We start from the raw sequence: 144,179 nt of genomic DNA, 5'->3' as shown, positions 1-144,179 counted from the left end.
AAAAGAGCTTTACCTTGCCAGTCCAAGTACATAAAATGATGTGTGTGTTCCCCAACAAGCAGAGGCGAAACCTGCTTGTATAAATGACCTCTGCCAGAGCATTTTCAGAATTCCTGCAGCGTGAGATGCCTTTCACCCACCACACTGGAGTTACTTCCCTCAGATTCACCACTTCATGGCTTTCCAGTCTGTATTGTCTTTGTTCTTCTCTGACCATCTTTCCAAACTAACCTCAGAATTATGTTCCTGCTTTTCCTGGGGTCTGCAAATCCTCTGTAATGAGCAGCCATCTGCAGATTCATTTTTATGCAGTTTCCCTTCCCCCTTCAGACTGGTAATAAAAATATTAAACAGGACTAAACCCAGGGCTGACCCCTGCTGCACCCTGCTAGACAGCCCCCCTTGGGATTGGCTGCCTTTTATCATTGGCCTTTTTTTCTTGCAATTTTTTGTCCAATTTACAGTCACCTCCCCCTGTCCTCAGCCTAGTCAATTAGAGCCGAATGTGAGAGTAAAAATGTTGAGAGATATCCCAAGCTTTTCCAGTTAAAGTCCAAATCTATGTCTGTTTCTATACATCAGGAAACAATTTTGGGTAAAAACTGAATAACACCATATTAAATATCAACATATTTTTATGTTAACCATAATCTGGACTGTTGACTTAATATTTCATTTTCAACAAGTTCTTTGGTATCCTGTCTTCATGAGTTAACATTTGCTAATAAAAAGTAAAATTTTCACTCAGTTTCTCTTTTTGATTGTAAACTCAGACTAGGGGCATTTCGTACTTCAGTTTCTTCAGATGTAAATAAAATGAACAAATTTGTTTACAACAAACTCCAAGAAATGTTTGATAGGACTACAAAGGATTGTTTATCCTTTAGAAATGCTTTGTCTTTTGACACAATTATTTCCCCCCATTTGGGGATCTTACCAAGAAAGATGCTGGGTAAATCTCTTTCATTTTTATTGCGTGTATTCCACACATCTAGAAGTCCTGAAAGAAGAAGAGGAGCATATCACTCCACTGGGACTACTTTCTGAATGCATGGATGTGCTATGAAATATAAATGTATCTCTTCCTGGACAGAGTTTTCTTTTTTCCCTTGCTGTCCTGAGATGCAGGGCTCATGGCGTCAAAAGCTCAGGTGCATCTAGCCATAAGAAGGCATCTTTTCAGCTCTCTTTATCTTTGCCTCAGTACCCTCATCATAGTAATGAGGATGGACAGAGATTTAAAAGCAAATATGATCTAACAAATAGGCCAGACCCCTTTCTAATCCACATCCAGAACAAAAGATAGCACTTCCTGGAATTAACTCCTCGGGAGAGAAACACTCTCATCTAGTTGTGGAAAATCTTTTCCTTTCTCTCAAAATATTCAAAAAGACTTATACTTTTAAAAGGACCATAAAGAGAGAGGCTTCAATATTTGGTCTATAGTTTAAAATTTTGTGTGACTTTTTCTTGGTCAGGAATGCTTTAACAAACAAGATCATCCAAACTAGAAACTTTAATAATAATTTTTATGTCATAACTGCACAGAAGTGCGTGAAATAAGAGAAACCCCACCATTCTTCATATATTTTGACTCTATTGTATACAGAAAAGATATAGTAAAAATAAAAAGGATTGTGTAGTTCACAGAACACTCAAGATATCACTCTCCATGATGAATGAATTTCTGAAAATAATGTATATTAAATATAGCACATATGACAGATTGATTTATTCTATACCCATAATATTTGTGTTGTATATTATTCAGGTGCTATTTTCACAAATGTATGTCTAAAAACATCTATAAATGTGACTTCACTGGTTAGCTGTCTCATTGATATGGTGATGTGGGTCTTCAGCCCGGCTTTCTTTGTATCTCGGTACATCAGGTCTCAATGGCAATGGAGTGGGAGCTGTCCCGTTTCTGAGTCCCTGAAGCCCAGGTTGTGTTTGTGTATGGGGAGAGTTAATGAGAACAGAATGGCTTTCTTCCCCTAGCTTCCCCAATCCCATCTGTTCAAACAAAAGGCTGAAAGGGAAAGAGAACTGAGACCCTGCTGGTCAAGGGGGGAGGAATAATAACACATATCCTTGGGCAACATTTCAGCACATGCAACCCTTTTATACTGTGCTTAAGCTTTTATTCAGACAAAAGGAAGTCGGGCCAATGTAGGTTCTATTTAAAACTAAAATTAAAAAAAAAATACATTAGGCCCAAAGGTCATTTTTTTTTAAATAAGAACATTTGTAAGTCTAGATTGAAAAATGAGAACTATGAAAGGAAAGGAAAAAAGCAATCTGTTTGTACTGAAATCTGCTGAGTAATCCACCTGTGTAGACAGTTGTAGAAGACCAATTTCACTTACTTTGAATGAAGTTGAAGGACAAGTAATGAGCATTATAATAAAAGGAGTTAAAAAAAAAAAAAGGCACTTCCTTAACTTCCTAAGAAGAGTCCATGAAAATATTGTGATTTCCAGTTGAGGACAAGAAAACCAGTTGCCTTCGGTTCATCAGGTTAGCGGCTTGCCCACAGAAGCATGGCAAGCAACTCTGGAAGGTCAGAGCAACATTCCCTGGAGCAGTTCATTGAGGCTGACTGGCTCCTAGAGACGGCTGCTTAAATCCCAATGGGCCACCCTCAAGGGATTATTTCACAAGATTTGCCAGTGCCCTGATACATGCTGCTGTTCATTAAGGCAGGAGAAGAAAAGATTTCCTGGGTATTTACTCTACGATTTAAGCCAGAGCTATTGGGCCATCTTACCATCCATAGGAAGGTGAATTTGCAATCAGTTTTCTTTTATCTGTATTATAAATCATATATTTTAAGTCAGTCACCACAATAGCTGCATTACCATCACATACATACAGACTTACCATTTTTTTGAAAGTGTATAAAATAAATTCTACCCTCTCCTCTTGAGTTAACTTTGATGCTATCACTTCTGTAAAAAGGAAAATAAGAAAGGATGAAGATATTCACAAACTGAGATTGCCAGGAGTTAAGATGTTTAGGTCACTGTATATTTGGAAAAAGAAAAAAATCCACATCTTCAGGATATTTCCCAAATGACAAAAAAAGAGAAAGGAAGGGGAAAATAAAAAGTAAATGTGAGCATTAAGAAATGTCATCTTAGGACCTCCTGGGAATTGTGAAAGCCTGAGAAAATTTTATAAGAAAATGCAATTAGAACACCTAGGACACGCTGAGACACAAAGTCTGGCTCCTTCCATAGAAGGGCCATCAGCTACTTAAGAAAGGCAAACCAAACCTGAAATCTAAGGGAAAAGAAACTTCCTGAATGATGGGGGTGGCCTCTGAAGGATAAGTAAGCTTGTGTAAAGTACGAGTTTAGCAAATCTTGATTATCTCAGTGAACATTTTCTCATAAATGTTCATTTGTATTGTGTCATCAACATTCAATTGTGCATGCAAATGGAAGGAAAAGCAGGGAAATGACAGTCCAAAGTGGTGATTGAGCAAAACCATATTATCTGGCTTTCACCTGCATCATATTATTCTTTTCTTTCCTCATTATTTATTTTTGCTTGGGCTAATTTTAAAATGAGTTTTTATTCCCTTGGTACAACAGTGTTGGCCCAGAATGAAAAACACACCCCAGTAATCCACAGAGAATGTAATCTACAACATTAATAACTGGCGGCTGAAAGCATTTGCCTATTCCATTTTCCTCCTTTATTCCTAAAGGAAAACAGGAATATAAATTACGCCTACTTTATAGAAGACCTGAGTTCTTTAAAGGGTCAGCTACAAAAAAAATTTTTTATTAACAAAATTAGATTTTGCCATGAATGTCCATCTCAAAACTAAAGTTGTATACCATGTAAAAAGTTTGCTCTTGAAGATAATGGGAGCCATATTTACAAAATAATATGACTCTAAATGAAACTGCCTTTACAAAATTATGACAGTAAGAGAAATCTGACGTAGTTGGCTTCATCTTGCTTCTAACCTCCAAGCTGTTCTTGGTCATTACTGGGCATAGGCCAAACTAACTTTGGGAGAAATATAGTTTATAGTTTAATCTTAAAGCAAGGATGATAATAGCCCTTCCCAAAACTAAATTGCCTTTGTAAAACTAATGAAAGCTTACAAGGTTAGGATTATGAGAGGGGCCTGAATTCTGCTAAGATATAGGCGTAGTTAAATGACAACTAGCCATTGTTCCAGAGGTCACAAGAATTGTAACTTCCCCAATTACTCCTGTAAATAATATCACTATTGTAGAACCTATGATTGGCCTTTTGAGATGTTTTTCAGACTTTTGCATTGCTGATGAGGGCTGACCCTATCCAGACCCCCAAATGATGTCTCAACTGGTCCTTTGGCTCCCACCCAGAGACTGACTCAGCGCATCAAGACCTTTTTCCACACCCCTATGATTTCATACCCAACCAAGCCACATTCCTCATCCCCTAGTCTCCTGCCCACGAAACTATCCTTTAAAACCCCTAATCTCTTAGTTTTTAGGGAGACCGATTTGAGTGATAAATTCAGTTCCTCCTCATGGGCTGGCTTCTCATCAGTTAAACTCTTTCTCTACTCCAATGTTGTGGTCTCAGAGAATTGATTTTGTCTGTGCAGTGGGCAGGAAGAACCCACTGGAAAAATCACATAAAGATAGTACATTTAAGGTTGAAAAAAATGATCAAAGCTAATTATTGGATGATCTCCATTGGAGGATTTTCGCTATGCTGTCCACAGTAGCCACAAGAGACAAACATGCCATGGTTGGGACAGACTCCTTAGGTATGACAAGGACTCCCCCAACCCATGCCCCTATCACTGCAGTTTGAGGCTACTTTAAAAAAAAAATTTGTTCTGTAGTTTTTGCTGCCATTTCGTATGAGGTCATTATGCAAGTAAATGGGACGCCTTCTGTCTGTTATCATTGGTGAGATATATATGCATTTTAAAGAGGCAATGCATTCTTCACATTTGACTTAAATTTAGACATATCAATTTATTCTATAACCATTCATTGTGAGACTTGAATTTAGATGTATCAATTTATTATATGACCATTAATTGTGAGACACTAAATAAAGGCTGTAATGGATTAAAAAATGCTGTGTCCAGGTACATGTGAGGGAGTGGAGAATATGGTCTGCCAGGTTGGGGCTTGTATATTTATCCAGAGGGTGATGGGGAGGCACTAGAGCTGGAACACAGAGGAAGTGTGAGCAGATCACTGAGAAACAAGGGTCCCTCAGATATTGCAGTTTCAGCTACAGATCATCGCAATAAAGCAAATATCACAATAAAGCAAGTCACACAAATTTTCTGGTTTCCCAGTGCATATAAAAGTTATATTTACATTATACTGAAGTCTATTAAGTGTGCAATAGCATTCTGTCTAGAAAACAGTGTACATGCCTTGATTTAAAAGTACTTTATTGCTAAAAAAGTGTTAACAATCATCTGAGCCTTCAGCGAGTCAGAATTGTTTTGCTGGTGGAGAGTCTTGCCTCAGTGTTGACAGCTGCTGACTGATCAGTGTGGTGGTTGCTGAAGGTGGGAGTGGCTGTAGCAATTTCTTAAAATAAGGCAACAGTGAAGTTTATCCCATCAATCAACTCTCCTTTTCATGAAGGATTTCTCTGTAGCACGCAATGCTGTTTGATAGCATTTTGCCCATAGTAGAACTCCTTGCAAAATAGAAGTCAATTTTGTCAAACCTGCCAGTGCTTTATCAGGTAAGTTTATGTGATATTCTAAATCCTTTGTTGTCATTTCAACAGTGTTCACAGCATCTTCACCAGGAGCCAATTCCATCTCAAGAAACCACTTTCTTTGCTCATCCATAAGAAGCGCTCCTCATCCATTCAAGTTGTATCACGATAGATAAATATGATATCAATTTAGCATTGATGTCATCAATGGGAAGCAACTTCAGATGTTGTGGAAACAGCAGAAGCACTAGAATTAGAAGTGGCGCCTGAAGATGGAACTGAATTGCTATCAGTCAGTTCAGATGAAGGTTTTAGCATTGACTTCTCCTCCCTAGCTATAAAAGTCCTAGATTGCATCTTCTTCCAGTGCAAGGCTATTTCATCTACTTTGAAAATGTGTTATTTAGTGTAGCTGCCTTGATCAATAATCTTATCTAAATCTCCTGGATAACTTGCCGCAGCTTCTGCATCAACACTTGCTGCTTCATCTTGGGCTTCTTTGTTTTGGAGATGTTTTCTTTTCCTTAAACTTCATGAATCAACATCTGCTAGCTTCCAACTTTTCTTCTGCAACTTCCTCACCTCTCAGCCTTCATAGAGTTTAAGAGATTTGGGGCCTTGCTGTGAATTAGGTTTTGGCTTAAGGGAATGTTGTGGTTGGTTTGATCTTCTATTCAGACCATTAAAACTTTCTCCGAATCAGCAATAAGGCTGTTTCACTTTCTTACCATTCACATTTTCTTTTAATTTCCTTCAAGAATTTCAAGAACTCTTCCTTCAAGAATATTTTCTTTGCATTTGCAACTTGGTTAACTATTAGGTGGAAGAGCCTTAGCTTGTGGCCTATCTCAGCTTTCAACATGGCTTCTTCACTAAGTTTAATCATTTCGAGCTTTCAATTTAGAGAGCTGTGTGACTCTTCCATTCATTTGAACACTTAGAGGCCATTTTAGAGTTATTAACTAGCCTAATCTCAATATTGTTGTGTCTCAGGAAATAGGGAGACATGAGGCGAGAGAAAAAGATATGGAATGTTTAGTTGGTGGAGCAGTCAGATCACACACAACATTTATCAATTAAGTTTACTTTCTTATATGGGTATGGTTAATGGCATCCCAAAACAATTACAATAGTAACATCAAAGATCACCAATCACAGATCACTATAACCAATGTAACAATAATGAAAAGTTTGAAATATTGTGACAATTACCAAAATGTGACACAGACATCAAGTGAGCATATGCTATTGGAAAAATGGAGCTGATAGATTTGCTTGACACAGGTTGCCACAAACCTTCAATTCGTACAAAAAAAAAAAAAAGACTGTAAAGTGCAAAAAAATGAGGCACAAAAAAGTGAGGTATGCCTGTATTTGCAGCTACAGTTGACCGTTGAACAACAGGAGTTTGAACTGCACAGGTCCACTTATACTTAGATTTTCTTCTACCTCTGCCACCTCTGAGACAACAAGACCAACCCCCCTTTTTCTCCTCTTCCTCAGCCTGCTCAAAATAAAGACAGCAAGGATGAAGATCTTTATGATGATCTACTTCTACTTAATGAATAGTAAATATATTTTCTCTTCCTTATGATTTTCTTAATAATATTTTATTCTCTCTAGCTTACCTTATTTTAAGAATACAGTATATAATGCCTATAACATGTAAAATACGTTTAACTGACTACTTGTTATTAGTAAGGCTATGGTCAACAGTAGGCTATTAATACTTTAGTTTTGAGGTAGTCAAAGTTATATGCAAATTTTCAACTGTGTGGGATGGGTGTGCGGGGGGATAGGGAGATGGTTTCTCTAACCCCTGGGTTGTTCTAGAATCAACTGTATATTCTTTAGTTTAACCAAATTCTTTCTCACTAAATGAATTAGTGGCATCGAGAGATTCCTGCAAAGACATAGCAGACTAAAGCAAACAACAGAATGGCAGAGCCAACGTTCTACTCTTAGCCTGAGTTCTTTGTCAGCCATGTTATGAGATTAAAGCAAAGATGATATAATAAACTCTGACAAAAAGTCAGCCAAAAAAATTAAAAATTATCAAGAGCTTTTGAAATACAGCTTTGTATCATTAACCACAGGGTATGGTCTATATGGTGTGTATTATGTTTTCATGAAGTGAGGTATCTTTTTGGCTACGTCTGCCATGAAAATCTAGTAGATAAATAAACTGGGCTTAGAATCACAACTTTGTATTACCACATTGTAAAACATTAAACTAAATTTGATTTTAAAAAATAAAGAGTATCCAACTACATTACTCTCACTAAAAATATTATTGTGAATTATAATTATAAAAGAGTACAAAAAGTTTTCATATATTAATAAAAAATAATTTTAGAAATGTTAATTTCATCTTTATTATTTTTTTCCAGTTACTGTGCTACAGAACAATTCATCCCAAAACTTACTGGCTTAGAACAGCAACAATATTGATTTTGCTCACTATTTTGCAAGTTGGGGAAAGCTCTCAGGGATAGCTTGTCTCTCCTCCACATGGTGTCATTTTGGTTGGCTTGAAGGCTGGGAGCTAATGCTAACTGTCAGCTCCTTTCCATGTGGGTCATCTTCTCGTATGTTGGCTCAGGGCTCCCAAGGCACGTGTCCCAAGAGAAAAAGAGCTAGGCAGAAGCATTATCTTCTTTTATGACCTAGTCTAGTTAGCCAGCACAGTTATAAAGTTCTGCCAGGTTCAAGGGGAAGGAACATAGCCTTTCAGTCAAGTAGTGTCAATGTCACACTGCAAGATGAAAAGGTAGGAACAGATTATGTTGATATGGCCATCTTTGAAAAATGCAATCTTACAAAATTATCATTTTTACTATCATACAACACTTTGTGTTTTAAACAACATATCAGCACATCTTCATATTTTATACATAACTAAATATGTATATATTTATAACATTGTCAGAATGCTTTATAAATTGGAGTGCATAATCAAAATTGTTTGAAAACTTTTCTCACTTAGGAAATTGAAGGAGAGTGAAATACAATGTATCTTTGCATGGCATAGGAGATACTAAACATATTTTTTCATCCTTCCACGTTGGCCTTCAGACTAATAGGGGGGTCAGTACCTTGTAAAATAGTGTTTCACTAGGACTCTTTGCAGTAGTTAATCTCCCTTTCCCCTAAATTCTAATAGCAAATTATGCCTTTGGCACCACATTTCTCACATTACGTTTTGCATTCAAGTTATGTACATATATTACATAAGACAAAGTCTTATTCAGCTCTGTGTACTCAACAGTTTGTACAATGCTTTTTACATAGTAGATGCCCCCCAAAATACTGAGTTGAATGGACTAGCTAAAGTTTTAGGATCTTTACTCCAGCGTGCAAGTTGGTGGTGGAAGAGCTGATTTACTTAGAAGAAGAGAGAGAAGGGAATGTGCAATGGTAGTCCATTTTCCAGACCACAGCTCTCCCTAGCATGTACTATACATCATCTGAACCAACTCTGAGGGCCATAATAAGTAAGTGGGTAGAAGAAGATGAGTAGGACCTTAATCCAAAGGATTGTAAGTATCTACTGCCTTCCGTTGTCAAAGATGCTGATGTTTCTGATCCCATGATCATGGTGTAGCAGAAGTAGCTCCAGATTGGCAGCCATGACATTTGTCATGGGGTAACCTTTTGGCAGTTAACTTTTGGTTTCTCCATCTGTGAAGGAGTGGATTTGTATTAACAAATTCTTAGGTGCCCCGCAGCTTGAAAATATTCCGATTCTCAAAACCCCTGAGATGCAGTTCTATATGAGTAATTATGAAGGTGAAGCAAGGTTGGTGATCCCAATTCATGATCTGAATATGGCACTGTCTTATGATTTAAAGAAAACCGTTGAAAACATAGATTATTATTCTTATATACCGAATGCCTAGAATAGTACCTAGCTCAAGATAAATGTTCAGAATATTTATTGAATGTGATATAATAAAGAGTGTAGTTGATTTTTGCCCATGGTTCCTGGCTCAAAATTTCTTGGAATTTTCTGAATGATAGGAGTGTCTTTTGTTTTCATAAGAGCCCCTTTTGATCATACCTCAGTTTATGCTAATGAGGCAACTCATGGTAAAACCTTAGTTTTAAGGGAGAGGCTGACCATGACAGAAACACCAAGATGTAATGAGAATGTTGGAATTTTCAGCCTCACCTCCTCAGCTCCAAAGAGGGGAAAGGAGCTAGAGATTGAGTTCAATCACTTGGCCAATCATTTAACCAATGATACCTATGTAATGAGACCCTAGATAAATACTCTGAACACCATAGTTCAGGGGAGCTTCCTTGTTGGTGAAGAGGTTGATATGCTAGGAGGCTGACACACCCAGAAAGGGCAAAGAAGCTCCAAGCCTTTCTCCCAGACCTTGCTTTTCTCTTCCATTGGGGTGTTCTCCGATTGTAGCTTTTATAATAAAACCTTAATTTTAGTGTGCTTTCAGTAAATTCTGTGAGTCATTTTAGTAAATGACTCGAATGTGGTCATGGGAACTCCTAAATTTGTAGCCAACTCAGACAGAATTGCAGGCATCCAAGGACACCACTTTCAGCTGACATCTGAAGTAAGGGCAGTCTTATTGGGGACCTTGCTCTCTAACTTGTGGTATCTAATGTTAACTTCGTGTAGTCAGTGTCAAAAGCAAATAACTTTGCCCTTAACTTGTAGAGTCTGCTCTAACTGTGGGTAGTTAGTGTCAAAATTGAATTGAATTCTAAGATATCCACTTGGTGTTGGAGAATTGGGGTTAGAAAGTAGCAAGTCATAATAAATCACATTAATGAGTACTCATTCTATGCCAGGTACTGTTCTGGATGCTTGATGTGTATCACCTCATCTAATCCTCACAAGAAAACAATGAGGTAGATGATTATCATCCCCATTTTACATGTAGGAAACTGAGGCATAGAGGGAGTAATTTCAGTGTTATATAGCTGACAAAACTGGATTTAAACCCATATCCTAAACCACTACCCACACACAGTCGTACCACTCAGCCCTGTCTTCTTGATCCTCAGGCAGCTGAAGCAACAACGAAAAAGTCAGACTAGAAGATTCTGGGCATACTGATGGCAAATGTTCAGAAATATGGAAGAGATTCCTTCTGAGACACTTCATAAAACAGGCTAGGATGTGGTTGCCAGTTCCCCGAGAATTGAAATATGCCACATGCCTCACCTCCACTCAGGTATGAAGTGTGAAATACCTCAGACCCTATTAATCAGACCCATCACCAGAATCAATATTCATTAAACAGCCATGTGCATGAACAAAAGCTAATCACAAAGAAGACATAGATGCTACTCCCATGTTGGTTCTGCCCAAAAGGAGAGATAACACTAATGGAGGCAAACCTTCCTTTCTGTCCTGAAAAGAGGGAGGGTAGAAAAAAGTCCCACTTACCTGAATGGATTTGGAGCACTCCACAGCTGCCCCCATGCCCTCCTCATATCTCTTCATATGTAAAGTATTTTCTATTTGGAGGACAGAGCAAGACTAGATTAATGGCAGGTCTGATGACCCCTATCTGTAAAGGGCCTTAACCTCTCATAAAAATACTTAATAGAGTTCTTTCCCTTTAATTGCATGCCACAATCTTTGGGGGCCCATCTATCTCTATGGATGCTCTGGGCACTAGCCTTCCTTTGTAATGTGGTTCTGCCTGAGTGTGGAATCAGCTGATGAGGCCAGGGGTCCCAAGGCAATACACCATCTGGCCAAGGTCATGGGTGGCAGATTACCAATTAGGAAGCATGGCAGGGAGGATGTTGTGTGGCTGGGGGCCAGGAATAGATGGTGGATCAGCCATTAGTAAGGGAACCAGTGTAGGTGTTGCAGCAGATTAATACACAAATCTTTGCTCTCAGGGGTTCCTGCATGAAATCTTAGATTTGGTCACTAAGATCTTTCAGAGGTAGAAAATGGAGCAACTCTATTAAAACATGAGCATGCACTTAGAGCAGTGTTTCTCAAACTTTAATGTGCATGTGAATCACCTAGAGATCTTGTTAAAATGGCTTTGGATTCAGTGGGTCTGAGGTGGGCCTGAGATTTTGCATTTATAATAACTCAGGAGATGCCAGCGCTGCTGGGCCATGAACCACTCTTAGATGCAAGGGCTTAGAACATATCCCACCTTGTTCCCTGCTTCCCTCTTGAAGATTTCACCTGTTGGAACCTGGTTTCTACAGCCCTGCCTTCCACTCCAATTCCATAGATTAAATGAGGTCCCTCTCGCATGCTAATGTATGTTAATCACAAATAAGAAAGGCCAGGTTCCTTTTTTTCTCTTTTGCTTTTCACTTAATTTTTAACTGTACAAGTAATACATGAATATATCTGGAGTATTTCAGCCAACCGAAACATCATATCATTTAATCTATGAGTTCTTTTTTATCTATCTTTAACATAAAGACTCTAAAAAAAACCACACACACAATACCATTATTATTCTCAACAAAGCTAATAATAATTCCTTTATATTGTTTAATATCTCATCTATATTCAATTTTAAATGATGTCCCAAAAATGTCTTTTTATAGTTAATTTGTTTAAATCAAGATCTAAATCACAGCTACACATTGCATTTGATTGATTTGACTTTTAAATCTCTTTTAATCTCTAACAGTTTCTCTTATTTCTTTCTTTTGTTATTTCATTCAATTTATTTGTTGAAAAAACTAGGTTATTTGCCCTGTAGAATTTCTCTCATTCTGAATTTGCCCGATTGTATCTACATGGTGTCATTTAACATGTTCCTTTATTCCCTGTATTTACTGTAAATGAGTAGTTAAATCCAGAGACTTAACTAGATTCTGTACCTTTTTTTTACAGTAATACTCTAAATGGTATACTCTAAAGCTGTGTGCTTTGTATCTCCATCACATTTCAGAGAACATTATTACTGGTTGTTTCACTTTTAGAGATACTGGAATTGATCATTGGGTTCTGATGCCATTTAGCCGAACCATCTATTATAAAGTCGTCCATCAACCTTTCACTTAGTGGTTTTAGATGTTATGGATAACCCTTGTTTGCACTCTTGAAAGTGTTTCTCTGTCATGCTGTGCTTCCCTAGTACAACAGTTTATTCCTCAATTTTCTCTACTTGATGGTAAATTCCCTCAAGGCAGGGTCATGTCTCTTCCTGTCTTCAGCACCTAACCCGATATCTGGCATATAGTTGGTATTCGATAATTATTGAATGAATGAATTCTGCCCCTAACATCTCCTGAAACCAATGGATGCATGCCATAAATTGGTTCTCAGGTTACATATGTCTAGGGTGTTTCAGGGGCTTTTAAAGCCCTGCTAATATCAAAGGCATTCCTTCTAGAAATTCTGCCACCCTATTGGACTCAGTAGGGGCTTAGAAACAAGGTAGTATTTTAGCCATGACTGGGTTTCCCAAGTCCATGGTGCCACAGAGGAGATAAGGAGAGAAAAGGAAGGGATACTTTTATAGAGCCTTTTCCAGTTGTTGAGTTAAGAAAACACATCACAGGGTCAGAAACATGGTCACAGGCAGAGACTCACTGAGGATACAGATAAGCACATGCTTTGGGAATGAAGCAAGGAGATACTCCAGGTAACAATGTTTTGTATGACAATTGGCTGACTTGAACCCTGATATCTCATTTCAGAGTAGAGGGGTCACTGATGCTTGCACTGAACTTTGTCCTCTCTTCCAGGAAGTCTTTAAATCTAACTAGGACTTTAAAAGGCCCTTGAGTAGAACTATTCCACTAAAGAGAAGGTAGATGGCCTCTGAACTTGTTTAGGACATTAGTGACAGGGGAGAAAGGGGGTGGTTGCTCTAATAGCCTAACTAAGATCTTAGCTTTTGGAAACTGAAGGCTTAAAGACATCATGCCCAGAAGGGGGAGCCCTTATCAATGAAGATGCCTGTGGGATGTTGGAATGAACAGGAAATGCTAGGAGGAAGTGTTTGCTGAGGTCCTGAAGACACCCTTAAAACAAATATGTAAGATTAAAAGGAAACTGCTAACTTTCCAAGTTCCAAATTCTACCAACTTTGTTCTCCTCCCTATTATTCCCATTGCTAATGTGAGTCTACACACTGATACCCAAGCCTAAACTGTAAAACAGTGGTTCTTACCTGGAGGCAATTTTGCTCCCAACTATCCCCTACCCCCCAATCCCCTACCCCTTATTCTCAGGACACATTTATCTGTGTCTGGAGACATTGCTGGTGATCAGACACCTGCACAACAAAGAATTATCTGGCCCAAAATGTCAATAGTTCTGAGGTTAATAAATCCTGCCTTAAAACAATCTTTTGTTTGTTTGCAAGTTACAATGATATTGAATTGTACAAACTCCCCAGCTCTTAATTTCTCATCATTCTTCTGTCTTTCATCTGAATTCCTAAAATCACACTCTCAAATTTCTTGAACTCTTCGTTCAGAGTTATCCTGTAAGTAGTTCTGTTATATCCTTCAAAATCACATCCCAGATGTGTTTCTCTCACTAGACAAGTCTCCACCCTGTCACCTACTATCCCAAGTACCCTCTTTCTTTCTTTCTTTCTTTCTTTCTTTCTCTTTCTTTCTTTCTTTCTTTCTTTCTTTCTTTCTTCTTTCTTTCTTTCTTCTTTTCTTTCTATTTCTTTCATTTCTTTCTTTCTCTCTCTCTTTCTTTCTTCTTTCTCTCTCTCTTTCTTTCTTCTTTCTTTCTCTCTCTTCTTTCTTTCTCTCTTTCTTTCTCTCATGTTTTTTTTTATACTTTTTATTATTATTATTATTTTGAGACAGAGTCTCGCTCTGTCGCCCAGGCTGGAGTGCAGTGGCACTATCTCAGCTCACTGCAAGCTCTGCCTCCCCAGTTCCCTCCATTCTCCTGCCTCAGCCTCCAGAGTAGCTGGGACTACAGGCACCCACCACCACGCCCAGCTAATTTTTTGTATTTTTTAGTAGAGACGGGGTTTCACCATGTTAGCCAGGATGGTCTCGATCTCTTGAACTCTCATGATCCGCCTGCCTTGGCCTCCCAAAGTGCTGGGATTACAGGCGTGGATCCTACTTTCTACTTACGTATCTAAATTTTGTTATATATCCACCTCCACCTTTTACAAGACATGAAACAGCTCATAAGTTTGAAATCATAGTTTTAAAAAGCTATGTACTCTTCCCATGAAAACCTCCAAACTATTAAGGCAAAGCTTCAGATTCAAATTTCTTTGGGTTTCTCTTCACTCTACCATGTGATCTGGAAATTATTTCTTCCTATAGATGGTAGTGGAAGAGGAGATGGTAGTAGAAGGCACACTTCTCTATATATATTATTTCCTTAAAATTTACTTTTTCTTCCTCAGGATCCTGGTCAGACATGGAACATTAGATCTTAAAGGGACCTTACCAGCCTATGGTGAATATAGCAAACTGCTTGACTCAACCTCTATCCTCTCACTTCCTGGTCTGCTTCCTGTACTGTGAGTTCTGGAAAGTTCAACATTTCATTTCTGAAGCTTTCCTTGCAAGCAAGGTCTTACATGCAACTTAGGTTCTGCCATTTACATGCACAAGTGAGATTTGAATAGCGGAAGCAAGGCAGAGGCTGCCTTCCTGTCCCACTTGCTGTTGTTGCTGGTAAGCAAGGTTGAGACAGAGGGCATGTCCTGTGGTAGTGTCCGTCCCTAGCTTCTTGGCATCAAGAGGTGGTGGAGGCAGCAGAGGATGTGGATCCTTGGGTAGCAGGCATGGCGGCATGTCTTTGAACTCAGCAGTTCCAGTGGTGGTCCTAGAATCCCCTCCACCCACCCTTTCAATCACTTTGTATTACTTCATTTTCTGTATTGCATTTCTGTGGGCTTATAATAACCAAATTTCTGTATTCTGCATAGAACGCTGCCTCTACGAGGTCATAAAGCATGAAGAAATTCCTGTCTTGCTTGCCACTAACCTAGGTGCGGAACTGAGGGCCCCAACAGTAGTGGAGAGTGAGAGATAATGAAGGGAAAACCAAATCAGGAAGTGGCAGGGCCAGGGGAAGGGGGTGTGCTGTTACATGTGCTGTTACACTTGGTTGTGGGGAGACCTCAGAGAGGCTTTCCAAATATATACAAGGATGTCATCATGTTAACTGGAATGTAAAACGTTCGTAGTGCCTAGGCTTGTCATTAAAAAGAAGAATGGGCTTGGACTACATGGTGAGCAGAAATACCTATTAATCTAAGTCCTCGTCTGGATAAAGTGTAGAGGGGGTGGGCACCACTTATTAAATGTATCTTATGTTTTATAAACCAGCTGACAAAGTGATAAAAGTAAGGTGTAAGATTGTGCACAAAAAGCTTGTATTTGCATAAAATCAAACCTCAGGTTTTCTGACTATGGATTATACCCATTGATGAGAAGTTTAATTTACCAGTTGTTCACAGCATGTTATTCAAATAACCTATAAGTTGCTGGCACAGCAATGTATTGCATTTCTAGGACATACTGTAGATTCTTGCAACTCTTGTTCAGTGTAAATTCTGCTTTACAGTATCTGAAAATTGCCTGCAGTTCTGGGCCCAGTTTGGACATGACTATCTGGCAAAAGAAATAAGCTGGAGAGTTAAAGAAGGCCAATTAGACTTTTTGGAAAAGCTGAAAATTAAAAGGTGAAGTGCTGTGTTGGACAAAAGGTCAGAGACAAAGCAAGACCCCCAAGGCCACTTGGAGAAGAGTGGAGTGGCCTTGGACGCTGGATAAGCTGGGAAACATCCTCCCAGTGTTTTCTGCAAGTGTTCATTCCTGCCCATCTGTTCTGTGCAATACATAAGTGCCCCACTTATGTTGTTTGCACAGAACCTACTCTGTGGTGAAATGCCAGGTTCTGGCTGCATGCTTTCCCAACAGTCCCTTCTTCTGTCACTCCAGTGTTGGGTGTGTGTCAGGGGTCCCCAAGCGTTCAAGGCTTCATTGACAATTCATTAGAGAGATTCACAGGACTCAGAAAGCTGTTGTACTGATGGTTACAGGTTATTCCAGCAAAAGGATATAGATTAAAATTAGCAAAGGGAAAAGATACATGGGGCAAAGTCCAGGAGAAACCAGGTGCAAGCTTCCAGGTGTCCCCTCCCAATAGAGCTGCACAGGATGTATTTAATTCTCTCAGCCTCAGTGTGTGATAACACATATAAAGTGTTGCCAACCAAGGAAGCTCACCCAAGCCTTGGTGTCTAGAGTTTTTACTGGGGATCTGTCATGTAGGCATGCTGTACCTGTGTGACTGGTCTCAGCTACTCAGACTCCAGCACTCCTAGACAAAAAGCAAGTGTTTGCCACAAGTCACATTGTTAGCGCAATCTGATCCAACTGGTAACATGTGACCCAAGGCCTCAAGCAAACAAAATGTCCCTTATCAGGCAGAATATCCAGGGACTCAGAGCTCATCTCCCAGAAACTGGCCAAGGGCCATTGCAGAAATCAGGCCTTTCTTGGGAATGTATAGGGTTTGAGCAACTCAGATCTCCTGAGCTAACACTTTCCTTCCTGGCAAGAAGGGGTAGTTTGGAGGGGGAGGGACTCTTTCTGGCCAGTGGCCTCAGGACTGAAGCCTTTCTGCATAGAGACTCAGCTCCCCACAATAGCAGTGTCTTGGTAACCATGCGCATTTGGTCAGACCGTCTGTGCTGGGCATAAGGGTTGATAGTGTCCACACTACCTATGCTACTGCTGAGAGTGGGAAACCTGCTGGAGGATTCCTTCAAGGATGAGTCATCCTCAAGGGGCCTCAAGCCTTTGTCCCCACCCAGCATCACTCCTAAGTGCTGCCCATTTCACCCTTAAACATTCTTCAGACCTGCCCTTCCTCTGAGCCTCTGCCAGCATTCCCTAGTCCAGATCAATGTCATCCTTCACTTGTACCACTGCAGCAGGCTCCTCCCCAGCCTCCTGCCCACTGTCGTCCCACTACAGTCAGAGTGAGCTTTAATGAAGTTAAGTCTCCCCTTCAGTGGCTCCCATGACCTGTAGGATGAAATCCAAACTCCATGGCTCTGAATGGAACATTCTCTTGCCCCTACTCCAGCCTCTTGTCTCCCCTGCCTCTCATCACTGCCTTTGACGATCCAAATTGCTTGTAGATCTCAGTATAGAGCTTGTTGTTTCTGTCTGTTGTTTCTTTGCACCAAGAGCCAGTCATAATCCCAAAAGACACAATCTCAAATGTGATAATCCCACATGTTGAATTCCCCAAAAATCAAAATCACAAAATTACAATTCTGGGAAAAGTAATTTTAAAATTAGTTTAAAGATATTTTATTTGAGAAACATATAAAAATGACAGAACACTCACAGGCCACTTTATACAATAAAATAGATAAAAGCAATATATTTTTGCAAGCATAACTACTCAGGTATACTGACAGTCACATCATGATGAGCAGACAACTGTATTCATAAAGAAATAGGTCAAAAAGGGAAATGTATATATAAATATCATTATGGTTGGCAATTGTGTACACCCAGCCTCAAAACTATAATCATCTGAAATACTGTGATGAACAACCTAAGTCTTTTGATGAAATGGATCAAAAAATGCAATGGGTCACCAACTCATCATATGCACTTTCTCAAAGAGCTGAGATCTCGAGAAATCATTTTTTGTTTTTTTTTTTCTGTTTTTGTTTTTTTGTTTTTTTTCGCTCTGCCGCCCAGGCTGGAGTACAGTGGCACTATCTCGGCTCACTGCAAGCTCCGCCTCCCGGGTTCATGCCATTCTCCTGCTTCAGCCTCCCGAGTAGCTGGGACTACAGGCGCCTGCCATCACACCTGGCTAATTTTTTGTATTTTTAGTAGAGATGGGATTTTACCATGTTAGCCATGATGGTTTCGATTTCCTGAGCTCGTGATCCGCCCGCCTCGGCCTCCCAAAGTGCTTGGATTACAGGCGTGAGCCACTGTGCCCGGCCGATCTCGAGAAATCTTATCTTTCATAAATACAGGTGCACAAAAAGGACATCTCTTCATTTGTTGAGGAAGTTTCAGTGTTTTCTAATGTCCAAGGCAGCAGAAGAAAAGTCTGTTCCAGCTATCAGATACCAATAGCCTTCTGTATTTGTTCTCTCCAGGACCCTCGCCGATGGGATGGTGTCCTCTAATACTGGGGAAAGATCGTCCGCAGCTAATCCACTCAGTCTCAGGCACTAATGTCCTCTGGAAACACCCTCACAAACATACCTAAAATAACGCTTTACCAGATTTCTAGGTATTCTTTAATCCAATCAAGTTGACATTTAAAATTAAGTCCACAAGTTCACCCCTTGTCAGCTTGGCACTCACACACATCTCCTTAAACATACCTCATTTCCAATGAAGACAATAACAAGGTAATAGTTCTGCCTAAACTGATACGTCTATACTGTGATTGTAATTTAGACTTTAGGGGTTTAAATCTTTTGGGATTTCAATATTCAGGATTATGACATTTTGGATCATGTCTCTCAGGATTATGATCCAAACCCCTTTGCACCAGTCCTACTGCCTGGAACATTGCTCTCTTCTCACTTCCTTGCCTTAGCCTAGCCACGCTCTACTCTTGGACTGAGCTCAGGTATCACCTTAGAAAGTCTTCTCCAACTCCCTTCCTTAGCCCCACAAGCCAGGTTAGCTGCTTTCCTCCTCTGTGCATTATAATTATCTGTTCACTTGCCTGCCTTCATTTCTAGAATATTCTCCTTGAAGACAGACATTTTGTCTTATTAGGTTTTTTAAATCCCAAATAGCTAGCACAATGCCTGCACAGAGCAGGTGCTCAGCAATTGTTTAGTGTATGAATAAATGAAAGGGTAAATTAATAAATGCATTAATAGACATGAGAATGAATCCAATTTGAGCCAGACTTGTCTTGCCTGCTTTTTGAGAAGTCTGTCTTCCTGTTAAGGAGTTTCTTGCACTGTCATAAACATAGACTCTGGGTGTGTATCTCAATTCTGCTTAGTATGTGAGCCCAGGCTAGTTACCTAATCTGTCTAAATCTCGGTTATCTTAGAGTACAGCAGGGACCATAATCATGAGGTTATTGTTAATATTCAGTGAGATGAGGTCTATCAAGTGCCTAGTGCAGTGCCTGCCACATGGTTAGTGCTTCATATAGGGAAGTGTTTTTATTGCCCCTAATTGATTTGCTTCTACATCTTGTCTGGTCTTCCACCTGGACCAACTGGAAAAGCCTTCATGGCTATAATCTCCTGAATCTTCAAGTCTCATATTCAGTGGATAGCAAAATGCCCCTTTCTCCTGAGATTGGGATTTTGGTGGAAGGTAGGGGAGCTAAGTTCCCAAGACAAGGGTCTGCTGGCATTGTTTACTAGATCCCCTAATCACTTGCTTCCTTTGACCCCAGGAGCTAACTGGACACCAGGTCCTCTGATTCTGCCACCTCAGATTTCTAACTCCAGTTCTCATTGCCATTGTTAGTAAACTTTACAACTTAGGGACAAGGGACTAAATCACTGAGACCATGGCCTCTCCTACTATATCATCCCTAACCATTCATTCTGCTTCTAGCCCATTCTCAAACTACTGTCCAAGTCCACCATCCTCATGGGGTGATTATGAAAGCTAAGTGAATGCCTGTGAAGTGTTTAGCACTATGCCTAGATTATGGTGAGTACTCAATAAATGGTCACTATCGTCAGATCTGATACCATTCCTCTGCTTAGAAGCTTCCACTGGTCCACAACTGTCTATGGAATGAAGTTCAAATTCCTGAGCACAGCGTTGAAGGCCATTGATGATCAGAACTCCACCTACACTGAACTTTTCCAGCTCTGTCTCCATCTTACATTGTTCTCACTTGGAATGCCTTTTTCCCACCTTGCCTGTTGAAACCTGCCCACAGAAGCCCAGTGTGAATACCATTTCCATGAAGCATTTCCTGATTCACTTAGTTGTAATTAATCATCTTTTCTCTTGGGATCCCACAGAGTTTAATTTATATTTCCACCCTACCTCTTTTTGCCCTTTTTGTATACTAATTCTGCTATTGAACTTCTTATCCCTCCTCCTACTAGGGAATAAGTTCATGGTGCAAACAAACATTGGCTACAGGCATCTTGGCAATCAGCAATAGAAAATATGTGGGTGGGACAGACCAAGCCTACAAAATAGAGCTGCCAGAAAGCCTGTTGGAGTAGACTTAGAGAGAGCATGTGAGGCTAATATGCCAAGGAGAAGCTTATCAGAGTCAGAGTGATCAAGCCTAAGCTAAGGGCTGGAGATGTCTGGTAGCCAATAGTCTTGCAAAGATGTCTGCTCTCCAAAGAGAATGTGGACTTTATTTGAATGGAGACTGACCTAAAAGTAACTGGCACCACCTTTTTGTGGGTCATATTGTCTCAGGGACACAATAATAAATAATAAATTCATGGTGCAAACAAATGTTGACTACAGGCCTATGCTTGTGTCCACCTCTCACAAGTAGTTAACAGAGCTGAGCACAGACTCTAACTCTTTGCATTATCTTTGCATTATCCCAAGCCAGGTGAAAAACAGGGTTAGAGAGAGGCAACACCTCTAACTATGCACCCAGAAACTTATCGTGGGAGGGAATGGGATTCTTCTGCAGGTGGTTCTGAGGGTAGTCTGGTCCTTTGGCCTGTGAAGGGCAAGGGAGGGAGGAGCTTGAGGCAAAGGCAAACTTGTCCCCCAACTTGTATTCTGCCATAATTCCTCCTTAGACACAAAATTTTCTAGTTGTCCATCATTGCTGCTGGTCTTTTCCCTCCCCTTTCTTGTTATTCTTTTTCTCCTTTTTTTTTCTTCTCCTTCCCTCCCATATCTGGGTCACGTTAGGTCATCTTGTCCTTAGTAATTCTTCCAGTGCCCAGACTGACAGCCTCTTGGTTCCAGGCAAATGTTTACAACCATGATTCGTTTTCCCCGAATAAACATGCAGTAATTCTCAATGACAAGTATCAGGAAACTTAAGTAGGATGGGGTGGTTTTCAAATCACAGCATTCAGGAAGGAAGGCTTTGGGACCTTGTGCTAACTGCCTCCACACTCTATCATCAGGAGTAGAATAGAAACACAAAAATGTACCGTTTCAGTAGTTTGGCTTTGAATAATCTCCAGAACAAAGTAGCACTCTATTTAGCCTTGGGTGAACACTTTCCTGGAAAGCTAATACCCAAGATGCTCCATGAGGGCCAGGAGTGAGAGGCTGGGAGATATGAGGGTGCTTGTCATATTGAGATTTTCCTTTATTCACGGGAAAAGCTGTCCAACTGCTCTCTCCAGCTCTTTTTACTTTTATTTCATGATCACCATAATCACCAAGCACTCTTCAAATTACAGTTCACTTGTAGGCTCACCATAGGAAGAAGATATGCAGGCCAGGAAAGTGGAGGATCCAGTCTACTTAATAATCTTTTTTTTTTTTTTTTTTTTTAGACAGAGTCTTGCTCTGTTGCCCAGACCTGAGTACAGTGGCTCCATGTCAGCTTACTGCAACTTTGACCTCCCAGGCTCAAGCAATCCTCCCACCTCAGCCTCCCAAGTACCTGGGACTACTGGTGCGCACCACCATGCCTGGCTAATTTTTGTATTTTTGTAAAGACGGGGTTTCACCACATTGCCCAGGCTGGTCTCAAACTCCTGGGCTGGAGCTATTTGCTAGCCTCAGATGCCCAAAGTGCTGGGGTTATAGGCATGAGCCACCATGCCCACCCTTAATAATCATCTTTCTTTTGGTAAATTTAAAACTTGGAATGTAACTTGGGAGAAATGGGGAAAATGATAAAAGACTAGAGATCACACTCTGTACTCTATTACTCGTTCCCCAAACCCCACGTCTATTCACCACCCCACATATTTTTAATCCAAATATGTAAAGGGACAGCCCTAAAGGATAAAAAATAAAAGGCATAAAAGGGCAACCTGTGGCCAGAGGGAAGCAGGTGGAAGTGGGGAGAGGCTTTGCTGGGAGGTCATAGAAGGATTTAGGCGCTTGTTGTGTAATTGAGGCTGGGGCCTTTTCTACCACTAACTGAGGGAGCCTCATCCTTTTACACCATCATCTATTAAATAATTCCCCAAATCACCAATTAATTAAATCCTGGAACTTAATAAAAAGAAAAAAAAGTCCTTGGAGTACAAGGATAAGATGAAAAAGATAGAAAGACACTTTGTCTAGTTCTTGTTTCGCCACCCTCAATCCGTCTTGTTCTTCCTAGGGTGGGGAATTATTGCACATTAATTGGTGTGCAACTTCCTGTCTGCTGTTTAGGGGAAAAACCTCCAAAACAAGGTTGGGTTTAAAGGTGCTGGTCCAGTGAAGCCAATCTAAGTGGCAGCAGCCCAAGTTTGAGAACAAGGCTCAGATCTTTAAGGGTGCCTACTTCCCACAACTGTCCATTAAATAATCATTTTACTGTGGTCTGGCTTCCCCAAGGCTATTATATCAGAAGTAGGAGGCTGATTGTTAATTGGGTATTATCTTCTAATATCCAGGCAGAAGAGATGTCTAATTACTACTCAATTACTTTCTCCTACTTCAGGAAATAAGTTAATAAATAAAATACTTATCTTGAAGTTGAGCAATATATGGCTATCTTTTAATTTATGATATACTATAATTATTAAAATATTTTTACCTGGATGTTATATGCAAATAGCTAAGAAATCAGATAGTAAAAAGGGTGTTTATAATAAAATACCACAAGCTCTTACCTGGCTACCCAAGTCTGCTCTCTGAGGAGCAACTACTTTTAATTGTTTTTGTGTTGAATTCTTAGAGTGGTTCCTTCCATATTTCTAAATCATAGGATTATCACATTAGACGTTACCTATTAACTTCTGTCAAGGTGGACAATGCTTTAGCTCTATACACCTTCCTGGACTTTCTTCCTTCCTACAATTTAGTTATATAACTATTTTTTTATTTCTCTACCTTTAGTAAAAATACATAAACCCCTCATTTTTGTTTTGTAAATTCTGATTTCTTACTTTGTAAGTTGAGGATATTAAAATCCCTATACTTCTTTCCGCCCCTTCTCCTCTCCTTCTATCCCTCAACTGCAATCAGCTATACTTTTTTTTTAACCTTAATGAGATTGATAACATTCTGTTTTGTAACTACTATTAAGTGTGCTATTTGTCTATAGCTTTATTCTAAAAGTTAAAAACTAATAAACAAAAGAGATGAATAAATGAAGAAAATACATGTTCTTGAAAAGGAAGACTGAACATCTTTTTTTCCTAAATTTGTAAACCCAATGTAATACAATAAAAAATGCCACCAGGATTTTTTTTTTCTGTTTCTGTATCTACACAAGTTGATTATAAAGTCCATTTGGAGGGGGAAGAAAGAATAATTGATGGAAAACCTTTGAGAACAGTAGTGGGGCCAGGGTCTAGACCTCCCAGATATTAAGGCATATTAAAAGCTTCTCTGAGCCATAATGAAAACAGGATGGCATTTGCCCATGACTAAACAGACAGAACAATGAAACAAAATTTCTAAAAATGTAGGAATACTCAACTACATATGAAAATTTAGTATATGGGCCAGGCGCGATGGCTCATGCCTATAATCCTAGCACTTTGGGAGGCCGAGGTGGGTGGATCACCTGAGGTCAGGAGTTTGAGACCAGCCTGGCCAACATGTTGAAACGCTGTCTCTACTAAAAATAAAAAATTAGCTGTGCGTGGTGGCGCGTGCTTGTAGTCCCAGCTACTCAGGAAGCTGAAGCAAAATAATCACTTGAACCCTGGAGGCAGAGGTTGCAGTGAGCCGAGATCATACCACTGCACTGCAGCCTGGGCAACAGAGTGAGACTCCATCTCAAAAAAAAAAAAAAAAGAAAATTTAGTATATGATTAAGGGAAAAGTTCTGTTATTAGGTGCATGCACAGTCAAGATTGTTATGTCTTCTTGAGAAATTTATCCTCTTACTATTATAAAATGTTCCTGTTTATCTCTGGCACTACTTTTTGCCTTAAAGTCTACTTTGTCTGATATTAATACAGCCACATCAGATTTTTCATGATTACTGTGTGCATAATATATCTTTTTTCATACTTTTACTTTTAGCCTATTGGGACTTTGAATTCAAAGTGCATCTGTCCTTGATTTTCTCATTATTTGGGATAGGAGAGTGTTGAATACAATTTTAGATATTTCTGGTTCACCTTCGAATTTGACTCTGGTAAGTGTCCAGAATCCAATCACTATGAGAAGGCATGGAACTGCATGATATCTCTGCTTATTAGCCCCTCCTCTGCTGCTATTTTCTCAGAAAAGCCTGGGGTTTCCTACTTCTAGGAATTTGCCCTACATATACACTAACAAAAATACCAAAAGACATATGCACAAGATGTTATATTGCAGTACTATTTATAATAGTAAAAGACTAATAACACCCTAAACATCCATCCATAGGGAACTTGTCTTATTAGCTATGATACATCTACACAACAGAGTACTGTGCAGCTACAAAAAAGTAATTACCTAGGAATGCAATGATTGACTTGTGTGATACATATACATTTAACTTTTAAATAAAATTATATGTCCATACAAGTACTGACACATGAATGTTCATAGCAGCTTCATGTGTTACAGTCAAAAGCTGGAGACTATCCAAATATCCAAAAATTGGTGAATGACTAATTGTGGTATATCCATTCAATACGATACTACTCAGGAATAAAATGAAACAAACTACTGATACATAGATAAATCTTAAAATCATTGTGCTTAGTGAAAGAAGCCAGAAATAAAAGAACATATTCTATTGCTCTGTTTACATAAAATTCTAGATTACGAAATTTAAACTATGGTGACAGTAAGCTGATCAGGGATTGGAAATGGGTAGATGGAGAAATAAATTATAAAGAAGGGCAAGGAGATTTCTGGAAGTAATAGCAATGTTTGTCATCTTAGTTTTCGTGTATGCACATGTCAAAAGAGATCAAATTGTATACTTTAAATACCTGTAGTTTATTATTGTCTTTCAGTGATACCTCATTAGACTTGGGCAAAAAGTATTTTTAAAGGGAATCTGAATATTTCTACCTGTTGTTATGGAGTGATTTTCAGGATATACTAAATGAAAACACAACATGAAGATAAATACATAGAGTATGCCACCATTTATCTAAGAAAGTAAGAGATACTAACATACACAAGTATGTGGGAAGGTGTGCATATATATCTGTATATATACACATACATATGTACATATGCACATACACATATATGTGCAGATATGTGTGTATACATATACACACACTTGTTTGCAGAATAAAAGAAGAACAAACCATAAAAACAAGTTTCTATATATAGAGAAGAAACAGAGTGGTGTGGGTCATGGGAATATAAATTCTTAAAATATACCTAATTCTATAGATGTGGCCTTTGAAATATATTCAAAATAATTCTAAAATAAACTCTATATTCTAACATAATTCTAAAATGAAACTAAATTTAAAAAAGCAAAAGTGAAACAAATGATCCAAACTATAAGTCCAGTTGGTAGCATTACCACACAGAGAGAAACTATTCCAAGTAACTGTAAAATACATTAGGCTTGGTGCAGTGACTAACACCTGTAATCCCAGAACTTTGGGAGGCCAAGGCAGGCAGAATGCTTGAGCCTCGGAGTTAAAGACCAGCTTGCGCAACATAATGAAACTCCATCTTTATAAAATATAGAAAAAATTAGCTGGGTGTGGTGGCATGTGCCTGTAGTCCCAGCCACTCAGGAGGTTGAGGTGGGAGGATCATTTGAGTCTGGGGAGGTCAAAGCTGCAGTGAGCTGTAATGGCACCACTGTGCTCCAGCCTGGGCTACAGAGCAAATACCTGTCACCAAAATAAAATAAAATAAAATAAATATGACAATTTTATCTAGTGATATATACTCTAAGACAAAAAGGGCTGTCAGAAAAAAAAAATCTTAGACTGTATCTGTTCTCATATTTTTTACAGTAATATTGGTTCTGTTATTCTTAAGACTGTTTTTATGTAGGATAAGGCAAATAAAAAAGGAATCATATTGGTGTCATTGAGAACTGATATATTCAGCATGAAAGAAAGGAGATAGAGATATAAAATCAAAAGAAGGCAACTAAAAGCCCTGTAGTCTTGACTTTGAATTGAAAGTTATAATTTATCCTAAAGCAAAACAAGGAACCAAAAATATTTCCTAGCTCTTTACATTGAAAAGATTTGGTAGCAACAGCCAAGCTAGTAGCAATGAGGACCCCTATTCACAGACTGTGGTTTATAAGCACCACTGTGCACTAAAAAGAACTAGAGTACCTGGGAGAAATGGCTGATTCACGATCTGAGGAAGGAAATGTATAAGACGAACTTGGAAGATCTTGTCATATCAAAAGCAAGAATATTATGAAATACTACTGAGATCATGTTGAAAAGACCTAGAAGCCAACCAGAAAAGGCTGTCACTGGCCAAGAATGGGGCAATTTAAGTATTAATAAGGATAATAACTGCAATGGATGGAAACACATCATCTACTTTAAAACCATGATTTTACAACACATAGAAAACATATTTAAAAATCTTATTAGTCACCTTTGAAAGATGCTAGAGAATCAACTCATTAATGAAAAGTGGTAAATTAATGTAAAGAAACAACAACTGATCCTGTCTTTCCTATTTGATGAGCTGTACCTAAGGTTAACCAAATGGTTGATGACAAGAAGTTTATCTTCATGAAGTGTCCCAAATAATAGATGAAGAAAGAATGATAGAATTAGAAAAACAATTTATAACTGCTAATGAATTAATGAACCTAAGCCATGGTCATCAGTGGCTGCTAATATCAAAAAAAGAGAACCAACTAGACATCATGAGCCTTCTGATAGAAACACATACCACTGCCTATGAAGCAGATTTGCCAACAATTGAAAACTGAATCTGATCAAGCTTCTAGATCTACTTACCAATTTATAGAAAATACAAAATCCCCACAATGGAGATTTAATTAGAAAAATCCAGACTGTGAGAAACTCAATAGAGAAAACTATTTGGTTTCTACAAAAAATATATATGAATAAAAATAAATGCAAAGAAAAAGAAATATCCTATGGATTAAAAGAGATTTAGGGGGCATATCAAGCAATGTATAGAGTTTGAAAAACTATCGTTTAGAGCTAAATACTAAACTATTTATGGATTTCACGATATAAGGACTTAGAATATATTTCCAAATAATACAGGGAGTGGGGAGTATAAATGGAAGAAAATTGGCCATGAGATGGATCAGCATTGAGGCTGGGTAATAGGCATAAGGAGTTCATTGTACTGTACAATATGTTTATATGTGTTCAAAATTTTTCAGAATAAAAAGTGAAAAACAAACTACAAACCACATTTACAGTTTATGACCGTGCAAATATTCAATGCAAAGTGGCATAGTGTACTATGGTCCCAAAGTCCCAAACTCTGTGCCTCTCAAAAGACATGTTTCTAACATCAAAGCTAAATGCTCATTCCTTTCTTGCAATGTTCTAATTGCTAAATATTTTGTTACATTTTGGTGTTGCACATCTGGACCATGCCTTTTTAACACATTTCACCTTTGAGAACAGATTCCAGTTTTCTACTTGAAGCCCACTAACTTCTCTTATTTGGATGGCTACTTTATATTTTTAACTTTAACATTTGTATGAAGCTTTGTATTTTTCCTGATGTTTCTAGTGACCTTTCCAATTTCTTTTGCATACCCTCAAGTTTATTTTTCCACAGACCTCAAGTATATAGAATCCCTTTGATAATGAGCGACCTTCATCCTAATATCTTCTCTCTCTGCTCCAAACTGGACTATTTTCTTTCTAGGTTAGTTGTGCCATTATCATCCTGGGACTTCGCTTCTTTGCTTTCCTAAACAGCATTCGCTCTTTTTTGGCTTTCATATTATCTTGGTTTTGCTGTTGTTGTTTAAGCCCTTATTTTTCTTGCAGTATGTATTCAAATAATTTTCTAAGAAAGGGCATGTGAAAGGCAAACTTCTTGAGGCTTTGCATGTTTAAAAAAGGTTTTATTTTTGTCTTCACAATTGCTTGATAACTTTGCTGGGTATACAACTCCAATTTCAAAATCATTTTTCTCTCAACCCTTTGAAGATACCACTTCATTTTCTTTTGGCATAATATGTTGCTGATAGCAATATAAATCATGTTCTTTTATAGGATACCTTTTTTTTCTTCCTGAAAACTCAGAATTTTCTGTGTATCTTTGAAGATCTAGAATTTCCTAATATTGTGCATACTGAAGTTTCCTTTTCTTTATATAAATTTTTATTGTGTTACTTCTTTATAATATTCTCCCCTCCATTGATTACATTTTCTCTTTCTAGAATTACTATTTTTGATCTTCAGATGTTAATATCCATGATTTATGTTTTCTCTTATATTTTTCAAATTTTTGTTCAATGTTGTGAAAGATTTTCCTGTCTTAATTTTCTAACTCTTCTGGTTTTTCTGCATGAATTATATTGTTTTACTCTAAAAAGTTATATTGATCTCTTATTTTACTTTCTCTTATCTTGTTCTTTTAAGAATGCAATATCTGAGGCTGGACGCAGTGGCTCACTCCTGTAATCCCAACACTTTGGGAGGCTGAGGCCGGGGGGATCGCCTGACGTTGGGAGTTCCAGACCAGCCTGGCCAACATGGTGAAATCCCATCTCTACTAAAAATACAAAAAAAATTAGCCAGGTGTGGTGGCACACATCTGCAATCCCAGCTACCCAGGAGGCTGAAGCAGGAGAATTGCTTGAACCTGTGAGGCAGGGATTGCAGTGAGCCAAGCTCGCACCACTGCACTCCAGCCTGGGCAATAGAGTGAGACTCTGTCTCAAAATAATAATAATAATAATAATACAATATCTTTACTAATATAATCTCCTGAGGATCCTACTCAGTTATTTTAATAGTTTTCTATTTTCTGAATTATCTTTCTTAATTCTAGTGTCAAATGTACTTATCTTAAGACTGACATCAGCAAGATGGCATAATAGGACTTTCTAGTGCTCATCCCCTCACAAAAACATCAATTTGAACAACTATTCACACACAAAAATACCTTTCTAAGACCTAAGGAATCCAGGTAAGTGACTATAGCACCTAAGTGAAGCACAAAGTAAAGATTCATTGATAAGGGTAGGAAGGACAATGCCAAACTATTTTCCAAAATAGCTGGGCCATTTTACATTCCCACCAGCAATGTATGAGAGTTCCAATTGTTCAACATCTTTGCCAGACCTTGGTATCGTAAGTTTTTTTTTTAAGTTAATCTAATAGTAGTATAGTGATATCTTATGATGGATTTAATTTGCATTTCCCTATTACTAATAATATTGAGCAACTCTACATGCGCTATTTGCCATTCATATCCTTTCTTCAGTGAAGTGGTTGTTTAAATCTTGTGCCTCGTTTTTAATTGAATTGTGTGTTATCTTACTGTTGAGTTTTGAGAACATTTTATGTTTTCTAGACACACTCTAAACACCATTTTGAACACTTTTTTCCTTCAAAAGTCCCTTGAAGAAAGTACTATTATTATACCTATTTTATAGATGATAAAATCAAATAAGAGAAAAGTAATTTATTCAAATCTTGTGACTAGCAAGTAGTGTCAGCACTGGGATTTGAAACCAGGTGAATTAGAATTAGAAACATTCTAATTCTAGGGCTCTTCCTCTACAGAAGTTGGCAAACTTTCTGTAAGGGACAAAATAGTAATAGGTTTTGTGGACCATAAAGTCTCTCTTACAACTACTCAGCTCTACCATTGTCAGCTCAAGGACAGTCATAAACAACACATAAATAAAGTGTTGCTATGTTCCAATAAAACTTTATTTACCTACCTTGAAATTTGAATTTTATGCTGTTTTCATATTGTGAGTATTGTCAACCCTCAATTTAAACCATGATGCTGTACTGCTTTCTACTTGAACTACTGACATTTTCTATTCATGTGTCCCCAAACACCAAAATGTTAAGTACTTTCTATATAATATTTTTCTTCTTGCTGTAAAATTGTATATTCCTTTTACAGTTATTCATACTATATATGATACACAATGGCATGTAAGTACTCAGTAAGTATCTGTTGAATTGAATTGAAATAACTGAATTGAATTACTGGCCTATGGTTGAGACAACACATTTCATTCCTGATCCTCTTCTAACTATTTTCTATTAATAATTACTCGGTACCTTCTCCACTGTTGTTGTTCTTTATATGTCATAGTTATTATCCTCCATAATAATAGGTTTCATGACTTCATAACATTTGTCTCCCTCCCTGTGAGATTTCCTTGTTACACCCTCTTGAACAATTTGCAAAGCTTGCTATGATGTTCTTCTAGTTTATATTAAAATATTGAGGGCATATTGTATACCAGGCACATCACAGGTGCTGAAGATTCAATGGCCAATAAGCCAGATTACCTGCCTTTGAAAAGCTCATAACCTAGAAGAGAAGTGAGAGAAATAAATATGCCAGTATAGTGCAGTGATATCAGTGTTATGATGGAGGCCGGTACAAGGGGTTATGGGACCATTTAGAAGGCTCCTAGCTTAGGGGAATCATGTTAAATTGACCCTTCCCAAAAGCCTTGCATGTTGGTATTGTAAGCCACAACCTAAGGAGGACAGGGGTGAGGGAAATCATTGAAACTGTCTTTGGGTGTTTCTATTCACTTTCCAAATCCTCCTTTCTTTACCAATTTCATAACTTTTAAATGTAAAAAGCTAAAAAAAATAACCTGTGCCCCGGTCCCTTTAATTTCATGCAAGAATCCACATATATCAGAGGCACATTTTTGTTTTTTTTGGCTGCATCATTCATTCTCCCATGATTCAGAAAGATAGGCAGTTGGTTTGGAGTCCCCTGTGAGTTCCCACTCAAATATTGGTTATCTGCTCTGGGAAGAGAGCAGAACTTCCAGTGGCATTGTCAGGTCTACAGCCCAGATCAGCATACGTGGCCTTTGGATCTTCCCATTGCCTGTGAATCTTTCCCAATTTGAGTCCTGGTTTGTGGCTTCCTCCTTTTTTTATTTATGCTGTGGTGTTAGCTAGGCTGCATTTTGCCTCATGTAGACCATTTTTTAAAATCAATGGCTGATAATAGTGTTATCTGTGGTTATACAGCTGATACCAGCATTAAGGACCAAGGTGTCTATACTAGTGTTTGTATTGCAAGAGGTGGAGAGGGAACAATACCATGAAAAGCAACAAGTTCCTGTGTGCTGCTATATTTGGATAAGAGAGGAAGAATGAGATGGAGGGACTTGTTACATACACTATCCTTAGATAATTTCCCTTTTCAATAGTCATAATTATTGTGTGAATGTCTCACATATTGACTGTGCCTTTCCTCTGAGAAGCTGGAGAACATAGCTCCTTCCACAATCCCCTCTGTGCTTTGATTCCAGAGGCCATCTCTTAGTATCACCATCTCTTTGAGGGGCAAACCTCCAAAAGATAGACTGTCCAATAAAAGGGTAAACCTGATAAAAATTATCTTGTTCTTTGTACTAGAAAATAATTTTAGCATCACACTCTGTCCATCTGGACATCATTAATATTGTCAACCACTCCCTCCAATAGCCTTTAATGTCTAAATAATTACTCCCTGTGGCCACAATCCGACATGATGTCACTCCCCTCCTGATTTGCATTTCATAGATAACAGACAGCTTGGGAATTACAGGAGCCTTTGTGAGCTGTGCTGAAAGCCTAACACTCCCACCATCACCTCAATCACATGATGTCCCCTCCTCTAAATCTGTCACCAAACTGCACAACCTTCCCCCACTCAATTACCCTTTTCCTTCTGTTACACTATCATTGGCTCTGTCTATTTGGAGCTCAAAATCCTGACTGATAACTGGAAACAAAGTTGACTAATCAAGACATTTCAGTGCTTTGCTTAATGTGAATATCCTTGACTGGAATTTTGGCTTTTCATTTCTAAGTGTGAAAATCACCCCCGCCCCCACCCCAGTATATTAATCACTTTTCCATTTTGTAGCCTCTCCCCTTCATACAGCTGCCCTCCCTGGGTAAGCCTAATGCCCAGGCATTAGGGCCAAGGTTGCTTCCCTAGGTCTCCTCAGGATTTCTCTTCCCAGTCATTCTTTTAAACCTTCCCCTCAGCCTCCCCCTACCCCCCTATCCCCCCATATAACCCAGACCTGGACAAGCAGAAATGCTTTTCATGGAGCCTGGTAAGAATGAGGCCAAGGTGTGGGCTATGAAGAAATAGAATGTTGTTCTTTTTTAAAAAATTTACTGGTTTTTATGTTTTACCTTTCTTTACATTTTTTGTCTTTAATTTCTCCTTTTCTTTCCCATCACCACTCAATTCTCCTTCTTGCTGTCTTCTTAACACTTCTCGGCTTCCTTCTTCCCACTTAGTTATTTTTCTTTTCCGTGTTTAGGTTTCGTCTTTGTCTACACAATACCAAACATCTGGATCTATAGTAAAAACGTGCTGTCAAATAGTCAGATGTTTGGAAACATCTGGGTATTTTGGCACTTAACAGCAGCAACAGCTGGATAATGGAATTAATTTTTCACTTTTCAGTCATCTCTTGACATGGGATGGACAGAGTCTTATCAGCCACAATCTAAACACGGGCCATTATCTGCTAGCAATTCTTTTATCCTCTCACATGGGAAATTATCTCTGTCAATCACTTTATTGTCAAAGAAAAGGGGAAGGAATGTGTGTCTTCCTGGGCCCGCAGTACATCCGCCCTCTCTGCCTCAGCTCTTTTCTTACTGAAAGAGCTCCCAGGAGCTGACAATTTCTTTAGCCTTTCCCACCCCAGAGGCAAGGAGGAAAGAACAAGGCATATGAAACAGTTTTCTCCATTCAAGTCTGGAGAATTTGACAAGAACTTGTTTCTTATTAGAAACGCTCTGTCTGGTTTGAGATCTTGTTTTCCCCTCATTCTCTCCTATAGTCTTTGTTGCTCTATTTATAACAGCAAACAAAATGACGGCAATTTATTATTCCTGTCCACTGCTGTCCACAAAGGGCCGGCGTTATCTGTTGGTGTTTTTCTCAGGTAGCTCAGACTAACACTGCTGGGCCCCACTGGGGCCTTCGGTGGAGGGACGCTCTCCCGAGACTGCCGCAGACAGCGAGGTGTCATCATTATCGCCGGTCACGTGCGGCAGCCTCCGAGTGACTTCCAAGGTCCCGTGGCCGCGATCCCACCTGCGGCGTCCGCGTCGGCCAGCTCTCCCTGAGGGCCGCACTCTGAGAGGAGCAGCGAGCGAGCCAACCCGGGGCAGGGATCACTGTGTCCACAGACGCCCACTGGTGTGGCGTCCTGAGAGTGCGTGCGTGAGCGAGCGAGCCGCTTATCCTAGACTGAAGACCCAGGGAAACAGATCTGTGTGGAGGATGTTTCTGTTTTCAGCAGAACAAACGCAGCCCCCGAGTCAGTGCCGTCAGAAGACACGTCAGTCAATTCAGTGGAAAACACTTCCAGTGTGAGGCGTTCGCCGGCGCCCCTTAGACGCGGCCGGGTCTGAGGCGCCTCCCAAGCCGGGTGGCGCGGCCCGGGAGCTGTGGTCGAAGCCCCTGGGCCTGGCGTGTAGGCTGCGCGGGCGGTGACGGGCTGGGGGCGGGGCTCTCCGCTCTCCGCGCGGGCCCGCCTGTCCCCTCCCCCGCCCACCCCGCGCCCGCCCCGCCTCCCCCACCTTCTCCCAGAGGAGGTGACAGACGGGCCTGTAATTTGGTTCCATTCGCTCGACTGGAGCAACACCTGCCCCCTTCCCCTGGGACGCGAGGGTCTCATCCCAAACCAGACAAGAAGCCAAAGACAAATCCCGGCCTACATGCAGATCCGACGCGGAAAGGAGCGCGGCCTGCGAGGCAGACGCTGCCCACCACACACCGAGCCCATCCAGGGAGGCCCGAACTTCACACTAAACATCACCCACAACTTTCAGTCTCAGATTTACACTTTTTTAAAAAATCAAGAGTTAGCTACTATTGCAGCAAGTGATAGTTTCTTCCATTCACACCACCTCACAATAACACCAAGTGCCTGGCGTTAGGCTGTGTTGACGGCGAGGTTAGGAACCAGAGCCAGGTATAAAGAACAAGGCGATGGAGGTGTGCGGCTGTGTAGACGGCTGCCGGCCGAAGATGGGTGTGCGATCCCGGAGGGGATCGCTTTCTTTGTGTAAGGCCTTTAGTGTCCCTATCTAACCTAAATTAAGAAGGACACTCATTTCTTTCTCCATTTAGTGGGCATTGTGCAAGGGCACTAACCACTAAGCCTTTCTGAATATTTCCCAAAGTCTAAGCATCCTCGCCAGGATCCTCTGGTGAGAGTGACTCATCGGGATCTCCTCCCCCAGGCTTGATCCAGAGCTTATATAAGGCATGATGTCAGCACAGAGCCTTCTCCAGACGCACGCCGAACCAGCCCACACGGAGGCCTCCCTCACCTGCTCCTTTGCAGTCCCTTTGAAGTTTCGGACTCTCCGAGTGGCACCAGAGGACAAGTCCACTGAGCAGGGCCCATTTCTAGTCCAGGGCCCACGCAGCTTAAGGGAAAAGCTGTTCTCACTTTCAGTTGCTGTCGTTTATTTTTCTTTTCACAACAAAGGAAACTTATTTTTTTTTCCTTGTATCAAAGTATTTGCTTTTTAATTGTATTGCCCTAAAGACTCATTTTCCCATTTCAATCCTAACTAGCAATGTGACCTAGGGCATATCACCTAACTTCATATCTCAGTGTCTTCATCTATAATTTAGGAATAATAACACCTTCCACTTCACTGAATTTTTAGAGGATTAAATGAGGTAATAATGGACAGTGCCTCGCACAGGGTGAATGCTATGCCTATGCAGTTTTTGCTGATGTTGTTATTAGTCCCTAGGCCGCAGCCCAGGGTAGACAGTGTGGGGTCTATGTGTGGAAGGAGCACAGGATTGGTGTGAAAGGCTTCTAGGTGGCTCTACCCTGCAGGATGTTGAGACTGTGAGCAAGTCACTTAACCACTCAGGTCAGCTGAGCCCACTCTGCCAGGGGCCTGAGGGACTCACAGACACAGAATATGCAACAGACCTCAAAGAGAGGCACTGGCCTGTTGTAAATGACCCTCAGGCTCCAGGCTGCTGCTGCCAGGGAGGTCTAGGAGGTCCTCACTCCAAAGTTCCCTCCTGACTTTAGTGCCTGACCAGTGGCTGAAAGAGTCCACCCGATTTTTATTTAATCTTTAAAATCTGCCTAAATTGGGATCTGGCAGTATATCCACTCTAACATGCTCCAGCAGTCCCTGATAGCTTCCCCTTTACCTGTGGCTGTATTTAGCCAGCCCCCAGTTGTCGGCTACCCCAGCACACCCCACAGGGCAACTCTGGGCCATGGATAGGCTTCTGTGCTCAATTCTCCATCTCCTACTAACTGGCTGTGGCCTTGAACCAAGTCTTTAATTCGGTGCCTCAGTTTTTCCACCTGTAAAATAGGGAAAATATAGTACCTAGCCAGTAGCATTGTTAGGAGGATTAATTAAGTTAACTCATGTTAAGTACTTAGAACATGTCTTGTGCTTATAAAGAGCTCAATAGCGCTCACTATATTAGCATTTATGGCAGGCAACCGTTTTAACAATGAATTAAACAGTTTAATTATTCTTGAGATAATGGAGAGAGAAATCGCTGGAATTTCCTGCTTCATTTCAGTAAGTATTTCCAGGTCAGGAGGGAGTTCTTCATCTCCTTGCTGATCATTCCAGCAATATATCAGAAAAAGAGAAGATTTCAGGGGCTTCTTGAATCAGGAGAAAGGTGGTGTGATTGGTAGATATGTATATGGGGGAGGGTCCTCTTAGGATTCCCTGGGGTTAGGATGGAATAACTGAAAATAAAAGGCCACTGGAGTCAGTCTGCCAAGAGGGACAGAGGATCACTGACCAAAGACAAAGAAAAAAACTGTCTCCAGAGATGACTCTGTGGAGCAATACCTGGTGCATTCACAAAAAGTAACCAGGGCTGGAGATGGTTCTCTGAGTGGCATGAGGTGACTCGTGCTAGAGGTTGGAGCTCTGTGAAAGGGGGTGGTGGCCTTTAGTTCAGGTGGGAGTCAACTTCCTGCTGAGTAAAAATCAGCTGGCACAAATTTTCTGAGCAACTACATTTTAAAAAACACTCTTATGGAAAACTGTTAAAACATCTCCAAAAGCCAAGAGAATAGTGAAATGGATTCAAATACACACAACACCAATAAATACATTTTATTTATTTTCTTATCCTGTCTTTCTCACTACCCCTTAAGACTTTTTGAAGCAAATCCCAAACATCACATCATTTCATCCATGAAGACATCAGTAAGTATCTCTTAAAAGATAAGTACTCTTTTTTTCTTTTAACAACAAATATACCATTATCACAGTAAAACGAACAGTATTTCCTGAAAATCATCTGTGAGCACTTGCATATTTGAGGGGACTTTCACAGCTGATCTAACCCACCTTCCCTGATGACTCTTTTCCTTCTATCTTAAAAATGTACCCCTTTTCTGGCTGGGCACAGTGGCTCACGCCTGTAATCCCAGCACATTGGAAGGCCCAGGTGGGCGGATCACCTGAGGTCAGGAGTTCGAGACCAGCCTGGCCAACATGGCGAAACCCCATCTCTACTAAAAATACAAAAAATTAGCCAGGCATGGTGGTGCATGCCTGTAATCCCAGCTACTCAGGAGGCTGAGCCAGGAGAATTGCTTGAACCCGGGAGGCGGAGGTTGCAGTGAGCCAAGATTGCGCCACTGCACTCCAGCCTGGGCAACAGGGCGAGACTTGGTCTCAAAAAAAAAAAAAAAAAAATTTACCCCTTGTCCTCCTTAACTTTGGCAATTGCTCGTACACACACGTTGGATGTGAGTGCCTGCTCATCCCCCTCCGCCTGAACTATCATGGGTGAGCAGGCCTGAAAACTGGCCCTCTGCTTCTAGACCTATCTTTAAAAATTAGCTTTGACTGAGTCTGTGCTGCTGACCAGTCTGCTATAGTGCTTATCACACCATTGGTGCTATGGGAAAAACCAAGGTAAAAGAGAAAAGGCATAGACTGGGCCTTTATCATGAGTCGAGCGGGGCTTTCAGACCTGTAGATAACTCTACATGTGTGCATGTGTGGTGTATTCCATGGATCACTATTAATTTACCTATGTTTCCTGTCTTAGAAGACAGGGATGATTTCTGGCTGACTGTTGAGTTAGTAATGTATCATATGCAGATGGATATAGTTGGTGGAAACCACAAATCATTAATATATTAAAGAATTAAAACTGATTTTAGCTTATCCTATATTAATTCGTGTGCATATTATAAATTCAAAGGTTAATAAAAATAGCTCATGTTTATTGAGCACTTCCCATGTTTTCCTATTCTGATAAGCACTATACATTATCCCATGGAAACCTCATAACATGCATTTGAGATTGGTACATATATTGTCCTATCTTATGGATGAAAATGGAGGCTTGAGGAGATCTAGTAACGTTCAATGTCATACACTTAGAATAATTGGAGCCAGGGCCTGAACTTGGCTCCAGAGTCTCGGGTCTCAAACACAGAGATGAGAGAAACAGGTAAATTCAGTTATAACGATGTATGTATGTGGGACTCAGAGAACGGAGCAGCAAATGCTTCTGAAAGAAACGGAAAGCTTTGTAATGATACGTGTGGTTACGTGTGGTCTGAGTTGGGTCACAGTGGAGTCATCAGAATTTTCTGGGTAAAAAATGAGGTTGGGGAAAGCATTGTAAGTAAAGGGGAAGTAAATGCAAAGGCCCAGGTCATAAAAGAAAAAGACTTGGCCTCTCTGGGGAAGTGAGGAAACCAGTTTGCAGGAATAGTTAATCTTTGGAGAGTGGCTGAAAATGGCACTAGTGAGGGTCTGGAACAAGACTGTGAAACATTTCTGTGCCTAGATTGGGAACTTGAATTTTATTAAAAAATAAAATGGACATTCACAAAGGAGAATGGCACGCTAATTTTTAAAGATAGGTCTAGAAACAGCGTGAGAATGGGCTGGAAGGTGCAGAGGAGTGTGGATGGAGCCAGCCTCACCCATGTGGTGGTGAATGACGGTGCCCTGTTGGGGAGTTGTCACAGGGCCACCATTATCCTATAGTGTTTTCTTGCAAGGTAGAAAAACGCTCCCCTTCCTCCAGATAGTTCAGCTTCAAGCCAGGGCACATGCTTGACTTGGCATACAGAGCACAGCCTTGGTTTTGGCCTCCACTGGTCCCACTGGCTGGGCAGCTGTGTGTACTGCAGACGCAGCACTCCTTAGGCATTACATGAGCTGAAGCTTTCCCTAGGCACATGGACGGAAAGATGCAGTGCAGGCACCAAGGGGAGGGTGTGTGCGTGGCACAGCTACCCCTCTATCAAAGGACAACTCTAGAGTATGATGGGTAGGGGCAGGCACTTTGATAAACTGATAAACATGGCTTCACAGCCCTAGGCAAGTCATCTAATTTCTTTAAGCCTCAAATTCCTCATCTGTTAAATGGAGACAATAAAAGTACCTACCTCACTGGGTGGTTGTGAGAATTACAGGAGATAATGCATGCAAAGCACTTTAGTAAGCATATAGTATACACTCAACCCACATTAGCTATTATTTCTACTACTAATACTGATAAATGAGATAGCACATCTAAGTATGGAAAAGGGTATTGGCTGTGCATGCTCTTAAGTTGGCCCTCTTCTCCCCTTAAATTCTCTCCACCCCAAACATCAGCAAGAAAACTGGCAGCCAGAGACGGCAGTGAGGAGAGTTGGATAAATCACAGCATCACAGAGGCTGGCTCTGGCTACTCACCTTATCATAGTGATCTGGTGACACGTGTTCATGGGGCAGGGCCACTGGAGGGAGCCCCCCAAACAGCATTCCTATGGGAAGCAGGTATTCCCTCCAGAGTCCCCCACTCCCACCCAGTCTCATTTTCCTCCTTACCCATTCCTCTCTCCTCAGTTGGCCCTTCCTTTACGATTCCGTCCCATCATACACTGCCCCTCCTCTTCCCCTCTCCCTGGAGAGGAAGGTTGTTTTGCCCAATACTTTTGCCCTTGTTCTCTGGAAGTTTCCGGGCAGTGGTAGAAGTGAGGGGAAGGCCATTTGGGTGGAGAAATATTCACCACAGGCAGCCTTGTCCGCTGGGCCAGCTGGGGCCAGGCTTTCTGGGGAGCAGCAATGGCCTGGCAAGTTGTTGAGTGGCTGTGGGCAAAGAGAAAAAGGTGAAGGGACAGCAGGAAGACATGTGGTTCTGGGTCTGTTTGGTGAAAGACCAAGCTCAGGGTAAAGGATGAGGCTGGGGCCAGCTGCGGAAAGGTAAGTGACCTGCACAGGCTGTTTTGGTAGCATGAGCACTCAGAACATTTTAATAGGATGAGAAAAGAAAAGGCAGTGCCAGTGGCAGCAACTGTATAAGCTGGTCCAGCAGGCCTAAGTCTCTAGGCAGAGGGTACCAATGTAGCAGAGGGTACCAATGTATCTCCTCAGAGAGGCTTTCTCCAACAGCCCTTTCTGAAATGCTACCCAGCACCAGCACGTCCAGCCCCCATCCTGTGTTCTTTACCCTGCTTATTTTTCTTCATAGCATTTAGCAATATTTAAAATTAAATATTGGGTTTTTTTGCTTCAGTGTACTGCTTTTCTCCAGTAGACTTTGTCTCGTGTGTTGCTCTATTTTCAGCATTTAGAACAATGTCTGGCACACAGTGGGTCCTCAATAAACAAAGGTTAAATGTAAGAATGAATGCTCACCATCGTCATTTAAAGAAGAATCGAGACCTCACCGATGGGTGAATAATCACTGTGTCTGAGCTATGCTCAGGGAATGAGTCAGTCACCCTCTGGTCTAGCAGACTGCCACCATGCTTGTCTCTCTTGGAGGGTGCTCAGCAGCTTTGGATTTGAAATGACGTTGCAAAGATCCTCTCCTGAAATCACATGGGCTGCATAGCTAGGAAGGGATGCTGCCCTTTGTCCAAATCCCAAAGCAAGGGCCTTTTGTCTAGGGCAGTGTATCAATAGGTTCCTCCTACATGTGAATGGGAGGACTGTGTTGGTCAGTTGGAAGTTGGGCCCCTAAACTGGGAAAGAGAGGCACTTGGAAGGTTTCCAGAGGTTAGAAATTGACTTCATACCCTTGACATAGGAGCATGGCTAATCGTTCTCTTGTATAACAGAGAGGTGCTTTAAGAACTAGGAGTAGTTATCCCTCCACACTGCCTAGAGGTGAGAAGGCCTACAGGCACTCATGTGTTTTGCAGGTCACAGAGTAACCAGCCATTGCTGTAGTGGCCAGGACATTGTCCAGATACAAAGCGACAGAAGGTGCTGTTCTTTTTCACACATTAGGAAGTACTTTCCTACTATACACCTTCATATAAGGGGGAGGACGAGGTCCTACCTAGTAGGTATCTGTGAAGCTAACAAGAAGACACCTGGGTGAAAAGTGAAGAATACCAGCAATCCCACAGACATTTTATATGCATAAGGCCAAGCATCCATCTAACTGCATTTACTCTGAAACCAGAGATTTGGTGTGATATAGACTTATACTTCATAATATTCTATATATGCATATGTACATACAGTTTTTAAGTCATTTATGTCTTCTATTTGTAAGCAATATATTTCGCATTTTTATACTAGCCACGGGTTTTTGCAGATGTCATTCTTCTTATCTCAAGGTTGGTCCAGGGCTCAATTTTTTTTTCTTGTTTGCAGGTGCCCTGTCTTGAATCTGTGTACTGATTAGATGTTTGAGTATTACAATAGTAATACACAACTTGTTCTTAATAAGTGCCATGAGGATTGAGAGTTATCATATCAGGGATCTTCTTCTCATGCCATTAAATAGCTGTGTGTTTTAGTGTAGGTCACTCCTTGGGCCTCAGTTTCCCAACTCTAATTTGAAGAGGCTGGGTTAGAGAGTTACTAAGTTTTCTTTTAGAGGCAAAGAATCCACAATTCAAGTAATATTTTATATAAACACTATACTTCTTTTCCTCATTGAGAGTAGAATGATCTATGTCACCATCATATGTAGGGCATCTATTTATGGGACTGATCCACGTCCAAATTTGAGCATCAAATATTTCACTACATAAACATGTTTATGTTAAGATTTTGTTGTGTTTACCAGTTCCTTTCTAAGGAATTGAGTCCATTAAGATATTTCATGCTTGGCTAACATGTCCATTATTTTTAGACAGTGTGCTTAAAATAAAAGAGAGGACTTTATTTGATACCTTTATTTATATGCAAAACAGCGCACCATTCATGAGATATGAAAAACTCGTCAGATAGAAACCAGATTATATCTATTTTCACTACAAAATATTGCATTATATAAAGCAACAGAGACACAAAAAAACCCTGAAAAAGACTAAAATCTTTGGATAGCAGATGTGGTTTTTTTCCCTTGTCTCTAAAATACACTCCTTGTTTTAAGAGTTTCACAGCAGAGAACATGAAACATTTTCAGGTTATAGACTTTTCTTTTTGGTGTCACAGAGGAAAGTAGTTCTGAATTCTTTTTTTCTTTTTTTTTAGGAAAATAACTTAATTTCCTAAATTCATCACACGCACAAACATCACACACACAAGCTACTCTCCTTATAAACAGCTTGTAAAGGATTTCTCAGACATAACTACAGATAAGAATAATACACTTTTTAAAAAACTATAATAGTGAAGTGCTAGTGTTGCTGATCTCACAACAAAAGAACCTTTCAAGAACAAACATCTTAATATATAAAATATGTTTAGAAACAGGGAGAAGTGGGAAATTTGTTATACAAGTGCAATATAATTAGAGCAGAAAGAAAGACCACAGTATAATCTCAACAAACACGTAAAAAGTTAGACATAATTATTCCACAGGAAAAAGTGTAAACACTTGACTAGAAATAAATTGGCACAGAGTATCCAAAGTAAAAGTATCACCACTCTGAAAAATAAATGTCTTGAAAAAAATACTCTACTCCTTCTAACATAAATAAAAATAGGTTGTCTTTTTCTAACTGCACCTATGGGTCCACGTGTTTAAGGTCACAAATAGATGTTTTTGGATATATAAAGGGGCACTTCGCCTGCAAAAGCATTCAGATAGTAAATTTTCCATTTAAATATGGATTTTCCTGTCTACCTTGGTGTCATATCTTGGGGATAAAATCTCACCAAGCTCAGATCCTCCCACAGTGTACTGTTTGTTCTCAATTTGTCTTTTTAACCTTACTAAATATTCAGAGTTTATTTGGATTCTAATATAATCTTTATTTTCACAACAGAAAGGAAAGTTTCCTGTCGCACCTTTCTGTGCCTTCCATCTCTATCGGAGAGATCCCTCCTCTCTCCTCCTTCCCAGTGTTTGGTGATTTGTCCATTAGAAAAATTCCAGATAGCCTAAAGTTATGAGCCTGCATACTCTGAACTTCTGCCCTCATTCTTTCAACACATTAAGATTTGTGGCGGATGAATGTAGGAGAACTCAAAGTCTCCAGTGGGTTAAAGCCACAACCCTTGGGGAGCCCCAAAGATGGCTCATCTCGGGTGTCTCCACGAGGTTCTCCTGGCCTGGAAAATCCCCCCTGCGAGCCCCCGGGCTCGCCAGACAACCCCACCTGCCTGCGTCGGAAACCTTCCCTCGTCGCCCTGCTGACCAGAGAGAACAGGTAGCGAGCTTCTTCCCCGGCCCGAGTCTCTCGAGGCGGCCGTCTCGCTGGGCCACCGCAGCCTCCGCCACCCGAGCGGCCGCCGCCCAGATACGTCGCGTTTCGCGAACGCCGGGACAGGCGGCCCCCCGCGGCGCACCCCGCCCTACACGTCCAGGACGTGGTTGAGATAAGAGATGTAGCAGATGGCCAGGCGCAGGATCTCGATCTTGGAGAGCTTCTTGTCCGGGGGCAGCGTGGGCAGCAATTTGCGGAGCTCGGCGAAGGCCAAGTTGAAGGCTTCCACGCGGATGCGCTCGCGGGTGGCGTGGGCCGAGCGGTACTTGGCCGTGGCGCGCCGGCGGCGGCGCTTCTCCTCGCGGCTCAGCTGCTGCGGGTGCGGGTAGAGCGCGGCCCGGCTGCCGCCCTTGCCGTCGCCCTCGGCCTCCTCCACCGGCTCCAGGTCCGACACGCTGCCAAGCACCTTGGTGTCCGTGCCGCCCAGGGACTCCGGGTCCGAGTGCGCCGAGCTGGGATGGTCCGAATCTGCGGCTTGGTCCGGACTCAGCATCATTTTGGAGGCTGAGGAGGGGTCGGAAAATTAATCAGTAAAAGGAATCAGGGTATTTTGCTGGAAGGATGGCCGCCGAGGCCTACCACGCCGGCCCTCCCAGCGGACGCGCGGCCCGGGCCCCCTCCCCACAGCAGGCCGGCGCGCGACGCGGGAGGGCGCCGATAGGATCTGGCCCGAGGGCGCGAGAGCGGGCGGGGACGCGGTTGACCCAGCCCGCATACTGGACCCGACACCTCGACTTGCAGACGGCCACAGCAGGCCTGTGGTCCCTGGGCCTGGGGAACGACAGCAGGCCTGTGGGGTCGCGACTGGGTTTTTGTGCCTCTTCCGGCCAAATGCCAACCGCGCTATTCCGCCTCTCTCCCTTCGTCCCCTTCCCAGACAAACGAGTGATTCCGAACAACGAATACATCTGGGTTTTCACGGGGGCGGGGAGACGCGGAGTGCGCTTCTCGCCCCGAGGGCCTCCGGCGAAGCAACCGGGCAGCCACTGAGCCCGAGGGCCTGGCGCTGGTCTGGGGCTGCGCCGGGGGCGCCCGCCTCCGGGGTGCGGGCGGTCAGGAATCCCCATCCTGGAGCGCAGGCGGAGAAACAGCGGCTGGGGGCGGGAAGGCTTCTTGGACCCCTCGCTCTTCTCCGAAATCATAAAGAAATGACTAAACAAACGTGGGGGAGCCTTTAAAAAGAAAATTGACTCCGATGCCCTCGCAGGCTCCCGGAGCACCATCTGTCACGCAGACAGCCACACACATAGGGGACCTAGGGACACGGCGACGTGGGATCAGACAATGCGCCCGGCAGTCTGGCGACCACCTTGCGGGAAAATGCCGGCAGCCGGGCCGCTGAGGGAGGAGAGGATGCAGAGGGAAGGGAAGAGAAGGGAAGAGAAGGGAAGGGCCCGGGGCGGGGCAGGCGGGGACTAGCGGGTGCCGCGCGTGTTGTCCCGGCGGGAGCTGCATCTCTGCCGCCAAAGTTCGGGCGCTCCCGGAACCGGAGCTCGGCAGCCCGCAGCTGTCCCCGGGTGGCCTGGCCAAGTCCGGGCATGTCGGTGCTTAGCCTTCCTCTTACTGTGCCCTCTTGGAAACGCCACCTGGCCAGGCTTCTCCGGGGCGCCTGGAACACCGGCCCAGACTGTGCGCCTTCTGGGAGGGGGCCGCTCAGAACCGCTGGGCTTCCGGGTAATTCGGGCTTCGAGAAAGGGCCCGGCAGGAGGAGAAAGGCCCCTGCGTGGGCTGCACGCACCGCCCCCGGGCGTCGGGAGTGAGGACCCGGCTGCGAACTCGGGGCCCCGGCGTGGACAGCCACAGGGACGCTCGGCGCGGGAGAAATCCGCGTCGGCGACGTATAGGAGCGTTTGCTTCTAGAGAAACAAAAGCAAGGGGATGGGTGATCGGTTCCCAGCACCGCACTTGCTGAGAAGCGAATTGGGCCAAAACAGCTTTAATTTCCCTGCGAGGAAATCAGGTCCTCTAAGGCAAAATAAAAACAAATGATCCCAGTGAACTGCATGTGACTCCCTACGGGCTTTTCTCGGGTACGTTTATGAGTAGAACAACTTGCACCTACACAGTCAGCTTGAAAGGGCAGAAATAAATAGACGAGTAATGGAAAATCACAATAAGCCACTGAATAGTTGTAGTTCTGGTAAAAAGTTCCTGGGTTGCCCTCAAAGCATATTAAATTCTCCTCTAGATCTTTAAAAATATTCATAAATAGTATGTCGTGTATGCATTTTATCTCTTTATGGAATGAACTGCATCTATAGATGCAGTATGAATAATCTAACTTATTTCAGGCTGAAAAAAATTATTTAAAGGAGTCTTACCTTGCAAAAGCCTTTTTGATAATCTGTTCTCCAATCTTTAGAGTTAAAATTCCAGGGAATAGCGAGGGGAGATTCCGGAAAATATTAAAAGCAGCAAATATTTATTACATTCAAAAATGAAAAAGCAGCTGTCATCTCGCTGGTGTCCGCAGCGAGGGATGATAATATCTCAGGATGTAGACGATATGAATGATTGGTCACTTAGTTGATAGATTTTTTAAAAAACGCTTTTTCCTTTTAATTGTTCTCAAACATTTCAAGAAATTCGTTGATGATGTTTTTAAACGATGTGTTGAAAAGTCTCGTGCCTTTTTTCCTCTTCTAGGTCTCTAAAAATAACAAAAGAGATGCAGAGATAAACACAATCACATCAAAGGACTGATTCCTCCACTTTCTAATAGCGGAATAATCAATAAGAAAGATGATTAAGATAAGATTCCGCTCTTATCGGACGCCTTTCTTTCCCTTAATACGGCTGAGCAGAAACTGGGAAGTGCAGGACAGAGATGTGATCTTGCTCAGAAGTGATTTTTTTTTTTTTTTTTTTTGAGATAAGGCTTTGTTCAGCTGATATCTCCCCAGTTCCCAGGAACACAATACTGTAACTAGGAGCTAAGGTTGCCTCTTCCTCTTCCCTCATTTACTTGTATGTTGTATAAATAGACACCTATTTTTCCAGTTTCAAAGTCTTTCAAGGTTTGGTTATATCCCCCGTCCCCACCCCCTCTTCTCTTTACCTTGTAGCAAAATATATATAGTCAGTGGCTTGGAGATGCTTGGAGAAAGGTTGGTGAAAAGTGAACGTCTCCTGGAGTAACAGTGACAAGGAAGCAGAGAAAGACGGGAAGAGGGTGGGAGAGCCAGAGCAAAGAGGCAGAGATGCGTGTGTGGCTTCTGGGCTCTCCTGGTACCAATTGATTCAGCCTGGAGATGGTGGAAGAGATAAAGGCTTAGGAAGGGGGATGGAATTTTTTTCCCCTAAATTGATATTTAATGGGAAATCCTATTGGACAGAAACCTGGACATGAGTCACTTAATTGTACTTGACATCTGTCACAGTGTGGGAGTTTTCACAGCCCAAATATTTTAGCAGATCAGATTCCCATTGAATCTATGCCATAAAATATAACAGTTGAAAGCAGTTCATGATAGAAATCTTAGCCTCTAAACAGTCTTTAGCCGTAGTCAGGCTATTTCTCTTTTCCAGATTATTGATGAAATATTTAAGTACAAATAAACAATATATTGACTATCAAAAAATTCCCCTGGCATATTACAAAGCCATCACTTTCCCTTAATATTTAGAAAAATATTTGTGTCCAGAACATGGAAATATATACTATATAAGATGCTGCAATAAATATAAAGTATTTAGACATGCAACAGCTAACATTTATTAGAGATCATTTACATTTTAAAAGATACTTCAGTAAGGTTTGATTAAGAATATTAACATTTTTGAGAAATGATCTGCTATGAGACTAACTTACCAATAGATGGTAAGAACCTTTCAATAGATTAAGCCATTGGTGGAACTAGAAAGAGAATCCACATATTCAAGGACCACGATATGAGATAATTCTACTTTTCTGTATGTTTGTTTTTCTCTCCACCCACTCATTCATCCAAGCTGAAATATGACATGCTACATGTGTTGATTATTGCACTTCATTCTTGCCCATCTTAACATGCTAATATATTTAACTGTGTGGCAGTGCTTGTGCTAAGATGTAAACACAAATTACCAGTGTATTCCAGTACATAATGCCTTTGCCTTACATGATCCCATGGCCCTGAATTTATATACCTTATAATAAAAAATAAAATCTAGTTCAATTATTTTACCACTTTATGAAGATACTCATAGTTAATATCAATAACATATTATTTGTGATTATTTTAGCTTGTTTTGATCATACAAGCTTAAAGAAATAAAAGAGCATTATAGCCTTACTCCCACCCACCGCAGTTCCTAGGGGAACATTTGTGGAGAGAGGAGTCTTCACTTGCCTTCCTTAATTTTGCCCTAAAAGCAGATTTTATCACCAGGGGAGGCACGTTGAGCAGCCCACCCCTGGGAGTGACCCTCCGGGTTTTTCATGGCTTCCACAAGTACTATTTGCCTTTGCCCACACTTTTGCTCCTTTGAGAGATTTCCGGACCAGAATGGGGCAGGGGTGGGGGAAAGGAGAGAGTGCCTCCAACAAATAAGGGCACCAACACTCCCCAGCCTTGCTTCTGCCTAACCCCAGCACAGAGGTATATTTTAGATATCCCCAGAACGTTAAAGTGAAGACAGAAGCCAGTCCCATACAGGTGGCAATGGAAACGGGTGAGTGGATAAACACCCCACGGTGGTGACGATGAAGGGAGAAGGGAGGTTTCCTCACTCTAGTTAGGAACAGTCAATGCTAAGCATTCACACACAACCAGAAGTGTGCACACAGACGCACACCCACAGATACCTGTACCTCCTCCCCCTTCCCCCGACCCTTACTCATACAAGCTGGCTGGCTCTATTAGACCAGCACACATCCAGACTGAGGGATTGAAAAAAACTGGTGGATCTAATCACCATAGCTCTAGAGTGGACAGCTGCTACAGTGGGAAAGGACCAGCATCTCTAGTTCCCCTGGTGTTGGGGGGTCATGATGGGGTGTGCATATCAGGGCAGGTCCAATTCTGCTATGGTGTGTGTGATACCAGACAAATTCTCTTTTATGTTCAGGCTCACTCATTCTATACCAGCAGCCAGCATACACAAAAATTAATGCGTACAGAAGTAAGCCTATACAAACAGGTACACACTCAGATCCATACTTAGTGATGCCTAGCCACACTGTCATAGACACAGACATGGATTCACTTTCATACACATGCATTCTTTCTTCCAGGAAAGCCTCCCCCTCCCCCACCCTCTGCCTTTTCTAAGACCTCCCTGGCACAGATGGCCCCTCCTTCTGTGCTCCATAAGCACTCCTTTCATGTCTCCCTTAGAGACTACATATTGTGTACCGTGATTCCTGGTTCTTGGTTACCACACTGGTCTCTCTCCCTAGGCTATGATGCTTCCAGGGGAGGTCTGTAGTTTATATCCCCAGCACTAATGTCTGAGCTTGACACATTATAGGTACTCAGTTCATTTGTGCTATGACTCTATGTACAGAGGTACCCCAGATATTTGTAACGTAGAAACGCTTCTACTAAAGGACACCCATGGTTCAGATCTATCAGTTTTCTTTCCTATAAAAATGAGAATAATAATATTGCACTTCTCATTTCACAGGCTTGCTATGAGACCCAATGTATTTGAAAATATTTGATAAAATACTAAGCACCATACAAATTATGATATTATAGACTATAAGATTAAAATTAAATAATATTATTAAACGAATGGGGAGGTGATAAGTAGCGACTTAAAAAGTCAAGCTTTGTGGCTCTGTCATATGCTAGCTGTGTAAATTTAGTTGTAAGTTACTTAACCTTTTTGGACCTTAGTTTTCTAATCTGTAAAATGGGAATAATCAAAGTATGTTATGTAATGTTGTTATGTCATGTTTTTTTCTGAAGGTAAACAAGATAATCTTAAACTAATGCCAAGAACTCATGTTCAGTAAGTGTTGGCTATCATTATTACTGTTGTTATTCAGTGTAAATACATATTGAGGAACAGATATATATTGACATAGAAAAATAAACATATCCAGATATACTCACTCACGTGTGTGTGTGTGTGTGTGTGTGTGTACATAGCTCTGGTGGCCAAACTACAACGAGCATTTTCCATGTGTCAGACCTAGGTATAGTGACTTTGCTCATATTAACTTATTTAACCTTCACCACAAACCTGTGAGGTAGGTAGGTACTGTTGTCCCGATTTTGTGTATAAGAAAACTAGGACATGGAAAAGATGGTAATCTACTCAAGGTCACATAGCTAATAAATTATGGAGCTAAGATAGAGATTCAGGTGGTCTAAATTCAGAAACTGCACTCTCAAACACAAAGTACTACTGTTTCTGTCATTGTATCCTACACAGATATACTCACACAGAACTATTCACCAAAATGCATATGGCAAGGGAGAAATACACATACACACAAAACTTAGATAAATTGCTACCTTTGCATTCAGGGGTGGTTAGTGAGTGATATGGTTTGGCTGTGTCCCCACCCAAATCTCAGCTGGAATTGTACTTCCCATAATTCCCGGGTAGGAGGTAATTGAATGCTATTGTCATGATAAAGAGTAAGTTATCACAAGATCTGTTGGTTTTATAGAGAGCTTCCCCCTTTGCTGAGCTCTCATTCTTCTCTCTCCTGCTGCCTTGTAAAGAAGGACATGTTTGCTTCCCCTTCCATCATGATTATAAGTTTCCTGAGGCCTCCTTAGCCATGAGGAACTGTGAGTCAATTAAACATTTTTCCTTTATAAATTACCCAGTCTCAGGTATGTTCTTATATCAGCATGAGAATGGACTAATACAGTGTCAGTGTGGTTTAAATACTTACTGCACATCTAGTACTTTGCCAGATACTGTTGGACTACAAAGGCTTTGTAATTATTTGTTACTTTCATTAGACAGCTGTTTCCAATCTATTTTTTAAAATTTTGTACCCCATAGATAAAAATTTGGGGCATACATATTGAGTATATGTATATTTATATGTATATACCCAATTAAAACTATATAATATACTAGTACAGTAGTACATGTATAAGCTTTGTACATGTACTACTGTATTAGTATATAATTATACACAAAAAGATATGACATGCAAAGATATGATAAAAATATTTTTTTAAAATTTATAAGTATCAATATATTTGTAAATTTAAATATTCATATTTATTATTAAGTATATGATAAACTTAAAAATAATTTTAATAAAATAATTAATTTTATTTATTAACAGCACAAAAACCAATTAACAGCATAAAGTTTTATTGATCATGTATAACTTCTGAGAGCAATAAGCTTAATTTTGTTAAACTCATTGTTTAATCCTTCGAGATAATGATTTGATCATCTGGTTTTAAGATCAATTTATTTGGAATCTGTCTTTTGGCTGATATAGCAGAAAGAGATGTAATACAAAAATTCAGATGTTATCACAAAATATGATAAGCATGTGAAGTGATGGATATGTGAATTAGCTTGATTTAATCATTCCACAAGGTAAACATATATCAACACATCACATTGTACATCATAAATGTATGCAATTTTTATTTGTCAATTTAAAAAAAAATAAGAAAAAGTGGAAACAACCCAAAGGTCCATCAACTGATGGATGGATAAACAGAATGTGATATAACCATACAATAGACTACTATTCAGCAAGAAAAAGAAACAAAGTACTAATACATGTGACAACATGGATGAACCTCAAAAACATTATGCTGAGTGAAAGAAGCCAGACACAAAGGCCACCTATTGCATGACTCCATTCATATGGAAAGGTACAGAATAAGCAAATCTATAGAAACAGAGAGTAGATTAATGGCTGTACAGGGATAAGATCGGGTAAAGAAAGGTACCCGGGAGTGACTGCTAATCAGCACAGAGTTTCATCTTGGGATGATGGAAATATTCTAAAATTAGATTTTGGTGATGATTTCACGACTCTGTAAATATACTAAAAAACATTGAGCTGTGTACCTTAACTATGGAATGTTAAGTGTATCTCAATAAAGCTATTAGAAAATTCAGAAGACATAACGTGTGATATTTATGTCACTGTAGTGGGTAAAGGGCGTGATGTCTTTTCTCACCCATCTTAAGGGTCACAGCTGACACTCCTTTAACAAAAGACAGGTTAACATGAAAAGCATAATATATTTATCTAATCAGAGTTTTACATGACACAGGAGTCTTCAGAACGAAGACCCAAAGATCCAAAGGAAAACTGTCCATTTTTATGCCTAGATTTGATGCAGAGTGGATAGCCGTGCAGAAATGTGACTGGACAAAAAGGGAATGATCTTACAGCAACAGACTGAGGAAACCCAGGAAAGCCTGCCTGTTAAGATTCTACTTGGTCTCTCTGTGTGGCACTCCTTTTTCCAGGGATAGGGCAAGACCCCTTCTAGAATGAAGGTCTTATAATCTACTTTCAGACAGAGTAGGTCAGAGAATTTATTTATGGCCAGCTCTTACACAGAAAAATGGGAGAATGTTAGAATACTATTTCTAGGTTTTATGGCTGGCTTTGGAGAGAGGAGTTCTAGTTTCTATGATACACCTTGGGGAAAAGAAATTCTAGTTTCTATGGCTTGCCCTTGAGGGAGAAAAGGGAGCAAGGAGAAAGGAGGGCACGAGAAGTTCAGAGAGAGACTTTGCTTTTAAGGGATTTTCAATCACCTTTTGTTCAAAGTACTCAGCATGCCAAAGTGCCATACTTTGAGTTATCATTTTCTGAGTCCCAACAATTCCTATTTTCACTGTACTTCTCTATTTATTATTTTATCTAGTATATATTTTTCTTTATTGTTATTGATTATATCTTAAATGGTGAGAGTTTTTATCATTTTTTATTTGTTTGCCTTCTTTAAAGGAATGGAAGAGACTACCACCAGTTGTAATAGTACTTTTGAAAACTTACCATCTATGTGACCTGAACTGTGGTAGGAGTGAACACAATCAGAGGTTAAAGATAGACAGTGGTATCCCCTAGTTTGCTCTGTACTTATCTATGGTCCACTTGTGCTGGTGAGCTGATATCTGTGGTGGATAACCATTCCCAATTTTTTTTAATTAAAGTAAAATTTCAATTTATTTTATAAAAGCCAATATTATCCCATTAGTAATAATTACAGGGGAAAAAATAGAAACGCTTTTGTGACAAAAATATTTTAGCATCTATATAAACACCATAAGTGATAGGACATAATTTGAGAGCTATTTATTTTCACTAAACATATATTAATAAAAGAATGTTTCCAATCCCTCAGCCCATTCAGACATATACACATTGTTGTGGGAGATCATTTATTTTCTTATGAAAGAATAAAGTATGTGCTATAAGAAAAAAAATCTAAAGTCTAACAGAAGTGAATCACTGATTGTGTTAACTAAATTATTATTCTCATTTTTCTTTCTTATCTATGAAATATTCCAAAGTTTTGTTGAAATTTGGACAGTAAGTCTCTTTCTAATGTGAATTAGTTTTTCTATTAACAATGGGTTTAAAATCCATAAAACTCTTGATTTGGAAAAATTTTTAACAGATTAGATATTTATGCTTCCAAGTGTTTCAAGTGTTCAGATATAATAGATTTTAACATAAGTCACATTTTCATTATTTGGGGTAGCAAAAATCACATAACAATGGAAAAATTTCTAAATTAGATCTCTTCAAAATGCCTTCTGTATTGCACAATGTTTTTAAAAGTTACCATTTAATTCATTCAAAAATATGTACTTAAAGAGACACGTTGCGTGTACATTCATTTTCTTTATCTGCTGGTAGCATACCATTGACATTGTCACAAAAAATAACTTTGGAACACTTATGTTCAAGTTGAGCAACTCTTTAAGTACTCTTTACACATTTTACCACTTGCCAAACAGCATTTTTCATTGTGGAACAGTAGAATTTTATGGTATTTTCCCGTTTCATTTATTGCAAAGATTCTATAATATTTTAAGACTCATATTTCTAAAACTAACTACATGGGTACATCTTGTGTACTTTGGCTTCAAATTATGCACATTTCTTACATAGTAATTACTTGGTGAATAAGTTTTGTTTGTGATGGTCTCTCTGACTCCAGGCTGTTTATATTTATTTGAGTTAAAGCAGCCTTTTCCTCAGTGGTTACACTTCCATAATTTTTCCATAAATTATTCTTTCTATTAAAGATCATTCCAGTTGTGAATATATCTGCTCCCACAGATTTTTCCATTTATACCCCCTTAAAAAGAGCTCTTCATGTATTTCAAAAGATTCTGAGACAGAAATCTATAAAGTACCACAAGCTCAAACATGTTAGAAATAGCTGCTGTTTTTTAATCCACATAAAAAGCAAACTTACATAATTACAACACTGCATAAATTGATCTAATACTTGTTTCTTCAAATTTTCAGGGATGTTCAGGAGTGTTTCCCAGGTGTCTATCAATGGAATCTGTCAATATCCAGAAAGGATTTTAGTTTATCACTTTACTGGTTTCTGAGTATTATTTCAGCTATTTCCCCAGCAGTTTGGCTTTGCTATAAAATAAGAAACTTTAGAAGAGGTTTCTAAACATTTATCTTTATATTTAGTGAAATGTTTTAAAGTACTGGATTGAGTGTGGTATAATATTAAACATCACTGAAACATTTGAGAGATTTGCTTTCCTATTTTGGATGCCTAATTTTTAAAATCAGTTTGCTGAAGTGTAATTTATATACAGTAAAACTCATCCTTCAGAGGTGTCCTGTTTTACAAATTCCACAAACGTATACACTCATGTAAACAACGCACTCAAAATATAGGACATTTCCATTACCCTGGTGGTTTCCCTGTACCTTTTAGTAGCCAATCCTTTTATCTGCATCCAACCTCAGGCAAACACAGATCTGATTTCTGTTCCTATAGTTTTGCCTTTTCCAGAATGTCATAAAAATATAATTGCTTAGTATAGAAAGTATAGACTTTCAAGTCTGGTTTCTTTTTTTTAATTATTCATCCATGTTTTTGCATGTATCAATACTTTATTCTTTTTTATTACTGAGTAGTATTCCATTGCATAGATGTAGCACAATTTGTTTATTCATTCACAAACTAATAGACATTTGGGTGGTTTTTAGTTTTTGGATATTAAGAATATAGCTAATAAATTTGGTATAACCATGCATATACAGGTATTATGAGGGCACGTGCATTCAGTTCTCCTGGGTAAATAACCAAGAATAAAACTGTTGGATTGTATGGTGAGTGTATGTTTCCTCAGCCCACAGGAAACCACTGATCTACTTTCTGTTGCTAGACATTATTTTGTGTTTTTAGAATTTTATATATTGAAAATAAAATATGTTTTGGCTTTGTCTGCCTTTTTTTAGTCAGTCGTTATGTTGAGTTTCATCCATGTTGTTATGTATTAGTTAGCTGTTCCTTTTTATTGCTAAGTAGTATTCATTTATCCTTCCCAGAGCTCTTCAGTCGATTGTGTAGATCCAAATTTCTATCTGGTAATGTAATCCTTCTGCCTGAAGAACTTTGACGATTATTAAAAAGCAAGTAAGCTGTCACTGAATTTTCTCACCTATTGCTTTTATGAAAATGTCTTTGCTTTCATTTTCAAAAAATTTTCTTTGTGTATAGAACTCTAAGTCGACAGTTGTTTTTATTTTTTCCTTCAGTACTTTAAAAATGTTGCTTCATTTCTTTTTTGGCTCGTATAGTTTTTGATGAAAAGTCTACACTAAGTATTCTCTTTGTTTTGCCGTATATAATGTGTTCCTCACCCTTTTTCCCCAGCTGCCTTCAAAATTTTCTCTTTACTTTAGATTTTTAGCAGGTCGATTATGATGTGTCTAGGTATGTGTAAGGTTTTCTTTGTTGGTTTGTTTGGTGTATATCCTTTTTGGTTTGTTTGAGCTTGGATCTGTGATTACTGTCATTCACTATTTTGGGAAAATTCTTGGCCATTCATTATGTCTCCAAATATCTCTTCTTCCCCATTTTCTTTCTCTTATCCTTTTGGGACTTCAACTATATGTACATTATTATGTTTGATATGATTCTACATCTCTTGAAAGCCCTGTTCTGATTTTATTCTCCCACTCTTCTTCTTTCTTTCTGTATTTTTGTTTGGGTAATTTCTGTTGACAGATCTTCCAGTTAATTGATTCTTTCCAGCTGGGTTCATACTTCTGCTAAGGAGTATGTTGAAAGCATTTTTTATCTCCACTATTAGTTTTGGTTTTGGTTTTTTTTGTTTGGTTGGTTTTTGTTTTTGAGATGGAGTTTTGCTCTTGTTGCCCAGGAGGGAGTGCAATGGCATGACTCAGCTCACTGCAACCTCCACCTCCCAGGTTCAAGCACCCGTGCCTCAGCCTCCCAGGTAGCTGGGATTACAGTCACCCACCACCACACCTGGCTAATTTTTGTATTTTTAGTAGAGAAGTGGTTTCACCATGTTGGCCAGGCTGGTCTCGAACTCCTGACCTCAGACGATCCACCTGCCTCGGCCTCCCAAAGTGCTGGGATTACAGCACGAGCCACCGCGCCTGGCCAATATTAAGTTTTAATTTCTAGCAATACCCAGATGTTGAAACTAGCATGCAGGAACTTTACAATAACTATGATTAATATGTGAAAGGATACAGTAGAAAAGGTAGCATGTATAAAAGATGGGGAATTTCAGAAGAAAGATGTCTTCTTCTGAAAAAGATGGGAGAAATTCCGTATCTTTTATATGTGCTTCTTCTTCTGAAAAAGATGGGAGAAATTCCTTATCTTTTATACATGTTTCTTCTTCTCAAAAAGATGAGAGAAATTCCCCATCTTTTATACATGCTACCTTTTCTACTATATCCTTTCACATATTAATCATAGTTATTATAAAGTTCCTGTATGCTAGTTTCAACATCTGGGTATTGGATGTTGACTTCATTGTTTCTTGATAGTAGGTAGTGTGTGTGTGTGTGTGTGTGTGTAATGTAATTTTTGAGCGAATGCCAGACTTTGCATGAACAGTAGAGACGGGGGTAAATATTGTTAACAGTGGAAAATGAGAATGACTCTTCTTGTGTAAGGCCATTAATGTGGAGAATTGACTCAATCTGTCAGGAGTTGAGCTAGGTTTAGGTTTTGTTGTTGCTATGTTTACCATCAGTGCACCACAGGCTTCTAATTCTTCCATTGGTGGGCTGCTTAGAGTGGACGCTGGTATGCCAGAGTCTTCTCTCAGGTTTATTGCTCTACCATCAGCTTTCAGCTTTCCTGAATGCCTATACCACAGGGAAGATCTCTCACCATGGATTTTCCCCATCCCCAGTCTTAGACTACTGTTGCTTGTTACTTTTTGCCAGGTTTTGTGTTCAGGGTAAATGGATTTATCTGTTGTTCTACTCCAGTCTATGTCTTAGGGAGGGCCTCTGAAATTGGGCCTCTCTCTGCATTCCTGTCACTCCATCTTGTGGCAGCCAAATTCTGCTTTGTATTAATAATAGTTGATCTTGAACAAGAGTTTTCTTCACCTTTCCTAGTGGTAGAAAACCTCTGCCTTATATCAGTTTGAGATGTTAGGTCCAAGATGATTTTGTGCATCTCCCCAGAGATAGCCTTTTCTTATACCCCTAACCCCTCTCCATAATGCATCTTTTCCTGGGCTTTGGGCAACAGTCTTTGCTGCCACTCTTCCAGAATTTTAAAGCTTTTGCTTCACATGAGAAAAGAGTCTGGGGAGGGAAGTGTATGGTGTTTTGTGTCTGGCCACACAGACCTACCAGTTACTTTCTGTATACCTGCTACACCCATAGTCTTTTCTTCCTGATTTAATTGATACACAATAACTGTACATATTCATTGGGTACATGTGATATTTTGATACATGCATATAATGTGTAATGATCAAGTCAGGGTGTTTAGAATATCCATCACTTCAAATATTTATCATTTTTTTGTGTTGGGAACATTTCAAATCTTCTCTGGTAGATGTTTTGAAATAGACAATAAGTTATTAGTAACTATAGTCACCCCACTGTGCTGTCAAATGCTAGAACTTATTCCTTCTCTCTAACTGTATGTTTTTATCCATTAACCAACCTCTTTTCATACCTCTACCTTTTCCCAGCCTCTGGTAACCATCATTCTAATCTCTAACTCCATGAGATCAACTCTTAGTTCCTGCATATGCTGTAAGAACATGCAATAACTGTCTTTCTGTGCCTGGTTTATTTCTCTTAACATAATGCCCTCCAGTTCCATCCATGTTACTGCAAATTATAGGTTTTTATTCTTTTTATGGCTGAATAGTATTCCATTGTATATACACCGCATTTTCTTTATTTATTCATGGACACTAGGTTGATTCCGTATCTTGGCTATTCTGACTAGTGCCGAAATAAACATGGAGGTGCAGGTATTCCTTTGATATACTGATTTATTTTCCTTTGAATACATTCCCAGTAGTGGGATTACTGGATCATATGGTAGTTCAATTTTTAATTTTTTGAGAAACTGCCATGCTGTTTTCCATAATGGCTATACTAATTGACATTTTCACCAACAGCGTATGATTCCCTTTTTTCCACATCATCATCAATGCTTGTTATTTTTTGTCTTTTTGACAATTTGATTAGCAATGTTGAACATTTTTTCACATGTCTGTAGGCCATTTGTATGTCTTCTTATGAGAAATGTCTATTCACATCTGTTGCCCACTTTTTAATGGGATTACTGGCTTTTGTTTTGTTTTGTTTTGTTTTGTTGCTGTTGAGTTGAGTTCCTTGTATATTCTAGATATCAGTTCCTTGTCAGATGAATAGTTTGCAAATATTTTCTCCCATTGTAAGAGTTGTCTCTTTATCAATTGTTTCCTTTGCAGTGCAGAACCTTTTTAGCTTAATATAGTCTTATTTGTCTGTTTTTGTTTTTCTTGCCGGTGATTTAAAGTCTTAGTTACAGCAGGGCATGGTGGCTCATGTCTGTAATTCTAGTGCCTCAGGAGGCTGAGGTTGGAAGATCACTTGAGGACAGGAGTTTGAGACCAGCCTGTGCAACATAGTGAGACCCTGTCTCTACAAAAAAAAAAAAAAAAAAAAAAAATTAGCTGAGCATGGTGTTGTGCGCCTGTAGTCTCATCTACTCAGGAGTCTGAGGTGGAAGGATCACCCAAACCCAGGAGCTTAAGGCCGCAGTGAGCCATGATCATGCCACTGCACTCCAGCCTGGACAACAGAGGAGACCCCAGGTCTAAAAAATTTTAAAAATTAAAAAATAAAGGCTCATCCATAAAATCTTCACCTAGTCCAATGTCCTATAGAATTTCCCCTATGTTTTCTTTTGGATCTTATCTTTAAGTCTTTAATCCATTTTAAGTTGACTTTTGTATATGGTGAGAGACAAGGGTCTAGTTTCATCCTTCTGCATGTGGATATCCAGTTTTCCCAGCACCATTTATTGAAGAAGGTGTTCTTTCCCCAGTGTATGTTTGTGGCACTTTAGTCAAAAATCAATTGGCTGTAAATATGCGGATTTATTTCTGGGTTCTCTGTTCTGTTCCTTTGGCCTATGTATTGATTTTTATACTAATACTGTGCTGTTTGGGTTACTATAGCTTTGTAGTATATTTTGAAGTAAGGTAGTATGATGCTTCCAGCTTTGTTCTTTTTGCTTAGGATTGCTTTGGCTATTTGAGGTCTTTTGTGGTTCCACACAAATTTTAGAATTCTTTTCTATTTATGTGAAGAATGTCACTGGTATTTTGATAGGGAATGCATTAAATACATAGATTGTTTTGTGTATTGTGGCCATTTTAGCAATAGTAATTCTTCTGATCCATGAGCGTGGGATGTCTTTCCATTTGTTTGTGTCCTCTTCAATCTCTTTCATCAGTGGTTTTTGTTGTAGAGGTCTTTCATATCCTTCATTAAATTCATTCCTAGGTATTTTATTTTTTGTAGCTATCGTAAGTGGGATTGCTTTTTTGATTTCCTTTTCGGCTAGTTTGTTATTGGTGTATAGAAACACTACTGATTTTTGTATGTTGATTTTGTATCCTACAACTTTACTGAATCTGTTTATCAGTTCTAAGAGTTTTTTGGTGGATTCTTCAGGTTTCTCGTGATATAAGATTATGTCATTTGCAAAGGAAGATAATTTGACTTCCTCTTTTCTAACTTAGATGCCTTTTATTTTTCTGTTTTTTGGTTGGTCTAGCTAGGACTTCCAGTACTATGTTGAATAAGAGTGGTGAAAGGTGGACATCCTTGTTTTGTTCCAGTTCCTAGAGAATAGGCTTTTAGCTTTTCCTCATTTAATGTAATGTTAGGTGTAGGTTTGTCATATATGGCCTTATTATGTTGAAGTATGTTCCATCAGTGCCTAATTTGTTGAGAGTTTTTAATCATGAAGACATGTTGAATTTTATAAAATGATTTTTTTGCATCTATTGTGATTATCATATGGTTTTTGTCTTTTATTCTGTTGATGTGATATATCACATTCATTGATTTGCCTATATTAAAACATCTTTGCATCCCTGAGATAAATCCCACTTGATTATGGTGTCTTATCTTTTTGATGTGTTGTTTGTTTTGCTAGTATTTTATTAAGGAGTTTTGCATCTATGGGATATCGGTCTGTTTCCTTTTTTTTTTTAATTGCACACATACATGGAAATTAAACAACATGCTCCTAAATGACAATTGGGTCCATAAAGATATTCAGAAGGAAATAAAAAAATTTCTTGAAGCAAATGAAAGTGGAAACACAATTTACCAAAACCAGTGTGTTTCATACCACTGGTTTTTGTTGTTGTTGCTATTGTTGTATCCTTTTCTGGTTTTGGTATCAGGGTAATGCTGTCCTTGTAGAATGATTTAGAAAGAATTCCCTCCTCTATTTTTGCAACAATTTGAGAAGAATTGGTGTTAGTTCTTTACAGGTTTGGTAGTAAAGCCATCCAGTCCTGGTCTTCCCTTTACGGAAAAATCTTTTATTACTGATTCAATCTCATTATCCATTATTGTTCTTTTCAGGTTTTTTATTTCTTCCTTGTTCAATCTTGGTATGTTGTGCTTGCCCAAGAATTTATTCATATTCTTTAGGTTTTGCAGTTTGTTAGCCACATCATTGGTCATTGTTTGTAATAGTTGTCAATGATCTTTGTATTTTTGTGGTAACAGTTGTAAGGTCTTCTGGTTTCTGATTGTGTTTGTTTGGGTCTTCTCTCTTTTTTTGTTGGTCTAACTAGCAGTTTATGAATTTTGTTTATCTTTTCAAAAGCCAACTTTTTGTTCAGTTGATTCTTTTTTTCTTTTTTTTGTCCCTATTCATTTTGTTCTGCTCTGATCTTTATCTTTTCTTTACTTTTACTAATTTTGAGTCTGGTTTGCTCTTGCTTTTCTAGTTTATTGAGGTGCATAATTGGTTGTTTATTTGAAATCTTTCTACTTTTTTGGTGTAGGCATTTATTGCTATAAAATTCCCTTTTGGCAATGCTTTGCAGTATCCCATTGGTTTTGGTAAGTTGGGTTTTCTTTTTTTTTTTTTTCAAGAGAATTAAATGGGTTATTGATTACACATGACAATGGATGATAAACAAGCTTTATTCCCATCTATAATTTTGTCTGGTACCATTATTCAATTTAGATATATTGCATAGGATGTGCCAACAAACTTTCTTTTTTTTTTCTTTTTTTTTTTTTTTGAGACGGAGTCTCGCTCTGTCACCCAGGCTGGAGTGCAGTGGCACAATCTCGGCTCACTGCAACCTCCGCCTCCTGGGTTCACACCATTCTCCTGCCTCAGCCTCCCAAGTAGCTGGGATTACAGGCACCCACCACCACGCCTGGCTAATTTTTTGTATTTTCAGTAGAGATGGTGTTTCACCATGTTGGCCAGAGTAGTCTCTATCTCCTGACCTCATGATCCACCCACCTTGGCCTCCCAAAGTGCTGGGATTACAGGCCTGAGCCACCACACCCAGCCCCCAACAATCATTTTTATAGCCAATAATTCCATGATTTTGCTTGGGCAATCCGTTTTAATGGTTAACTTCAGATCACAACAGTAACTATCAGTTCAACTACACCAAGGTTTCTGAAGACAATGGCTTCTCCACCCAAGCAGGTTGTACATAAATTCCAAATAGAACCTGGTATCACCCTGAAGGAATTCTAACTTCACACTGTTGGAGAAATTTACCAAGTTGGCTTCAGAGTAGACTAACTTAGCACATTTTTTAAAAAGACGCATATATTCAGCATCACAATCAGACCATTACATTTAGCAATCAACAGCATGAGTGAAAAAAAAAAAAAAAAAAAAAACTGGCCAGGCGCGGTGGCTCACGCCTGTAATCCCAGCACTTTGGGAGGCTGAGGCGGGTGGATCACGAGGTCCGGAGATCGAAACCATCCTGACTAACACGGTGAAACCCTGTCTCTACTAAAAATACAAAAAATTAGCCTGGCGTAGTGGCTGGCGCCTGTAGTCCCAGCTACTCGGGAGGCTGAGGCAGGAGAATGGCATGAACCTGGGAGGCGGAGGTTGCAGTGAGCTGAGATTGTGCCACTGCACTCCAGCCTGGGTCACACAGTGAGACTCTGTCTCAAAAATAAATAAATAAATAAAAAAACTACATTAAAACCCTTTGTTGGAATGCTTTACACTTTCCACAGAACAGAAACTAAAATAACCTGTTATACAATTAGTCACAAATACAGTCCTCCTCAAGTTTTTTGCTCATACACGAGTATTTGTCTCAAACATGTCTTCTTTATAGTAGTTAGGCCCTGCCACCACTGTGCTTGGCTGAGTTCACAAATCTGTTGTAACCTGTAGCTTCCCTGTCACTTCCGTAGCTCTCCTCTCTTGCTAAAATTTGTTTCCTGGCAGTAATTAAAATCTTCTGCCACTGCCATAGCTGCTGCTGCTACTAGAACCACCATAGCCACCTTGGTTTCATGGTTTGGCAAAGTATTGGCCTCCACCACCATAGGGGCCAGAGTTTCTGCCTCCAAAGTCTCCTGCCTTCGTGGGTCCAAAATTTAAAGACCGATTGTTGTAACTGCCAAAATCATTACAACTTCCACCACTTCCAAAATTGCTTCTGTCATTACCAAATCCATTATAGCCGTCTCCACTGCCACCACCACAACCATTGAAGTTTCCTCCATGACCAAAGTTGTCATTCCAAAAACCACCTCTGTGACCACCACCAAAGTTTCCAGAACCACTTTGACCTCTTTGGCTGGATGAAGCACTAGCCATCTCTTGCTTTGACAGGGCTTTCCTAACTTCACAGTTGTGGCCATTCATAGTATAGTATTTCTGAATGACAGTCTTATCCATGGAGTCATGGTCATCAAAAGCTACAAAGGCAAAGCCCCTCTTCTTGCCACTGCCTCAGTCAGTCATTATTTCGATCACTTCCATTTTTCCACACTGTTCAAAATAATCTCTTAGGTGACGTTCTTCATTGTCTTCTTTAATGCCACCAACAAATACCTTTTTCACAGTTAAGTGGGCACCCGGTCTTTGAGAATCTTCTCTTCAGACAGCTCTCTTTGGTTCCACAACTCTTCCATCGACCTTGTGTGGCCTCGCATTCATGGCTGCATCCACCTCCACAGTGGTATATGTGACAAACCCAAAGCCCCTGGAGAGCTTGGTGTTTGAATCTCTCATTAACACTCAGCCCGTGAATTCCCCATTGCTCAAAATGGTTCCTCAGGTTCTCGTTGGTTGTTTCAAAACTCAACCCTCCAATGAAGAGCTTCCTCAGCTATTAGGGCTCTTTAGGAGACTCTGACTTAGACGTGACTGCAGGGGGATGAGAGACTTTAACAATGCTTCCTCGGCGGCATCCATGGGCATAAAGGACATGTTTCCATTTTCATTTGCTTCACGAAATTTTTTTATTTCCTTCTGAATATCTTTATTGACCCAATTGTTAGGAGCATGTTGTTTAATTTCCATGTATTTGTACAGTTTCCAAAGTTCCTCTTGTTATTGATTTTCAGTTTTATTCCATTGTGGGCTGAGAAGATACTTGTTATGATTTTGGTTTTTAAAAGTTTGTTAAGACTTGTCTTGTGGTCTAATATATGGTCTATCCTGGAGAATATTCCATGTGCTGATGAGTAGGATGTGCATTCTGCAGCTGTTGGATGAAATGTCTTGTAGATGCCTGTCAGTTTCGGTTAGTCTCTAGTGCAGATTGTGTATGATGTTTCCTTGCTGGTTTTCTGTCTAGATCTGTGAAATGATGAAAGTGAGATGTTGAAGTCCTCAACTATTAGTATACTGGAGTCTCCCTCTTTAGCTCTAACAATATTGGTTTTATATACCTGGGTACTCCAGTGTTAGGTACATGTATATTTACAATTGCTATATCCTCTTGCTTAATTAATCCCTTTATCATTTTATGATGACCTTTTTTGTCCCTTTTTATGTTTTTTGACTTTAAGTCTATTTTGTCTGATATAACTATAGCTACAGAAGCATATTTTTGGCTTCTGTTTGTGTGGAATATTTTTGTTTATTCCTTTTCTTTCAATCTATGTGTGTCTTTACATGTGAAGTAAGTTTTTCAGGCAGAATACAATTGTGTCCTTTTTTTTTTTTATCTATGCAGCCAGTCTATAGCTTTTAATTGAGGAATTTAAGCTGTTTACATTGAAGGTTGTTTTTGGTAGGTGACAGCATGTTATTGTCATCTCATTCATTGTTTTCTGATTGTTTTGTATTTTTTGTTTTATTGTTCACTTCTACAATTTGGTCTGTTTTGTAGTAATAACAGTTGACTCCTTTTTTCTCATTTGTGTGTCTGCTTTATCAATGTTTTATTTTTTGTGTGTTTTCATATATATGTAGATGTAGTTCTTTTGCTTCCAGATGTAGGACTTCCTTAAGCTCCTCATCATTTATTTTGTTGAGTTTGCCATTCAGATCATGAATTCTTTCCTTGATTTCTTTGTACCATTCATTTGGGTTGTCCTATCTCACTGACTTTTTCTAATGTCATTATTTTGAAGTTTTTTCCAGACATTTCATAGATATCCTTTTCTTTGGGCTCTGTTACTGGTAATTATAATGTTCCTTTGGAGGTGTCATGTTTTCTTGCTTTTTCATGTTTTTATGTCCTTACCTTAATATCTACACATTTATTGTAACAGTTGCTTCTTCCGGTTTTATCAGTTGGCTTTTGCAGTGAAATACTTTTTCCTGTAGATGTCTCTATAGTGTTGGTTGGAAAAGGCATTTTGGCACTCATTCCTGGTGGGTGTAGTAGTGTAGCCTTTGTATGATTTCTTCAGCTGTAATCAGCTCATCAGTGGCATCTATGAGTTCCTCAGTGGCTTATGCTGCAGTTGTTAGTGGAGGCTGTGGTGACGCTTTGCTGTTGATGCAAATGCCAGATGGGCCAGTCCTCGGGCAACAGTGGTGATGGTGGTGGTGGTGTGCTGAGCATGCCAGACCTCAGGTGCCAAGGTAGTATATGTGGGCACCAGCAGTGACAAGTTCAGGAGGGCAGAACCTTGGGCCCCCAGATGTTGTGCGTGGTGCTGGCAGTGGCAGGTCCTGAAGGGCAGGTCCTCTGGTCCCCAGACAGCATGTGTGATGTTGGTGGTGGCAGTAGCAGTGGCAGGCCAACCCTCAGAGCACCAAGCAGTGCACACAGGCACCAGCAGTGGTGGTGGCAGGCTGGGTGTGTTGGATCACAGTCTCCTGGGTGGTACATGTGGGCAGGGGCTGGTGGCAGCAATGTTAGTGTAGGCAGGCAAGTCCCCCTGCTTTTAGGAGGTGCCTATGGGCACAAGCAGCATGTGGGGTGGTCCTGTCCTTATACTGCTAGACAGCATTCACATACACTGGTGGCAGCACACGGGGTGGGCCTATACCCAAACCCCTGCACAGTGGGTGCAGGCCCACTCACTGTCTTTATCATGAGCACTCAGTAGAGTCCACAGATAGGAGTCTGTGAATGAGTATTAACTCCCTTTTGGTGCCCTCACTATTCTAGACTGGCACACTAACCCACACTTAGCCTTTGGAAGCTCCTTTAAAATGTGACTGATTCCTTCTTTCCCACTTGTATTGTGGCCTACAGCTTTTTCTCATATAGTTTGCTGTAGGTGAGAGAGTTTGTGTCTTTTATCTCTCCTTAGAAGGGTTTATCTCTCTTTCAAACTCAGATAACTCTATTTTCCTCAGCTTTCTGATTGGTTCAATAAAGTTAAGATTTTGCTTTTTTCTGGACTTTTCTCATTGTTGTGATGAGAACAATAGTCTTTGCAGCTTTTTACATACAAAGCAGAAGTGAAAATTCACGCTTAATTTTAAAAATTTTTTATGATGATGATGACATCGAACTATTAGTAAGTGTATCTCAAGGTAAAAAGTGTTCTTAGGTTGAGTTTCCTAATTAATTAATATTCTAGATCAGTTAAAATTTTGGACAAGTTCTTGTTAGATCTGTTTAGATAAACATTGTTTTTTATTGAAATATGGCTGAAATGTTCATTATTAAGAGTGGAGAGAATGTCAGCTGACACTTTCTTGTTTGCTTGTGCTTGCATTATTAGTATTACCTTTAAGTGATGTTGTCTTTAAATGAATTATTTTTTTTGGCCACTAGTCTCTTTGTGAGGGCTAATTTTCTTAAAGCTAGATAATAGCAAACCTCTTAACCAAGCACACTCAAACTGCGATACATCACATTACACTGAAAGTGATTAAATGGCAGAGGTTTGTACCGTCAACCCCTATGAGTTTGAGAACTCCCACTCTGCCTTGAAGATCCTTTTGTATCATACATGATATATGACTATATGACATAGATACCAACTGAGGGAATCAGGATCAATCCATGTATTAAATATTTATAAAGCTTAATTTCTTTCCTTAGATAAAAAGTTTGCTAGAATATTAAAAACATTAGACTATTAGAAACAAAAATTAGAAATATTAGGAATTCTAATATTTTCTCACTTTAATAGATCTTCTTAGGTACTTCCTGGCTTGCATATCCCCGACTTAAGCATTGCTGCACTCATGTATATGTTTCTATAGAGTAGAACTTCTGTCTCAATCGCTGTTTGTTCCTCCCAATGCCTTGTATAGGCCTGATACTTTATACGATGCCGATGCATACTTACTTGATGCATAAATGAACACAAGGTCCCTGACATCAGGAAGCCTTGTCATTCACCAAATGGATCTGGTCAATTATGACGAACGTGTGAAAAAAATAGAAACCTATCTAAAATAATATATTATAACTAAATTGTACCATACTGATGACATCCATTTGATTTTTAAAAAGGCAGTTAAATACAAATTGATGTCTTGGAGAAAAGTACATAGAAAAAGTACACTTGGGCTGAGCCTTAACACCGGAGAGCATTGCAGTAGTCAGAGATAAAAATGTCCTTTTCCATCAAAGAGAACAACACAAGCAAAGTAGAGCATAAGCAGGGTCTGGAGAGTTCAGATCATGAGTGGGAGCAGCCATCCCCGCAATTTGAGCACACCAGCAGCATGGGAGTTGGGAGGGCTGAGGAATTTATTAAGGCAGAGACACGCTCGCTGGCCCTAACTGTGATTGTCACTTCTGGTCTTCAGTGCCTTCCAGCTGGTTCAACAGAAACCAATGCACTGGGGCAGCCACAGAACCACAGAAGCCTAAGCAGAAATGGATATCACCATGGCCTCTTCTCCCTCCATATCACTCCCTGCTGCATGAATTTGTCCTTGCTTAGCTTGCTTACCTTAAAAAACAAATATTTACTTAGTGATTAAAATGAGGCAAGTACTATACAAGGCATCAAAGTTAATGAAGAATAAGATGTAATTCTTGCCTTTAAGGAACTTAGTTTTATGAGAGAGACATTGACATAAAGTGAATATTTAAAATGTCATGCACTAAGTACCAACATAGAGTTTACACAACACATTACAGGAGATCAGAGGAGGGATAAGTAATCCAGTTCTGGGGGAAAGGGAGGTGGGATGAAGAGAAATTGTGCAATAGAGATAATTTCTTAGAGAAAGGAACAAGAAAGCTGAGTCTTCAGGGTTGAGTAAGAGTTATTTAGGTAATGAGGGAATAAGAGAGCTACTTGAAGCAGAAGAAAAATAAATGCTACTAGATTAAGAAGTATTAATAAAAGGCAGGTAGTAGAGAAAAATTAGTCTAGAGAGTTAAGCAGGAACCTGTGCATTGAAGTACCTTTTAACAACATGTTAAAACAACTGTAGTGATTTAGCTGAGAGATGATAGTGACTTGAGTTAGGGTAGAGAACAGGAGACAGATACAAAAACATAGCAATGGTGACAGCAGCACATGACTACTTGGATATGAAACCACATGAATCTGAAATTTCTACCTTGAAACAAGTTGGAAATAATCAAAAGAAGAAAGGATTTATAGGTAGATAATGTGTTTGGTTTTGAAGATAATAAGTTTAAGGGACCAGTGGGACATCCAGGCGAAAGTTTCCATCAGGCAGTCGGACCACAAAGCCTGGATATTAGGTGAGTAGGCTGGGCTGGAAATAATCCTCAATACATGTGTAATAGCTGAAACCATGAGATGTGGATGAGATCATCCCCAGAACCCTATGCACGGTTAGAAGCAGTAGGGCAAGTACAACTGGATAAATGAGCCATATTCCAGTGAGTGACCCAGGAATCCTGCCAAGACCCAAGGACATATCCCTGAAGGACCCACAACATTTAAAATAGGCTCAGAGGACAAAAGTCCACAAAAAATCAGCAAAGGAAGTTTTGAGAAAAATAAAGAACATGAGAGGGTGGGATCACAGAAGCCAAGATGGTAAAACATTTTAAGAAGGACTGAGTAGGCCAGGCATGGTGGCTTGCACCTGTAATCCTACTCAGGAGGCCAAAGTGGGAGGATCTTTTGAGCCCAGGAGTTCAAGGCTTCAGTGAGCCAAGATTGCACCACTGCACTCCAGCTTGGGTGACAGAGGGAGACTGCGCCTCTGAAAAAAACCAAAAAACAAAAAGGAGGAGAGAGTGATCCTGGTGTCAAGTGTAGCAGAGACTTTCAGAAAGAGAAGGATGTTCCTTGAGTTTAGCAATGTCAAGATGACCAGCAATCTCAGTGGTGGAAGCAGGATCTGGACTCTCTCAGGTCCGGGCTGAGGAAAGGAAGAAGGATCCCAACAACTCTCAGGCATCGTGTCTGCTTTGAGACTCCGGAGAAGGTTTGGCAGGAGAGTGGGAAGGAGAGGCAGGGCTGTGTCCAGAGAGCGGGGCTGCTCCAGTGAGCTCTCCCTGCTCCATGGGAAGGGCGACCAGAGAGAACTGTGGTGACACTGAGGACATCAGGGAGCAGTCAGGCTGGGAGCTGGACTGGCTGTCCACGTGGAAACTGAAGTCACTAGAAAATGAGCAGGGAGACTGGGAGGCTGGTCAGTTTTCAATGTGTTTGGGGAAGGAGAGGAAGTCAGTAAGTGATGGAGATGAGAGAGATGGAAGATGACAGAGCACTGTGACACCCACCTGAGAGAAGCCAGGATATTTACCTGAGAGTAGAATAAAGTAGTCTGGAGCAGCCTTGGGAAATGAGGACAGGTAAAGGTTTGGGGATGTGGAGAATAAGCAGTCTCCCTGACGGAGGGCCCCAGGGGAAGACCTCAGTATCCTCAAGGAAGAGACAGATTTTCCTTAAGGCCACGAAAACTGGGACATGAACTTGTATATGCCTACCACGAGCAAGAGTTTCTCAGGACACTCACTCAGTGAAAAGGTCTGAGAAGAGGGGCAGTGGAGGTCAAATCTAAGAAGAGAAAGCACAGAGCACTTTGGGAAGAGTGTGGGAGAGGCTGCAACAGGAAGATGGCTAGGAGCTGAAGCTGGGGGCAGGATGCTGGGGTCAGTGGTCCAAGGGGCTCGGCTGGACAAGGAGCTGCTTTTGTGAGTGAGGAAGTGATCCGAGGTCCCTAAGGTGGGACCAGAGGCCTCGCCAAGCCAGGGAGTGGGAGTCTATGGCTGGGGAAGCTCCACATGTCTGGAGCACAGTCTTCAGCTGCAGCCCCAGGGTCATAGGAACTGAGGCTATTGAAAGAGACCAGGCGGATGACTGCATGTTGCTATCCTAGCCCCCAAGCCTTCTCAGACTCCACGGTGCCACACTGATTTTTCTTTTTACCTGTTCCCCAACCCTCTGCATATCCCCAGCCTGGGGACATGGCACTTTGTAACACTGGCACTATCAAGGGAAAAAAGAGTGTCTATGTAAGCCCATTTTCCAGATGATAGAAACTCAGTCTTTTGAGAATAAATTTCATATTTTAAAATTTTTTGATAGAAATTGGCCAAGTTGGTCAGGCACAGTGTCTTACGCCTGTAATCCCAGCATTTTGGGAGGCTGAGACGGGGGGATCAATTTGAGGTGAGGAGTTCGAGACCAGCCTGGCCAACATGGTGAAACCCCGTCTCTACTAAAATAACAAAATTAGCCGGGTGTGGTGGTACATGCCTGTAGTCCCAGCTACTTGGGAGGCTTAGGTGGGAGGATTGCTTGAGCTTGAGAGGCAGAGGTTAAAGTGAGCCAAGATCACGCCACTGCACTCCAGCCTGGGTAACAGAGTGAGACTCTGTCTCAAAAAAGAGAGAAAGAGAAAGAAAAAGAAAGGAAGGAAGGAAGGAGAGAGAGAGAAAGAAAAGAAAGAAGGAAGGAAGGAAGGAAGGAAAGAAAGAAAGAAGAAAGAAAGAAAGAAAGAAAGAAAGAAAGAAAGAAAGAAAGAAAGAAAGAAAAAGAAAGAAAAGAAGAAAGGAAGGAAGGAAAATTTTTTAAAATCACCAATTCTGACAAAAAAATTTTTAATGGGCACTGTTTGTGAAAGGACAATTTTAAATAAGTTGGTTTTTTTTTTGGTAATGATTAAGGGGCCTCATGTCTGTTTTGAAAAGTGGGGAGCACATAAATAAGTGAATGATGGTGACTATGGTCATAATTATTGACATCAATTACATGTCCTGTTATAATATGTTGATGCTCAGGGTCTTTTGAGACAGACTAGTAGCAGCCTCTATGCTGTGGTTACTAAGCAGTCCCTAAAAACTGGCTCTTGGACCACTTTGTTGTTGTCATCATTGTTCTGTTGCTTCCTTGACTGCACTCATTAATTCCCTGCTTCTTCTAATGGTTGCCTCATTCTTCACAGCATTGTTTAGGTAAAGTTCTGAAGGCAACTCTGCCTCTCTAATGGGATCACCCACTTAGACTTTGTGACTGCTGTTTGCTGTTCAGAGAACTTTGTGCTTTCTTCCAGAATTGGAAGCTTGGCCCATGTTGCCGGATTTTATTTATTTACTTAAAAAAAAATTGACTACTTACCTGCCAGATTCTGAGTGAAGAACTGGGGGCATAGAGGAAAACACAATCTTGGCCATCATGAAGCTTATAGTTTAGAGGCAGAAACAGAAACAGACAATAAACCAACAAACAAAAATTATAAGTTGAGAAAAAATAAACGAAAGAAGCAAACAGAATGACAAAATAGAGAATATCAGTCTTTCTTTGGGTGGTGTGTGGTGGAAGGAGGGGTTAATTTAGACTGAGTGGCCATAGAAGGCCACTTTCAGAAGTTATATTTAGGATAAGCCCTGAAGGATGAAGGGAGCCTGACAGGCAGAGTTGGAGCAAGAGTGACCCCAGAGAGAAGATTGTAAATGCATGGCCCGGAGGAAGGAAGGACCTTAGGGCCTATGAGGGACTGAAAGGAAACCAGCCTGGCTAGAACATGGTGTGTGAGAAGAAAAGAGATACTGTAAGTGAGTGACAGGAGGACAGGCCAGGCGATGCTGGGTGGTGGACGCCATGGCATGGACTATTCAGAGTTTGGATTTAATTCTGAGTTTAGTTGGAAGTCACTGAAGGTATGTGAGCTTGAAAGTGGCATGATTTGGTTTTGTTTACAAGATCATTTCAACTACTATGTAGGGAATAGATTGGAAAAAGGGAAGTGGAGGTAAAGAGGTCAGATAATGGGTGTTGCAATACTCCAGGTGAGAGATGATGGTGGACTATGGAAGTGTTATGCATCAACAAGCAGGCATCACTCATGTCTCTTTTTAACTTCTTTTTAATTTTTTAACTTTTTATTGTGAATCAGTTTCAGACTTACCAAAAATATAAAAATAGCACAAAGAATTTCTTTATACCCTTTACACAGCAGCCCCATGTATTAACATCTTCCATAACCACAATTATGAAACCCAAGAATTTAACATTGATACAGTAGTATTAACTGAGCTACCGTGCTTATTCATAAACTGCCAATTTTCTTTTTTGTTGTATAGGATCTGATCCAGGATTACACATTGTCATGTCATCTTAGCTCTCTAATCCACAATGGTTCTTCACTTTCTTTGTTTTTCAGTCTTGACAATTGGAAGAATACTGACCAACTGTTTTGTTCACCACCCCTCAATTTGTGTTTGTCTGCTGTTCCCAATGATTATATTCAAGTTACACAAGAATGATACTAGGCTCTTTTTACTGCATCATATCAGGAGGCCCATGATGACTACTTGTCATATCACTGATGATGTTAACTTAGTCACTTGGTTAAAATGGTACCTGCCGGTTTTCTCCATTGTGAAGTTATTTATATTTTCTTTTGTAATTATTAAGTGTCTTACGGGGAGATACTCTGAGACTATGCAAATATCCTGTTTCTCCTCAAGCCTTTTCCTTCCAATTTGTGTATACATTGATGATTCTTGCCTACAGCAATTATTACCATAGTGTATATGTTGTGGGGGTAGGGGTTGATTTAGATTGAGTGGTCACAGTAGGGGTTAATTTAGACTGAGTGCCAAATGTATAAAGAATCATGAAATATATTTCCCAAATGTCTAGTGGAGATTTTCTGTTTTATAACTTGGCCTAGTTGTAATTACAACATTTACTAGTTGGAATTCTATGGTAAGAAAGTGTTTTCTCCTTATTTATTTATTCAAGTATGTATTTATATAAGTAGGGATTCATGGATATTTGTTTTATTCTATGGGTTATATCCATTCTATCATTATTGGTTTTGTTGCTTAGATTTTCCAGATTTGGCCATTGGGGACCACCTCAAGTTGGTTCTTATGTGTTTTCAACATGTTCTTATCATTTTTTGAGCATTATCTTACCTTCCTCAACCTTAAGTGTTCCAGGCTTATCTTGAACTTTCCCAGCCCCAGCCATGAAATCAGTCGTTTCTCCAAGGATCCCTGGTTGTGTTCTTGGAGAATGAATTTTAGGAACCAAGATCTGGGCTCTGGGTATGTTCACTGTTTCTTGGTTTTCTTGGTGGACAGAATTTAAAAATATAAGTATGAATATACACACATAATAATCATCTCTCTCTCTCTCTCTGTGTATTAAAAACTGGTTCATTCCAACCCTCTCTCTTTCCTTATTTGTAATTCCTTTCTCTGACAGCAAGAAACCTGACTCACATTAGTCACTATAAACTTGTTAATTTGCTGAGTCCTAGAATACACATAAATATTGACAAGTCACACCCTTGTGGGAAAAAAAAAAAAAAAAACTTACTAACTAGACTACAGTATCTGTGTAGAGTTGTTTTTTTTCTTTAGCCTGATAGTATTTGTGATGGTCAGTTTTACGTGGCAACTTGGCTAAGTTACAGTCCTCATTTATTTGAGAAATCAAACCTGTAAAGGGATTTCGTAGATGGATTTAAAGTCTATAATCAGTTGATTTTAAGTAAGGGAGATTATCCCAGATAAGCTGGGTAGACCTGATTCAATCAATCGAAAGGCCTTAAGAGTGAAACTGAGGCTTCCCTAAAGAAGAAGAAATTCTGCCTGTGAATAGCAGCTTCAGCTCACACCCTAGAGTTCCAGCCTGCTCTCTGATAGCCTGCCCTGTGAATTTCTAACTTGCCTAGACAGCCCCTACAACATTGCAGCCCATTCCTTACAGTAAATCCCTTAGTATACATGTCCTTTTGACCTGCTTCTCTGGGTGAATCCTGACTGATGTATTAGCCAAACAAAATAATGTTTTCTGCTTTCCAAAATCACTTAGTTTTCACCCAGTCCCTTCAGTGTAATTATATTACTCATTTGTAATTCAGTTAGGTTCATTTGTTAGTGTTTGGGTTCCATTTTGGCTTCCCCTATATCGTGGCTGATTTTAATTATTTATCTAATTTTTGAGTATATTAAAAACATGGGTTTAAAGATCCGAACTAGACAAAAACGTATACCCAGAAAAGTCACTCATCCTTCATCCCTTCTGCTTCATTCCCATTCCCTTATTCTATCTACTCTATTTCCATCCACTTTCTGTAAGTAATCAGTCCCAATAGTTTCTGGTATACACTTTCTCTATTTCTTTCATTTGACACAAATGAGCAGATATATGTATATTTCTTTTTTTTTTGAATCAATTTTTTTTATTAATTTTTTTTGCACACAAAAACAATAAACATTTTCTAAAAATACATACAAACAAAAAGATGTGTATCAAACATACCAGGAAGGCTGCACATGGGAAGACGGGGAATAGAAATGGGGAGTGGGAATCAAAATAAATGAGAGAGGGACTTTATATGGATCAGTGATAATAACTCAATCCTCTATTTGACGAAGAAGGAGAAGGAAGAGGAAGAAAAAGAAAGTGGGATAAAGGATCAGAAAGGGAGGAAAATAGAAAAAATTAGAGTATGACTCCAGGATAGACCTGCCCTGTTGTCACTGAGTTGGTTGGTTGGTTTGTCTGTTGCATTTTTCATATGCTTCGCCATGTTGGCCAGACTGGTCTCCAACTCCTAGCCCGAAGTGATCAACCCGCCTCGGCCCCCCAGAGTGCCGGGACCACAGGCGTGAGCCACCACGTCCAGCCCCCAGATTGCTTCTGGCCTCCGTGGTATACCTCCCAGACGGGGCGGTCGGGCAGAGGCGCTCCCAACATCCCAGACGGGGCGGCCGGGCAGAGGCGCTCCTCACTTCCCAGACCGGGCGGCCAGGCAGAGACGCTCCTCACTTCTTCCCAGATGGGGCGGCTGGGCAGAGGTGCTCCTCATTTCTTCCCAGACGGGGCGGCCGGGCAGAGGCGCTCCTCACTTCCCAGACGATGGGTGGCCGGGCAGAGGCGCCCCTCACTTCCCAGACGATGGGTGGCCGGGCAGAGGCGCCCCTCATTTCCCAGACGATGGGTGGCCGGGCAGAGGCGCTCCTCACTTCCCGGACGGGGCGGCCGGGTAGAGGCGCTCCTCACTTCTTCCCGGACGGGGGCGGCCGGGCAGAGGCGCTCCTCACTTCTTCCCGGACGGGGCGGCCAGGCAGAGGCGGTCCTCACTTCCCAGACGGGGCGGCCGGGCAGAGGCTGCAATCCCAGCACCCTGGTAGGCCAAGGCAGGCGGCTGGGAGGCGGAGGCTGCCGCAAGCCAAGACCACGCCACCGCACTCCAGCCCGGGCCACACGGAGCACCGAGTGAGCGAGACTCCGCCCGCAGTCCCAGCACTTCAGGAGGCCGAGGCGGGCAGAGCACTCGGGGTCAGGAGCCGGAGAGCAGCATGGCCAACATGGCGAACCCGCGCCTGCAGCCAAAGGAGGAAAAGCAGGCTGGCGAGCGCTGGCAGTCCCAGGCAGTCTGCGGTGCGGGGCGCAGCGAGCCGAGTAGATTACATGCAGCCTGGGCCACAGAGGGAAAAGAAAGAAAAGGCAGGCAGGCAGGCAGGCAGGCAGGCAGGAAAAGAAAGAAAGAAGAAGAAAGAAAAGAAGAAAGGAAGAAGAAAGAAGAAAGAAAGAAAGAAAGAAAGAAAGAAAGGAAAGGAGAAAGAAAGAAAGAAAGGCAGGCAGATATATGTATATTTCTTATGTTTCCTTCTTACATAAAAGAGCATAATATAGATACCTTTTTCTTAACAATATATCCTGGAAATCACTCTACTCCAGCTCATAAGCTCCTCTTCATTCTTTTCTATAGTCTCATAGTACTCCATTATGCGGATGTCCCATAGTTTACTCAATCAGACTCCAGTGAAGGGGTATTTAGGTTGTTTCCAGTATCTTGCAATTATAAGCAATGACTTAAGCCATGTCAAGTTAAAAAAATAAAATGGTGCTCTCATTTCATAGTTTTCTGAGTTGGTTTATAAATCTTGATGTCCAGAGAGGGAAAATGTTGAAAGGCATAGAAGACATTGGGGAATGGGCAGCAGTGTGCAATTCAAACTTAGCGATGGAAAAGCCACACTTTGGGGAAAATTGCCCTGCATTACAGTGGGTACAGCAATGAAAGGAAAGGCAGATGAACTGGAATATATTCTTTTAGTCAGTGGTCCGTCAGGAGAATATGTACTCCAAGGGAAGTACAAGTTAATCCTTTAGGGTACAGAAAGAAAATATTCAGGCCAGGCGCAGTGACTCACGCCTGTAATCCCAGCACTTTGGAGGCCCAGGTCGGGAGTTTGAGACCAGCCTGGCCAACATGGTGAAACCCTGTCTCTACTAAAAATACAAGAATTAGCCATGCATGGTGACATGTGCCTGTAATCCTAGCTACTTGGGACCTTGAGGCAGGAGAATCGCTTGAACCTGGGAGGCAGAGGTTGCAGTGAGCCAAGATCGCACAATTACACTCCAGCCTGGGTGACAAGAGCGAAACTCTGTCTCAATAAAAAGAAAATATTCAAACTTTATTTTATATTTAAGTTTTAGCTAAAAATGAGATGTGTTACTGTTATTTAATACACAGACTGACAGTGATGACCTCACCGTACCAGTGTCTGTTGGTCACAAGCCACATGTATACTCTGCAGCAAGGATGACTGGCAGTGAAAACCTCATGTGGCATTTTGCTTTCAGCAGATTGCAATGTACCATAGTCTAAGTGCTATAGGATGTCACTGGTATGGCTGGATTTATTAAAGCAAGACTTAAAACATGGAAGAATCTTTACAATGCATTTTTAATGACATAAGGAGTGACTATGAACATCTTTTGTATCTCAGAGAAATTTACTGATGAATGCATAAAAAATTACTTTAAAGAGCTGTTAACTTAGAGATGGAATTTCACATTCTTCTGTTACAAAAAAGGAAGTGCTCCAAAGTTACCAACCTTTCTCTAATAACATATGACATTAAGTTGTTCAGCGTATATTTTATATTTTCTTTTTCTTTTTTTTTTTTTTTGAGACGGAGTCTCGCTCTGTCGCCCAGGCTGGAGTGCAGTGGCGCAATCTCGGCTCACTGCAAGCTCCGCCTCCCGGGTTCACGCCATTCTCCTGCCTCAGCCTCTCCGAGTAGCTGGGACTACAGGCGCCCGCCACCACGCCAGGCTAATTTTTTTTTGTATTTTTAGTAGAGACGGGGTTTCACCGTGGTCTCGATCTCCTGACCTCGTGATCCGCCCCCCTCGGCCTCCCAAAGTGCTGGGATTACAAGCGTGAGCCACCTCGCCCGGCCCCATATTTTATATTTTCAAAAAACCCCACAACCTGCTTCTTCAAAGTAACAAAGAATGAGAAGGTAACAATATTTCAAAAGAAATTAATGCTTTGAGAAATCATTTAGAAGTATAGAAACACGATTTGGTCATCAGAAAAAAAAAATGTGTCTCATCTATTTTTTAAAATACCCTTATATCTGTGCCCTTAAAATAATTTACAAATAATTTTTTAGTCTCTTAAAATTTTTCCAGAACAAAGGCTTTTAATGAGTTTTAAACCCAGATGTTTTAAAGTTAAAAGTCAGTGTTTTCTGATTAGTTTGCAAGGAAAAGTGGTCAGAGCTGGGGAAAATAGAACTTTATTGGCGAAATTTCAGTGAAAACCAGCATATGCAGGCAAGGATACACCTCTTCCATTTGGATTAGACATATTGCAAGATACCTTCTCATTTATAGCACTCTTTAAAACCAAGAATCTGGATAGACTAAGCTGGGAACCAGAACTTTGGATTGTTAAATCACCAGGTATTAAGCCAAGATTTAAAAAATTCAACTAGGCATATTCAATCACGTTACTCTGTCGTTTGTTAACATTAATTTTAGTAAGATTAAAAAGGGATTTTAAGGATGGGAGCAGTGGCTGAAGACTCTAATCCCAGCACTTGGGAGACCAAGGCGGGTGGATCACTTGAGGTCGGGGGTTCAAGACCAGCCTGGCTAATGCAGTGAAACCCCATCTCTACTAAAAATACAAAAAGTAGCCAGGTGTGGTGGTGGCATGCACCTGTAGTCCCAGTTAGTTGGGAAGCTAAGGCAGGAGAATCGCTTGAACTCAGGAGGCAAAGGTTGTAGTGAGCTGAGATCGTGCCACTACACTCCGCCTGGGTGACAAAGTGCGATTGTCTCAAAAATAAAAATAAATAAAAAGATATTTTAAACAATTATTAAACAAAATGAATATTATTTTAAAACATGATTTATTTACTATTTACATATTCCCTTTTCAGGAATACGAATGCCTTATAATACATATAATGTATCAGTATATTACTACTTATGTGTAAATTATAAATAAATAAGCATATGCTGAGGGAGTGTGTTCAATTTTTAACTGATTGTGGTATGTGACCAAGATGTCTGAAAAACACCTTCTAAAGATTATATTTTGCAAATGACCTTTTCACCATTAGTATCTGGCTAGCAGACTTTTAAAAATTATTTCCTTTCATTTCCTGATTTTCAGAGTAATAGGTTTGCGTTCTATCTGCCTCTAAAGGTGACCAATGAGATTTTATTTGCTTTCTCCCTCTTTCTATGTGCATGTATCCATACAAACATACACATGTATACACATATGCATGTAATCTTTTTTAACCATTGAGAATGAGTAGCAGATTGTTTTCCTTTATTCCTAAATATTTCCATGTATATTTCCTAAGAACAGGACATAGCCATAGTACAGTTATCGAATCAGAGGAGTTAATGTTGATTTTGACAGCAGAATTTAAAGATCTTGACTTAATCTGATCGGATAATAAATGTAAAACTGAAGCAAAAAACTAAGAATAAGTCCAATGTATTTACCTGAATTGTCTCATCTGTGATATAGAAACTAACACCTGCTGGGCTGGGTGCGATGGCTCATGCCTATAATCCTAGCACTTTGGGAAGCCAAGGTGGGTGGATCACGAAGTCAAGAGTTTGAGACCAGCCTGGCCAACATGGTGAAACCCTGTCTCTACTAAGAATACGAAAATTAGCTGGGCGTAGTGGTGCATGCCTGTAATCCCAGCCACTAGGGAGGCTGAGGCAGGAGAATTGCTTGAACCCAGGAGGTGGAGGTTGCAATGAGCAGTGATCACACCACTGCACTCTAGCCTGGGCGACAGAGCAAAGACTCTGTCTCAAAAAAAAAAAAAAGAAAGAAACTAAAACCTGCTTTATATACTCAACAAAAGTGCTATGAACATTAAGGAAATGCTGAAAGTACTTTGGAAAACAAAAATGTTGCATATGTTAAATATTGTCATAATCATTTTCTATCAATTTTACTGTTGATGTGTAAGAAGGTGATTGCTCTTAAATATAATTATTTTAAGCACTGTTTTAAAGTGTTAGGCTATTTTAATTTTAAAACCATACATATATGTATATATATGTATCTCCACTAATTAAATTTACTACTACACCAAGAATAAAAGTCTTAACACAGGCATAATATAATCTACAATTATGACTAGGAGCCCAGCAACAAAATACCATGCAAGGCAAAAGGTAGAAAGACGAGGATGAAGCATTGCCATTGTGAGTGTGTGGACAGACAGCTGTTCCTGCCTTACCGTGCTAACCAAAAGAGATTGTACCTGGTTCACAGCTAGTGCAATTTACTGTTAATTACCAATACCTTGCAGATTAGCAGAAGTTAGGTAAGACGGGGTGGAAAACAGCCATGTCAACTTAATGGCACTCTTAACAAGAGTCCCCAAGAGACCAGAAACTCAGAAGCAAACAGGAGCGGAAATGGAGAGTAACTACAGAAGGTTGTTTTGAACTTGATTCTCAGGTGGTAGGAGCATCAAGGAAGCATTCTGGAGTGTGTTCACTTGGTCTCTCTTTCTCTCAGATGTGCCATAAATGCCACTGGTCTCCCTGGAGAAGACAAAGGGCTTGAGGAAAAACTTATTGCTGCCTTTAGCAGAGAGGACAAAAAGATTCCAGGAAAAATAACCTAGAATGTAGTAAAAGTCGGGGGAAGATTTGACGAAGGCAGGGTAACATCTTGTACAGCTTAGAGTCAAAAGTAAAGGAAGAAGCTTTTCAGCCTTGAAGCTGGCTCCCCCAGCCCTGATGACCCTCCCGCTTAGGATGAATCCAGATCTTCTGAGGAAAAAACAGCATCACTGCCCTCAAGAATAATCAAGAGAATATCCAGGTATTGACAGGTGTAAGAAATCCCGACCTGGACAGCAGGGAGAGCAATGACTGGAAAATGGTTTCCTCCTTACTGAATCGGATGAAGGAACCCACCCAGATCTCCCAAGGCAAATCAGGGTTTCTCATTTCTGCTTCCACTTGAGGTTTGTAATTTTGGAACAGATGAGAGGAGAGAAGAAATGAGCAGCTGGCTACATAGATGGTATCCAAAAACAGGATTTGGTTTTCTAAACAGGGCTGATGATATTAGAATGATAGGCTCCTGGCAAGAAGAAGGCGTCTCTCAAAAACCAGGATAAACATGTTTGGCAAGAAGCTGTATGATCGACAAAGAGGACTTCAAAATGAAATTTAGGGCACGGAGCAGGGAAATGTGCTTATATAATGCTCTGAAGATATTGCCATTCACATTCAGGTCTGCTCTCTGCCCTTCTCCCCCTGCTCCATGCCTGGGAAGTTCACAGTACAGACTGTGTCATGGGGCTCCCATCCCTTTTCTTTGGCTTGTACCAATGAGAGCCACCATGGAGAAATTCTGGGTTCAAGTAGCCACACCTTCCTCTTTCCCCTTCAGACCAAGGAGTCATAACAACTCCATGTGGTTGCCACTAAAACTGCTACATTATCCAGCCTCAGTTTGCCCTAATCATCTCTACACTTTGTAAGTAAGATCTTTAAAAACTGCTTCTCAAATTGCCCTTAAGTATACCAGCTGTTTCTTCCATGACTCTAACATATAGTTATCTATATGGAGGATGGTGAGTGCAAGGGAAAAGAAGGAAGTGTATGGGAGGAAGTTTCTGGTGATTTTCTATAACAATGTGAAAAGGAAACAAGACAGGAGTTGTGCCAGTTGTTGGCAGGAGCACTGATATCTGTGGCTACAGAAGACTGCACAGCCATGAATGTATCTAGATGATGAAATGAAGCAGAACTTTTAATTCAGCTTGTTAAATACAACCCAAGCAGTAAAGCTTGTCACTGAAGGGCAGGAGGTCAAAAGAAACTGATGAATCGTAGGGTTTTGGAATAGCACCGGCTGTCAGAAAGGTGCACACCTATCTTAGTATCCATTTGACTGAGGATGGACTTAGCTAATGAATGAGGAGGGAGAAGGGAGGCATGAAAGTATGGGACTATCTATACTAGTGCTTCCCAACTAGGGGCAGTTGTACCCCTCATGAAACGTGGCAATGTCTGCAGATGTTTTTGGTTATTATTGTTACCAGAAAGGGGTCCTGATCCAGACCCCAAGAGAGGATTATTGGACCTTGCACAAGAAAGAATTCAGGGCGAGTCCACATAGTAAAGCGAAAGCAAGCTTTATTAGGAAAGTAAAAGAATAAAAGAATGGCAGGCCAGGCGCTATGGCTCACGCCTGTAATCCCAGCACTTTGGGAGGCCGAGGCAGGTGGACCACCTGAGGTCAGGAGTTCGAGACCAGCCTGGCCAACATGGTGAAACCCTGTCTCTACTAAAAATACAAAAATTAGCTGGCCGCAGTGGCGCACGCCTGTAATCCCAGCTACTTGGGAGGCTGAGGCAGGAGAATCGCTTTAACCCAGGAAACAGAGGTTGCGGTGAGCCGAGATCACACCACTGCACTCCAGCCTGGGCAACAGAGCGAGACTCCATTCCAAAAAAAAATGGCTACTCTGTAGGCAGAGCAGCGGCATGGGCTGCTCAACTGAGTATACTTACAGTTTCTTCTTCATTGTATGCTAAGCAAGGGGTGGATTATTCATGAGTTTTTCAAGAAAGCAGTGGGCAATTCCCAGAACTGGGGGTTCCTCCCCTTTTAGACCATATAGGGTAACTCTGGATGTTGCCATGACGTTTGTAAACTGTCATGGTGCTGATGAGAGTGTCTTTTAACATGCTAATGTATTAGAATTGGCATATAATGAGCAATGAGAATGACCAGAAGTCACTTTCTTTGCCTTCTTGGTTTTGATGAGTTTTTGCCAGCTTCTTTCTTGCTGTTTTATCAGCAAGGTCCTTATGACCTGTATTTTGTGCTGTGACTAAGAATGCCTAACCTACTGGGAATGCACCCCAGCAGGTCTCAGCCTTATTTCACCCAGCCCCTATTCAAGATGGAGTCGCTCTGGCTCAAGCACCTCTGATGTCATGACTGCTTGGAGATGAAGATGCTTCTGGCATCTAGTGGGTTGATGCTAGGAAGGCTGATAAACGTCCTAAAATGCAGAATACAGCCCCAAAGAACCTTTCAGCCCCAAATGTCAATAGTGTGGAAGTTGAGAAGCCCTGATCTACAGCCTGGGTAGCCAAGTGGGAGCTGTGGACCACGTGTCTATTATAATGGTTAAGAATGCAGTCTCCGGAATTAGCTAGACCTGCGTCTGAATTCCAGCTAGTGATGTTGGGCAAGTAATCTAACCTCTCTAGGCTTCAGTTTCTGTTCTTTTCAGCTTTCAAGCAAGATCTATTGGACACCCCCTTATGCCACATCACACTATGTGGTCAGCAAGTACAAATGATCACAATAACATTTAAGTTAGCTAGAACTCCCAGGAAACAGGTCATTCTGAGTCATGGACATTTCTGGTTGAAAACTAGTGTTCATTCCTGTCTCATAATATATGTAGAAACAACTCTTTTGCTCCTATTCTGTTATTGTTACTTATTATGGCTTTTATAAAATTTACTAGATCCTGCGAAACAATTTTCACGTTCCCAGTAGCTGAGGCAGCCACTATTGGTTGACCATTCAACAGCCAGAGCCTTTTTGTGAGAGTGATTTCTTTGTGTTTTTTAATTTATTATTTTAAAATTAATATTATTTTAATTGAAAGATAATTGTATATGTTTATGGGGTATAATGTGACGTTTTGATATACAATGTGGGATGATTAAATCAATCTAATTAACAAATCTATTACCTGACATTAATAATGAAAAATTTTCATGGTGAGACATTTGAAATTTATTCTCTTAGCAAGTTTGAAATAAACAATATATTGTTAGCTGTAGTCACCCTGCTCTGCAATAGATCTCAGACTTTTGGTCTCTGACGTTAACCAGCATCTCCCTATTTCCTCCCAGCTTCAGTTTCTTTATAATGGGGAAAATAATGAGACCCACCTCACGGAGATGTGGAGCTTATATACATATAAATTGTTTAGCTAGTGCTTGGCACATAGTTAAGTTCTCAAGAAATGGTTACTCCTATTATGGTAATTGTCACCTTCCCAGTACAGATTATAATTCCGTTAAAACAAATTTATGAGGCAAGAGGAAAGTTTCAATGGAGCTGATAGGTTTTGTAATTAGGTAGTTAGATGGGTGCGTTCACTTTGTAGAAATTCACTAAGCTCGCAGGATGCAGTGGCTAATGCCTGTAACTCCAGCACTCTGGGAGGTCAAGACGGGTGGATTGCTTGAGGCCAGGAGTTGGAGATCAGCCTGGGCAACATGGCGAAACCCCATCTCTACAAAAAATATACAAAAATTTGACAGGCAAGGTGGCGCGCACCTGTAGTCTCAGCTACTCAGGAGGTTGAGGTGGGAGGATCACTTGAACTCGGGAGGTTGAAGCTGAAGTGAGTCAAGATGGCATCACTGCACTCCAGCCTGGATGACAGTGAGACCTTGTTGCAAAAATACATAAGTAAATAAATAGATTGAGCTCTAGCTCTACACTTATGATTTCGGACCTTTTCTGTACATATATTATAATTTTTAAAAAGCTTACTTAAAATAATTAATAGGAGTCTCATTCTGCCTGCCCTCAAAAAGCCCCACAATATCTAATAAATTCTTGACTTTCCTTGCCAGTGATTCAATCTCTCAGAAGTTGAAAGATGCAATGAAGGACAGTTACTCTCCACTGACCAGTTTGCTCTCCACTGACCAAAACTGAGAAACTGGGAAGAAAGACGAGTAATTGACAGCAACATCATATACAAGGGACCATCATACTATAGTATGGGAAGAAAATGTTTGTCGAAGTGCCAACATCTAATTCAGGTTTTAAGAAAATAGAATTCCAAAAAGTTTGGAGAAAAAATAACTGTGACAATGTAGTCTGATTTCAAAAAGACCGAGTGACTTAAGAGGAATGGCAGGTTCTAAACAGAAATTCTAACTCTTTAGTCATAAATTATCATGATAAAGGAGAAAAATGAGAAACTGTGTGGCCATAGAGGGAGCTCCAAAATGATCTCAGGTATTTAAAGGATCTGCGTAGGTGAATGAAGAACACTGAGCTGAGGGCTAACACAGAATGACACAAGCAGGTATTATTCCTGCATGGTAAAGGTCAGAACTAGGCAAGGTTTGTGAAGCATGCCAACGACAACTGAAAAAGCTTTTTAGCTATGCTTGGAGCTGGAAGAAGGACAAGGAAGCATACGGCCATTTCTCAATTTAGTGTTAACAGCAGCACAAAGAAGACAGAACAATTCATTTCATAATTTTTTTTAATTTTCTCTATCAAGGAAAATGATCTTCTAATGATAATGGATACCATGATATTGGCTAGGAAAGAATTTGAGCACTAACTAGTTGAATAAATAGTAAGAGCTCCTTCCTTGTTTTTCATGGGCTCAAATCTGCTGCTGGATGAAAAATGTGCAGATGTGATTGGGAAACCCTTACCTCAACCTTGGGTGAAAGGGCACAAGAACCTGCCTGAAAGCTGAGAGAAGGACCAGTGTGCTTATTTTTAAAGTGGGGAAATACATATTTCAGAATCTGCACCCTGTGGGCTTGATGCTGATTCCTGGGAAAATTCTGGGTTGATTTAATTAAATTAGGTAGTTTATGAGTACTTGGTGAATAAAGGAGTGAAAAGCCCTGCACTCAGCCTGATTTTCCAGGGAAAGATGTTATACTAATAATCGTCAACATTACTGAGCACCACCTGCCAGCATGTCTCCAAGCACTCCATTTCTTCGGGCCTCAAAGAATCCTGTGAGGCAGGTCCTCAGACAGTCAAATCCTAGGCAGATAAAAAGAAGTCCCCAGAGAATCTCTGACCCTCTTCAAAAGTGTTTACATCAGATGCTTTTGTGCAGATGAGGGCTAGATGCCAAGGGCTTGTCTGTGCATGCCCACAGCTGACTAGACCCCTGGCGCGTGCACTGGGGGAAGTGGATGGAGCCACAGGACTTTCACACATTATGCAGGGGAAGAGCCTGCTCTCTTCAGCTCCTGTGGTGACCTGGGAATCAATCAGTGAGGTAGAGGGTCCATCATTGCTGAGATGTTTTTTCTTTTTCTTTTTTTTTTTTTTTTTTTTTTTGAGATGGAATTTCGCTCTTGTCACCTGGGCTGGAGTGCAGTGGCGTGATCTCAGCTCACTGCAACCTCCGCCTTCTGGGTTCAAGAGAATCTCCTCCCTCAGCCTCCCAAGTAGCTGGGATTACAGGCGCCTGCCACCATGCCCGGCTAATTTTTTGTATTTTTAGTAGAGACGGGGTTTTGCCATGTTGGGCAGGCTAGTCTCGAATTCCTTACCTCAAGTGATCCGCCCGTCTCGGCCTCCCAAAGTGTTGGGCTTACAGTCGTGAGCCACTGCGCCTGGCCTCTTTTTTCATTTTTCACCTTTCACCCAATAAAATCCTGCTCTACACACCCTTTGATGTGTCCACGTGCCTAAATTTTCCTGGTTGTGTGACAAGAAGCCGGGTTTTAGCTGAACTAAGGAGTAAAATTCAGCAACAGTACTACCATTATCTCTATTTCCAGATGAGGAAACAGAGGCACAGGGGAGTCAATGAACTTGCCAGAGGTCACACAGCCAGTGTAACAGAGCCAGCGCTCAACGGGCAGGCTGGCTCTGGAGCTTTTGCTCTTCCCCTTGATTCTGAGAGGCTTTCAGCAAAGCAATGGATAATAAGCATCAACATGCCTTTCAGGACAACAGGAGGAAATGCAGGCTGCACAGGCTGCAGTGAGGCACAGTAGCACTCGTTTAAGCAGTCGCAGCAAGAGAAGTTCGAGTGAAGCCTCCCTGCTATTTTGGAAGTCCTGGAACAATGCCTTAGGCTGCAGCATTAAATACTGGTGATATGTGAGCACTTTTGACCTATAAAAATGCTAATTTTATGTGTTCCAGACTAATACTTTATCCTCTCTTGCCTAATACTTTTTCATATTCTTTTACCTGGACGTGTATAGTGCTTTTTGGACCATTTTCAGATGACACATAGAAGGGATTGATACCTAATGAGATAATTGCAGTACAGAAAGGTCATTACAGTTTGGAGAGTGGGGATGAAACTATCACAAAATGAATTTTAACAGAAATAAATGTGAAGCTCTGAATTCAGTTTTAAACATTTAGTCTCCACAAGGATAGGGTGAGAGAGACCTGATTAACCAAAGTTCCTGTGAAAGCACAGGATTTTCGGTCTCCACCAGCTTTCTTGAGTCCCCAGGTGGTGAGGTGATTGTGGAGGTCAAGGAATACGGGGCTGGATTAAACAACCTCACACTGATCATTTCACTCTGTCTAGGGAACCAAAGTGCCAGAGTTGGGGGCAGTCCTCTGACATGCAGTAGGTGTTAAAAGAAGGGTGTTTATTGTACACCGAGCAGTGGAGAATTTGGAATTTTTAGCCTGAAGAGGCTTGGGGAAAACTGATAGCAGCCTTCAAGTATTTAAAGGGATGCTATTCATAAATCAAGAAACATTTACTGAGTACCTGCCACGTGAAAGGAGGAGCACTGTGTGCTGTGAGAGACTGAAAAATGAGAAAGAATGCTATCTGACCTCAAGAAGTTTATTAATAGAGAGGGCTTGTCAGACCCAGAGACAACTAATACAGGAGGTAAATCAACAGTTGCTGTAATAGAGACACAAATAAATCATAATCATTATGTTTTCTTTCCTTTTTTAACAGATATTTGTAGTACAAAGAACTTCAAATATCTGAAAGAAGTAGAGAGAGGTATAAGAGGTGTTAGGAGACTTAAGGAGAAACAGAATTGGTTTATACATAAAACATTTCTAAATAAGAACTGTGTACCAATGGACTAGATGGCTGGATGAGAAACTGAGCATCCCACATGTTCAGACAGAGACTGGGAGGCCTGTGTCGGGACATGCCTGCTCTGGGTGGAAGGGCTGACCAAATCTCCAAGACCTCTTCCAAACTGCATGAGTCTCTTGCTCTGAAAATAAACTCTCAGAATCAAAATGTTCATGAAAACACAATCCAATCTTCCTATGTGTTAACAGCGGCATGTTAGCCAGCATAGCGTCTAATACAAAGCTGGTGCTCAGGTGATATTTGGTGACAGAATCCTATTTTTAGGATTTTTACTTCATGGAGTTATAAAGCAGAGCCCAGTTTTAAGGAATTCTGAACTTCTACAAGAGTTAAATCAGATTTTTAGAGCTACAAACCACCTTTTAGCTGGTTGGCTATGGCGCCCATTTTACAGATGAGGAAAGTGCGGTGGAGAGGGGCTCGCTGCCTTGCTTGCAGTTGCACAGGCTTCTCGGACCTACAGGGAAATTGTTGCCTGTTTAGTCCAGTCTATTTTCCATTAAACATTCTGTCTTGCTCAGCTTCACGAAACAAAAACAGAGAAATAAAGCAACTTTCTGTTAATTGTATTTACTACAAGACTCATTTGATGGTAATTTCCTTCAGTACAATTATTTATGGATTTACTTATATTCTGCTTTTCAGTCTCTTTTATTTTTATTTTTTGAGATGGGGGTCCCGTTATGTTGCCCAGGCTGGTCTCGAACTCCTGGGCTCAGCAATCCTCCCACCTTGGCCTCCCAAAGTGCTGGAATTACAGGCATGAGCCACCGCACCCGGCCTCAGCCTCTTTTTTTCGGCCTGCATACACATGAGCTTACATGCACACACACACACATGCACACACACAGACACACACACACACACGAGCACAGTGATTCCAACAAGGAGATCTAGTTTTTACTTAAACAAAGGAAGGAGCCACCTCTATAGTGTGATTTGAGGGTTGAGGTGTCCAAGGAAAGCAGCTACCCCTATCCCAATCTTATAAAACCACTTCATTTGTCATAGGATCCAACGCTACCATTCATGAATCATCTCTTGAGTGCCCCCTCCTGCCTCCCCAGAGAGTCCTGGGGGGAGTTCCTCTTTGAAGTCTTCATAACTAATTTAAGTTGTGAGCTGCCAGTGTTCTTTGTGACAGCCAAGTGTACCATGAGAATACCACAGGAGTGTGTGGTGGGGGCTGTATTTCAGGAAGCAGAAAGGATGAAATATTAGGGTCAACTAAGCAGATTTCACCAACCTTACATTTTTTTCCCTGCAGTTAACTCATCGTTATCTTCATTCATGTTCTCAAGACAATCCTTAATAAAGTATTACACAATCATTTGGGGCCGGGCACAGTGGCTCACGCCTATAATCCCAGCACTTTGGGAGGCCGAGGCAGGCAGATCATGAGGTCAGAATTTCAAAACCAGCCTGGCCAGCATGGTGAAACCCTGCCTCTACCAAAAATACAAAAAATTAGCCAGGCATGGTGGCATACACCTGCAGTCCCAGCTACTCAGGAGGCTGAGGGAGGAGAATTGCCTGAACCCAGCAAGCAGAGGTTGCCGTGAGCTGAGATCGTGCCACTGCACTCCAGCCTGGGCAACAGAGCGAGACTCCATCTCAAAAAAAAAAAACACACACACACACACACACAAACAAAATAAAACAATCATTTGGATTTGAGCTATATTCCATGTTAGTGTTTCCCTAGTATTTACTAGTAGTTCTAAAAGAAAGCGTGCATTCCTTGGGCTCAACAGATGGTAGAAAGAGATGGCTGGAAAATTGATGAGAAACCAAAAACAAGCATTTTGCATGGGAAAATCCAAAATCTCCACAAGGACCTAGCCTGATTGCTTATGATAAAGTTCTAGCACTGGTCCACCAGTGAATCACAATGAAAATTTCTAGTAATTTTGAATTTGCCAGGCTATTGCCTACTGATTTTATAACATCCGTTAACATGTTCAGGTACTGGGGCATGATGAGTGTCTGTTTATTCATAAGACTGTTGTGGGGGTGCCTACATGCTTTAATCAAATCATGTAATAGTTCTATGCCTCACAACTGAAAACCAAATAGTTCCTGTTTTTCTTTTGCATACAGTCTCAAGTGTTGATGGAGTAGCACTGTGATGTTCATTAAGGTTAGAACACGCTACTCATGAAAACTCTTGCTTGCTAGGCAGGTGGGATTATGAGTGGTTTTTGTTATTCTTTCAAAAAAATTTTTTTAATCTTGACATAAAATTCCTTTTAAAATAAAGATTTTGGCCAGGCACGGTGGCTCAAGCCTGTAATCCTAGCACTTTGGGAGGCTGAGGTGGGTGGATTACGAGGTCAGGAGATTGAGACCATCCTGGCTAACACAGTGAAACCCCGTCTCTACTAAAAATACAAAAAATTAGCCAGGCGTGTTGGCGGGCGCCTGTAGTCCCGGCTACTGGGGAGGCTGAGGCAGGAGAATGGCGTGAACCGGGGAGGCGGAGCTTGCAGTGAGCAGAGATCGTGCCACTGCACTCCAGCCTGGAAGACAGTGAGACTCTGTCTCAAAAAAAATTAAAAAAATAAATAAATAAAATAAAATAAAGATTTTTAAAAGGTTATGAAAAGGTCTTTCCAGGAAGAAACAGAATATTTTGGAGAGTTCCCAGCCATGGGGTCATGGAGACAACAAACAAATGGGTCAAGAAGTCCCAATTTGGCAAACAATTTCAACATATAAAGAGATCACTACATAACTTCTGTGAATAATCAAGCATATCAAAGTTGTTACATCAGTAAAACTTACATATAACTAAGTACTGCATTTTTTCATCCAGATGTTTCAGTGCCTAGCAGATAAAGCCTCAAAAAAAAAAAAAAAAAAAACACACACAAAATAGCTCAAGGGGCATTTCAAAGCCGTTGTTTATGTCAGCATAACGTACCTGAAAAAAGTGTGAATAGCTCATCTCGTCCATCAGACTTGACTTGTTTTTGTCTTGCTTCTGCAGGGCTGTGAGTGACTAGGGTCAATCTGATAAACTGACCTGTATTAAGGTGATTATTATTATATTCAAGTATCTTGGTTTTTTTGTGATTTAAACGAAATGAATTTGTGAATTTTCGGTCACTGGAAACTTCATGTAAGTGGAGATTGGCAAAGGTGCAACTTGCATTTCACGAACTAGGCAGCCCCTACCTCTAGTTTCCCATAGTCTAAAGATTTCTTATGCATGATTGGGGTTGGGGACCATTGGGACTTTGATGGCTTTAGAGTCTGTAGTAGGCTGAAAAACAGCTCCCCAAAAGATATCCACTTCAAATCCCTGGAACTTGTGAATGCTACCTTACATGGCAAATAAATGTGATTAAGTAAAAAATCTCAAGAGAAGGCACTTACCTTGGATTATCCAGATGGACCCTAAATACAGTGTAGCATGTGTCCTCATGCGACTGAGGTAAAGGGAGTTGTGAGAGAGAAACACACACACAGAGAAGACAGAGCAGAGAGAGACGTGGCCACAGGCTGAAGGATGTTAACAATCACCAGAAGCTGGGAGAGGCAAGGAATGGTTTCTCCCCTAGAGACTCTGAAAGGAGTGCAGCCCTGCCAACACCTTGATTTTGCACTTCTGGCCTCCAGAGCCGTGAGAGAATACATCTCTGTTTTTATAAGCCACCCAGTTTTTGATTATTTGTTACAGCAGTCACAGGAAACTAATAGTCTAGGTTCAAATCCTGGTTCCAACTCTTAACTGCTCATGATCTTAGTTTGCTCTGAACCACAGTTTCTTCATACAGTTGTCCCTCAGTATTTGCGGGGAGGATAGGTTCCAGGACCACCTGTGGATACTAAAATCTGAGAACGCTCAAGTCCCTGATATCAAAGATGGTAGTATTTGCGTGTAACCTACATAAATCCTTCTGTGTACTTTAAATCATCTCTAGATTACTTATAATATCGAATAGAATGTGAATGCTATGTAAATAGTTGTTACACGAGATTTTAAAATTTGTATTATTTTTTATTGTGATATTGTATTTTTTATATATTTTTCTGAATATTTTCTTTTTGAGGTTGGTTGAATCCTCGGATTTGCATCCCGCAGATACAGAGGGCCAAATGTATATAAAATGAAAGTATATGTGTAAGGTGTCTACTATGTAGTGTTTGGCACATAGTAATATTCATGACATGTTTTTTGTGAAAAAAAATGTTTCAGTGGTTAAAGCTCACATCATCATGTCCACAAACATAATGTGGTTCTCAGCTTACACACGTTTTATAAGCATGTAGAAAAGAAGTGCCTGTGTTGGTGATGGGAGAGGGATGGCACATAAAGGGGCAATGGGCCAGTTAGGAAAGCACATGGCAGAGGCATGACAGGGAATCAGTGGGTAAAAGATTGTGTGGGAGGTCAGTGCAGGGTTCAAGGGATTCTTACGTGATTATAAAGCAGATGGACGAAAGTCCTTAGAATTTAATGGGAAAATTCCCTGGTTTCTTCTTGAAGGACTTAGCTTTCTATATCCACATCCATATTTTAAACCTCATAACTGAAATCTAAGTACACTCTTCATTTGTAGCTTGTCAGCCGAGGGAAAATTACAGAATGGGTCACAGCAGCAGGAAGATTATGGGTTGCATCTGATAAATGGCTATGTATATGTACTGAGCTGGCTCTGGGGTATTCTCCGGGTATAATTTCATAGCAGAGTTAACATCATCTTATAAAATATGACAACAGGTTTTACACTGCCTATCTGAAATGAAATTGCAGCCTTCTGTAATGAGCCAACGCGGCCCAGAAGGCAGGACGGATTGAGCTTCCGTGGTACCTGCCATGTCCAGTCTCAGGCCTTTGCAGTGGAGAGAGGACACATGGGCACATTCCCAATTCTCTGAGGCATCCGCAGTTGCCTTTGGGAAGCGCAGTCTCCCACCTCCACACTCTAGGGACGGCTCCCTTCTTTCTAAAGACACATTTCCTGAAGCACTGGGCGTAAATCGCAATCACATCTCCCCCATTGGCTCACATCATCATTTCCGAGATGATTTACCTTTACTTCTATTGATCTTCAATTGGCAAGAACTCCGAACTCTCCCTCCCTGCACGCCCTGACTCAGTGATTAATGATTTATGAAGGAAATCTTAATGCCCCAGAGGTGGTCCACACTTGAAGGAACTGCCAAAGTAAATATTTTAAGTGGGCCCTTTTTGAAATGAAAATAATCACAGCAGTGTTAATCTCTTTGGTCATTTGGGACTTTGCTTCCCCTTGTTGTGGGAGGGAGGGGACTATTTGTGCATTGTTTGGACAGCACACCTGTACTTTCCAAGCGAATTTTTCTTGGTGAATGGGTTGGTCTGACTCTAAGTGAAAGCAAGACTTTCTGTTTTCAGCCCACCTGGCCCCACCTGGGTTTCCACGTAGGAAACTTTTCTTCATGGAGTTCTGCTCTGCAGTCTGAGCACCTTTGATAGAAAGGAATGTATACTAGGGTATTAAGTTCCATAAATTAGTTATTACTCAGTTATTTTATATCCATCTATTCTCTTACAGCTGGTCAGTACCACCAATCTGTCCCCTTTTGGTCATGCTAGACATAAAGAATCTTGGCCAGGTGCAGTGGCTCATGCCTGTAATCCCAGCACTTTGGGAGGCCGAGGCGGGCTGATCACCTGAGGTCAGGAGTTCAAGACCAGCCTGGCCAACTTGGTGAAACGCCATCTCTACTAAAAATACAAAAATTAGTCAGGTGTGGTGGCGGGTGCCTGTAATACCAGCTACCATGGAGGCTGAGGCATGAGAATCGCTTGAACCTGGGAGGCAGAGGCTGCAGTGAGCTGAGATGGTGCCACTGCACTCCAGCCTGGGTGACAGAGTGAGACTCTGTCTCCAAAAAAAAAAAGAAAATCTTTTTCATTTTTACTTAACATGCAGGGAGGTCAGCAACTGCAGGATTAGGAAACTCTGCCCCTATTGCTCTGGGGCAGGACAGTGTGTGCACCCCAGCTGTTCTCAGTCACAGCATCTGCTCAGTGGTGTCAAGTTAGTTCTCAGCACCAACCTTGGGTGAAAGAGATCTTTTTAAATGTTCTAATCAAACACCTTTTCTAGAGTCCTCACCTACTTCTTACTCCCATTAGCATCACAAGTAACATCCTTCTTTTCCCTTGCCAACAGATATAGAAAGTCTTAGAATAATTCTGTTAGAAAGAGAAGCCATTTGGAAATGAAAACTAGACTCAAGGAAATCTTAAAAGTTACATTTTCACTCATGATTTGGCTCTCTGTTTGTCTGTTATTGGTGTACAAGAATGCTTGTGATTTTTGTACATTAATTTTGTATCCTGAGACTTCGCTGAAGTTGCTAATCAGCTTAAGGAGATTTTGGGCTGAGACAATGGGGTTTTCTAGATATACAATCATGTCATCTGCAAACAGGGACAATTTGACTTCCTCTTTTCCTAATTGAATACCTTTTATTTCCTTCTCCTGCCTGATTGCTCTGGCCAGAACTTCCAGCACTATGTTGAATAGGTTATGCTATACATGATGAACTTGGGCAAATGACAGCTGTTCAAGTACAGGTATTGGGCAAAGTGCCTATGTGTTTTTTGTTTGTTTGTTTGTTTGTTTGTTTTTGAGATGGAGTTTCACTCTGTCGCCCAGGCTGGAGTGCAGTGGCATGATCTCGGCTCACTGCAACCTCCACCTCCTGGGTTCAAGCCATTCTCCTGCCTCAGCCTCCCAAGTAGCTGGAACTGCAGGCGCATGCCACCACACCCGGCTAATTTTTTGTATTTTCAGTAGAGACAGGGTTTTGCCGTGTTAGCCAGGATGGTCTCGATCTCCTGACGTCATGATCCACCTGCCTCAGCCTCCCAAGGTGCTGGAATTACAGGCGTGAGCCACCGCACCCAGCCATGCCTCTATGTTTTGAAAGGTGCAGTAATAGTCACCACCAGACTGGAACCCATGATACAGGATGGCTGCCACCTCAACAATGTAATCAGGCTGGAGTGCAGTGGTGCCATAAGGCTCATTGTAGTCTCAACCTCCCTGGCTCAAGCAATCATCCCACCTCAGCCTCCCGGGTGACTGGGACTACAGGCATGGACCACCATGCCTGGCTAATTTTTCAAATTTTTTTGTAGAAACAAGATCTTGGCAGGTTGCCCAGACTGGTCTTGAACTCCTGGGCTCAAGCAAACCTCTCTCCTTAGCCTCCCCCAAATGCTGGGATTATAGGTGTGAGCCACTGCACTTGGCCAACAGAAATAATTTTGTCTCCTCAGGAAGTATGCTTGAGGAGTGGAGGAGAGGTAATATGATATAGTGGTGGATACATGGATTCTTATACCAGACTTCTGGAGTCCAAATCCTGGCTCCATCACTTACTAGGGATGTGACTCTGGATAGGTTTTTTTGTTTTTGTTTTTGTTTTTGAGATGGAGTCTCGCCCTGTCGCCCAGGCTGGAGTGCAATGGTGCAATCTTGGCTCACTGCAACCTCTGACTCCCTGGTCCAAGCTATTCTCCTGCCTCAACCTCCTGAGTAGCTGGGATTACAGGCACGTGACACCATGCCCAGCTAATTTTTGTATTTTTAGTGGAGACAAGGTTCACCATGTTGGCCAGGATGGTCTCGATCTCCTGACCTCATGATCTGCCCACCTCGGCCTCCCAAGGTGCTGGGATTATAGGAGTGAGCCACTGCGCCCAGCTAAGTTATTTTATCTCTCTGTGCCTCAGTTTCCTCTACTGTGCAATAGGTATAATATGAGTGCCTGCCTCAAATGGTTGTTACAAAGATTGCATGAGCTTTTAGTTCTAACATGCATGAGGCACATAGTGCTGTATAAGTGTTCAGTATATAAATAATAAAACTGCTGGGCACGGTGGCTCACACCTGTAATCCCAGCACTTTGGGAGGCCGAGGCAGGCAGATCACGGGGTCGGGAGATCCAGACCAGCCTGACCAATATGGCAAAACCCTGTCTCTACTAAAACTACAAAAATTAGCCGGGCCTGGTGGCGCGTGCCTGTGGTCCCAGCTACTCGGGAAGCTGAGGCAGGAGAATCACTTGAACCCGGGAGGCGGAGGTTGCAGTGAGCCAAGCTCGCGCCACTGCACTCCAGCCTGCATGACAGAGTGAGACTCCATCTCAAATAATAATAATAATAATAATAATAAAATTAACAAAAGGGTCTTATTTCTGGCTGGGTTTGGTGACTCACGCCTGTAATCTCAGAACTTTGGGAGGTCAAGGAAGGAGCATCATTTGAGACTATGAATTCAAGACCAGCCTGGGCAATGTAACAAGCCCATCTCTACAAAAAAAATAAAAATAATAAATAAAATTTAAAAAAAAAAAAGTTACATTTTTACATTACACAGTTTAAATCCTCTTTCAAGCATTAAATCACCTTTTTATTTTTAGAGTTTATGGCATATAATAGGAGCACTGTAAACATTTTTATTTTTTATTTTTTCTCTTGAGACAGAGTCTCACTCCATTTCCTAGGCTGGAGGGCAGTGGCATGATTTCAGTTCACTGCAACTTCCACTTCCCAGGTTCAAGGGATTCTTCTGCCTCAGCCTCTTGAGTAGCTGGGATTACAGGCACCCACCACCACACACAGCTAATTTTTGTATTTTTAGTAGAGTCAGGGTTTCACCATGTTGGCCAGGCTGATCTCGAACTCCTGATCTCAGATGATCCAGCCACCTTGGCCTCCCAAAGTGCTAGGAATACAGGCGTGAGCCAGTATGCCTGGCCTAAACATTTCTTTAGTTATAAAAATTACAAAGAGTGAAATTCACTTTTTTACGTACACGTCTGTAAATTTTCACACATGCATAGATTCCTATAGCCAGCATCACAGTCAGGATAGAGAACAATTTGAATATCCCAAAGATTTCCCTTCAGCTGCCTTTTTTTAGTGAAACCCTTTCTGTATTCGTAACTCCTGGAAACTACAGATCTGTCTGCTTTTGCCTTTTTCAGAATGATTCCTAAATGGAATAAATCTGTAACCCTTAGATACTGAGATTTCACTCAGCATAATGCATTTGAGATTCACCTATGTTATTGTCTGTATTTATAATTAATCATTTTTATTGCTAAGTTGTATTCCCTTGCATAAATGGAACACGGTTTGTTTATCCATTCAGACATTAATGCTAATTTGGTTGTTTCCTGTGTTTTGGTGATTATGAATAATGCTGCTATAAACATTTGTGCACAGATTTTTGTGTAAACATGTTTTTATTTCTCTAGGATAAATACCTAAAAGTGGGATTGCTGGGTCATCTGGTAAGTGTACATCAAACTTTATAAAAAACTCCCAAGCAATTTTCCAGAGTGGCTGTACCATTTCACATTCCTGTCAGCAATATAGAAGAGTTCTTGTTGATTTACATTCTCACCAGCACTCAAAATTGTCATTTAATTTGCATTTCACTAATCGATTATATTTAAGCATCTTTTCATTCATCTTATTAATTTTATTAATCTTAAGCATTATATTTTCTATCCATATATCTTCTTTGGTGAAGTGTCAAAATCCTTTGGCTATTTTAAAATAGGTTGTTTCTGGCTGGGCGTGGTGGCTCACGCTTGTAATCCCAGCACTTTGGGAGGCCGAGGAGGGCGGATCACAAGGTCAGGAGATTGAGACCACGGTGAAACCCCATCTCTACTAAAAATACAAAAAAATTAGCCGGGCATGGTGGCGGGCGCCTGTAGTCCCAGCTACTCGGAGAGGCTGAGGCAGGAGAATGGCTTGAACCCGGGAGGCGGAGCTTGCAGTGAACCGATATCACGCCACTGCACTCCAGCCTGGGTGACAGAGCAAGACTCCGTCTCAAAAAAAAATAATAAAATAAAATAAAATAAATAAAATAGGTTGTTTCTAATCACTGAATTTTGAGTTCGTTATATATTCTGGATACAAGTCCTTCATTTGATATGTGATTATAAATATTTTCTCCTTGCTTATAACCTGTCTTTTTATTGCTTTAACAGTATATTTTGAGGCGGGACGCTGTGGCTGACGCCTGTAATCCCAGCACTTTGGGAGGCTGAGGCGGGTGGATGATGAGGTCAGGAGATCGAGACCATCCTTGCTAACATGGTGAAACCCTGTCTCTACTAAAATACAAAAAAGTGGTGGTGGGCGCCTGTAGTCCCAGCTAGTCTGGAGGCTGAGGCAGGAGAATGGCATGAACCCGGGAAGCGGAGCTTGCAGTGAGCGGAGATAGTGCCACTGCACTCCAGCCTGCACGAGAGCGAGACTCTGTCTCAAAAAAAAAAAAAGTATATTTTGTAGAGTAATAAGGCCTTTTTCATTCCTATGAAGTCAAATTTTGCCATATTTTCTTTTATAGTTTGTCTTTATTTTCTTATATTTAAAGACTCTTTGCTTAACCCAATCACAAAATTTTTAAAATATTTCCTTTGATGAGTTTTATAGTTTTACATTTAATTCTATGATCCATTTTGAGTCAAGTTTTGTATATGGTGTGAGGTATAATTTGAGGATATCTCTAATTTGCTATTGAGTCTCTTCAGTGAATTTTTCAATTCTAAAATTTCCATTTTGTTTTTTTATATAGCTTTTATTTCTTTGCTGAGAACTTCTGTCTTTCCATTTATTTAAAAAATATTTGCCTTTGCTTATTAATGCGTAATTATAATAGCTACTTTAAAGTCTTTATCTGACTATTTCAATGTTTAAGTAGCTCCATGCTGGCTTCTGTTGATTGCCCTTTCTCTTGACACCTGTTTAAGTTTTCATAGTCCTTTGCATATCAAATAATTTGGGGTTGTATCTAGGACATTTTGAATGTAATGTGATAAAACCCTGAGTCCTATTTAAATCTTCTGAAAAGCATTGACTTGTTTTTAAAATCAGTCAGGCAACTCAGGTTTAGACTCACAACCTGGCCAACTTTCTAAAGCATTTACAGTGATGTTCTGGTCCACTCTGCCTATACATCACCCAGCTGCCAGTCTGAAACCTGGGCAATGGTCTACTCCACAGTTCAGTGCTTGAAGTCCTTACTGTGCTAATTCCGCTCAGCTTCACACATGCTCAGTTCAGGAGTAAGCTCAACACTTCCTTATACACAGCTTTAAAGGATCCTTTTCTCCAGCACCTTCTTCATAATTCCCCACTCTATCCTGCAGTCTCTGGCCTTTAGGTTTTCCCCTTCCTGATGTCTGGCTAGAAAGCTGAGGCATTATCCTACCTATAGGGTCTGCTGTACTGGTGAGGAAGGGAAGAAGCTCTGCCTCTTGCTGGCATTTGCCTGGTGTAGGGCAGAGAGACTCAACAGGACTCTGCCCCTCAGGGACCACCTCAGCTACCAGTGAGAGGAGCAGGGGGACCAATTCTTTGCTGGTGTTTGCCTGGAATAGGGCCGATAAAGTCAAAAGGATTTAGACCGATAGGGTCCTCCCTTTCCAGAGACTCTGGCTTTCCTAAGGGCTTATTTCTGTCTGTGTCCAGGTTTCAGGCTGCTTCAGTACCCAGAACAAAATCTATGAGAGGCCAAAAAAAAAAAAAAAAAGACACAAGGACACAAGAAAAATGTCTTTAGAGAAATCACCACCAAATCATGCCTGGAGTCCAGTTATCCTTACCCACTCTGACTGCTTTCATCCACTTTTCAGAGCCTTTTGATAGTTGGATTATGTGTGTTGATCTAGAGTTTTTAATTGTAGTTACCAGGAGAGATATGGCTGAGTGTGCTTACTTGTTCTTGCCTCGAACCAAAAGTTCATATAAATTTTTATGAATGAGGTTAGGCGTGGTGGCTGATGCCTGTAATCCCAGCAATTTGGGAAGCTGAGGCGAGCTGATCACTTGAGGTCAGGAGTTCGAGACCAGCCTGGCCAACATGGTGAAACCCTGTCTCTACTAAAAATACAAAAAAATGAGCCTGGCATGGTGGTGAAATGTCTGTAATCCCAACTACTTGAGAGGCTGAGGCAGGAGAATCACTTGAACCTGGGAGGCAGAGGTTGCAGTGAGCCAAGATCGCACCACTACACTCCAGCTTGGGTGACAGAGTGAGACTCTGTCTCAAAAAAAAAAAAAAAAAAAAAAAAAAAAAAAAAAAGAATGAATGGGCAAAGGGAAAATGCTTAATATCTATTATAATATCTAACTTTTTGGAGAGCTGCCCATTTTTAATTCCCAGGCCTGTGTATATCTAAAAACTTTAGCCTTTCTTCTTGTCTCTTATAGATAAAAAATCTATTTATAATTTAGGCTCCAGGGATATTAATTTTATATTTTATTTAAATGACTAATATTGCACTGCCAGAGTTACCACTGCTCTTTCCACTTGGCACAGATAGCCTGGAATGAGGGTAAGAGCATGGCATTATAGTTCTGGCTCAGCAACTCTCTGGCTGTGTGACTTTGGAAAAATTCTTTAATAACTCAGAGCTCTGTCCACAGCACAAATGACTAGGACTAGATATTCCCTAAGTTTTCCTGCAGTCTTCCCATTCTACCCCTCTAACCCTTGGTAAGCCTGATGTTACCATCACCTCCTCTCTCCAGCCTGGGACACACTCTGCCCCTTTCCTCTTGTATATTGTTTGCCCCAAGATCTATGAGATTTGCCCCCTGCTCCAGTTCTCTGTACCCATCAACATGGGTCCATTATGCAATTCTTGAATCTCTCTTCTTTGAACTACAAGCTTTAGCTCTTCTTCTGTTAAGAATCTTGACTTTCATTTTCTTTATGAACTTAGTAATGGCAAAGGAGGTTTAGTCTAAGCAAACTGTGCAGTCACACCCACAATTCAAGGATACAGGCCACCATGAGGTTGACTGTCAAAGTCCATTCTCTTGAAGCTTTACACTTTGTGGAACTTTACCACTTTGGGCGATTTCTCCTGACACACTTGTCAGATAACAGCCTGGAATCATCAGAGCATATCTCCATAGGTTCCCTGAATTTCTAAGCTGTTCCCTAGCCAGAATCTTTCAGCACTGTCCTTTTTATCGGCCTTAGATTCAGTGGTTCTCAAATGTGGGGTTTCGACACATTGGTGTTCTGGAGCCAATTTTGGTTTTTCTGGCTGGTTACTGGTTACTATCCAGATTTAAAATCTTGTGTATACAAAATGTTTTCTTTTCATTTTTTAAACTGTTATGTATGACTATGTATGAGTCCAGTTTGTCTACACAAGTCTGAAAGTATTTCACTGGACATTAGCACCACAGGTTGGAAATAGGGTTTATTTGAAAATAAAATGCCTCCACAATCACAGACAGTTTTAGAAATATTAAGCTAAGCAATTTTCCTCTTTCCTGTAGAACTTAACCTTGAATATAGCCCATGTACTGTGGCTCCCCAAGGGTTCTAGACATTGTACAACTGCTGCATACATTTTTTTGAACACAATGCTTTTTGAAAGGGACGTCTTGAGGGACTTGTGTTTAGAGGAACTCTCTTTAGGAAACAGTGGTCTCAACTGTTTCTCCTTCCCATTAACAGGGTACATCAGGAACTGTGTCCTCCAGAGTTGAGTTACTGAAGGTCATTGCTGTTCTTTCATATACACGCTCTCCCTTCTTGGACCCCATCCAGTGATTCCCACAACATTAGGAAAGGCTTCTTTCGTCAATGGCTTCTTATTACTCTTGAAATAAAACTAATATTCTTTTTTTTTTTTTTTGAGACAGAGTTTCACTCTTATTGCCCAGGCTGGAGTGCAATGGCACTATCTTGGCTCACAACAACCTTCGACTCCTGGGTTCAAGCGATTCTCCTGCCTCAGCCTCCTGAGTAGCTGGAATTACAGGTATGCACCACCACACCTGGCTAATTTTGTATTTTTAGTAGAGATGGGGTTTCTCCATGTTGGTCAGGCTGGTCTCGAACTCCTGACCTCAGGTGATCCACCTGCCTCGGCCTCCCAAAGTGCTGGGATTACAGGTGTTAGCCACTGCACCCAGGCATAAAACAAATATTCTTAACATCACCTGAAGCATAGCTTTTTCTTGACCACTCTCCCTGCTCTATCTCTACACTACAGTCAAAATTTTCTTTTTTAAAAAATTTTGTATTCATTATACACCCTCTCGCTCCAGATCCTTTCTTTATCCCCATATTTCTTTTTGCCTGAAAATACTCTCCTCCTTTCCTCAAACTTGATTTGATCGATTCCTAGTTATTCTCTAGGTATCAGCTCCAATATTAATTCCAGAAAGCCTCCCCTGGATCCCTGGTACATCCCCTCCCTTCAAAGCACACATCTTGATTTTAATTATAGGCTTATTTATGTGTTTGTTTAATATTAGTCCTCTCCCCACCCCTGCACTCGTTTGAAAGCTCCATGAGAACAGGGAGCATGTTTTTAGTCAGTCACCCCATTATACATTGTCATCATTAGCAATGTTTGCTAAATGTGAACAAATGGTGTCTGTTGGCTTCTGAATGATTGATTCACAGTCAATAGAAAGAACCTTGTAGGCTTGAAGCAGTCCAGTAACTCAGCTCAGTAGCCACAGGCCAATGGAATAATGGGCTGGAGCCATGTGTTGTGCTTATGCCATTGATCTTATAGATTTGCTGTTGATCCAAAGGAGTCTATTCTTTTATCTCCTTCATTGGTACTTCTGTTACACCCCTGGGGCTATTTCATTTGGCTATGTTATAGTTAGCAGCAGCAAAGAGCCCAAGGCAACTGATTCACATAGCAGAAATGGTGACTGAGGTGGTTCTTCCTTTCGGGACTCTGACATCAGAAAGTACATAGTTGAGCGATGCCCTGAAAACCCATGTGGGGGCCTCAACTAGTAATCTTGGAAGTGGCCCAGGCAGAGTCACTTTAGGGACATTCCCCAGAAGTTAATTGGATTGTTTACAGATATTCCACTTCTCCTACCTCCAGGAAGGTGAAAACTTGCAATTCCTTGGCCACTTAAGGTAAAGTGTAATCATGAGACTTGCTTCAGCCAACAAAATGCTAGAACATCTGAGAAGAAACCTTTAAGACCAGTGTACATTTTGTCTTGTCTCCTTCATTGCCACCGTAATAGACAATTATCCAAACAGTAGAAGTTCCATCCACGTAAATCCTGCAGTGAGGAGATATGGGACAGAGCCCTGTGCTGATGCTTTATAGCTGAGCAGCAAAAAAACAAACGGCAGAGTTCTTAGTGTTGGGTGGACAAAGCTGTTGCGAGTATCATCAGTTTCTTCCCCCTGGCTTTATGGATCTCAGTGCAAGAGCTCATGATCATTAGCCTTGTGCTACTTGACCTTATATGCATGGAGAATAAAACTTTTCCTTAGGAGACACAAGTATTTGGGGGTTGCCTGTTTTTGAAACATATCCGAGCCCATCTTGATTGATACACTATGTCTCAGGGTCTGATTAAAGCATCTTAGGTATATGGAGTCATTTACTTTTTACAAACACACTGCAGAGAAGGTACTATTATCTCCATTCTATGCATGTGAAAACCAAGGCACAGACTTGGAAAAGTGGCTCACACCTATAACTTCAGCACATTGGGAGGCCAAGGCGGGAGGATAATTTGAGCTTAGGAGTTTGAGACCAGCCTGGGCAACACAGTGAGATCTCATCTGTACAAAAAATTAAAAATTAGCTTGGCATAATGGTGCATGCCTGTGGTCCCACCTATTCAGGAGCTTGAGGTGGGAGGATAGCTTGGGCCCAGGAGGCTGAGGCTGCAGTGAGCCATGATTGTGCCACTGCACTTCAGCCTGGGTGACAGAGTGAGACCCTGTCTCAAAAAAACAAAAAACAAAACAAACAAACAAACAAACAAACAAACAAACAAAAAGACAAACCAAGGCATAAAGAGATTAGATGAAAAATCTAAAACGTAGTAGAGCTAGGATTCAAACCTAAAGAGTTTGGCTTCAGAGCCTATAGTCATGACCATGATGCTCCCGTTCCTCTTGATAACCCTCTGGCCTGCTATCTTTTGCTGTCTTCCTGCTCCCTTGGACTTGATGCCGCAAATGACCTATCTTCATTCCTAGAGCTCTGAACTCTAGGCTCCTAGCTTGTCTGAGAAGAAGATAACCGAATACTCCTTGGAGAAGGTTCATGTACATCAACTGTCCTCTCTTTCTCCTATTTGAGCACTTGGAGTTTGAATACTCCATCTAAGATTCTATAACAGGACATCCAAATTCCAGGTTACCAGATTAAGACAAACCCTAAACAACTTATTATTTAATCGGTGACACAGAGGCAATTTCTTGTCCATCAATAGCTCAGTCACTAGCAATTAGAGATAAACATATAGGAGCATAGGAGAGAAGATAAATGCATTTTTGGACTTGTAGTCACAGAATTTCATTAATCATAATCCTTTTTTCTCATAAAATACTGTCATTTTTAATTTATTGACTTAACTTTCTTAAATAATATAAAATATTGGCAGTAGCTTACATGTGCTTATGTGCCCCTTCTGCATCCTGTCCTTTAGTGAACCCCACCCACTCTCCTGATTCAAGTGTATATCATTTATTCACTTTTCAACATGTAGTTTCACCATCTATATTCCTGAAAGATGTTTTAGGTTTTTTGTGCTTAGCTATTTTTAAACTTATACAAAAAATGTTATCCCAAATGCATTCTTCTTATTTTTTCCCACTCAATGTTCTGTTGCTAAGACATATGTTGTGGCCGCTGGAATTCCTCACAGATCTCTAACTACTGGGAGTGTAACTGACAAAAGCCCCACTTCTATGCTGTGTCCCTCACAGCATAGGACAACCCTTGCTGAGTTGTCCCAAGGCCGCATTCCTCACTGCTCCTGGGGCCCTGCTCCCAGCCAATGACTGAGTGTGGCAGAGGCATAGGGCAGCCCCATTCCTGGGAGAGATGGGGCTCCCTGACACCTGATGGCTTAAGGACACCTCGGTGGCGTGGCCAAGTCTTTCTTAGACCTAACAGCAATGTAGTTCACTTCCATCCCACCTTCTTTTCCTCTTGCCTAAATCTAGGTCAGACTTGCATGGTAGTCTGACGGCTCCCCCACCCTTCCCAGGCTCCTTCTCCATTTTCTCTCATAGTCATTGCCCTTAAAAATTTTTCTATGTTTAATCTCACCTTGTCATCTTCTTCTCAGAAACCTGGACAAAAGCAACATTCACATGTTGCATATAACTGAAATTCATTGTTTTGACTGCTGCATAATATTTAATTATGTGAATATACCAAGAAAATGGATAAATACATCATGGTATACTTATATATAGTCATGTACTGCATAACGACATTTTGGTCAACAATAAACCTCATATACAACAGTGGTCCCATAAGGTTATAATGGAGCTCAAAAATTCCTGTTGCATAGTGATTTGTGGTAGCCATGGTAGCGCTATAGCACAATGCATTACCTGTGTTTCTGGTGATGCTGGTGTAAACAAACCTACTGTGCTGCCAGTCATGTAAAAGTGTTGCACAGGCCGGGCATCCTGGCTCATTCCTGGAATCCCAGCACTTTGGGTGGTCGAGGCAGGCAGATAGCTTGAGCTCAGGAGCTTGAGATAAGCCTGGGCAACAGAGTGAAACCTCATCTCTATCAAAAATGCAAAAATTAGCTGGGCATGGTCATGTGTGCCTATAGTCCCAGTTGCTCAGGAGGCTGATGTGGGAGGATCACTTGAGCCTGGGAGGTAGAGGCTACAGTGAGCTGAGATCATGCCACTGCACTCCAGCCTGGGTGACAGAGTGACACCCTGTCTCAAAAAAATTTTTTAATAAAAATAAAAATATGAAAGTGTAACACATACAATTATGTATGGTATGTATTACTTGATAATAAATGACTGTTACTGGTTTATGTATTTACTATATTTTTAATCTGTATTTTATAATATACTCTTTCTACTTGTTAAAACAAATGTTAGCTGTAAAACAACCTCAGGCAAGTCCTTCGGGAGGTATTCCAAAAGAAGGGATTGTTACCATAAGAGATGACAGCTCCATGCATATTATTGCCCCTGAAGACCTGCCAGTGGGATGAGATATGCGGGCGGAAGACTGTGATATTGATGATCCTGACTCTGCCTGGTCCTACACTAATGTGTGTGTTTCTGTTTTAGTTTTAAAAAAAAACTGTCAATTTTTTAAAAAAACAAAACATTTAAGAAGTAAAAAATAAAAATAAAAACAGAAAAAATTATAGTATAATGATATAAAGAAAGAAAATATTTTTTGTACAGCAGTATAATGTGTTTGTGTTTCAAGCTAAGTGTTATTATAAGAGTCCAAAAGTTTTTTAAAAATTTAAAAGTTTATAAAGTAAAAAAAAATTACTGTAAGCTAAGGTTAATTTATTGTTGAAGAAAGAAATGTACTTTTTATCAATTTAGTGTAGCCTAAGAGTACAGTGTTTATAAAGTCTAGAGTAGTGTACGCTAATGTCCTAGGCCTTCACATTCACTCACCATTCACTCACTCACTCACTCACCCAGGGCAACTTCTATTCCTTCCTGCAAGTTCCATTCATGGAAAGTGTCCTATATGGGTGTACCATTTTTTATTAGACCATATTTTCACTGTAGCTTTTTATGTTTAGATACACAAATATTAATACTTACCATTGTGTTACAGTTGTCTACAGGATTCAACACAGTAACATGCATATAGTTTGTAACCTAGGAGCAATAGGCTATTCCATGTAGCTAGATGTGTAGCAGGCTATAGCATTTAGCTTTGTGTAAGTACACTCTATGATGTTCACACAATGAACAAATTGCCTAAGTATGCATTTTTCAGAAAATATCCCTGTCGTGAAGAAATGCATGACTGTAACTGAATATTTAGCTTGTTTCCAGATTTTACGATTTTGAAGAGTGCTGCTTTTAACATCCTTGTACATGCTCAACAAGTTGTCTTAGATATATATCTGGAAATTTATGCATATATTATCTATTAAATATATGTACATATTTCCAGATACATATCTTTTATATATTAGATAAATATATGATACATAATATTACATACATTTAAAATATAAATATATTTCCAGGTATATATCTTATATATATGATATGCTTATATATCCAGATATATATCTAAGATTGTATCTATATATTTATATATCTTACATATATCTAAATATATATGTAAGACAAATATCCAGATATATATATCTGGAAACTACTACTTTTTTTGTTGTTGTTGTTCTGGGGCCCAAGCTGGAGTGCAATGGCATGATCTCAGCTCACTGTAATCTCCACCTCCTGGGTTCAAGCAATTCTCCTGCTTCAGCCTCCCAAGTACCTGGGATTACAGGTGTGCGCCACCACACCCGGCTAATTTTTGTATTTTTTAGTAGAGATGGGGTTTCACCATGGTGGCCAGGCTGGTCTCAAACTCCTGACCTTGTGATCTGCCCACCTTGGCCTCCCAAAGTGCTGGGATTACAGGTGTGAGCCACTGCACCCGGCCATGAAGCTACTGCTTTTTAAAGAGCTTGTACATGTTTGTATTTCTACCAGCAAAGTACAGAAGATTTTGTGGTTCCATATCCTTTCCAATGCTTAATATAGTTGTGCTTTTTTATTTTTGCTAATTAAATGGGTATAAAATATATCTCACTGTGGACTTGACTGGTAATTCCCTCTGACTGAACATCTTTTTATGTTTATTTCCTCTTCTGTAAAATGCCTATGTATGGCTTTTGCTATTTTTCTTTTGGAATGTCTGTTGTTTCTGACAGCTTTGAAGGAGTTTTTAATATGATCCTGATATAAATTCATCATCAGTTACATGTATTGAAAATATCTTTTTCTAATCCAATTTGTAAGTTGTCTTTCACATTCATAAGGTTTCTGTTGATGAACAGAAGTTTTTAATAGAATAACATTTATCAATTGTTAATTTTACGGTTAGCATTTTTGTTGCTAAATTTTTTCTTATCTCAAGATTAGAAGGATATTTACTTATCTTCTCTCCTTAAAAAAAGATAGAAGCTTAGCTTTTGTTATTTATCCCTGAGTAATCTGTAATTATTTTTGTGTGTGGTGTGAACTTAAGAACTAATTTCACTTTTTTCCTATAGCTATTCTTTGCCCAGGTTAATTTATTAAATTGTCTTTTTTCCCTACTGACCTTCCATACCAGCTCTCTCAAATATCAAAGTTCTATATATTCAAGGGTCTCTTTGTGGGATCTCTATTCTATTCCATTGACCAGTTTGTCTCTACACTAGTAACACCCTATCTTAATATAGCTGCTTATAAGTCTTGATATCTGGTAGTATAAGTCCATCTTTCTCATTCTTACTCCTTTAAATTTCTTGGCTAATTTTGATCCCTTTATTCTTCCACATAACTTTTTAAACCCTCTTTTAGATTACATTTTCTAGGTATTACTTGCTACTGTATAAGAATGCAATTGACTTTGTATTAATACAATTCTGGTGAAAATAATGATCAGGATAGCAACTATCTATTCAGTATTTCAGCTATCATTTACTGAGTACACATTCTCTGTTGGCTATGATGCTAAGTGCTTACGTACATTTTCCTCCTTTATTCTTAACACAGGCCTGTGAGTTTGAAAATAACTAGCAGATTAGAAAACCAAGGTACAGAGAAACGAAGTGCTTATCTAACATCATACAATTAGACTGTTTAGTAACTAGGATTCAATCTTAAACTATTCTGACTTTAAAGTGTTCACTCTTAATTTATGCAGATTATGACAGTGTCCTTAGCTTTCAGCAGAAACAATAATAACAAAACAAACATCGACCACTCAATCATTTCTCAGCATTTTCTATTCTCCCAATTAGAGCTTCCATATACATATGATATCTTAAATGTAGTTTACATTGACCATCTATACAAGGTGTGAAAAACTGGTTCTCTAAGAGTACAGTCTCCAATGCCTGTTTAATAGATCAGTCCTTGCATTCTTCACTGGCTACAGCCTCCACATATTTCAGTCTGTCCCTGTTACAATCAGGATCCCATGATTTAAGAGGGGTTAAGGAGAGGGCTGTGACTCCCAGAATCTGATTTCTTCTGAGAGAGAGTTGTTCTGCTTTGTTTATTTTTATGTGGTTTTACTGATCATATGTTAAACGCACACACAATTCAGCCAGCTTCGTGATTAGCAAGGGAATGCTTTTATTTGTGAGTGTGATATGCCCTCCACCCCAAAACTACATAGCAGAGGAAACACAAGGTCACACAAGATTTAAATCCTCCCTTAATAACAAGCCAGAATAGTAGACACATAATCATCCCTGAAACTTGCATTGCAAAACAATTTCACAGTGCATAACTAGCTAATTTAATCTTCCCTAAACCTTGGGAAGCAAACGGAGTAGGTGCTACTATGCCCGTTTTATTTTATTTTATTTTTTATTTTTTATTTTTTTTGAGACGGAGTCTTGCTCTGTCACCCAGGCTAGAGTGCAGTGGCGCAATCTCGGCTCACTGCAAGCTCCGCCTCCCGGGTTCCCGCCATTCTCCTGCCTCAGCCTCTCCGAGTAGCTGGGACTACAGGCGCCCGCCACCACGCCCGGCTAGTTTTTTGTATTTTTAGTAGAGACGGGGTTTCACCGTGGTCTCGATCTCCTGACCTCGTGATCCACCCGCCTCGGCCTCCCAAAGTGCTGGGATTACAGGCGTGAGCCACTGTGCCCAGCCCACTATGCCCATTTTATAAATGAAGAAAGTGACTTGTCCAAGGTCACAGTGCAGCTGACAAATAAGAGCTACAACTAGGTCCATGGAGACGGATTTTCAGTCCAGAGCTGCCTTCACCTCTTCTTGTTTCCTACCCTGAAGCTTTGACATTCCAAGGCACCCAGGGAAAGGCATTCCCTGACTCCTCAGATTTGCTGCTCCAAAAGAGGGTTAATTTCCTATTAAAGCAGAGAAGCAACTGAACAGGTGAGATAGCCCCCACCATCAGAATCCTGATAACCATTGGCTGTAACATTTTCTTGCTCAGTTTAAATTCAGATTTCTACTTTACAAGCATTATTTGAATCCAACAGCTCTAAAGTGGCAGAATTCCACCTGGTCTTCTCTAAGACCAGGGTTCTTTCCACTGTACTTTGGAAGAAGAGTGTCACATAGTAATACCTTTAGGATCCTCTGGCCCTGGGAAAAAACCTGGAAGTGCATTTGTCCCTGAGTGGTCCTAAGTGCCTTCTGGATTTGTGAGTGAGATGCTCCCCCTTGCTCCATCACCAGACCTTCTGCACCCCATAGTGATAAACAGCCTTCCCTTCTATGTCAACCCACGGCCGTGTGGAATCAGCTTCCCAGATGGGATAGTGTCCTAATCCAGGACTTCTAGCTCTCTCTTGAGGCAGGATTCAGTAAACATGTATATTTTATTTCAGTATTTTTCTATGTGTTTATATATGTACATTTGACTCTTGGACAATGAGGGAGTTAGGGGTGCCAACCTCCCACACAGTCAAAAATATGCTATTACTTTTTTTTTCTTTTTTTTGTAGGCAGAGTCTCACTCTGTCACCCAGGCTGGAGTGCAGTGGTACGATCTCTGCTCCCTACAACCTCCACCTCCCGGCTTCAAGCCTTCAAGCCATCCTCCTGCCTCAGCCTGCCTAGTAGCTGGGACTACAGGTGCATGCCACATGCCTGGCTAATGTTTGTATTTTTAGTAGAGATGGGGTTTCACCATGTTGGCCAGACTGGTCTTGAACTCCTGATCTCAGGTGATCCTCCTGCCTCGGCCTTCCAAAGTGCTGGGATTACAGGCGTGAGCCACCATACCCGGCCTGCTATAACTTTTGATTCTCCAAAAACATAACTACTATAGCCTACTGTTTACCAGAAGCCTTACCAAACACAAGAACAGTGATTAATACACATTTTGTATGTTATGTATATTATCTACTGTACTGTTATAATAAAGCAAGCTAAAGAAAAGAAAATGTTATTAGGAAACTCATAAGGAAAATACATTTACAGTACTTATTTATCGATATCATTAAATTTAAGTCATCTGTTTACAAGCTGAATCATCTCTCTGAAAGGGTGGCAATCGCAGCTGCATACCTCAATCTACGGTACATTATCAAGCAATTCAACTTTTTCTTGTAATGTTATGACTTTTCTCTGCTTCTTGGGAGCACTTCCAGCATCACTAGTGGCACTTCTTATAGGTCCCATGGTGTTATTCAAGGTTTATAATATTGACTACACATGATGAAAAATATGTAAGAACCAAACCACAAGAGATCACTTTTTACTGCAATATGCAATTTACCAGAAAGACCAACTGCTCACATGGAGATTTTTAGGGTCACACTTCATTTTTAGTGGATACTCACAACCCTTGAGCTCACAGCAATAGCAACAGAAAGTGGCTACTAAATTATTATGGTAGTACAGTATTACTAAGTTAATTTTATACAGTTATTATTTAATACTGCATCTTCATGTTTGTTTACATTTTTCTCAACTGGGAATGATACCATGTACTATCTCTAAGTGTTTGTGTATACATTTTGATACATTTTAACTTCTATAATAGACCTGTGTATATTTTATGGTGGTAAATTACACAGTAGACTAGTATCAACATATATTTTCTACATTCATAACATACTTTTTTTTTTTTTGAGATGGAATCTTGCTCTATTGCCCAGGCTGGAGTACAGTGGTGTGATCTCGGCTCACTGCAACCTCTGCCTCTCAGGTTCAAGCAATTCTCGTGCCTCAGCCTCCCGAGTAGCTGGAACTATAGGCATGTGCCACCACACTCAGCTAATTTTTTGTATTTTTAGTGGAGACGGGGTTTCACCGTGTTAGCCAGGATGGGATTGCAGGCATGAGCCACTGCACCCGGCTGATGCCTGTAATCCCAGCACTTTGGGAGGCCGAGGCAGGTGGATCACTTGAGGCCAGGAGTTCGAGACCAGCCTGGTCAACATGGTGAAACTCCGTCTCTACTAAAAATACAAAAATTAGCTGGACGTGGTGACAGGCGCCTGTAATTCCAGCTACTTGGGAGGCTGAGGCAGGAGAATTGCTTGAACCTGGTATACGCAGGTTGTAGTGAGCCAGAATGGTGCCACTGCCCTCCAGCCTGGGCAACAGAGTGAGACTTCGTCTCAAAAAAAAAAAGAAAAAAGAAAAAAATCTGAATGTAAGTGGACCAGGGCAGTTCAAACCAGCATTGTTCAAGGATCAACTGTATTCTGTTTCATTACCTAGTGAAATAATAAAGTTTTGTATCCTTTTCAATTAATATATTTTGGGCATTTTTGAGGTCTTTAAAGTTTTTTCAAAACTGCCTTTTAAAAGCTGCAAAATATTTCACCATTTTGATATACAACAATTTATCCATGCAGTTGCACATCATTAGTCATTTAGGTCATTTTCCTTTTGGTTAAACATCTTTGTGCATAAAAATCTGTTCATACTTCTAATTGTTTTAGGATTCACACGTGTGGAATTCTTCATCAAAGAGTAAGAACACTTTGAAGATTTTTGATACAAGGTTGCCTAACTGCTTTTCAGAAATACCACACAAATTTACACACTCCCTCCACAATGCGGAAAAATGCTGCTCTTACCAGATTTTGAGTCATGTCATTTTCCAAACACTTTGTTATTTCTATAGGTTTTTAAGTGGTATCTTGAGGTTATTTTATTTGGTTGAATACTTGTGAGGTTAGCTTTTTTCCTCTGGTCTGTTAGTCATTTATATTATCCTTCAGCTACTTTTTAAAAAATGTGATCTTAGCATTCTTCCTCACTTCTTTAGTTATTAGGGATATAAATCCTTTTTCTGAATTATTTGTAATAAATGCTTTCCACATGATTGTTGTAAGGTTTTTAAGTATTGTAATGACTTTTTTGAAGTACTTAAGTTTAGTATTTTCATTAAGGAAATGATTACTCTTTTCTGACTTCCTTTGTTGGTTATCTGTTCAAAAAACCCTTTCCTACTTAAAGTTCTAACAAATATTCATCTCAGTATTTTCAAGTTTTGGTTTCACTTAAAATTTTCTCTTTTATACACTTGGGTTTATTTTGATATATAGTGTGTGAGGCTATACATTTTTTCTTTGTTTGCAAATAGCCAGATTTTTCAACAGATTGCATGGATGGTGTCTCGATGTTAAATTGGACAACATTTTTTAAAAAGGCAATGAGAAGATTTGGTGCTGGAGAAATTCATTCATAAGCCTGGCATATTCAGAACACTGGTGAATTGTTGGGTGAGTACCAAGAAAGTTGTCAGGATAGACAAGTATTCAACAGCCACTGGGAAGGTTCTAAACTGTGCCCCCTTTCCCCTTCTCCATAATAAAGGGTTCTCCCTTTACCAAAATGAACTGTCCTAAATTTAAGTAGCCAAAAGTCAGAGCAGACCCAGAATTGTTTCTTGGTGTAAAGGCCTCAGTCAACCACCAGAAAATGAGATATTCACAGATCGAGTTGACAAGGGATGCCAGAAGGGACAGGAGGTACAACTGTCAGATAGATTGGTCTTGTTGGCCACCCAGCTGTTTGTGCCACTTGCATATTCTCCCACAGCACTCTCTGCATGTCTCCAGCACATTACAACGTCGTTTTCTAATTTTGTGTTATGTGTCTTTTTCTTTTCCTCTATCCTGCTCCTTGCTTTAAAAAAATTAATGGATAGTAGCTAATTTTCTCATTTGAAAACAAATACACTTTATGCAGTTTACTAAATGTTATTATACCTCCATTTGATAAATGTGAAAACTCATTTAACACACACCTAAAACAAGACATAAAATGTTGCCATTATTCTAGAAAATTGCTTGTCCCTTTTGTAGTCATCATCCCCTGCCCAGTCCTGAGGTAACCACTATTACAATTTCTGTACCCACAGAAACTACAGACAAGTTTTGGTTGTTCTTGAACTTCATAGTAATTGAATTTTAAAGTATATATTCCTTTGTCTCTTAATTCCTTCATTTACCCTATAATATTTCAGAATCATTCATGTCTATTCCTTTTTGTTGCTGAGCAGATTCCAGCAGCTCACTTGCCGACAGGAGTTCGAGATCAGCCTGGCCAACGTGGTGAAACCCTGTTTCTACTAAAAACACACAAAAATTAGCCGGGCGTGGTGGCATGCACCTGCAATCCCAGCTACTCGGGAGGCTGAGGCAGGAGAATCACTTGAACCCAGAAGGCAGAGGTTGCAGTGAGCCAAGATCGTGCCATTGCACTCCAGCCTGGGCAACAGAGCGAGACTCTGTCTCAAAAAAAAAAAAAAAAAAAAAAAAAAAAGATGAAACTTACAGTGAGACTTAAAATTGGGTCATGTAAATCCTCCAACTATTTTATTTTTAACAAAAAATCAATTTCTACCAAAAAAAAAAGCCTGCTGGGAATTTGATTGCGATTGCATTTAATCTATGGATTGAATTTCTGAGAATCAGCATCTGTACAATACTGATTTTAAGCATGGCATCTCTCTATTAGGTCTTAATCACCCTCAACAATGTTTTACGGTTTCAAGCGTAGAAGTCTTGTGTATCTCTTTTTTAAAAAATTTGAAGGTATTTGTTATACTAATACTGTTATAAATAATGATTTTTTTCCAATTGTATGTTGATAGTATATAAAAATAAAATAAAAATTTTCTGTATTAACGTTGTATCTTAAACCTTGCTGAGTTTACTTATTAGATTTAGTAGGATTTGGGAGTAGATTCCTTTCAAGCTTCTATCTGCAAAATCATGTCATTGTAGGGAAAGATAATTTTACTTCTTTCTCAGTCTTTATGACTTCTATCTTTTCATATCTAATGGCAAGACCTCAAGTACAATGTTGAATAGCAGCATGAGAGTGGACATCCTTACCTTGTTTTTGACCTTAGAGAGAAAGTGTTCCATATCTATCATTAAATATGATGTTATCTGTAAGTTTTTATAGATGCATTTTATCAAATTGAGGAAATTCTGTTCTATTACTTGTTTGTCTAGAGGTTTTATCACGGAATAGTGTTGAAATTTTCAGAATCTTTTCTTGGATCTACTGAGATGTTTGTACTTTTTTATACTGTTAGTGGGATGAATCACACTGATTGTTTTTCTCATATGTTAACTGATCTTGCATTTTTTGTGATAAAACCCACTTAGCCATGATGTTATATTTTTAATATATAGATGGATCTAATTTGCTAATATTTTGTTAAAAAATTTTGCATCTCTGTTCATGAGAAATATTGGTCTGTAATTTTCATTTCTTGTAGTGTATTTGTTAGGTTTCGGTATTATGAATATGTCAGCTTCCAAAAAGGGTTGAGAGGTGGTCCTTCCTCCTGTTTCTATAAGAGATTGTTTAAGATTGGTATTATTCCTTTCTTTGATAGACTTCACCATTAAAGCTATCTGGGCCAGATATGTTCTTTGTGAAAAAAATGTAATTGTGAATTTAGCTTCTTTAACACATATTCAGGTTACTTATTTCTTCTTTTGTCCAGTTATGAAAAGTCCTGTTTTTCAAAGGATTTACCTATTTACATGGTCAAACATGTTGGCATAAATTTGTTTACAGTACCCTCTCATCATCCTTTTAATGTCTGTAGGATTTGTGGGAATATCCTTTCTTTTCTCTTTATATTGGTAATTCACATTTTCTCTCTTTTTTTGTTTCTTCCTTCTTCAGTTTAACTAGGAGCTTATCAATTTTATTGATCTTTTCCAAAATCGGTTTTTGGCTATGTTGATTTTCTCTATTGTTGTCTGTTTTCTATTGAATTGATTTCCACTCCTGTCTTCATCTCCTTCCTTCTATTTTGGACTTACTATACTGTTCTTTTTCTAGCTTCTTGTTTTTTTGAGATGGAGTCTGTTGCCCAGGCTGGAGTGCAGTGGCATGATCTTGGCTCACTGCAACCTCCGCCTCCCAGGTTCAAACTATTCTCCTTCTTCAGCCTCCTGAGTAGCTGGGATGACAGGCATGCACCACCATGCCTGGCTAATTTTGTATTTTTAGTAGAGACAGGGTTTCTCCATGTTGGTCAGGCTGGTCTCGAACTCCTGACCTCAGACCTCAGGTGATCCACCCGCCTTGGCCTCCCAAAGTGCTGGGATTATAGGCATGAGCCACAGCGCCCAGCCTTTTTCTAGCTTCTTAATGTGGAAGCTTAGCTCCTTGATTTCAGCACTTTCTTATTTTCTAATACAAGCACTGAAACTCTAAATTGTATTCTTAGTGTCACATAAGCTGCATCTCACAAATTTTGATATGCTATGCTTACCATTCAGTAAAAGTTATCTAATTTTCCTAGAGTTTTTCTTTAGAAGTATATTGCTTAATTTCCAAATGTTTAAATATTTGCTAGATATCTTTTTGGTATTGTTTAATAATTCAATTGTAATGTGGTCAGAAAATATAATCTGTATGGTTTTTATGTTACCCAAAGTTTTCTTGGTGTTACCATGGGAATGAAGATCTACTAGAATCTTTTACTTGCTAACCAGAAACAGCTCTTCTACTCCCTTTACTCCAACTAACTTAGCCTCTTCAAGGCAGGAATGATATCTTGCTAGTTTCTCTATGACAGTGCTTGCCACTTAACAGAAATTCAATAAATGTAAGAATTTATTTATTTATGCTCAAAATTGAACAAAAGGAGGCTTATGACTAAAACACGGACTTGCCCTCAAGTATTTCATGGTGTAAGATGAAGGCAATGTGTAAACACACGTTTCCCTACCATTTTTAAAGGAACTGTAGAAACGCAGAAGAAAGGTGTGAAATCTAAAAATGGAATCTGAACAATATGATTGAAATGTATCTCAATTTGTAGTGATATAGTAACTATCATTTTCATTGTGCTTTACTGTTTATAATTTATAAGCCTTTTCTTAAGGAAAGGAAGGAATAATATAGAATGATCCATGTGATTTTTAGGAACTCCACTATTGAGTTCATAAATTGAATTAACTTAAACAAAAGAAGGAAAGATGGGTGCAAAACCAAGAGCAAATATAAAAGAATCTATTAAGAAAATGAATGCTATCGGGAAAGGTGAAGTGGGAAAGGATGATGATGATGGTGCTGATAATAATACCTAACGTTTATTGAGTAATTAAGGTTTTGTAGGCATGGTGCTAAGCAGCTTATGCTCCAACAACCCTACAGCATTACACTTACCTTACAGAGGAGGAAACTGAGACTTAGGTTAGTTGACTTGCCCAAGATTATGCAGTTAAAAAGTAAAGAAGTCAGGATTGGATTTGTGAAAAAATTGAGGAGTGTTCCTTATTCACTGGGACTTTTCACAGATGGGGGCCTGGGCCCTGACAGGTAAGAGATAGGTTTTACACTCATATTTTGACTGTTTTTCCAGAAGTAGAGTCAGCAAGGGATTTTTCAACATACACAATATACTGTCAAATACCAGTATGTGTGTGTGTTGGGGTGGATCAGGGAGCAGCCAGTTTTCAAAGGGCAAACTGAAAATTAAAGTTTGAGACAGAGCTAACGTAGACTGAGAGGGGATGGACAAGGGACTGATGAGAAGAGCAGAACCAAATGGGGACACGACCGAGGAAGAAACCAGAAGGTGATAACAGACCACCAGTATTCTGCCCTGAGCATGTGCCAAGCACTGTGCATGGCACTTGTAGAGTCATTATATCATGTGATACTCACAACCACTCATGAGATAATTACTGTTGTCCCTCTCTTAGAGATTAGCCCAAGGTCACATATATAGGATGTAGCGGCATTAGGTGAACTTAGAATTCCAAGATCTTAAACACTGTTTCTCTCCAATGGTGGCTGGATGTTATAGACCAGGACCCAAAGATGGGACATGGGGGTGGGGGACAGTTAGGAAAGGAACCTAGTGACTGGGACTGATTCCCCCTTGTTTAGCCAGGTGCCATTGCAGCCTGGCTTATATTGATCCACCTAACCGTTTGTTGATACTGCTCCCAGGACTTCTAAAAGGCACCTGTACTTTTAAGGCAAAACATAAAGGGACTTTAAGTTATCTTTGGCACAGGATGAAAAATATGTCCATTGCTTGAGATCAATATTGTAATTGGCACAATATTAACAGATGGCAGAAAACAGATTCTTTCAGTATTTATGTCCCTTCCATAATTCCTATCAAGGAAAGCAACTTCATGTTGGAAAAGGTTCCCACAGATATTGGTGACAGATAATGGAAGCCCAAGGGAGAAGGTTCTGAATGAATGCTTGGTGCCCAGGGGCCTGGCCAGACGAGTTATATTCCAGGAGACTTGCTGTCTGCCTTGAAGCACTGAGACTTTGAGGAAAGGTGCTGGAAGCCCAGCCATGGGAAAAAGTGGAAATTTTTGACCTTTTAAGTAAAGGTCAGGCAGTTTGGATGATCTTTTTCTGGTGAGCTGGATGCTGTTCCGAGGTGAGAGGCAAGGAGTCAGTGAATTGTCACAGACCTGCCATGTTTCTTTCTGAGAGACTTGCTAGACTGGTTTTCCAGGTATTGTCTGGATGAAGTGCATTTGGATTGCAGCATGCATTTGACAGATAAAGTCTCTATCTTTGAAAATGAGATACACCCATGGACAAGGGCTGATGGCAACCAAGTCAGGTAGATGAGTAACTGATTGGATTCAGAGTACTAATGAATGAGTTGATGTGGATCTAGAGAAAGGGTCTTTCACACCACAGTTTTCTGGCTTCCGTCTTGCCTTGTTAGGCATTTTTATTAATGTCTTGGATGAAGACATTGATGGCCCAGTGATAAAATTTGTGGGTGACACAAAGCTGGAAGGGATAGCTAATACATTGGATAGTAGAATTGCAATGCAGAAAAGATTTGACAGGCTGAAACAATGGACCAGATCTAACAAGATTATGTTTAATGGGGATAAATGTAAAGTCTTAACATTTGGTTAAAATAAACAAGCAAATAAGATGGAATAAGCAGCAGATGGAAAAGATGTGGTTTGATAGGAGCCTGTGTGAAAATAATAGAGATGTTTCAGCTGATTATAAGCCCAAAATGAATCACTAGTACACTGTAAGCTCAGGCTGTAATAGAAATGTGGAGTACACTATAAGGAAGGCAGCAATCCTTTCATAGTCCAAAATAACGGCTCATATTTACAGAGTGAGTTCTGTGTGGCAAATATATTTATATGGATTCTCTCAGTTATTCTCAAAGTTATTCTCTCAGTTATACTCAAAGTTATTGGCCTTTGAGTAGGACACTGGAGCTCAGAGAGATTAAGTTACCTGTCCAAAGTCATATTACTAGAGCCAGGATATGGACATATGTGTTCTGACTGCACACAGGTGCTCTGTCCTGGAAGGCAGAGCCATGGCCAGTGAGGTGAATAGACAAGGAGGTACATTTGGGTTCCAACAAGACTGAACTTTCTAATAATGAGAGCACTCTGACAATGGACTGTTGTCTCACAAGGGAATGAGGCCCTGTCAAGAGATGGCCTTAAGCACAGGCAGATTGATCACGTGCCAGCCACAAACACTGGACCAGGTAACTGTTGAGTTCTCATCCTACTAAGGGTTGTTGAGCTTCTAGACAGATCCTAACATCTGGAGTGCAGAGTCTGGGCATTTTTAGGTATAAGGGAAATTCCCAGGAGGTTTTCCATTTATTGCATTTCAACAATGAGCTTTAATAACCTGCTCTCTTCATAGAATTGTTTATTTGGTTTTTAATTTTTATTCCTTAGGGATTTTTGAGTTATGTGCTAGCCTTTACCCATATAACAAAAGCCCCTAGAAAGCTGCCTCAGACCCACTGTGGAAGGATTAAAGGAACAAAGAAGAAAAAGAAACAAGCACATATAATGTTTTCAACTTCATTGTAGTATCTGTGTCCTCTCACTGTCAACAGATACCACATTTTGATACTGTCAGGATTTTACATACATGTAACAGTCTTTCACTCCATCCTCCTTATCCCAAGGCTGGCCTTTCTAAATTATTTTTTCTATTCTGCAGTGGTCTAGTGAAAGAGAGACCTATAACATTAATAGTTGGAATTAGAAGGAGACGATAGTAGGGTAAATAGGTTAAAAGCAAGGAGCTGAGAACATATTCAATCAGGAGTTACTTTACGTGATCCATAATACATGGACTTCGGTTCATCCACTTTGATTGCTGAGAGACCTCCGTCTTCTCACTTTCAAAATTCTAGAGTATTTTAATCTTTGTTTTGGATAATTAGGATTTGTGGACTTGTGGCCCCATATATAAGATGTTTATAAATTATAGCTTCCCATGTTAAGGGAAGAAACAATGACCCAGCAGTGAGGCTGACATTCTGTTATGCACCTAGCCAGCTAATCCATCTGAACAGCTCCTATCACTCACCCAGTGGTTGAGAAAGCCGGCACTGCCCAGTATAATGAGACAATGTCAGGCATTGTAAGTAAATACGCTTGGGCCTGCACTCAACAGTCTCATGCTGCAGTCGCATTTTCAAGGAAGCCCACACCATCTTAATCATGCCTGCCAGGGAAGAAATTCTCTTTTCTCTGTGTTTTCTTTTCCCCAAGACATATTTCCCCTGTATCATTTAAACATATTAAATCACTCTTAGTACACAGAGTGGGCATCATGTTAGCATAAGATCTAATCAGAGCGAGTCTGCTGGTCTCCAAAGGCTTTATTCTTTTTGTCTCTTTCCTCTGTTTTCTTGTTAGACTGAAGAGCCTTTTTTGACATCCTCATTTGTTCTGCTGTGTAATAGCATGGGATCTTTCAGAGCTGTCGACATCTGCTCCACTCTAGAGAGCTGCAGAACCAAGCCAGCAGAGCAATAATAATTATGCCCGAATGGACTGAAAAGGATGCAAGAGATGAGAAGGAAGACAAGGAAAAATACACCCAGTGCGATGATGTTCTAACCTGTAAGTGGGTGTGTGTGTGAGTATGCATGTGCTGAAGCCATACGCTTATGTGTGCATTGAGGACACAAATCATTTTCCTGAGAACAGACTAGAATTCAATCAGACTCAGACTTTTCCAAAGTCCCCAGTCCTTGCTCCTTCCCCCAGACGGCCATGCTCAATGTGGGTGCAGCTTTCTGCATGTACAATGGTAGTTTGCAGAACACTGGGGAGAAGGAACTTTCTCCTCTTTCCCTTACTCTTATATCTAGTGGGGTAACAAAGGCTGCAGATGTGTCTTCCTCCCTAGATACTACTCTCTGGGGATAAATGAGGCTCCTTGGGAAGATGCTGTAAGTCTTCCTGATTGTCAAGATACTAGTTATTAAATAACTGGTATGCTGCCCTTACGCTAATATTAAAAATAACAACTGGCATCTACTGGGTGCTTAGTATTTGCCAGGCATTGTGTAGGCCGTTCATATGCACTATCACTCATCCTTAAAGAACTTTATGAATGGGCACAGCGGCTCACCCCTGTAATCCCAACTTTGGAAGGCTGAGGTGGGAGGATGGAACCCAGGAGTTTGAGACCAGTCTGGGCAAAATAGGGAGACCCTATCTCTACAGAAAAATTAAAAATTAGTCGGATGGGCCGGGCATGGAGGCTCACGACTGTAATCCCAGGACTTTGGGAGGCCAAGGCCAGTGGATCACCTGAGGTTAGGTGTTCAAGACCAGCCTGGCCAACATGGTGAAACCCCCGTCTCTACTAAAGATACAAAAAATTAGCTGAGCATGGTGGTGGGTACCTGTAATCCCAGCTCCTCCAGAGGCTGAGGCAGGAGAATTGCTTGAACCTGGGAGGCAGAGGTTTCAGTGAGCTGAGATCGCACCACTACACTCTAGCCTGAGCTACAAGAGTGAAACTCTGTCTCAAAAAAAAAAAAAAAAAAAATAGTCGGATGTGGTGGCGTGTGCCTATGGTCCCAGTTACTCAGGAGGCTGAGGTGGGAGGATTGATTGAGCATGTGAGGTTGAAGCTGCATTTAGCCATGTTTATGCCACTGTGCTCCAGCTGGGATGACAGAGTGAGACCCTGTCTCAACAAACAAAAAAAGAACTTTACAAGGTAGGAGTTACTATGATCTTCACTTGCAGATGAAAAAATTAGGACTAGGCCATATTCCCAGAGGCCCTGCTGATGCATTAAGAGAGCCTGGTTTTTCAAGGCTGTGGTTACATGCGAACAAAAGAACTGGTCATGTCATTCATTTGCGATTCTTCAGCAAAGCAGCCAGTCTGCTCAGTGACATACTTAGCCAGTTCCAAGAAACGATTGTCAGTTCAACAAAGAACTAAAATTTAAAAAATAAAATAAAATCCCCAAAGCAGAGAGCCCAGTATTTTTTCATTCAGTTAACTGATTACTTTGCAGAATCCAAAACTGAGGTCTTGAGGTCATCAGGACCCAGGGTGAGTCCTGCCCCTGCTGTGAGTCTCAGGGCCCTGCTTGGTCTTGGAAGCCAATGTATCAAGGGTGGATTCTCGGCAAAGGTGTGAGGCAGATGAGACTTATCAACAGAGAACACATCCTTCCCTCCTGTGCCATCCACTTCCCCCAGCCTCATCCCCACTCTTGTCTCACTCCAGAACTTATTCAAAATGTGCTCTCCTGACATCCTTTACCTCTTCAGAGCTTTCTCCTCAAGGGGCCCAGATGACTAACTTACACTAAAGTGACCCGTCTTTTAAAAATTCATTTTAACCAGATAAACACCTTATTTAGGCCAAAGGAATGCTTCTCAAGTGGTGGCATTTTAAGGCTTCCTCAAGGTAACAAGATGGCTCAGGGTTGGAGAGAAAGTCTCCATGGCACTTTTATAATCATACCCCATGGAAAGAGAAAGGAGCCTTTTTCCATCAGTTTATATAGCTGGATCATGCTTGGAATGGAGTAGAAAGAGAAGGATACAGAACTTTACCTGGGCGTCAGACTGCTCCAGACTTGGGAATCTTGAGGTTTTCTGTGGGAAAGCACTTTTTCTCCCTTTCCTCCCTAAAATTTCACTGAGTGTTACTCTACATGTTACAATGTTAACTTTGCAAAGAGAGAAGAACTACCTGAACAATTGATGCTTGGGCAGAAGAAAAAGCAAGCAGGGATGACTCTTGGGAGGGAGAATAAAACCTAGAGCTAAAGAGAATAAAAAAAAAAAGCATGTGACACAATGTCTGCCAGCAGCTGTGCTGCCGAAAGTCACCCAACAGGAAGAGCAGGCAGCCAGCGAGATGGAAACTGCCAGTGCAATAAAGCATCAGTGAGAGTCAGGGCTGACTGGGGCTGCGGATAAAACTGGAGCACATCTGGGACCAAGGAATAGCATAGTCCCTCCCAGTGTGACTCGAGCATCGGCATACAAATTGTCAGGCCCAACTTGGGGCAAAATTAGCATCAGTCACCTGATAATAGTAATGGTTACCTCACCCTTACAGATGGTAGCTCATATGACTATAAGATGTTGACCAGTGAAATGCACTCAGCCAGCCAGGACTTGGGCTGGCACATGCCACATAATCTTTGTGGCTCTTGGTTTTTCATTCCAATAAAACTTTTTTGACCTCTGTAGAAAGCTGTAACCCATATAAAAGCTCTTATGAACATTTAGGAATTCATAAGATTTTTGAAAAATTCTACATTGCCTTCCTAAGTCCCCCATGTTCCTCAAGTGCCATCTTCAATTGATCTTCCCAGGTGAATTGGAACAATGTATCCAGAGCACCCCTCCTCTGGCCCCACTCTGAAGGATGGAGGTCTCTGAAATCTGTAGTGGGTGAGTGGACTTGTAGTCCTTACCGGGAGGTGTACAGATGTGCACAGAGAGCTGGCCTCTGAGAGCATCCCTTGCAGCTAAAGGCCACTGCCTGGCTCAAGTCCATCCACATCAGCAAATCTGCATGTTGTAGTTCTACAGAGACTGCTGCTCTTGATCTAATTAATAGTTTGTTTGTTTGCATAATTTTCCACAGGAAGGACTATTAGCACATCAAAAGGATGTTAAAAGTATCCTCGGTAATGATAGAGTAAATACAAACCTAGTTTATCACGTTGTCAGTTTTAACAAACACCACTCTGATGTGCTAACCTTTTCCCAAGAGGTGCTCCTCTTAAGTCAATAGCCAGCAACAGGCCCAGTCTGTGAACTAGTTGATGGTGAAAAACCAAAACAATTTCTATAATGATATATATTTTTTAAATTCCAAAATATCTGAAAAATGCTGGAGGCATGTGTTTTACTTTTCCTTCTTCCCTCCTCTGATTTAAAAGCTTTTGTAGAAAACCTGAGGGACTGATGGCACTTTTCTTCACACCTCAAGGGAGCAGTTTGAAAAATGTTTTCAGAACACTTATTTTCATAACACTCCAGGGAAAGAAAGAAAGGTGGGTCATTTACATAAAGTTAAGGATTTCTGTATACCCCATTTCTGTCCTTCCTCTCAAAGAAAAGAGAGGGGGAACACCAAATCTCCTTGAAACTTTAAGAGTCCTCTGAGGTTTAACTCAAGAAAGAAAATGCCTCTGAAGGCAGAGAGCAGAGAATGAGAGTATGACCAAGTGCCTCAGCTGTCCAAAACACCTCAAGGTGCAGGTTAAACCCAGTAACGGTGATCCTATCACGTACACATTGGGATGGGATTGGCAAAGGCTCCTTCTGTATGGAAAGTATACTCAGTAAAATCACTCAGGCCTTTCAGTGGGAAGTTTGGCAGCTAAGGCCTGTGGAATGTTTTCAGTAACTAAAATTTAACTCCCTTAGCTTAAACAAATTATTTATTTAGTCACCTGCATACTACATTCAGGCTCATTTTCTCAGGCAGAAGATTCTGAACATAATTTTAACTTCTTTTTTATGGTTATTGATTGGCATGAGACTTGTCTTATTACCTAGAGGCTGGAGAAATAAGTTCAGAAATTAACAAAATATCACTGAGGCAACTAGAATGACTTCTGAAGTAAAAGGATACATAGGATCTGTTTCCATTACTCCTTCTTATGAGGAGTCTGATTATGTCTGTCATTTTCCTCCGCCAGGAAGCCCATGTGCCTCAGGAGAATCTATCTCGAGCCCTTCTTCCCACCGAGACTGTATTCCAGGGGAGGGCCTGATTCGGTCATCGCAGTGCTTTGTCTGTGGTTGGTTGAGAAATGATCATGTGGAAAAAAAAAAAAAAAGAAGAACAGAAATGATCATGTGATACGTGATACTTTGGGCCAATGAGGCAAAAGGAAAGGTTTTCTAGGAGCCTCTGGGGAAAATCTCCTTGTTCATCAGGGACGACCATGGGAACAGTCTCTGAACTTTGCTATCCACAGATGTGAGGCCATCTACTACAGCTGCCTGGCTGAGGATGAAGCTGTGAGTTGGGAAAGGGATGAGCTAAGAGAACTACTGGGAAATGGGGCTGCAGCACGTGACTCCATCAATCTGAAAGCCTGAAATACCTCTGGACTTGAGCTTTGTGAGCCATCTATTATCTTATTTTAGAAGCCAGTTTGAATTTTCTGTTGCACACACATAAAGAAATCGTAACTAATACAAGTTGTCAACAACGAAGAACTTCTGCATAGTGCTAAAAATGAAAATTTTCAAAACTGCCTTTATAAAAAAAGAATGTAATATTGACAAATGGGTGAAAAGATGATCAACTGCATTGTAATAGAAGTAAGAGGACTTCCTCTAAAGTGTGAATGACTATATTATGAAACTGTTTAGCACTAAGCCTAAGAGACTGTCATATGTGGGGTAGTTTGAATAAGACCAAGAAAAATGATCTAAATTATTAGAAACAGAGATCTACCGTGGTTATACTTAAGCTTAGCATGGGACCCTTTGAAGAGAATAAGTATATACAACATGGTGTACAGTTTAAAACAGTCCTCAAGATGCCCTGGTCAAGAGACCAGAGACTGTTCTAGAGGTTCTAACAATAATAACACAGTTTCAAATGGAGTGGCGTGGGCTGGAGGATGGTCAGCCTAATTTGTGTACACCAAGACCAGTTCTGTACATAAATAAAAATGGAAAGCTCCAAGGAATTGGGAAAATGTCCCTTCCCCATCTGAAATACTTCCCCAAATGCCTGCTGACTGAAATTATGTTGACTCTGGAATAAAGACACTCCTTTAACAAGAGGTAAATGACCTCAAATGCAAATTTCCACGGGAGCACTAATATGGTACTAAAAACTTGGCCTTGCTAACGTGAACATTTGTTTACTTTCTGTCTCAATATCTCCAGACTATAACTTTTGTGAGGCAGAGATGTTTTTGTCCTTTTCACTGCTTTATCCCTAGTAAATGACTAAGTGCCTAAAATGGTGCCTAGTCTTTTGTATATGCAAAATAAACTTTTGTGAATGAATGAATGGCAAATATCTGAGCCTTTACCAAGAGCAAACTTTCATAGGAAGGAAGGAAAATCTCCAGAGGGCACTATATGACTGAAAGAGATAAAAGGAAAAGTGAACCCTAAAGAAGTGAAAGGGGCAAGAAAATGAACAAAAGATGGGAAAGGTTATATTTTTTCTTACTTCATTTAGTCTAAGACAGGCCCTGATTGAGTTCCCACACTAGATCCCGTGTCAAGGAGTTGGAAGACTCTGACATTCTAAGGATAGGGAATCACAGTATTTGAGCCATGCAGCAGAACCAGATTGCATCTTCACTCTCCACTGGCCCACCTGTCTCTTGTTCTCCAAATAGTAATTCCCTCCCCAAACTCCAGAGGTGGATTTGTCCTGAAGCTCAAGCTTCACTGCCTCTCAAATTGATAGGAGGAACCCTGGCAATGTATTTACCTGCCATGTGTTTTGGCAAAACTTGTACAAGTGGGATTTTGTAGTCACAATAGGTGAGACTGTTGTCTCTTTGTACTCCAACTTCTCCTTATATCAGGTGGCATCCGAGGCGCTGCAGGCATTTTGGGGAGGGGGACAGCTAAGGCAAGTAGAATTGGAGATACGTTCTTTTGGGTTGAATGCTGTTCTAGGAATGGCTTTCAGGAAGATACCAACAGCCCACTGTGGAAACTCACCTGGTGTCATAACATAAAGGGGCATATCTAAAGGTTAAATCACAATATGAATACATCAGAGACCCTAGTAGAGGAAATGCAAGGTTTGAAATGGATTGGAACCAGAGGCTGGTCTGTGGAAAATTCTTTCCAATCAATTGTAGCAGAGGATTTAGTTTCTACTGACACCTAATTGAAAGGAAGTTCTCTCCTATTCGGAATGCACATGCAGATGCAGTGTACACGATTGTGTTTTTGTACTATACATTAAAACTATTTTTCATAGATTTACATATAAAGTCAATAGAAATAATTCTGATATCTAGAAGTAAACTGTAACAAAAAACAGTTGGGTGTGGTGGCTCATGCCTGTAATTCTTACACTTTGGGATGCCGAGGCCAGGAGTTTGAGATCAGCCTGCACAACACAGTGAGACCCTATCTCTACCAAAAATTTCAAAATTAGCCTGGTACTGTGGTGTGTGCCTGTAGTCTCAGCTACTCAGGAGGCTGAGACAGGAGGATCACTTGAGCCTGTGAATTTGAAGCTAGAGTGAGCTATGATTTTGCCACTGCTCTCCAGCCTGGGCAACAGAATGAGACTCTGTCTCTAAAAAATATTTTTTTAAAAAAGTATCATTTCCAGCTGGGCACAGTGGTTCACGCCTCTAACCCCAGCACTTTGGGAGGCCGAGGGGGATGGATCACGAGGTCAGGAGTTTGAGACCAGCCTGACCAACATGGTGAAACCTCGTCTCTACTAAAAATACAAAAATTAGCTGAGTGTGGTGCCGCGCCTGTAATTCCAGCTACTCAGGAGGATCGCTTGAACTTGGGAGGCAGAGGTTGCAGTGAGCTGAGATTGCGCCATTGCACTCCAGCCTGGGCGACAGAGTGAGACTCTGTCTCAAAAAAAAAAAAAAAAAATTCAAAATTACTAAATCATTAAGAGGAAGAGATAAATTGTGAATAGAAATAGTAAATAGGCTTTTATATTATTTAATCATCTAATCAATAAAAAAGAATGAGTTATATGAATATGTTTTTAAAATATTTAAATTTATAACTAGACAGGAATGTTTATATTGACAAAGATAATATAAAGCATAATACACCATTAGAAGGAGGACATACATCACAAATTAGTTCATAGTGAGTGCCATCAATTCAAAGCCGATTTAAGATTAGTCACTGGGAGACTGAAATGCCACCTCATCGCAGGAGGTGCCTGGCAGGGATGGAGCTGGTGCGGGCCTGGAAATAGATGTCCTGGTTCTACTACCAACACCTGCTGGTCACAATGCTCTACCTGCTGGAGCCCAAGGAGCAGAGGGTGTTCAGTTCCACACTGGTTTCCATTGATACGCAGGACACATCTTCATGCCCCAGCACATCATGGCGATATTGCGCTACTTTGAAATTGTATAATAACCAAAATTAGAGGTTCCTTGGGGAAGACCCACCCTATGAAGTTGGAATGAGACCATCAGATGTGATAAGAAACTCTTCTAAATGTCAACCTAACCAACCTTATAAAGACTAAAATTCGTGAGTAGAACAGGAAAATCACCGACTCATGTGTTGTGTTCTTTATTTTTCATTTTAAAAGAAGCTCTTGCATAGTAGTTTTTGCCTATTTTAACATTGCAGCCATTTGTACTTTGATATCACTATTTTCTTTTCTTTTCTTTTTTTTTTTTTTTTTTTGAGACGGAGTTTCACTCTTGTTACGCACGCTGGAGTGCAATGGTGCAATCTCGGCTCACTGCAACCTCCGCCTCCCAGGTTCAAGCAATTCTCCTGCCTCAGCCTCCCTAGTAGCTGGGATTACAGGCATGTGCCACCACGCCCGACTAATTTTGTATTTTTAGTAAAGATGGGGTTTCTCCATGTTGGTCAGTCTGGTATCGAACTCCCGAACTCAGGTGATCCTCTGGCCTCTGCCTCCCAAAGTGCTGGGATTACAGGCGTGAGCCACCATGCCTGGGTGATATCACTATTTTCTTAACCTTTGTGACTGTTTCAATATTACCCCCATGAAAGCTTTTCTTTATGTACCTTTGAGTACATTATACTTGTCTTATATTTTTTAAACCCAAAGTCATTAGTTGGGCTTTACTGTTCTTGCTATTGTATGACATATACATCTGCCTGGATATATTTTTACTCTTGATCAAAGTTTTGTAAGAACAATATAAGATTTAGGGTAGGGGCATGGGGAGGAAGCATATTTTATTAAGAACTACTTAAAAGAACTACTTGCTGGGTGTGGTGGCTCACACCTGTAATCCCAGCACTTTGGGAGGCTGATGCGGGCAGATCATGAGGTTAGGAGATCGAGGCCATCCTGGCTAACACAGTGAAACCCTGTCTTTCCTAAAAATATAAAAAAATTAACTGGGCATGGTGGCAGGTGCCTGTAGTCCCAGCTACTTGGGAGGCTGAGGCAGGAGAATGGGTGTGAACCCAGGAGGCAGAGCTTGCAGTGAGCTGAGATCACACCACTGCACTCCAGCCTGGGTGACAGGGCGAGACTGTCTCAAAAAAAAAAAAAAAGAACTATATATATCAAAAGATATTTTATTAAGAGCGACTTATCTGTAAGCTTGAACTCACAAGTGTAGTTTTAGTTATCTAGACTCTAACAGCTTTTGCTTTAAAACTATTAAAGCATTTGTGTTTTTTTGTTTTGTTTTTGTTTTTTTCTTTTTTGAGACCGGAGTCTTGCTCTGTTGCCCAGGCTGGATCTCGGCTCACTGCAACCTCCACTTCCAGGGTTCAAGTGATTCTCCTGCCTCAGCCTCCCAAGTAGCTGGGATTACAGGCACCCGCAACCACACTTGGCTAATTTTTGTATTTTTAGTAGAGACAGGGTTTCACCATGTTGGTCAGGCTGGTCTCAAACTCCTGACCTCGTGATCTGCCTGTCTCAGCCTCCCAAAGTGCTGGGATTACAGGCATGAGCCACCGCACCTCGCCGGGTAATGAGTCTTGAGACAAGAGGTGGTTAAGTAGCATTATTACGTAATGTTTATATACCATAGAGTTTTTAAAAGAAGATAAATCCGTTTCCTCTGAGGGCCACTGTTAACAATGTACTTCCTTAAATTTAGTTAAGTGATCGTAATGGGTGCTGCATTTGCACATTGCATTAAGTTATGATGAGATGAATTGTTAAAAATTATAGCAAAAAGAAGTGTAAACTTGGCTAAAATCCTTTCATTCTTTGTATTTTTTAAAAGATTTTTATTCCTTAAATGCAAAATGACTACCTAATTTTTTTATGTAAATTCATTAAATTCAAAGAGAAAAAAAGATTAGTCATTGAACAGTAACAACAACAAAAACAAATTAGAAATACTCTGAAATCTTAGAGCTCACATATGACAAAAATTTGATGGAAATTTCCTAAAACTGACTATAATCCCAAGCATTTATGTGACAGTACAAATAATGAGTTATGAAGCTCACAGACACTTTTCCAAATTCTTAATGAAAAATAAATTTGATAACCATGCTACTGGAAAGACTATTCTATCTTTATACGTACCCTCTTGATAGAAAATACTACAAAAATCTTTGTTATATGAAGTTGTGACCCAAGAATATATAGAGCCAAAAAATGAAGGCATAATTACATAGGGGTGTCAGGGCAATTAAGTACCATATATATATATATATAAAAATTTTGTGATTCTTCTGGCAGTTAAATATTTTTAAAATGTGTAATTGATAGCAATTTCTTTTCTCACTTTAAATCAACACTCAAACCTAATTTTGTATAAATATTCTTGTCTTCTTTTTCTTTTAAAAAGCTTCTAAAATTATATAAGCTTCAGACCCCAAAAGGAGTAACTTATTAAGAGGAAAAGATCCTAGATTCGCTTCTGCTTCTACTTATTCCACTTCTGGGTTTATTAAACCATTACTCGGATTTTAAAACACACCACACACAAAGAAAAGTTTCTAAAATAAATGAGCTAACATGGATTTTTTCATACTCTCCACCTTCTTGATAGCCCAGAGATCCTGATACTCTTTGGACTTTGGTAATGGAATGGTAGATGTGTGTTGAGAATGGAAGGGAGTTAAGGATAAGGTTCTAGAATTCAGATGCCCTCTTAGGGTTTGAAATGCGGGGTGGAGGAGGGGAGAGAATCACTGATTATCTTAGTCTGTTCAGGTAGCTGTAACAAAATACCATACCTGGGTGACTTACAAGTAATAGAAATGTTATTTCTCACATTTCTGGAGTCTGGGAGGCCCAAGATCAAGGTGCTAGCAGATTTGGTGTCTGGTAAGGGCTAACTTCCTTGTTCAAAAATGGTGCCTTCTTGCTGTGTCCTCACATATTGGAAGAGGTGAGGGAGCTTTTGGGGGCAGCTCTTATAAGGACACTGATCATTCATGAGGGCCTGCCTTCACGAGACCCAGTCACCTCCCAAGGACCCCCAGTTCCTAACAGCATCACCTATGGCGGTGAGGATTTCAACATATAAATTTTAGGAGGATACAAACATTCAGATGATAGGCCAGAGCACTGACCTAGGCAATGGCATCTAGAGAAAAGAGAAAAATAATTTACTTTTGACTTGGGGTGTCTTGGGTTTAAATCCCAGTCCCACCACTTAAATCATTTGTGACCCTGAGCCCCGTGAGCTTTGATTTCTGCAGTTGTAAAAATAGGCAGAATATTAAATACCTTTTGAGTTTTCATGAAAACTAAATGCCACCTCTGAAGTTGAATGAAATTGTAAGAATGAAATAAATAGGGCTGTTTTAAAGAGTAAATGTGCTCAGTAATTGGTGTTCTGTAAATGTTAGCTTCGTTCTGAAATATATAGAGCAGGATGTCAACTTATGGAAAGAATGTAAATATTTTTTGGTTATAAATACCAATAAATTTTTCTTACAATGCCAATGGATCTATACATACTATATGGATTATATTTAAGCTTTTTGCCTTATCTTAAAGCTAATAGCAAATAGGGCAATGATGTATACGGGCAATTTACAAAAGAAGAAACAAGAATATCTAGTAACATAGCAAGAATTTTTTAACATTTTCTTGGTCATCAAACACAATCTAAACAATGAGATACCATTTTGTTTCTCACACTGGCAAAGATTAAGAAGAATGAAAATGCCCACTAGCTGGTGGTAAGGAGGGAAGGGGAAGGGTACACTCATGACATTGGATAGTTGGAGTTCAAATTGGTACAGCTGTTTTGGAGATCAATTTAAAAGTAGGCCCCCTCTCCAAAAACAAAATAAAACTTTAAAAATGTTTACTCTGCATTTAAAGCTAAAAGTATGCCTTACTCTATGATTTAGTTATGCCTCTCCTAGTTTATATTTTTTGAAGTAAAAATATGTCTTCCAAAAGACATGTATAAGAATATACATAACAGCTTTATTCAGAATAGCCTAAATGTCTATCAGAAAAAAATAATCAATAAATTGTAGTTTTTTTTTTTAAAAGGATACTATGCAGCAATAAGAAGAATGAACTACTGCTATACTCCACAGCATGGATGAATCTCGCAGACATTATGTTGAGTGACGGAAGCCAGAAACCAAAGAATACACACTCTATGATTCCATTTATATGAAGTTCAAGAACAGGGGATAGCTATTGACTGGGAAGAGGCATGAAGAGCATTCTGGAAAATGTTTAATCCATTGATCTGGGTGGTGGTTATACCCGTTGTCTATACACATGTAGAATTCAACTCGCAGTACACTTGAGATTTATTCACTTTGTTGTATATATGCTATACGTCAATTTAGAAGTTTTGAGAAAACATACACTTTGACTTAGCAAGTATGTTTTCATTCTAAAGAAAAAAGTCAGAGGAGTACAAAAAAGGTTTACATACAAGAATGATCACCGTAGCATTATTTATAGTAGCAAAAATCTGGAATTACAATCCAATAATAAGGAAGTAGTTAAATAAAATTATGATACATCAGATAGTAGAATGCTCTAATCATTAAATCAGATAAAATGGAAGAGTCAAAAATATGAAAAGTTTTTCATAATATAATGTTCCAAAAAAAAGTAGGTTAACCAAACAGTATTTAAGATTTAATACTATATTTGCTTAAAATATACACGTCTGTCTCCCTCTCTCTCTATATATATATGTATATATGTATATTACATAATCCACATGCTTATCACACGTATCTCTGACTAATGGGATTGTAGATAATTTTCCCTTTCTTTCTCTTGTTTTAAGCAGTTTTCTATATTGGACATGTCCTATTTTGTAATCTGCAAAAATCTGAAATAAAATGTAAAAGGGAAAAATGCTAGGTGTGATAGTGCATGCCTATAGTCCCAGCTACTAGGGAGGCTGAGGCAGAAGGATCACTTGAGCCCAGGAGTTTGAGACCAGCCTGACTGATGTAGCAAGACCCCATCTCAAAAAATAAAAAATGAAAATAAATAAATAAAAAGGAAGAGAAGGCCAGGTGCGGTGGCTCACGCCTGTAATCTCAGCACTTTGGGAGGCCAAGGTGGGCTGATCATCTGAGGTTGGGAGTTCGAGACCAGCCTGGGCTACCTGGTGAAACTCTGTCTCTACTAAAAATACAAAAATTAGCCAGATGTGGTGGTGCACACCTGTAATCTCAGCTACTCCAGAGGCTGAGGCAGGAGAATCACCTGAACCCAGAAGGCAAAAGTTGCAGTAAGCTGAGTTTGCACTATTGCACTCCAGCCTGGGTGACAGAGTGAAACTCTGTCTCAAAAAAAAGGTAGGGGAGGGGATTGAAAAAGAAAGAACAAGAGTGAGCAAGTCAACTCTCTATATAAGTAAGCTGTTCTGAACATTTACATGTTGCATTCTAGGTATGCCCTTGATGAAGGTAGTTAACCTCTCTAAGCCTCAGGTCCTCTCTGTAAAATGGGAATAATTATTGCACCTAACTTATGGTATTGTTATCTGGATTAAATTAAATATTCTGTATGTAGTGCTTAGCACAGTGTCTGACATATTATAAACACTTCATAAATATTAGCCATTACATTACTCTGGGACACTGGCTAAGACTCCTAGGTTACCAGAATTGACTTAACTGCTCTTGTCTTCTTTTCACCTTAGGTATCTACTGACCTGGTTATCGCTTCTTCCTTTAAGGAGTGTTAGAACACTGCCGGGGATGGGCTGACAAACATACCAGGTATTGATGCATACAGTCCCCTGAAAGGTCTCATCTGATTAGGGACATTCATTCTGAGAACCAGGTCTCAGAATTCTCTTTTGGATGCATCAAAGTCCAACTGATTCTGAGAGCCAACTTGGTGCGTATCCGTCAGAGAAGCCTTGGGGCCCAGGTTCCACACCATTCTGTATAAAAGTAGAAAGTTAGGAGATAGCTGATTCGCTTTCTCTATAGAATTATCTTCCTACAACTCACTATGGCAGTCTATCGCACAGTGGGTTTTAGTTTCTTTTTTTCCATTGCTTTCCTTGTTTTCTATTTTCATTCTTTTCTAAAATTTTCATTTCCAGAGCTGCTTCTGGGCTCTCTTCTCCCTGCGCCAACCCACCCCCACCTCCTCCCCTTTCTCCCTCCTTCCTTCCCTTTCTCGCTCTTCCTCTTCGTCTCTCTTGAGACAGGTCTAGTGGCCTGGTTGCCATCTGCTGCCTTTTTTTTTTTATGAGGTTGAGATCAGATGGCATCTAATCGATCGTCATGGTCTCCATGGTTACCAGGGTGACAGAGTACTTGGGAGAGACACATTCTCCAGCCTGGGGCTGCCAGACCATTCCTGAGAGGGGAAAGGAAATAAAACCTCTTCCATCATATTTACACCTTTACATCTTTCTCAAATGCAGCAAAACACAGACCCTGTTTATGTTTTACATAGTGACCTAGTGGCTTGAGGCCAGGGAATGCAGAGTGGCTTTTTCTATATAAAAAAATGCACAAGGACAGAAGTGAAGGGTTTTTTGTTTTTTTGTTTTTTAGCCTCAGAACCATCCCTTCCCCTCCCTGCTCCATACAGACCATCCCTTTCTCATTTTTTTTTCTTTTCCCTTTAAATGTTTGGGAATTAATTCAGTAATTCTACTGAGTTGTTATTCTTCCAATAAATCATGGTAGTTCTAAAACTGACAATTGACAGCTATTTGCTTTAGGGAAAGAAATAACCTTCATAAAATTACCAACACTTTAACTTTTGATTAGAATCAGTGTTAATGTTAATGTTAGTTGTTCTTTGGCCAAGCATTTGTAATATAGGAAGCCATTTTTCCCACAAAGAACAGCTTCATATGATAAAATGTAAACAAAATGACCCTTATTATTAATGCAAAAAGTGCTTAGGCATGACTGTGGTCTGTAATGGTTTAATGCCTAGGGGCTGGCCAATCTGGCAGAAATACATCCAGGCCTTACTCTAATGGAATATGACGGCATTAACAGCCCAGATCTGGTGGAAAGAGACATGAGAAAGATCTTGGTAATAAGGATATATAGCTAATGGGAAAAGGGCTAGATTTCTGGAGTAACTCAGAAATAATAAAACAACCAATTATCATACCATTAAATAATGTTAAAATTACATAAGGAATACCATCCTTGGCATATTAAAATACCTTTAATGTTAGGCACAGATGACTTGGGCTATAAGCTGCTTTACTTCCTTTTCTGGTAATATGTTATGCTTCATAACACTTACTAGAAATTCTCCCCTTTTTTTGTGTTTGTCAGAGAAAACCGAACTTAAAATTATAGCACAGGTTCAAGGCCTATCTATAGGTGATTTTTTTTTCATTTAAAGAAAAAATGTAATGCCAAACCATGAGCAGTGCTTGCTTCCTTCCTTCCTTCTTTTGTCTCTGACTTCCCTTCAGACCTCCTGCATCTTCTTCTGTACAGTTCGTAGTAAGATTCAGATATATTCATTTGCAGTGCCTTTGGCTGTTAAGCAAATAGCACACTGATATTTGAAATAGAAATGATGCCATCAATTGGAGGAGAGACTTTAATATAAAGGGAAAATAATGTATCATGAACAAAAACCTTCTTATTCATTTTGGACCTTTGCATCTTAGCTAATGCCTGCCTCTCCTTCCCTCTCTGCAATTCCTCCTATTCTCTCCCTCTTTACTGGTGAGTTCAATCATTGAATGGCTGGGGGAACTGCTTTTATTTAATTCTCACCTCCCCAGAAAAGCTTTCCCCAAATTCCCCATCACAGACTTCTGAACTCCTAGTGTTCTTTTGGTCTGTGCCTCTCATTCAGGACTTAGCTGTGCTGCCTTTCACCCCGGCTTATGTATTTGTCATGTTTATCTGTTGCCTCTTATTTACATTGTAAGCTCCAGAAAAGAGAGACCATTTCCTCTGCTTCTAGGCTTCTCCCTTACTTTGTACCTAGTTAGCTCTTACTAAATGTTTGATAAAGATAATAGCAGCCTGTTGTGCCTACAGGGCAAGTGATAGCTGTTTTCTCTTTTAAGACCAGGAACCAAATTTGATTCTTAGCATTTCTTCAACTGCAGGGATTTTACTTTGTGTCAGCCAAGAGGCTTTCCTTACCTCCTTGTCTTCAATACTCTTGTGCACAAGCATGCTTCTCAGAGAAGGTGGGTTCTACCTTGGAAGGAAATGAGTCGTTTCCTCCCATCAGGACAACTGCCACAGCATGGTGTCAACTCACTCTTGCCTTTAGTAAATTGAGTTTGTCAGTGCTCAGCGACACAGCTGAGTGAAATGTTGTGTGATGCGGGCTGTCTCCTGGGAGAGAGAAACTGGCATAAACCACATCCTAATGGGATCCAGAAACAAAGAAGCGTGAATGAAGTGTTAATTGCATTCATAAAGACATTAACAAAGGAATTAAAATGGCAGAAGCTTCCGTCCCCCACTCAAGATTCACAGAAAAATATGTTATCCAAAGAATGTTTCAACAATAATCATCAAAGTTTATTGCTTGCCCATTGGGGAAATAACTCTTCATACATATTAACTTTTCAAAGAACATTTTGTGTCCATTATTTTGAGTATATTAACTAACAGACAGTTTATTCCACCCTACCTCCAGTTCTTTGCTTGCTTTTGTATGATTTAAGTTTCCAAAAAATCCAGGGGCATTTTCAATGCTGCTTCATTAACCATAAGGATATCTGTTAACAGTTTGAATCTGATCAATCCTACGGTTCTTATTAGAGCAAAATACTCATTATCTGGGAGAATTTTTGCTTTTTGAAATAAAATTACAAGACTGGGGGTTTATTTTACAGTCCCTCTTGAATATTCCTGAGATGACCTGCAATGTGGGCAACCCGGGGCTCCCTCCCCAGCACTGTGGCAGGGCCCCCCAGCTGCTGACAGCAGGGCTAAGCTGGCAAAAGGTCAGGAGGCTGCATTTCACTGAAGATGGATTGCACAGATGAATATTGCACTTGCTTAATGAAGTCAAGGCCATGGATTTGGGGCCTTTTATGGTTCTTCTTGTTTCACTCAATTTCACCTTCATAGACCACGCCACTAATCCCAGCCTATCATTCTGTAGATATGTGCAACTGGTGACTAAGGGACTAGATAAAAGTGAATGAATCTAAAAAACAGTGACCAGAAATAAGAAATCTCTGTGCCTATAACAAACTCAGAATTAAAAAAAAAAGCATGCAGAGTGAGTGTCTTGTGATCCTTGCAGAAACTCTGTGAGATATATGGAGCTGACATTCCTGCTGTCATTCTGCAGATAAGAAAGCTAAAACTCAAAGACATTAAGTAAAGTCTCAGGATTAAAATTCAGATATTTTTTATCATCTGACTGCTCTTTCTACTGTAGTCATCTAATCCTCCCAGGATCTCATTTAATTCTCACAAGAATCCTATGAAGTAAGACAGGCTGTATAAACAAGTGGGTTGATTTTTCCGGGAGCCTTTTTTTTTTTTTTTGACATGGAGTCCTGCTCTGTCGCCCAGTCTGGAGTGCAGTGGTGCAATCTCGGCTCACTGCAACCTCTGCCTCCCAGGTTCAAGCGATTCTCCTGCCTCAGCCTCCCAAGTAGCTGGGACTACAGGCGCATGCCACTATGCCCAGCTGATTTTTGTATTTTTAGTAGAGATGGGGTTTCACCATGTTGGCCAGGATAGTCTTGATCTCTTGGCCTCATGATCTGCCCTCCTTGGCCTCCCAAAGTGCTAGGATTACAGGCATGAGCCACCATGCCCAGCCTCCAGGAGCCATATTAATGCCACTAGAGGAGTAGGTGCTCTCAAGCCTCTCCTTAGAATTTGGCTGAACCCCCGGTTATCTAAAATGCTATGTTTTTCAGTCTTGTCTAAATCAATCATATTCATGGATGTGGCATCAACTCAATGGTGCAGGTTTAAAAGTGATGAAATTCTAGTCAGTTGTATGTATCTGGGTTGATGAACACAGACCGGTGAGTGGAAGGGGGCTCAGAAGTGCACCTTCAGCATCTCAGAAAAGCTCCTGCAGAGTTATTAGAATCAGACCAACTGAGTCTCTGGTTGCTTCTAATTCTGGTGCAAACATTGGGAACATTTCCTCCCAGACATGAACTATACATAAAATTCAGGTTATATGCTGTTTTGTAGTAGCTGTGCTTAGTCTAATACATGTTACCATACTCTCAAGAGGTGATTATTTCTTATTAGAACATATCATTTATAGTATTTGATTTCAGAATTTTCAAATAATAGCAAATTTAGCTCCAGTGTAGCCATGCCACCAAGTTGTTCAGAAGTCTGATTCAAACAGCATTTTGAATTACCTAGAGAGTTTATTCATATTATTTGCATTTACTTGATTTATGTTTTTATAATTTTGTGTCCTAATTAGAAGGTCCTATTATGTGCTCTTAAGATGGAAGACTGATTTAATCTTTTTTTTTTTTTCTGAGATGGAGTCTCGCTCTGTCAGCCAGGCTGGAGTGCAGTGGCGCAATCTTGGCTCACTGCAAGCTCCGCCTCCCGGGTTCACACAGTTCTCCTGCCTCAGCCTCCTGAGTAGCTGGGACTACAGGCGCCGGCCACCATGCCCGGCTAATTTTTTGTATTTTTAGTAGAAACGGGGTTTCACCATGTTAGCCAGGATGGTCTCGATCTCCTGACCTAGTGATCCACCTGCCTCGGCCTCCCAAAGTGCTGGGATTACAGGCATGAGCCACCGTGCCTGGCCTTCAACTAATTTAATCTTACCTATCTATGGCTAGGTGTGGGATGCACGATGTATAATAAATGGAAAAAAAATAAAAGTGAGCAGTTAGCCAGTTATATATTCAATCTGGACAACTGAGGTTAAAGCCTTACTTTTTCGTCAATAGCAGAAGGGTTGATATTTCATTCATTATATTTATGTCAAAATTAAGAGTATTAGTTCATGCGCCTAAGTGAGAATTGTGTCATTATCATAGGGTGGTTATTTTCCATTTCCATTTATAAAATAAAAATGGATGAAGTTACTTTCTAGGGCTGCACTGTCCATTATGGTAAGCTACTAGACATATGTGGCTATTTAAATTAAAATTATGTGATCAAAATTAAATAAAATTAAAAATCCAGTTCCAGATTTTAAATCCTCAATAGCCATGTGGTTAGTGGCTATTGTATTGGACCATGGAGATTTATAGAATATTTTTGTACTGCAAAATGTTCTATTGAACAGTGCTGTTCTAGAGCAAACAATTGGAATTCACACGTACCACAGAAATATATTCTATATCCAATCATATAGTTGTTTGTAAAACACCATATACAGTTTAGTGACAGTGACTTGGAGCGCCATCCTGCTGGGGCTTGGGTATCAAGGAAGGATGGTCTGCAGACTTCTCTCTGAGTGTGGACTGGCCCTGTGTGTCATGGGAGAGGATGATGAGCCAAATCTCTGGAGAAAGGGCAGGTGCAGATGAGCCATTTCCATTTTCCACTCCTGCAGCTCCCACAACCTCGAGTCCAGACCTGCCGCCAAGACGTGCGTGTACAGAAGCCCAAACCAAAGCACATTTTGGATTAATTTTCTGGCAGTAATTTCTTTGCAAAATCTATCTTGTGCCTTTGATTAAGGACTTTCTTTCATTTTTGCTATGAATTTCAATGAATCTGAACCTAACAGTATTTTCCACCAAGCGGACATTTAGCACAGGTATTGACCAAAAGAAATAAGGCTTCAGACAAGCAAGAATAATAACAGAAATTGAAAAATATAGTCCAGAGCTCCCCGCTGAACACTTTACGTGAATGTCATTGTCTCATTCTCATTGACAGTCAGCAAGTAAACATATCCACAGACTAAAGTAAGGTCTCTCCCTACTCTGGGAAAGGTGGGACCGTTCTTCGATATTTGTCATATAAGCCACTTTAAACTTGTAAAAACTGAAAAGTAATAAATCACCAATCATCTTCTGTTCTCTGATGTATCTCACTAGGACTCTGCTATATTAAGAAAGAGATTGAGGCAGAATGTTTTCACAAGACTGCTCGAAGTCATTTGCAGCAAGCACATGAGATATACAACTCTCATTGCTTTTATCACATAATTCTTCAAAGCGGCCTTATTGGGCACATGTTTTATTTTCTTGGTAGACTGTAAATCCCTTGAAACTGCTAATTATACATATTTGCATCCCAAAGTATCTTATACAGTGGGAGGTGCTCTGTACCTTGGTTCAACCTTATCAATATTCATTGAACAAATGAATGAATATATAAAGGAGATCCCTGGTAACAAATTTGTCTAGCCTAATTATGATAAGTTTTGGCTGATAGGTATAGAAGAGTTGGAGCGGGGGAGAGGTGCAAAATTTGAGAAGAAACATAGATTGTGAGCTCATTGAAAAGGTATCATTTCAAAGTTTCCTTTGAATCTCCATAGGGATATGATGAAAGAGAAAATATTTTTAAGGGCAACTGTGAATTTCAATTAGTGGAGCAGAGGATCAGAGAAGAGTCGCATCCAATCTATTGTCTTTCAAAAGAAAATACTGTATTAATTTATAGTGTATAATTTTGTATTAATAGCCAAGTGGCACAATAATGGAATCAATTGACATTGCAAATAGGATGAAAATAGGATGAACATAATTGAACTGAAGCCCATATACTTTTTCACAAATTTGAATGAAAATGAATCCCAAAACTAAATGACCACTTTGTAATCTATCCTCATACTCAGATCACCCCTGGTAAGTCAGCACTCAACCCAATCTTCAATATTTCCAAGTAAAGAGAACCATAGGGGTATGTTAAAGGCCATAAAAGGGAGTTTATGCAAATATTTCTAACCTCTTTTGTGCTTTAACAATGCCAGTCACCAACTTAACCAAGTTTTTTTGATGTAACTTTCTAGGTCATGTATCTTTAAATCACCATGACTCATATTTGTCTCTGTTCCAACTGTTTTCTGGTGTCTCTCTTGCTGAAATGGTTTCAATTAGAGCCTGGAAAGGGTTGATACAGAACTCTTGCACAGTGCTTGCCAACATGGGAATTGGTTTTAAACATTGCTGTTTTTCATCCAGAAAAAAATTCCCCCTTCCCGCCCTTGAGTTAGAAGAGATTATTCTCAGACAGGCGTTTAGCTGATTTTTAATGTCAAAGAAACTTAATTTGCAAACTCGTTAGAAACTCTTTAGTAAAAGCCGCCTAGTAAAACAGATGATTAATATTGGTAAGCTCCTCATTTGCATATTAATTAGTCTCCATACTCAACTAATTAAAACTGCACTGCCTATTTGCGGACTTTCTTCTAGACTGCAGCCTTGTTTCTATGTATAAGCTTGTATTTCAACCAAAATAAGCGTTAGTGATTATGACTGTACTTTTCTTAACATACCGATTTTTCCATCTGTGATACTTAGGACTCCTCAAGGTCCTAGAACCATCTTGAAACTACCTTTGCACAAATTATAACAGTGAAAAAACTGTGACATAGGAAAATTATGACAGCAAAAGAAATCTGTCTCAACCTACTCCATCTTGTTTTTAACCTCCAAGCTGTCCTTGGTCATTCCGGGGCGTAGGCCGGGCTAACTATAAAAGGAATTACGTTTATTGTTTAACTGTGAAACAAAGATAATAATAGTCCCTTCCCAAAACAAACCCCCTTTTTGCCTGGGAACCAGACCACCTTTGTAAAACTAACAAATTAGCCACAAGATTAGAAATTATGGCTCAGGAGTCATGCAGCCAGAGGCCACGAGATTCTAAACTTCCTGATATGGTTTGTGTCTGTGTTCCCACCCAAATCTCCTGTCAAATTGTAATCCCCAGTGTTGGAGGTGAAGCTTGGTGGAAGGTGATTGGATCATGGGGGTGGACTTCTCATGAATGATTTAGCACAATCTCCTTGGTGCTGTTCTTATGATGGTGAGTCTCGTGAGCTGCGGTTGTTTAAAAGTGTGTGTTACCTCCCCCTACCCCTACCCCCCACTCTCTCTTCCTCCTGCTTCTGCCATATTAGATGCCTGGTCCCCTTTTGCCTTCAGCCATGATTGTGAGCTTTCTGAGGCCTCCCCAAAAGCGGAAGCCACAATGCTTCCTGTACAGCCTGCAGAACCATGAGCCAATTAAACCTCTTTTCTTTATAAATTACCCATTCTCAGGTATTTCTTTAGAGCAATGCAAGAACAGACTAATATACTCCCCAATTGCTCCTATAAATAACATCACTATTATAAAACCTAAGATTGGTGTTTGAGATATTTTTCAGACCCTGCATTCTGATGAACCAACTGGCACCACCCAGACTGGTAAACTGGCCCAACTTGTTCTGCGATCCCACCCAGAAACTGAAGACAGCAAGAAGAACCTGCTTCAACCCCCTATGATTTCAGCCCCAACCCAACCAAAGCATTCCCCCGCTCCCTAGCCCGATGCCCACCAAATTGCCCTTAAAAAACCCTAGTCTTCAAATTTTTGGGGAGACCGATTTAAGTAATAAAACTCTGGTCTTCTGTTTAGCCAGCTCTGCATTTATTAAACTATTTCTCTATTGTAATAATGCTGTCCCAGTAAATTGGCTCTGTCTGTGCAAGTGCAACAGGCAAGAGCAACTGTAAGGGCAGTTACAATCTCTAAGCAGCCATTTTATTGGGCCAAATCACTTTTGTCCCAGTATAGCCATATGTTGCTTAATGACGTGGATATGTTTTGTGAAATGCAACATTAGGTGATTTTGTCATTGTGTGACACCATACAGTCTGCTTATACAAACCTAGATGGCACAGCCGACTACACACCTAGGCTGTATGGTGTAGCTCATTCCTCCTGGGCTACAAACCTGTACAGTATGTTACAGCACTGACTACTGTAGGCGATTGTAACACAATGGTAAGTATTTGTGTATCTAAAAGTATCTAAATATAGAAAAAGTACAGTAAAAATACAGCATTATAATCTTATGGGACCACCATGAGAGCTGTGGTCTGTTGGTGACTGAAACCATATTGTGCAGCACATGACTGTATTTGTGAGCTTCTTCAGATTTTGATGGGAAGAAAACAGGTGGATGACACAGTGACTGGCAATAATTAAAGTGGAAAAGGTACCAAACTATATCTCAATATTTGGTGTTTTTAAGTCTTGCTCTAGGCTGGACGCAGTGGCTTATACCTGTAATATCAGCACTTTGGGAGGTCGAGGAGGGCGGATTACCTGAGGTCGGGAGCTCGAGACCAGCCTGACCAACATGGAGAAACCCCATCTCTACTAATAATACAAAGATTAGTCTGGCATGGTGGCACATGCCTGTAATCCCAGCTACTTGGGAAGCTGAGGCATGAGAATCGCTTGAACCTGGGAGGTGGAGGTTGCGATGAGCCAAGATCACGCCATCACACTCCAGCCTGGGCAACAAGAGCAAAACTCCATCTCAAAAAAAAAAAAAAAAGGTAAGTCTTGCTCTATAAATGAATATATCTTTCCAGTATAATTTTTTATATTTAAACTTAGCTACTTTAAAATTATTTAATCATTATTTTATGATTTAATTTTTAGTAAACAATTATTGGGTGGGAAAGCAGGCTAATTTGTTGTTAAAAATTATGCTTGCAGAAAAGCTAGTGGTTTGGATCACAAGACCCCAGCTTTTATTGATGAGAATGAATTTCCACTGTAGACAAAACAAAACCAACTAAATAAACAAAAATAAAAAAATATCTATGAAAGGCCGGGCATGGTGGATCACACCTGTAATCCCAGCACTTTGGGAGGCTGAAGCAGGCAGATCACGAAGTCAGGAGTTCGAGACCAGCCTGGCCAACATGGCGAAATCCCATCTCTACTAAAAACACAAAAATTATCCGAGCGTGGTGGTGTGCATCTGTAGTCCCAGCTACTTGGGAGGCTGAGGCAGGAGACTTGCTTGAACCTGGGAGGCGAAGGTTGCAGTGAGCCAAGATCGCACCACTGCACTCTAGCCTGGGTGACAGAGCGAGACTCTGTCTCAAAAAAAAAAAAACCAACTATGGAAAGAAACAACCTTTAAGTACAGAGTCATCAAATGAGATTCAGGAGAAATTCTATCAGTCCAATAACTGAATGACATTGACCAAATTGCTGAATTTCTCTTTCCTTTATTACAACAGAAAATAAGTATGCATAGAATATCCACATCAGGCATTTTCCTGTGACACCCTCTCCCCAAATTGAGTAAGATGTCACTATTAGATTCTTTCATAGCCCCCCGTGTTTACTCTTCTCATAGCCTGTACTTCATGGTATATAGTCATATCTTTTTTTGTTCATACTCCTTATTGGATGCTTCTTCACAGCACAGTCTCTGTCTTGTCTATCATTATATCTCCCAGTGCTTAGCATTATCACAGGCATTATATATCCAAGTGCTTGTGGTATTTAAGTAATTGCCAAATAAATAAATGAATAAACAAATATATTAATACATGGATAAAAAATAAATAAGGTATGCGTTTTAATTATTTATGACTGTATGACAAAAAGCTTCAAAACTTAGAGACTAATAACAATAATTTACTATTTCTCATGATTCTGTGGGTTGCTTGGAAAGCTCTTCTGCTGTTTCACCTGAGCTCACTCATGGTGCTGCATTCAGTTGGGGGATTTCCAGGGGGTTGAGCTCAGTTGAGACAGCTGAGGATCTGGACATTTCTCTCTGTATGTCTTTCATCTTCAAGTTGGCTCCTTGGACTTCTTAACCTGGTGAGAGCAATGTGCCACTGTGCAAACACTTACTGAACTCACATCATGTTTGCTGACATCTCTTAGGCCAAAGCAAATCATTTAGCCAAGCCTAGAATAAATGTAGGAAGAAATTACACATGGGCATGAATACTGTATTTGGGAGAACCTGAGTGTAATAATGAACCACAAATGTCTCTACCTTAAGGGATTTCTTAATCCAGGGGTGTTCAATCGTTTGGCTTCCCTG

General features: G+C 40.3%; 1 protein-coding gene, 1 long non-coding RNA gene and 2 pseudogenes across 3 annotated transcripts; 2 read left to right on the top strand and 2 right to left on the bottom strand.

Moving 5' to 3' along the window:
* Positions 1-41,980: 41,980 nt before the first annotated feature.
* On the bottom strand, positions 41,981-47,059 carry NHLH2 (nescient helix-loop-helix 2). Of its 2 annotated transcripts, XM_012500398.2 has the most exons (3): positions 46,533-47,059; positions 45,796-46,124; positions 41,981-43,978 (listed from the first exon to the last, which is right to left on the bottom strand). In XM_012500398.2, exon 3 carries the CDS (start codon positions 43,968-43,970, stop codon positions 43,563-43,565), a length of 408 nt encoding a protein of 135 aa, XP_012355852.1. In that variant the 5' UTR covers positions 43,971-43,978; positions 45,796-46,124; positions 46,533-47,059; the 3' UTR covers positions 41,981-43,562. The 2 variants fall into 2 exon arrangements, with proteins under 2 accessions (XP_012355852.1, XP_030680638.1); XM_030824778.1 differs by lacking the exons at positions 45,796-46,124; positions 46,533-47,059 and adding an exon at positions 44,381-44,453.
* A 15,299-nt stretch (positions 47,060-62,358) lies between these two features.
* On the bottom strand, positions 62,359-119,317 carry LOC115837574 (annotated as a pseudogene).
* A 7,699-nt stretch (positions 119,318-127,016) lies between these two features.
* Positions 127,017-127,450, top strand: LOC100591647 (annotated as a pseudogene).
* Positions 127,451-129,893: 2,443 nt separating this feature from the next.
* LOC100595986 lies at positions 129,894-136,431 on the top strand. Its single transcript, XR_121933.3, has 3 exons — positions 129,894-130,079; positions 132,892-132,970; positions 135,301-136,431. It is a non-coding gene; the product is annotated as an uncharacterized LOC100595986 (long non-coding RNA).
* Positions 136,432-144,179: the final 7,748 nt, after the last annotated feature.

Source organism: Nomascus leucogenys, chromosome 12 (genome assembly GCF_006542625.1).
Source record: "Nomascus leucogenys isolate Asia chromosome 12, Asia_NLE_v1, whole genome shotgun sequence".
Lineage (NCBI taxonomy): Eukaryota > Metazoa > Chordata > Mammalia > Primates > Hylobatidae > Nomascus > Nomascus leucogenys.
The sequence above is the reverse complement of the archived record's forward strand: the minus strand, read 5'-3'. Positions and strand labels throughout refer to the sequence as shown.

What these genes read in the sequence shown, in the direction of transcription:
- NHLH2 (XM_012500398.2), bottom strand. Translation starts at nt 43,970, where the DNA reads ATGATGCTGAGTCCGGACCAAGCCGCAGATTCGGACCATCCCAGCTCG.